The 119333-nt window shown below is 46.3% G+C and overlaps 2 protein-coding genes and 1 long non-coding RNA gene across 4 annotated transcripts in view; 2 read left to right on the top strand and 1 right to left on the bottom strand.

The window, feature by feature from the left end:
* Window positions 1–16916: 16916 nt before the first annotated feature.
* On the bottom strand, window positions 16917–74222 carry IL15RA (interleukin 15 receptor subunit alpha). 2 transcript variants are annotated; one of them, XM_037889400.2, is made up of 8 exons: window positions 74102–74222; window positions 36775–36969; window positions 35484–35570; window positions 34071–34472; window positions 23541–23570; window positions 22558–22618; window positions 19949–20670; window positions 16917–17622 (listed from the first exon to the last, which is right to left on the bottom strand). In XM_037889400.2, exons 1-7 carry the CDS (start codon window positions 74175–74177, stop codon window positions 20502–20504), a joined length of 1020 nt encoding a protein of 339 aa, XP_037745328.1. In that variant the 5' UTR covers window positions 74178–74222; the 3' UTR covers window positions 16917–17622; window positions 19949–20501. The 2 variants fall into 2 exon arrangements, with proteins under 2 accessions (XP_037745328.1, XP_037745329.1); XM_037889401.2 differs by lacking the exon at window positions 34071–34472.
* On the top strand, window positions 74099–96530 carry LOC114018526. The gene is made up of 3 exons (XR_005223825.2): window positions 74099–74230; window positions 95806–95872; window positions 96471–96530. It is a non-coding gene; the product is annotated as an uncharacterized LOC114018526 (long non-coding RNA).
* Window positions 96531–109947: 13417 nt separating this feature from the next.
* The window catches only part of TSGA13 (testis specific 13), a 9389-nt gene continuing 3 nt past the window's right edge, over window positions 109948–119333 (top strand). The window contains exons 1-5 of the mRNA XM_007055960.4: window positions 109948–110113; window positions 110739–110945; window positions 112394–112503; window positions 115858–115970; window positions 119140–119333. The exon at window positions 119140–119333 is cut by the window's right edge and continues 3 nt beyond it. Of these exons, the coding sequence (XP_007056022.2) occupies window positions 110060–110113; window positions 110739–110945; window positions 112394–112503; window positions 115858–115970; window positions 119140–119333 (678 nt within the window). The 5' untranslated portion in view covers window positions 109948–110059. The remainder of the gene's footprint in view (window positions 110114–110738; window positions 110946–112393; window positions 112504–115857; window positions 115971–119139) is intronic.

Below are 119333 nucleotides of genomic sequence, written 5' to 3' on the forward strand. Positions count from 1 at the left end.
CAGTCCTTGCTTACATACAGCCCCCCAACCTGAAGCAAATACTCACCAGCAGCCACACACCACACAACAGAACCACTAACCCAGGAACCTATCCTTGGAACACAGCCCGTTGCAATTGTGTCCACATATCTATTCAGGGGACACCATCATAGGGCCTAATCACATCAGCCACACTATCAGAGGCTCCTTCACCTGCACATCTACCAATGTGATATATGCCATCATGTGCCAGCAATGCCCCTCTGCCATGTACATTGGTCAAACTGGACAGTCTCTACGTAAAAGAATAAATGGACACAAATCAGACGTCAAGAATTATAACATTCAAAAACCAGTCGGAGAACACTTCAATCTCTTTGGTCACTCGATTACAGACCTAAAAGTTGCAATTCTTCAACAAAAAAACTTCAAAAACAGACTCCAACGAGAGACTGCTGAATTGGAATTAATTTGCAAACTGGATACAATTAACTTAGGCTTGAATAGAGACTGGGAGTGGATGTGTCATTTACACAAAGTAAAACTATTTCCCCATGTTTATTCCACCTGCCACTGTTCCTCAGACGTTCTTGTCAACTACTGGAAATGGCCTACCTTGATTATCGCTTCAAAAGGTTCTCCCTCCCCCCCGCTCTCCTGCTGGTAATATCTCACTTTAAGTGATCACTCGTTACAGTGTGTATGGTAACACCCATTGTTTCATGTTCTCTGTGTATATTAATCTCCCCACTGTATTTTCCACAGAATGCATCCGATGAAGTGAGCTGTAGCTCACGAAAGCTTATGCTCAAATAAATTTATTAGTCTCTGAGTCTTAAGTCCTCCTTTTCTTTTTGCGAATACAGACTAACACGGCTGCTACTCTGAAACCTGTCATCTGCGTCTATGTATCTCAGAAGAGCTCCTTCCTGCTTAGATAGAAAAGCTTCCTTTGCTTTCTTTGTTTTTCTGAATGCTGCCCCAGAGGAGCTGTCATAAATGTAAAGGGAAGGGTAAACACCTTTAAATCCCTCCTGGCCAGAGGAAAAACCCTTTCACCTGTAAAGGGTTAAGAAGCTAAGATAACCTTGCTGGCACCTGACCAAAATGACCAATGAGGAGACAAGATACTTTCAAAGCTGGAGCGGGGGGAGGGGGAACAAAGGGTTCTCTCTGTCTGTGTGTTGCTTTTGCCGGGACCAGAGCAGGAATGTAGGTCAGAACTCCTGTAAAGGGTTAATAAGCAATCTAGTCAGATATGCGTTAGATTCTGTTTTGTTTAAATGGCTGATAAAATAAGTTGTGCTGAATGGAATGTATATTCCTGTTTTTGTGTCTTTTTGTAACTTAAGGTTTTGCTAAGAGGGATTCTCTATGTTTTGAATCTGATTACCCTGTAAGGTATTTACCATCCTGATTTTACAGAGGTGATTCTTTTACTTTTTCTTTAATTAAAATTCTTCTTTTAAGAACCTGATTTTTTTTCATTGTTCTTAAGATCCAAGGGTTTGGGTTTGCGTTCACCTGTGCAAATTGGTGTGGATTTTTATCAAGCCTTCCCCAGGAAAGGGGGTGTAGGGCTTGGGGGGATTTTGGGGGGAAAGACGTTTCCAAGTGGGCTCTTTCCCTGTTGTTTTTGTTAGACGCTTGGTGGTGGCAGCAGTAAGGTCCGGGGCCAAGGTAAAATAGTTTGTACCTTGGGGAAGTTTTAACCTAAGCTGCTAAAAATAAGCTTAGGGGGTTTTTCATGCAGGTCCCCACATCTGTACCCTAGAGTTCAGAGTGGGGAAGGAACCTTGACAGGGGCGTTTTCTTCTTTCACTCATGACTGCTGTTCTGTGCCCGCAATAGTAACTCTCAACATGCAGTTGAAGGCAGGACCGGTTCTAGGCACCAGCAAAGCAAGCACATGCGTGGGGCAGCACATTTCCACGGGGCGGCGTTCCCACCATCATTTTTTCCCCCCGGCCCCGCTCAGTCAACCCAATGAGCCTGCGTGGGGCGGGGCGGAGGGCTCAGCGTGGGGGGGTCCCTGCCCTGGCTCCCCGCCGCCGGGGGAGCGGGGTGATGCAGCTCCTCCCCGCGCGCCCGCCCCTGCCGCACGTGTCACGAGCAGCGGAGGAGCTGAGCGGAGCCTGGGATCAGGGCAGGACCTGCGGGCAATAAGGGACCCGCTGCCCCTGGCAGCTCGGCGCTGGGCGGGCGCCCCTGGTCCGGCCCTCTCCCCCTGGCTGACTCACCCCCCAGCCGCTCTGTTGGTTAATGTCCCCTCTGCGGGGGTGGGGCCGGGTCTGAGATCGGGCTGGGGGCCCACGGGCGAGATGTACAGCCCCGAGCACCTCACTCCAAACACTGCTATAGCATTACACATTCTTTTAACGTTCCCAGTGTCCGTGGCTTCTGGTGAGCGCAGTTTCTCAAAACTGAAATTACTAAAAAATTATTTGAGGTCCACCGTGTCTCAAAATCGTTTGTCAGGACTTGCATTAATTTCAATTGAAAGTACCATTGCAAAAAATTTAGATTTCACTGAATTATTAAAAGACTACGCAAGTAGGAAAACCAGAAACAGTTCATATAAATGCTTTTAATTTATGAGAAACTGGGCGCACCGGAAGACACTAACGTTTCTCATTACAGTGTGTAGTTGAACCCAAATTGTTTGTAATCGTGATTTTGTTAAAATTAAATGAGTACACTAGTAGGAAATTGTTTTATTTCACTAACTACACATTCTCTGTTTTCATTTTCTTTAAATTTTAAACAGTCAAAAACAAAACAAGAACATTGCAAAGGGCAAACGTGTGTAAAAGCCAAAAAAAAGTGGGGGGGGCGACCAAAAATTTTTTTGCTTCGGGCGGGAAAAACCTAGAGCTGGCCCTGATTGAAGGGGACAAATAAGGAGGCTGGTAGCAGGGCCTGGGTGAGGGAAGATATCAGCGTCTTAGTAGGAGCCAGGTAGGCCCTTATGTCAATTGACGGCCTGTTCTCCTCAAGTGGGTTCAGGGAAGTAGCAGGAAACAGGAAACTCCCTGAGAAGCTGGTGTTAATCAGTCCAGGCTCCCAGGGATGCTAGAGAGGTCCATAAGAGGCTCCTCCTTCTCTATCTCCCTGCAGCTCCTGCTGCTTTCTGTTATTCCCTGTCACCTTTTCTCCTGCCTGCCTGTTATGTCTCTTGTGCCCTCCTTCCTCCAGCACAGCACTCCACCGTCTCTGTGCGTCTAGAGCAGGGAGAATGCATATGCACCAGCAGCAGACACAATTTTCTACACTCTGGGTCCTAGCGGTGCCCCCCCACAGTCTGGCACCTGAGGTGGCTGCCTCAGTTCCCCTCATGGTAAGGCCAGCCCTGCTTGCTGTACAGGAATCTCAACCACTTGATATGGTCCAGGCAGTGGGCGGGAGTCCACTGAATGCCCACCTGCTCCATGAAATTTCCTGGTACCGATGAATGTTCCTTTCTCTTTGGGCAAAGTTGTGGAGGTCGGTACTCCTACCGCACACTGATCAGCACCCGAGTGTGCTTGGTGGGCCAACCGGCTGCTCGTGGAGCAGGATCCATTTTCACCTGTGTTGATCGGTAAAGACTGCACTGGAAACCTGATGCAGTCTGCACATCACACTGCTACCGATGACAACAGGGGGACAGGGACCTCTATCGACTGGGTAAGGATCAGGCAGAAAAGGGTGCAGTACATTATAGAAATGGGGCTGGAAGAAACTTGAGACCTAGTACATGCTCCTTATTCCTATCTGCCTTGCACACTGGCGTGGGTACAGGGCCATGCCACAGCCAGAGGTATGTATTTACCCACACCCCTCGGACGTGGTAGCTTACTCGCCCACTACTCACTTTCAGACACATGCTTCTGGGGTTTAGGTGTGGACAAGAGGGGGGTTCTGATGCAACACATGTACAGTCGTAAGTGTAGCCTGACCAATGAATAAATTTTTTTTTTTTAAATCAGGGGCCAGACTCTCAGCTTCATGACCTTGTGATGACAGCGGAGTGTCACCAGTTCACACCACCTGAGCAGCTGACCCCTGGTATGTTAAAAGTACATAAATACTCAAATATCTATCCCACTGCTGCAGATGTAGAAGAAGGGGAATGACCAGCAGGCTCGTTCTTTGGCTTAAGCTGAAGCCACGTAGACATTCCGGGGTGCGGGGGCGAGGGGAGGAACCTGTAACAAGTAAAGGTGATTGCGAGTGTGTTGAGTAGGGCAGCAGACCTCATTCTGTGAGAGGAGCCTGGCTGGGGCCAGAAACTGCTTGAGGCATTGCGGCCTACCTGAGGGAAGGTAGGCCTGAGGTGGGCCGGCGGTTATGCCGTGCTCTCAGTGCCTTGCTCGTTGGTGTTGATGGTGAACACTACTGCTGAAGGTGGTGCTGTGCCTGAAGGGGGCGATAGCCAAATAAAACCCATGAGTCCTGTGTGCCTGACCACGGAGTCGGCTGTGGTTGGACACGAACCTAGACGCGATCCTGTCATTGGGCACAGTCAATTTCTCTGGGCCCTAAGTGAAGGTTTGAGTTAAGAAAGGGGGTTTGTGTAACTCCCTGTGAAGAGCAATTGTTCATTTTATTAGTTTAAAGAACTCTTTTTTGGGGGGGGTGGGAGGAAGGGCATGAATTGATTCCCTCACTGTTGTATTGCTTCATAAACCCAACATCCTGGCGCGAGGGCCTGCAGAAACTGAAAAGAATTCTTAAGTGGCAGAGACAAATCTGTCCAAATGGAACACAAGTGGCAAAGTTAACATCTAAGAGAAACTGGAGAACAAGTAGTGTTTTCTCTGAATAGTCTTCCAGTGGGATCTCTAAGGTGAGATCTGAATCCGTACTTTGCCTCGCACAGTGAGTCCCAGGTCTGTGACTGGAGCTTCTAGGTCCAACCGCAAAATAAATAATAAAAGAATAAGCTAATTTTTAACTCATTAGTGGGCGTGCAACATAGCAGCAATTTACGCGGGAACCTTTGATAAAGAGAAAAGAGGTAGTTATAGCAATTTGTGGACAACAAATCATGTTCCAGCTCGGCCCACCACTGCGCCGTTTTATAAGGGGCAGTCGTGCATCTTATTTGTCTATAGGAATTCAGGTAGCACCTTGTATAATATATCCATTATTAACCCTATGGATTTAGGGGACTCAGAATTTAATGTGTCTAGGTATCCCTCTTTTATCAGGGGTGAGTGACTTCATTTACCCTGGGGAAACGTAATGAACATAGTGAAGTAGCTGGATGTGTATTTAGATCAGGGGTTTTAACCGTTTTTTGTTTGTGGACCCCTAACAAATTTTGAATGGAGGTGTGGACCCTTTTGGAAATCTTAGACATAGTCTGTGGACCCTAAGGGGTCTGTGGATCACAGGTTGAAAACCACTGATCTAGATGAAGGGGAAGAAATCAAATTCCAGTTCTGTGCACTGTCAACTCCCTGCAGGGGGTGTGCTGACTTGAGCAGAACCAGTTCCAAAATGTGCATTGCAAAGACAGTGAATATTTCAGGAGCTGTCTGTAGGGCAGGAATAATTGGCATGTGTGCCGCTCTGCCTGCAACGTCTTCATATCTGCTGCCACACGTCCCAGGGCTAACACTACGTTTATTATCTTTTGCAGAATGCTCTTCATTCCTTGCATTGGGTGACTCATGCCCTCAAAAGGAAGTAGGCTCAGCACATGTAAATGTGTGCTGGGGTGTCGAGGGAGTTACGCCAGTCAAAGACCCACTCTCTTACATTTCTCCACCACTGCCACCATATTCTCCAGAGCGCCCAGCGGAGCTGCTGCCCAAAAGCCGCCACGGCGGGAAGAGCGGCGGAGCTGCTGCCGAATTGCCTGGCGCGGGACATGGACTGCCGCCCCATTCTGAATGCCGCCCCAAGCACCTGCTTGGAAAGCTGGGGCCCGGAGCCAGCCCTGCCTATAACCCATACCTTACAGCCGCCAACAATATGTAAAATAGCTTACAGCTAGCGGGAGGAAAGGTGGTGATTTTAAGGCCTGGGACCTGCCAGATCTCTAAGCAGATGCTGGGTCCCAAAATTTTCATAGGTGGCTGTCTAACGTTAGTCACTTAAATCCATATTTACACACCTAAATAAATAGCCCAATTTTCAGTAGGGCTGCCTGAGCTGACTGAACTTCCCATTGGCTTCAGTGGGACTTGTGAGTGACTGGGCCTCACCTCTGAAAATCAGGCCACATACGTGTGTAAACACAGCCAGCCACCCAGGCTTACACATGTTAGCCCCTAGCCCTGACTCTCGCAGATCAGCTGAGCCCCTGCTGCATATCCTGTCGTGGTCATTTCGGCTGATTCCCTGAAAACAGAGTTGTGAGCCCCTGTGAATTGACAGGAAAGGTCCCACGACTCTCCCTGTATAAGAGAGAAGGGTTTGCACCGATATCCTTGGCCAAAACTTCACTCTGCTGTGCCACGTGGTGCACCAGTTGCTCCCCAAGCATAGGTGTGTACACGGGGTGTGCCGGGTGTGCCCAGCCACACCCTAATCAGGGCCACCCCAAGCACCAAAAAAAAGGGGGGGGCCGCCGGACTGCTGGAGATGGGGGCGGGGGAGTCTGGGGTGGGAGGGGGGCCCGGCCCGGCCTCTCTTCTCCACCCCCGCTCTCCCCTGCGGGGGCAGAAGCTTGGTGGGGCTGTGTGCCCCGGGCTTGGTCCTGCTGCTCCGCGGCCGCTGGCAGCCAAGCTCCCGCCTCTTCCCGCAGCGCGCTGCGGACTCGCCCCGCCTCCGCTCCCTCTCCCCCTGCCCCCCGTCAGCGGTGTGCCGGGCAGAGAGAGGGGGACGTGAAGAAGAGGCGGGGGCAGGGCCTTGGGAAAGGGGGTGGAATTGGGGTATCCCCCTCCAGCCCCCTGCTGTGAACCGCTCAGGGCAGGGGACTGGGGGCAGCTCCACGACCCCAGCCCTGACCCCTGCACCCCCCTCCCACACACCCACCCCTCTGCCCTGTCTCCTGCACCCCCCATGACCCCAGCCCTCTGCCCTGACTCCTGCTCCTCTCAACCCCAGCCCTGACCCCTGCACCCCCCTCCCACACACCCACCCCTCTGCCCTGACTCCTGCACCCCCCATGACCCCAGCCCTCTGCCCTGACTCCTGCTCCTCTCAACCCCAGCCCTGACTCCTGCACCCCCTCACACCTCCCAGCCCTCTGCCCTGACTCCTGCACCCCCCTCCCACACCCCAGCCCTGACTCCTGCACCTCCTTCCCACACACCCACCCCTCTGCCCTGACCCCTGCACCCCCCATGACCCCATCCCTCTGCCCTGACTCCTGCACCTCCTCACACCCAGCCCTGACCCCTGCACCCCCCTCCCACACCCCATCCCTCTGCCCTGACTCCTGCACCCCCTTCACACACCCTGCCCTGACTCCTGCACCCCCCATGACCCCAGCCCTCTGCCCTGACTCCTGCACCCCCCTCACACCCTGCCCTGACTCCTGCTCCTCTCAACCCCAGCCCTGACCCCTGCACCCCCTCACACCTCCCAGCCCTGACTCCTGCACCCCCCATGACCCCAGCCCTCTGCCCTGACTCCTGCTCCTCTCAACCCCAGCCCTGACTCCTGCACCCCCCTCACACCTCCCAGCCCTCTGCCCTGACTCCTGCACCCCCCTCACACCTCCCAGCCCTCTGCCCTGACTCCTGCACCCCCCTCACACCTCCCAGCCCTCTGCCCTGACTCCTGCACCCCCCTCACACCCAGCCCTGACCCCTGCACCCCCCTCACACACACCCACCCCTCTGCCCTGACTCCTGCACCCCCCATGACCCCAGCCCTCTGCCCTGACTCCTGCACCCCCCTCCCACACCCCATCCCTCTGCCCTGACTCCTGCACCTCCCAACCCCAGCCCTGACCCCTGCACCCCCCTCACACCCTGCCCTGACCCCTGCACCCCCTCACACACCCAGCCCTCTGCCCTGACTCCTGCACCTCCTCACACCCTGCCCTGACTCCTGCACCCCCCTCCCACACCCCAGCCTCCTGGCCTGACTCCTGCAACCCACACACACACCCTGCCCGGACTCCTGCACCTCCAGACATACTCAGCCCTCCACACAACATGTCCTGACTCCTGCCCCCCCCCCCCACATCCCCACCCCCACCCTGAGACCCAAACGGGGAGCTCTTGCGCCCTCCTGCCCACATATCCACCTGCACCCCTCGCACCAAATGGAAGCTGCCCCAGGTAAGCGCTCCACACCCCAACCTCCTGCCTGAACCCTGAGCCCCCTCCCTCATTCTTGCTCCTGGCCAGACCCTGCACCCCAACCCCCAGCCTGCTCCTGCACCCTAACTCCTTCCCAGACCCTGCATCCCCAGCCCTGTGCTCAGTGCACCCCCACCCTCAGCTCGGTGCAAAGAGAGACAAAGAGAATGGGCTAGAACCAGGGAGAAGGTAGGTACCCACTCTGTGGGCGGGGGTGGGAGGTATCCTGTTTACCCCCTCCCCAGCCCTGCTGCACTTGCAATTTACCCACAGCCTCCCCCCTTGCTCCAGGGACCAACCCTAGCTCCCGCCCCACTGTGCTTTTGCCCCTGGCCCCTGCCTTGCTCCAGGCAGCAGGGACTAATCCTCCCCCCATGCCCCACTGTGCTCCTCTTGCCCTTGGCCCCTACCTCACTCCAGCTGGTGACCAATCCCCCCCATACCCCGCTTTGCTCTTGCCCCTGGTCCCTGCCTCACTCCAGCTGGGGACCAATCCTTCCGCCCCACCCCGCCGTCCTCACCATGCCCAGCTGTTAGGGTGGATAAAAATCATATGACTTTAAAAAAAAAAATCAAAAATATTGGATTTTTTTAATTTAAATTGGATTTTTGAGGAAAAAACATATCTGAAGATAGTTGTAATTAAGATACATTATATCTCATCATGGAATAGGGATGATAAGTTCTAATTCTATAGTGGGAGACAATATATTAATGTCATGTTTAAGAAAAGTTTTGTAAATGAGTTCTAATAGTTCATGGATTAGGGACCCAATGTTGTGGGGTTCCAGGGGCCTCTGTATAGATTATTTAGGTTAATCTTTCTATCTTCCCAATGGGACTCAGGGCTCAGTCTAGAAGATACCATCAGAAATGCTTAGTTTTGCAGTTGTATTATGTTGTATTATGCAATAAGCGCCGAATTGCGTAATATAGATGATGTAGAAATGTATAGAAAGCCCACGTTCCCTCGCAGCATGCGTCCCCTCTACTGCAGCGCCGCATTCCCATTGGTCCTCCCCTCCCCCTCCGACTACTATTCTAGAAGATTCTTTGACCTCTATAAGCGGCCGCATCAGGCGTGCCCAGCGCAGTGTCTACAGTGTTTGTAATCTTTGTCGCGTGTACTCTACTGAAATAGCATAACAAGCCCGTGGCTTTACGTTTCAATTCAATCGTACGATACCCCCTTTTAATTTTAAAATATGGATCAGTTCGTTGTTAATATAAGAAAAGGAGCAAACTGAATTATAACAAATACCTCGGACTCCTCAGTTAAGAACTTACATGAAGATAATGCCGCCACCAGTTCCAGTGCGTGCAATAAACTGAGTAATGACCAACAGAAACAGACTTTGTCTCTTAGTTCAAGTCAGTAGTTCCTATTCAAAGCCATCAAACATTCCATCTGATGACCCGGTCTGTGATATTCCAAAAAATAGATTAGAACGCCAGTCTCGATTACCTAGAGGTCTTTATCGGCCTAGATTGAGTATGTTTCCTAGAAGTAAAATAGGGAATCAACAAAGAAGTTTTCAGTCCGATTGGTATGAAAAGTCTAGGTGATTAGAATATAGCCCATCAAAGGACGCAGCATTTTGCTTTTACTGCCGTTTCGTCTCCTCTAATGATGCAGCAAACAAAGGTCACGCTGATCCAGCATTTATTGATAAGGGATTCAGAAACTGGCATAGGGCTAATGAATGTTTTAAAAACCACCAACTGTCAAAATCTCATGTGTTGAGCTGTTCTTCATGGTCAAGTTTTAATAAAGGGAAACCTATTGATATATTGTTGGATGAGGCCAAGCAGGCTTATCTGTCTAAACAAGAAGAACGGTGCCATAACCGAAGTGTAATGGAGCGACTGATTGACATTGTTCTGTGTTTGGCGAAAGGTGGGAGAACATTCAGGGGTCACAATGAAAAAAGCTGACAGTTTTGAGAAAGGTTTATTTCTAAATCTTGTCAATATGCTCCAAAAATATGATCCCGTAATGGCAAAGCATGTGCAACAATCTCCTCGAAACGCTACCTCTCTGAGTAATCGCATCCCAAATGATTGAATTGTAGCCTTGCACAACCTTGTGCAACAAAAGATTGTGTCTTCACTAAATGGAAAAATGGTCTCAATAATTGCCGACGACACTACTGACTGTGGACACCATGAGCAGCTGTCCATTGCGGTGCGGTATTTTGACAATGAAAAACATAGTCCAGTTGAACATTTTGTGTCTGTTCAGAGACTATTAACCGTTGATGCTCAGTCTATTTTTGACCAGTTAAATGACGTCCTTGGTATTCTTAAAATTGACGGGTCATCAGTGATGTCTGTCTGTTTTGATGGTGCATCTACTATGTCTGGATGTACTCCATGAGTTCAAATGAAATGTAGAGAAAGAAACAGTGAAATACTCTATGTACACTGCTATGCACGTTGTTTGAACCTCATCCTAGAAGATGCATGCACTGCAAGTAAACAAAACAGAACTGTCTTTGATTTTTTTCATGTCATTCAGACTCTTTATGCCTTCATGGAGGGGAGTCCTGTGCGACATGCAGTAATGGAGAAGATTTCACAAGAAGTAGATCCTAGTTGAAGACTTTGAAGTCCCTGTCAAACACAAGATGGGCATGCAGAGCAGAAGCAGTGGCTGCTGTAAAACAAAACTACTCCATCATTTTACAAGCTTTACAAGAGATTATCGAAACAACTCACCTTGCTGATGCTAAAATAAAAGCCAGGGGCCTTATCCATGAACTAAATTCATTCAAGTTCATCTTTGCCCTTCACATGATGCACCCTATTCTCCAGATGGTGGTAAAAGTGAGTAAGGCTCTTCAAGCTCCAGATCTCAACTTACTTACCGCAATGACGGGTGAAAAGCTTGTGTAACTCTTTGGCTGCAATGAGAAGTGGCCCAGAATATTTTCAATCTATTTTCAATGACAGTGTGAAAATGTGTGTAGAGAATGATATATCGATTCCTCCAGTTAAGAAGAGAAAAACATCCACTCGTATTGATGACGTGTTTGAGTCCCAGCATCACTTTGATACAAAAGAGGAGCAGGAGAGAATAACTTCCTTTTACCCACTCATAGACTCAATGATTACCGGCATTGACCAGCGATTTGAACAGGAGACTTGTAAAATTGTGACTGCAATGGGAAACCTGCTGAGCTTAGACATTGGCAGGGATGATATGAGAATCATTGCCAACAAATTTAAAGTGTCCTTGGATGAGTTGGAAGCTGAAGTCGGATTGCTTCGGGGTTATGACGGATCTGTTCCTAAAGGTAGCACTACAAACACCACCAGAGAGTGGCTTAATTGGCTAAAGGAATCGGATCAGTCTTCCATGTTCCAGGCCTTTTACAGATCTGTTCAGTGCTTTGCAGTCTTACCTATTACAAGCTGTTCATGTGAAAGGGCCTTTTCGAAACTAGCACATGTTAAAAACAAACTAAGAAGTACAATGTCCCAACAGCACCTCGACTCACTCATGATTTTGTACGTTGAACAAGAATTGGCTTCATCAGTTAATTACAATGATGTGATCGAGGAATTTTTAAGTCCATAACACCCATTCTCTAGGACAGGAAGATGAAGAAACCTTAATCTGTTTTGGTCAATTTGGGTTAGCTCATTATCTGGTTAAAGATAAAGATCATGAAAATTGACTGTATCTTTGTATATGCCTGGTTATCACTACAGCAAAAATTTGGTATTTTGTGTCTCATTTTTTAAGTTTGTATTTTTTAAGTAAAGTTTAGTTGTTAATTTAAAAAACGTTAAGTTTTAGTTTCTTTAGTTTGTTTGATGAATAAAAATAATGTCCTTTATGATTGGCTATTCAATAAATGTTCGCCTTTAAAAAAAAAATTCCCTGGGTGTACACCCTAATGAAACGTGCTGCACACGCCTAGGCTGGTAGGTATGTAGTTCGTCAAGTGCTCTCAGATGAGCCACAGTGGCAGCAGTAATGAGGAAAACCCTGAATCTTGGCAGGGGGTAGAAGAGATGACCCTTTCGGGCCCTTCTAACTCCTTTTGGAGCGACAACAGAGTTAACTGCAAGACGAGGCTGACTTTGCTTGAAGTCTGGCAAGGTGCTAGAAGGCTGGCAGGGAAGAGAGGCTGGGGACATCTTCTGAGAAAAGGCTTCTTGTAGTTTAACAAGCTGGAGGATTGCACAAAGCTTTATCTATGGGAGGGGTGATGCATTCGAGATTTAAAACCGAGATAGTTCTGATGCGGATCCCCTCGGGTGCCATACGGGGCAAAGAGTAATTAGTTTGGCAGCATGGAGTGTTAGCGTGAGAGGAAAGGTCTTGTTTTTCGACATTGGCACTTGCTGTGACGCACCCTGTTGCCCATCAGAGTGAATCATGCTCTGTTTGCCATACCAATAGCCTCTGTCATTAAGTCTGTTTTTCACCAGAATCACTTTACCCAGCAGCTCGCCCAGGGTAATATGCTTTCCCTGCCCTGGAGGCTTGTGAAGGAGGCATGTAGCACTCTAGCAGCCAACAAGAGAAGCAGCCATTGCACCGTGGATAACCTCACAGAACTGAATCCTTAAACTGCTAGCATTCTCCCCTGTCATCCCCCCAAACCCCTGAAAGCAATCCAAATAAATGCTTTTGAGGACGTTGCCATCAGCACACAGGGAGCTAAAAATGTTCAAAGGACTAGGAAAGCCTGCTGGAGTAAAGGGATGTGTTTTATTTATACTGGCCGAGACATGTTTCTGTTGTGTAGCGGGACTTGCATCAGGTTGGGCTATCAAGGAAAGGCTAGCTGCAGCTGGAAACCTGGCTGGGTGAAAATGTCACCAACTTTCTCAAGGGATCAGCTTAGGTGTCAGCAGAGGCCTTAGCGTTTCACCCCCAGCCACTCGCATTCCTGTGCAGTTTTATTGCCTCGAAACTCATAGTGGGGGTGGTTTTGTAACCCCACAAAATAAAACCAGCCCTTTGAAACCGTTAAACAGACGGGGCAGGCGCTGTCCCTGTGGCGCCATGTCAGATCTCCAGTAACTTGAGCAATTGAAACGCGTGCAAAAGCTCATTTTGACACGACTGCAGGCCGTTCCCAGGAACAATAGAATTTATTCTATCCTATTATTAATCACTAAACCCAACTTCTCCCTTTTCCTTAACTTTTAATGTGATTTCAGCATTTTATGCAGTTATCACTCCAAGAATGTTACTAAACCAGGGGGTGGCTTCTATTTTTTTTCTTTTAAGTAGCTCAGGCTACCAGGAAAGAGCTAAAGGCTTTTAATTTGAGAACTCTTAGACCATCAGGATTCACAGGGTTAATGCCATAAAAATGGATTAACAAGGCATTACGTGTAACAAGCTCTAGGCAGCCTGGGACCTGCCTAGGTGGAAAATGTCTCTCTCCCTCTGAGCCATACTGCTGCAGCTGCCAACATCTGGCAGCTCAGTTTGGACGTAACCCTTGGTTTGAAATAGCCAATAGACTCCACAACCTTGGAGTTAACCTTTTCCACACACCTCCATACTGTAAGGGCCAGCGTGAGATGCAGGGTGTCTGCTCGGTGAGTTTGTCATGTAGGGATTGCTTCTGGCAGGCTTTCCTATTTATTACTGTCTTGTATAGTCATGTTAATGTGCATGTTAATATAGGAAGACCATAGTGCTTTAGGTGAGGCACGTTGTGGCGAATCAAAAGAAAGACAGTAAGTAATTGCATGTGTCTAGCTCAGAGTTGGGCAAACTACGGCCCGCGGGCCACATCCGGCCTGCAGGACCGTCCTGCCCGGCCCTTGAGCTCCTGGCTGGGGAGGCTAGCCCCCAGCCCCTCCCCTGCTGTCCCCCTTCCCCTGCAGCCTCAGCTCGCTGGGCTGCCAGCACTCTGGGCGGCGTGGCTGGCTCGGGCTGGGCCGCGTGGCTGCGAGCTCCAGCTGTTCTGAGCGGCATGGTAAGGGGGCAGGGAGTGGGGTGGGGGGTGGGGGGGGTTGGATAAGGGGCAGGAGGTCCCAGGGAGCAGTTGGATGGGGAGGAAGTTCTGGGGGGGTTGGATAGGCATGGGAATCCCGGGGGGCCTGTCAGGGGGCGGGGATGTGGATAGGGGGCGGGGCAGTCAGGGGACAGGGAGCAGGGAGGGTTTGACAGGGGGTGGGGTCCCGGGGGGGGGGTTTAGGGGCAGGGGATCCCAGGAGGGGGCGGTCAGGGGACATGGAGCAGAGGGGTTGGATGGGTCGGGGGTTCTGAGGGGGGCAGTCAGGGGGCGGGAAGTGGGAGGGGGCAGTTAGGGGGTGGGGGCCAGGCTGTTTGGGGAGGCACAGCCTTCGCTACCCGTCCCTCCATACAGTTTCACAACGCCGATGTGGCTCTCGGGCCAAAAAGTTTGCCCACGCCTGGTCTAGCTGGTTCAGGTTCCGATCCCACCAGGGGCTCTGTCCTGCGAGGTGCTGAGTACCTACAGCTCTTCGTGAGGCTCTTGGCACTTTGTAGGCTCAAACCTCTTAGGGCATGTCTACAGTGCAGCTTGGAGTGAGCCTCCCAGCCCGGGTTCAAAGGCTGGTGCTAATGGGACTTGCGCTAGCATGCTAAAAAGAGCTGTGTGGGTGTTGTCCCTTGGTCTGGAGCTCGGGTTCTCAAGCCGGGGTGGGGAGGGATGGGAATTGAGAGTGCGAGCTTCAGCTTGAGCTGCAATGTCAAAGCAATGTCCACACACTAGCATGAGCCATCTGTGAACTCAGGCTGGGTGGGGCTCACTCCCAAATGCAGTGTAGACATACCCCCTGTGTCTCTTTCCGTGTCTTCAGTTACAGATGGGCCCCAACCAAAACTGTGAACCCATCTCTAGTTAGAATAATTAATTCGGTCTTAAAGCTAAGCCAAAATGGCAGCCTTGCTGTGGTTTATAGGCAATGCGCTCTAAACCCCTAGCGCTGGTGATTAATAACTGTGCCTAAAACCGTCCTATGGGACAGACATGGCTTGTGGCTGGTACCTTTGTGTGTTCGTATGGCACCTCGCACAATGGGCCCCTGGTCCATGACTGGAGCTCCTAGGTACTACAGCAATACAAATCGATGATAATAATCTGTGTTATTGTATTCGTAAGGCATTTTTGGCCTTGGTACTGTATCGAAGCTCAAAAATATTCATACAGCAAAATCCTCTCAGAATTACAGAGTCCGTCACTCTCCCCCCATCTCCCCCCAACCCACTTTGGAATCTCTTCAGTTCAAAGCTCTTAGTTCTCAAGTCATTCCCACCTCAGCTACTGGGTAAAGGATTTTAAAAAAAAACCCAGAAATTGTGCTTATTTTGCTACTTTGTGGTGTATAAAAGAGGGCTGAAAATTTTCTTTTGTTCATTTCTCCTCGTCCCACCCAAAAATTGCCGTTTACGTAGGACAGCGGTTCTCAAACTGTGGGTCGTGACCCCATTTTAATGGGGTTGCCAAGGCCAGCGTTAGACTTGCTGGGGCCTGGGGCTGAAGCTGAAGCCTGAGGTCCGCTGCCTCAGGCTGGTCAGGTAGTAATTTTTGCTGTTAGAAGTGGGTTGAAGTGCAGTGACGTTCGAGACCCACCGACTCAACACATTCAAGTCCTGTCTAGGCTGGAAGACTAGTGGAGCGCTAGTGAAATGGTGACAGCACAAGAACCAAGAGTGAAAACTGAGCTATTGAGAGGGGAGGGGATCGTTATTCACAGTGTTTAACGTTCTTAGTGTTGTTCTGTAGTTCTACTTGACTGCAATGCAATGCTTGAGTAAGATGTGGGAGAAAAGTTGTCTATGTTAAAAACTCTTCAGTTGGCAGAGCTGTACCCTGAGACCCGCCCCCACTCCAGCAAAATCAGAAAACACCACCGAAGGCATCTGTAAGTTTAAAGAAAGAAGCAAGGGGGGGGGGAAAAAACCCCACACCTTTCAGGGCCTCTTTATCCAACACGAAGACGTAAACAGGGGCACAGAGGCTCCTGTAGACAGAGCTTCGCAGGCGGCTGCTCTCTGATGACATGGGCCCCGAGTCCTGACTCCCACTCTACATTTCCAGTGGGAGCCGCGATCGGCCGAACCTGCGGACGCGGCAGGTAAATACACCGGCCCGGCCCGGCAGGGGCTTTCCCTGGGCAAGCGGCGTCCCAAGTTTGGGAAACACTGCTCTCGAGAAATCAATGAGGGCTGGCATAGGTACAGCTGGAGTTACACCAATGCAAACCCCTAGTGAAGACAAGCTACACGCTGTGCCGTAGAGCTTACCACAGTAATGTGTTGGTCTAAATCCTGCTTTACACTGGTGCAGCACATCAGGGGCTTGTGCTAGTGCAAATACATTGATATGGTTACACTGGTGCAAATGTCTCTGAAACAGACAGAGCCAATGTGATGAGGGTGGATGGGGAGGAAGTTACAGCGGTGCAGATATAGGCTGGTGTATTGGAACTCCATTGCTTTTAGCTGTTCCTGGAGACTGTCTTCCTTAGATACTCGTTGAGCTGGATTAATAATTTCTCTATCTGCGTGCGTGCATGGTATAAAGGGACCCAGGGACTCGGCTCTGTGCACTGATTAACCCCGAACATGTGCTTCTGAGCCAACTTGGGAGCCATTCCCTCTCTCCCATTTGACTATGCCACTATTTACCAACTTCCCAGCCCTTACGCCAGCTATTCTTACTACAGACGCTGAAAAAGGTACAGAGTGGCAGAGACTGTCTGTAAAAATATTTATTAGATTCAGTGGTGCAAAGCAATGTGTTAATGTATTGCACAGCATGAGGGAAAGGATTGGTGGATGAGGACGGGTCCAAGGTGGAGTAGGGGGCCATCTGAGAAGGAGCCCACAGAATATAAGGAGTACTTGTGGCACCTTAGAGACTAACCAATTTATTTCAGCATAAGCTTTCGTGAGCTACAGCTCACTTCATCGGATGCATCCGATGAAGTGAGCTGTAGCTCACGAAAGCTTATGCTCAAATAAATTGGTTAGTCTCTAAGGTGCCACAAGTACTCCTTTTCTTTTTGCGAATACAGACTAACACGGCTGTTACTCTGAAACCCACAGAATATAGGTACTTGCCCTCCCTGGGAGGGAAAACAGCAATGTAAAATATTTCCATTGCATTGGCCATTGACTGGTAACATCTGTAAAAGAGGTATGCTGGTGGTGGTGTGGTCCAAAGGACATCTGTCTCTTGTCTTCTGGAAGCACCTGGAACTTACAAGCATCTGAGATCACATTCTAACATGTCTGAAAGATTCCTGAGCAAACTATCATGGCTGACCCTGAAATAGTTAGATGTGGTTCAGGGTAAGTTTTCTGAGTCTCAGACTTGCTCTTTACTCAGGATTTTGCTGGTAGCAGAAGGAAAATAAGTTGTGTTCTTCATTTGATGGCTTCGTAGATAAATGCTGTCTGAAAGAGAGCGGATAACAGAGGTCATGGAACTGAGGGGATGAAAGATGGGAAAGACTGTAGGGTGTGTGTTCAGTCACTGCTGGACAAAGTTAAAATGTTGCTTTAATAAATGATTTAGGTCCATAGACACTGACACATGCAGGGAACAAAATGTCTTGTGTAATATTGTTGTGGGGCAGCTCCAGAGTCAGGTGGGGATTGCTGTGGGATGAGATGCATAAAGGTTTGGGCAGTTGGAGGAGATAACATTGGACATGCTTGTCAAAGGCATTTGGCAGGTCAGAGTAAAGATGGTGCGTGGTTGTTTTATGGACAGAGCAGTGCTTACTCCACAGACTTCTTGTCTCCTCCCCTGACCATCTTACTCACCAGGCTGCAGGTCTCCAGGCCTTCTCTACCCATCTTTCCCAGCAGCACACCCCACCTCACTTTACCTGATACATTTGGGACTCAGGGCTGAGCCTCGGTAAGCTCTAAATTACTGTCCAAATCGTGTTTCAGAATAAGAACTGCTCCAATACCTGGGGCTGCAAAATGGGGCCTGATTTTGATCAGTAGCCTCTAATTTTGCAGGCAAACTGGTTGCACTCAGCTACCTAACCAATTGACGATACCCACAATAATAGAGGCTGGTTTGGGGGTCCCTCTTCAAAATGAGATTCGAATCCTGGAAAGGAAACGATTCACAGAGTCTCTGTATCTAGAAGACTCCAAGATTTTGTTATATGATAGGCATGTTCCCCAATATCAGTGGTACGAAGTAATCTGGGTCGGTGCCCTCAGTAATATTGGTTACAGAGGGTTACCAGTGTACTGCTCCTCTGCATTCATCATAGTGCTTTGGCAGGAGGTTACAGATAATATTTCTCAGCTGCTTGATTGTTTCCTATTTGTTCCCCTGAATAATCCTGCCTGGGGATGGTGCAGCTCAGCTTTTTCCATACTCTGGAAGCTTTTGCCACCAGCTTTATTGTTTGCTGTAGGTGCGGGGGTGAAATACATACTGAGTGAAAGATAAAGGAACATGAGTGCTGCTATGGTGCAACAGACCAAGGTCCATCAGATTTGGCCACTATCTGAGACAGGTACTAACTCCTGGCACTACAAAGGGAAAGTGTATACCCACCAATAATGTACCTAACTCTGCACTACTATGCCATAGGGTAAGAGAGGAACTTCCTTCTGACTGCAACCAGTGATCCGTTTATGGCCCTGAAGCATGAGGATGGTTATCCCATATCTGTCTAGAGCACCTGCAGGTGCTATGTATAAGGAGAGACAGCTTTAATTCTTTTTCCAGTTCTTACTACGCATTTTTCTTCACTATCCTGCAAGAGCAACACAAGAACTGAGAGGAAGGATGGTCTAGTGATTAGGGCACTCGTCTGGGACAGGAGAGCATCAGGGTCAATTCCTGGCTCTGCCACAGACTTCTTATGTGATCTTGGGTAAGTCACTTAGTCTCTTGGTGACTCCGTTCCCCTTCTGTAAGCTGGGGATAATTAGCACTGCCCTACCCCCCAGATGGGTTGGGAGAAATATATATTAAAGATTGTGAGGTGCTCAGATACTACAGATGGCGGGCAAATAAATACTTAAGATACACCCAATGACAACAAAGGTTATATCCTTCCATCTGTTTTAAACTTGTGCCTTTTAATTTCATCAAGTTCCCTCTTGTTTTGGATTTATATGAAAGGGCCTCAGTGCTTGACAGACCTTCTCCGTTGTTTTAAATACCTCCATCATATCTTCTTATTCTGCCCCTTTCTAGACTACGGACTAGTCGTCATCTCTCTATGTAGGAAGGCAGCTTCCTCCCCTCTATGCCTCCATTCATTTTTTGTTTCTCTTCTCTAGGTCTTTCTTCTGTTCCATTTAGAGATAAGGTCACCTTGTTCATCTCTGTTTGGCAGGGCCAGATTTCTCCCAATGCCTTGTGCAGTCTAGTTTCAAATGACCGAACAGTGGGGATTCCAATACTTTCATTGGAACACTATTCCATTCATCCATTCACCACTGCCAGGAAGCATCTGGGCGAACTTCTAAGCTTGCTCGTCAAACTGATTTCAATTTATTTTAGGAGATTTTTTTTTAATCCTTATTTTAAACCTAAAAATGAAACTACTTCTTAAAAATCCAAGCAGATGCAGCACGCTCGCTTAAATAAAATCCCATTAGGTCTGATTTTCAGAAGTTCTGACCACCCACAACTCCAAATGACATCAATGGAAGTTGCAGGAGTTCTGGGTGTCTGAAAAATGAGACCTAATGTTTGTTTCTTTATAAATTAAGTATATATAAAAGATGTTTTGCAGCTCACCTTTATGTTCTCTCTGTATGGGTCCTAGGTGGTACTAAGCTGTGTTCTTCACTATCAGATCACCAACCGCTTCTTCTCTGGCGTGGACTTTACACTGCATATAAGAGGCCACCTGAAGTTTTTTCAGAACTTTCCACATGGACAGTTCTCCTTGGGCATTTAAACGCCCGTGTGACTTCTCTTTTGAAAGCAACCATTCATTAAAACAAGAATTAAGAGATATGTCCAAGTTATCTAGACACTCTCTTATGGGTACAGGATGTTCAATCTGTTCATACCTCAGCTCAAAGAACAGACCAAGTATGTAATAAGGTTTATGAGACCATTCCTATCCTCTCTTTGAAATGATGGTGGAACTGGAAATCAGATCCTCTGCATATCTGCCACATCTTAGAAATGAGGCTGTATTTCCAATCTCAAGTTGAGTAGCTGGCATGTGGTAATTGACAAGTCAGCGCCTAATGCAACTGGCCTGTTGGTCTTTGTAAGCAGTATGGATCCCTTGGCCCCTTTCAAGTTTAATGGATGCGCTGATTTCACTAAGTGTTATTATTCAACCAGTCGATATCACACAAGATGATGACATCATCTCTGTCCCTTTACTTGGTTGTTCTGGACCGTCTGAGCCATTGTCTTCTGGTGGTGTTCTGTCACTTTGTTCTGACTCTTCTCTGGTCATGGAAATGGCTATCACAGGCATCGTGTATTGTCGCCTCATGTGGCTGCAAAAGGAAAAATTCACGGGATCAGCAAAGGTTGGCGACTGCAGGCTAAAGGAATCCGCTAGGCTGTCTGTGTGCTAAAATGCTGGCCAGGAATGTGAAATGTCAGTGGGGAAACACGTGAATCACAGACAGTCTCAGTCTTTGATTATTGACTAATTAGATACCAGGCTGTGCTTCTGGGCTTCTTTGTTACATTAGGGCTTTGTTACAGCTCCAGCAGCATAAAGACATCTTGAAGTGGGTGTAAGATCTGACGTTTGTGTGTTGTCAAGGAGCCCTAGTGTAAATGAGAATCAAGCCCTCAGAAATTAGAGATGGAAAAGACGTACTTGAACAGTTTATTCAGGCCATCTACAGTCCCTTCAAGACAGCACGGATCTCGGTGTACTATATTTGTGAGTGCTCTACCTTGTCTAACTTTAAATGATTCATGCCGCAGGCCTTCTGCCACATTCCTCTGGAGGCTATTTCACAATCTCAGTAGCTCAGTAACTTGTTGTGAGTTTCCTGATGCTATTCTGGCTAAATCTTCCCTTCTAGATTTCATCGTCTAGTTTCACCCCTTGTACAACCCTAAATAATTCTCTTCCCTCTGTCATGTTTACACATTACAAATAAGTCAGTGATGGTTACCATGACCCCAGCTAAGCCAATGTTTGCAATAATTACCTTTTAATGTTTGCAAACCTTCTTGTCAACTGTCTGTAATGGGCCACTCTCTTACCACTTCAAAAGTTATTTTTCCTCCCTTGGTATCCTGCTGTTCATTGATTTATCTCATTACACTCACCTCAGACTTGGTAAAGCAACTCCCATCCTTTCATGTATTTATACCTGCTCCTGTATTTTCACTCCATGCATCTGATGAAGTGGGTTCTAACCCATGAAAGCTTATGCCCAAATAAATTTGTTAGTCTCTAAGGTGCCACAAGGACTCCTCGTTATTTTTGCTGATACAGGCTAACACAGCTACCATTCTGAAACCTGTCTCCAGGTTTCTGTCTCTCTAGCAGATGTAGGGCTGAATTTTGAAAAGTCACCTGCATTTTCGGGGGCACAACATTTCACTTACACGTAACTCTGTTGACTTGCCTACATATGTGACGGGGTTCACAAACTGGGCACTTAGCTGTCTCAATGACAGCGTTTATTGCCACAGTTAATTATGGATGCAGCTATTTATAGGCACAAAAATGGAGGCAGGTTAAAGTCCTCTTTAAAAATGGGATCTTTGGCCTTTCTTTTCCAATGAATCCTGACTGCCCCTTAAATAAATAATTATTGCTTTTTATTGCTCTTTTGAACTCTTTCCAAGTGTTATACTAAAAACCATGCCAATGCTGTGGAAGATCTCCTCATAAATAGGTTTTGTTTTAAAAATTTAAATAATAAAACATAAAAGACTGACGATAAAATAGGAGAATAGTTAAAAATACAAGCGATGGCCCCAGTGTTCCAGGTATCTTGCAATTTGGAAACTGTCTTAATAGCATCAAGGTGAATTTCACCCATGTGTAAAGGGCAAGTACAGAGCCTGTTCCCCAGTTAAATTCCAGTTAAACCCTATTTTGAGGACGTAAGCAGAATTTAAGAGCTGCCCTCAGCACCGAGGGGAATTTCACTCATCAGTGCTTATCGGCAGCTTAACTGATGTGTCCCCAGTGAAAATTTAATTACAGTCTCAGTTAGTTGGAGAAAGAGATTATGATTGAGACTGTCAAAGCTGCCTAGGGGATTTAGATACACAGTTTCACAATTCTTATGAGCGTTAATGGGAGTTGTGCATCTAAATTCCCTGCATGGTTTTGAAAAATCTCAGGCTGCTGCTTTCCTGCAACTTCGCTATACTGCATCATGATGTAATTACATTATTGGAATACTTACACTCGCTGTCTCCAGACACAACATAATACAACAGCTACAACGATCAGCAACATGGGAAACGCTGCCAGAGAAGAAAACAAAAACTAAACTCTTTTGTATTTAAAATAAAGACCAATGATGTGACATCTACATCTCGGAACCCCGGTGTCCTGGCCAAATTTGAGTTCTAGTAAACGCCTCTGCTCTTGGGGGAAAAGCACCAAAGGGATCTTTATTTCATTAACCAGTGAGCTGGTACCTCAATTTACATCTGATTTGCAAGATGACTCTTCCAGTAGCATAGTGCCCCTCCCCCCTTGGTCCGACCTTGGCTCAGCCATGATGTGGAGCGAAGATGACCACCTATTACCCTGACAGCACTGCTTTCTGCAGCACGCTGGATTTTCTTCCTAGGGCAGGGGTGGCCAACCTGGGGCTCCGGAGCCACATGCGGCTCTTCAGAAGTTAATATGCGGCTCCTTGTCTAGGCACCAACTCCAGGGCTGGAGCTACAGGCGCCAACTTTCCAATGGGCAGGGGGGGTGCTCACTGCTCTGCCACAGGCCCTGACCCACTCCCCCCTTCCCACCCCCTCCCCGGAGCCTGCCATGTCCTGGCTCCTCCCCCCACCCTGCACACCAGGGAACAGCTGATCAGGAAGTGTGGGAAGGGAGGGGGAGGCACTGATTGGCGGGGCTGCTGGTGGGCGGGAGGTGCTGGGAGCGGGGGAGCTGATGCGGGGCTGGTGACGTATTACTGTGGCTCTTTGGTAACGTACATTGGTAAATTCTGGCTCCTTCTCAGGCTCAGGTTGGCCACCCCTGTCCTAGGGGGTCTCCCATCCAGTTACCATGCAGATCCGATGCTGCCTAGCTGGAGGGATTAGATGCAATCCCAGCCTGAGCTGGATTTGGCGGCTGACGTGTAACAAACAAACCAAACCACAAACCACATCCTCTCAGATTTATAGACTATAAACCTTAATGTAGCAGAATAGTTCTTACCCACAGAAGAAAATATAACTCGGGTGGAAACTGTAAAAGAATATGGAAGAATGTATGTTTACAGCTGGATTACCACTCCACGGAAGCAGTAAGCCATACCTCCCTCCTGCCCACATTGCCAGCCCCTCCAAAAGCTGCAGAGCAACGCTGGAAGCAAAGCAAACCCAAATGCAGCACTACAGTGTGTGACTGCCGGCGGTGTGTGACTCACGTAGAGGGGGGCAGGGCGGTGAGAAGAGGAAGAAGGGGGCGGGGCCTTAAATTAGTGCCTGGTGTGTCATCGTTTCTGAGAGCCTTGAATTAATGGGTGAAGGGCCAAATTAGGCCTTGGTGCAACTCCAGTGACTCCAACAAAGTTCTGACCCCGATGCTAAGGCTGGATTTCGCCTTCTGATTCTGCATTAAGGAACCAATTAAAGCCAATTATGCCTGGCCCCTACGTAGGTACTCAGAAGACAGAGATGCTGGCAAGAACATTTCCACCCCATTCTCCTGCAGTTCCCCTCCCCTGAGCACAGGAGTCACGTCCTCCTAGTGGCCTTGGGCTGCTAGCACCCCAAAGGAGGTTGGGAACGGGGCAAAGAGGTGACAGGCCCTGGCTCCCCTACTGCCCCAGCAGGATACAGGACTGGAAGGGACTTCCTGGGTCATCAAATCCATCATATAAGCCTATTCATAGTAGAGCTGGCTGGCCATGGAGGGAGAAGCATGCTGCACCTCTGGAGGGGGGCAACAGAGAATGCACTCGCTCCAGAAGGCATGCAGCTCCTCGCTGGCCCCACTGCAGAGCTGAATGGGCACACCCTACACCTCTCTAAATGCATCCAAACTGCAGAGCACTGGGCACAGCACTTCACCTCCTTGCCCAGCATGCAGTGTGGCTCATGTGAATGACCTGGGATGAATTCTTCAGGGGCTATTTCTCTGTTGGTTGTTTTCAAGTCCTGGTAAGGCTATGTAGGTAGAGCTCCCCAGAACGTTAGAGATTTCCCTTCCCCCCACGCCACTTTTCAGAATTTCTCAGTGAGTATTACAGCTGTTAAAAAAAATCTGTGAATTTCAAAATTGGGAAAAATTTCAATGATTTCTGTGATGTCCCCCCCGATGGTTTTCAATCAGTTTTGTACAGTGAGTGAGATTTTTTGAAACTTTGACAAATGTTGAATTTTTTTGACCTTTTATTTAAAAAAGGGAAAATATGCAAATTTTTTCAATGACAAAAATGTTTCCCTTTCTTCCTCTACCAGACTGAGGTTGAGCGAATACTTAATCAGGACATTACTAAATTTTCATTTAAAACTATGGCCCAGTGCTGCCTATTTGTTTTATGTCACATTTCATTTACTTTATCATCATTTAGATTTCTAATTTCTTCAGCATTAAACTCCTGGTTTCAAACATGGGGACCTAAAGAAGAGCCTGGAACATACATACTGTGACAAAGTTCCTCCTCTGCCTTGGTGGGTCCTGCGCTTATTGGTGGATTTGCTCGCCTCAGAGATTCATGGCAGCCCTCAGTTTGGCCACTTTTGCCAGTGGCTCAAACCTGCCATTCACTCAGCTAACCTCATTACTGGCCAGCATGGGGAAAAGGAGGAGAACAATCCCCGCAGTCTCTGCTGACCCACCTAGTGGTTCGGGGGACAGGCCAGAGACCTTCCCCTCCGGTGGAACCCACAGTCCTGGTCAACTCCTCTTGTATCAAATAGGGAGTTGTGGGGGATGGGGGGAACCCGGGCCCGCCCTCTACTCTGGGTTCCAGCCCAGGGCCCTGTGGATTGCAGCTGTCTTCAGTGTCTCTTGTAACAGCTGCGTGACAGCTACAACTCCTTGGGCTATTTCCCCATGGCCTCCTCCCAACACCTCCTTTATCCTCACCGCAGGACCTTCCTCCTGATGACACCTGTACTCCTCAGTCCTCCAGCAGTACGCCTTCTCACTCTTAGCTCCTTGCACGCCTCTTGCTCCCAGCTCCTCGCATATGCCTAACTGAAGTGAGGTCCTTTTTAAACCAGGTGCCCTGATTAGCTTGCCTTCCCTAATTGATTCTAGTAGCTTCTTAATTGGCTCCAGGTGTCCTAATTAGCCTGCCTGCCATAATTGGTTCCAGCAACTTCCTGATTGTTCTGGAGCAGCCCATTATCTTACTCAGGGAAAAGGGACATGCTTAATCTGGGGCTAATGTATCTACCATCAATCACTCTCTTGTAGCCGCCTGGCCTGACTACCCCCCCACTCAACACCACAGGGTTGGGCAACTTGGGATGTCAGGCAGTGTACCAGCGACAAGCCATCTGCATTGCCATGGTGGCTTCCAGCCCGGTGTTGTATGGTGAGTTGGAAAGGTTGTAGAGACAGGAACCATCTGGTCACTTTTGCGTACTTTTCTTTATTTCGCTGCTTCCCCTGGAGGGGTGCATGATTGGTCACAAGGCTAAACCGTCATCCCAGTAGGTAATAACGTAGTGTTTCCATGGCCCATTTCACAGCAAGGCACTCTCTCAACCACTACATACTTCTGCTCTTTCGGGAGGAGTTTCCTTCTGAGGTAGAGGATTGGGTGTTCTTTGTCTCCGATCATCTGTGATAGGACAGCTCCCAATCCTGCTTCAGATGCATCTGTTTGTAAAATGAACTCTTTGTTGAAGTCCAGTGCTATAAGCATAGGGTTATAAGCATAGGGTTATTGCTGTCTGTAGATCTGTGAATGCTTTCTCTGCAGCGTCTGTCCACTTCACCATGTCCGGACCCCAGGCTTTTATCAGGTCAGTCAGGGGACTTCCTCTGGTGGCAAAAGGAGGAATAAATCACTGGTAGTACCCCACCACACCCAGGAATGCCCGGACTTGCTTTTTCCGATTCAGCCAGTGCCAATTTTGGATGGCCTCCAGTTTGTTCAGTTGGGGTTTGACCATGCCCCTTCCTACAATGTAGCCAAGGTATTTAGCCTCGGCTAGCCCTATAGCACACTTGGCTGGGTTGGCTTTGAGGTCAGCCCGTCTTAGCGTGTCCAGAACCGCTTCCACCTTTTTCAAGTGGGTCTCCTGATCGGGGGTGTGAATAATCACGTCGTCCAGGTACACAGCTGTACAACTGGTATGGGGCCACAGGAGCTTGTCCATAAGACGCTGGAAGGTGGCAGGTGCCCCATGCAGTCCAAAAGGAAGAACAGTATATTGAAACAGATCCTCTGGTGTAGAGAATGCCGTTTTTTCTTTCGCATCTTTGGCAAGGGGGATCTGCTAGTATCCCTTTGTTAAATCAAGGGTGGTCAAAAATCGGGCATTGCCCAGGCAGTCAACTAACTCATCGATATGGGGTATGCATCGAATTTGGATATCTCGTTCAGCCGGCGAAAGTCATTACAAAACCTAGTGGTGCCATCGGGTTTGGGCACCAATATAATCGGGCTCGACCATTGACTGTGGGACTCTTCAATGACTCCCAGCTCCAACATCCTTTTTACCTCTGCCTTGATCTCCTTTCTTTTTGCCGCTGGGACCCGGTAGGGCCTTAAAGTTATCTTTGCCCCAGGGTCTGTGATCATGTGGTGATATGCTTCAGTGGTCCGGCCCGGTTTGGTTTAAAACACGTCCTGGTACCAGTTGATCATCTCAGTTACCTCCTTCTTCAGATCAGTGGATATCCTGATCTGCTCATGGAGGTTATTTCCCTGGATCGGGGTCTCTTGGGTCACTACACACACCTCTCGCTGGTGGCAAGGCTTTAAGAGATTAATATGATGAATCTGTTCTTTTAGTTTCTGGCATCCTGGCAACTTGTAGGTTACTTCCCCCACCTCATAGGGTTCAACCACCTCATAGGGCCCCTGCCATTGGGCCAAAAGCTTGGACCATCACCCGATCCCTTGGTTGGAACTGTCGGACTTTTGCCTGTCAATTGTAATGGGTTCGCTGGACCTCCTGCGCCTTTTCCAAATGTTCCCGTACAATAGGGGTGACCCGGGCGATCTGGTCTCGCATCTGCAATACATGTTCAATTATACTTCTCCCCTCATTGGGTTCCTCTTCCCAGACCTCTTTGACGATATCTAGTATGCCACGGGGGTGGTGCCCGTATAATAATTCAAAGGGGGAAAACCCAGTTGAGGCCTGAGGTACCTCCCAAGTGGTGAACATAAGGTAAGGTAGTAGGGTGTCCCAATCCTTCCCGTCCCGACTTACCACCTTCCTTATCATAGCCTTGAGGGTTCGGTTAAACCTTTCTACCAGCCCATCGGTCTGCGGATGATAACCTGAAGTTCTCACGGTGTGTATATGGAGCAGTGTACAGAGGTCCTTCATTAGCTTTGACATAAATGGTATTCCTTGGTCTGTTAATATCTCCTTTGGTAGCCCTACTTGGGCAAAGATCCCCACCAGCTCTTTGGCTATCGTTTTAGAGGCTGTGTTCTGCAGGGGGACGGCTTCTGGGTAGCGAGCAGCATAATCCAGAACGACAAGTATATATTAGTGGCCCTGAGCCGTCTTCTCCAGGGGGTCCCATTAGGTCCATGGCTATTCACTTGAAGGGTACCTCTATGATGGGAAGGGGTACTAAAGGTGCCCTCAAGTGAGGACGGGGACTGTACAGCTGACACTCCAGGCAGGAGGCACAGTACTCCCGCACCTCTTCATGTACCCCGGGCCAGAAGAACCGTCGTAGGACCCATGCCAGGGTCTTTTCTATCCCCAAATGCCCCCCAAAAAGATGGCTATGGGCAAGGCTTAATACAGTGTTTTGGAGGTACTAGAAGCTGCTGTGCCTTCTGCCCCTATACTGGTGCAACCCGGTACAAGAGATCCTTTTTCATTATGAAGTAGCATCCTGGTCTCTGGGTTTTCCCTTCCACGGGGACCCCATCTATTTCGGTCACCTCCTTTCTAATGTTGTCATACCTTGGGTCTTCAGCTCGGTCCCATCCAAAAATTTTTCTCCCAGGGCTAATCTGCCTGAGCTCTAGGGGGCCAGTCTCTGTTGCCTCTCCTTGTTCAGAGACATTAGGGTGGGGGGTCAGGCAGGGCAGCCTCCTTTCCAGCCACCCTGGGCCGCCTGCCCGCCAGGGCGACCTCTGTTCTTGGGTCAAGGCCTTAGCTGCCCTTCTTTCCCTTTTTGTCTTTCTACCCTGCTTGGGAATGGAGAACAAATCTGGGGATATTTCAGAGAAGATTGGGGGTTGAAGCTAGTGAAGCCAGTAGGTTTTCAAGGTTTCACTCTTCTGTAACCATCTGGCCTGACCCTGTCACAATACATACAACCTTGGGGTGTGCAACACCCTCTGCAAACAGATGAAGTGTCCCACAGATGCCACACAGATAATGGATATTGCCCAAACTCACCTCCTCACTGTGGCTTCTCTTTATTCTTAATTAAATTAACACATCCCCAAAGCAGGACTTCACTTACAAACACGAGCCTTAACCCAAAATGTTTTCCCTCCATAGCAGGGTAATTAAGGGTTTTCCCTGCAGAATCTCCCTCTAGTTCTCTTTTGCACCAGGGAAGATGCTGAATCCCTTATATTCCTGAGTGGAGCTAATGAGACCAGATAGGCGGGTTGTCAGGGTGAGTCAGCCAAATAGTTCTGCATCGTCATACTTGTTCTAAAGCCTGATCCCAGTCACACCATATGTATGCGCACAACACAATTCATTCCTAGCATGAATGGATTACTATGATTGAAAGAGAGGATGGGAAGTCTTGTGATGAAGCTACTGGACTGAGACTCAGGAGATCTGGTTTCAGTGGTGCTCAGGTACTGTGGTGAGGGGGTCGATATCTGGATCTCCCACGTCTCAATTTTGTTTCAAAATAAAAACTAGATCCAGCCTCCCCTTGCAGAGCCATTTTCTCTGCCTTTTATTCTTCCCTTATAAGCTAGGAAAGCTGACAGTACTCAGACACATATCAAGAAAAAGTGCTGTTTCTGAGACTTACGATTTAGAGGGACTTAGCCCATTTTTCCTACTGGCTCTAACAAGAGACATACTTTAAAAAACAAGCAGGTGTAGAGATGGGGAGGCCCACAGTGCTTTGGCTCAGCACTATGGACAGGTTTCAGAGTAGCAGCCGTGTTAGCCTGTATCCATAAAAAAGAAAAGGACTTTTTGTGGCACCTTGGAGACTAATGAATTTATTTGAGCATAAGCTTTCGTGAGCTACAGCTCGCTTCATCGGATGCATTCAGTGGAAAATATGCATCCAATGAAGTGAGCTGTCGCTCACGAAAGCTTATGCTCTAGTAAATTTGTTAGTCTCTAAGGTGCCACAAAGTACTCCTTTTCTTTTCACTATGGACAGGTGTCTTTAGATCATAGCTGCTGGACTTGAGTTTAAATCTGATCCAAAGTAACAAATGGACAGGAGCTGTTCTGATCATAGAATCATAGAATATCAGGGTTGGAAGGGACCTCAGGAGGTCATCTAGTCCAACCCCCTGCTCAAAGCAAGACCAATCCCCAATCAAATCATCCCAGCCAAGGCTTTGTCAAGCCTGACCTTAAAAACTTCCAAGGAAGGAGATTCTACCACCTCCCTAGGTAACGCATTCCAGTGTTTCACCACCCTCTTAGTGAAAAAGTTTTTCCTAATATCCAACCTAAACCTCTCCCACTGCAACTTGAGACCATTACTCCTTGTCCTGTCCTCTTCTACCACTGAGAATAGTCTAGAACCATCCTCTCTGGAACCACCTCTCAGGTAGTTGAAAGCAGCTATCAAATCCCCCCTCATTCTTCTCTTCCGCAGACTAAACAATCCCAGTTCCCTCAGCCTCTCCTCATATGTCATGTGTTCCAGACCCCTAATCATTTTTGTTGCCCTTCGCTGGACTCTCTCCAATTTATCCACGTCCTTCTTGTAGTGTGGGGCCCAAAACTGGACACAGTACTCCAGATGAGGCCTCACCAATGTCGAATAGAGGGGAACGATCACGTCCCTCGATCTGCTGGCTATGCCCCTACTTATACATCCCAAAATGCCATTGGCCTTCTTGGCAACAAGGGCACACTGCTGACTCATATCCAGCTTCTCGTCCACTGTAACCCCTAGGTCCTTTTCCGCAGAACTGCTGCCTAGCCATTCGGTCCCTAGTCTGTAGCTGTGCATTGGGTTCATTGATGTTTCATCCTAGTCCCCGGGGTCTGTTTATGGACCACCGCGGAGCCTGGCAGGGTTGGCTGTGGCTGCCTGAGAGGGCTGGGGCTGGAATGGCTGCAAGTCAGGGCTGAGATGAACCGGCAGCGTGCAGTGGAATAACCGGGGACCTGTGGGTTGTGACTGAGGTGAACTGGCAGAGCTGGGGAGGTGAGGGGGCAGGACTAGAGCAATAGGGAGCACTGCAGATTAGCAAACAGATGTGAAGGCGAGTTTATCGCGCTAGGTTAGCTAGCTGGATTGGGGCTGAGGTGTCTCCACGGGCTTTTATGAGGTAAGATTTAGTGTGCCTCACTCCGAATCAGCCGCGGTGGCTGGGTCAGTGTGCACTGCCTAGGCCCCTTGCCCAGTGATGTGAACACAGGGCTGGAGGAGTACCGCAGCCATGACTAGGGATGGCCAGTTCCCCTTCTTCCTCTTCCTCCTCCTTTCCAGGCCTGCCTCACAACTCCCCACCCCTGAGGCCAGTGCAGGAGGTATAGATGCTGTTGTCTTCATCTATATGATGGATTGGGAGAGACAGTAAGGGGGGCCAGAGATACAGTGTGAATTGAGAGAGCTGGAGGAGGGTGAAAGAACCAGGGGTCTAAGCAACCCAGTGGGGCTGAAGAGGCTCCAAGACAAACAAGGTGTGGGGAGCTGGGACCCACAGAGTGGGGTGGGGTGGTGAAAGACCATGGGAGAGGAGTTGGGGAGACCCAGTAGGAGCATCTGTGGGCAGATGGGTGGGTGGGGGCAGGGCTATCCCTAGCCATTTGGGGGCCCTACGCAGTCCCCCCCGCGGGGCGGGGTGTGTGTGGGGGGTCCAGGTCTCCGCGGGAGGGGTGTGGGGCTGGCCCCAGGTCTCCGTGGGGGAGGGGGGGCTGGCTTCAAGGGCAGTGGGGAACCGCCCCCCAACACTCACCGGCGGCATGGCTGGGGCCGGGTCGCTGCACTTCCCGCCGCCGGTGAGTGCAGGCCAGGCCCTGCTGCAGTCCTCAGGGGAGTTGGGGCAGGGCTGGGGTGGAGCGGGGATGGGGTGGAGCAGGGTGGGGGCCATGGGGAAGGGGCGGGGCCAGGGGCTTTGGGGAAGGGGTGGAGTGGGGGCGGGGCTGGGGTGGAGCAGGGGTGGGAAGAAGCAGGGCTGGGGCGGAGCAGGGGCCGGGGCCATGGGGAAGAGGCGGAGCAGGGGCTGGAGCAGCACGCAGCTGCGTAGGGCACCAGGAAATGTGGTGTCCCAAATTTCCTGATGCCCTACACAGCTGCGTACTTTGCATATGGATAGGGATGCCCTGGGTGGGGAGAACAGAAAGTCAAGCGGGACGTGTCGTGCCTTTGAAAGAGGAGAGGGGAAAGATGGGAGGATGGGGAAAAACAATAAAAAGGAGAGAAAAAGAAGAAAAGAAAACGTTAAATGGCTAGAAGAGGAGACAAGAAGGGAGGAATGAGAACAGGGAGGAAAGAAACGGAGGGAAGAATGAAGCAGCAAGAAATAGTGCACACATTTAAGGACAGATTAACTGTTCTTTTCTCTCATTCTCCAAGGCCTAGACTGGGCCAAATCATTGGGCCCTCCCCATTCTTTGCCTACTGGGCTTTTTCCATTAAATCTACCCCTTCTGGTCACTGGAGTTAGGCCATACTGTTCACACTTGGGTGCCTCCAGGTAGGCCTCTATCAGGGGTGGGCAAACTACGGCCCGCAGGCCAGATCCGGCCTGTCAGGGCTTTGGATCCGGCCCGTCAGGGCTTTGGATCTGGCGCAGTGGGGCTAAGGCAGGCTTCCTGCCTGCCCTGGCCCTGCACCACTCCTGGAAACAGCCGGCACCATGTCCTTGTGGCCCCTGGGGAGGGGGGTGCAGAGGGCTCCAGAACGGGGAACGGCAGCCAATGAGAGCTTCGGGGGTGGTACCCACAGGTGAGGGCAGCGTGCAGCAGAGCCGCCTGCCCCACCACACCCCCTGGAGCCACTGATGAACATGCTGGCCACTTCTGGGAAGAAGCGAGGCCAGGGCATGCAGGGAGCCTGCCTTAGCCCCACTGCCACCCTGGAGCCGCTCCAGGTAAGCGGCACTGGGCCGGAGCCCACACCCCAAACCTGTCCTGCACCCCAACCTCCTGCTCTCAGCCCCTTACCCCCTGCCTTGAGCCCCCTGCTGCACCCCTTCTGCAACCCAATCCCCTGCCCTGAGCCCCCAACCTCCTGCCTGAGCCCCCGCCACACCCCTCCTGCACCCCAACCCTCTCCCTGAGTCCCCCCCACACTCTGCACCCCCTCCTAGACCCTACCCTCCTGCCCTGAGCCCCTTCCCACACTCTGCACTCCCTCTTGCACCCCAACCCCCTGCCCTGAGTCCCCAACCTCCTGCACCCCACAACCCCTTCCGCACACCACACCCCCTGCCCCAGCCGTACATTCATGACCCTGTATACAATGGAACAGAGCTGTCTGCATGCAGAAGTTGCATCAGTTTCGTTAACCTGGTGCAAAACCCAACGATGATATTCTTATTGTGGACTATTGAGTGGCTTATTTCATTTTAGCATAATCCAATTTTCTTTTTAACTGATTAAACAAATTGAAATAAGACATTCTGAAACCGAAATAAGAGCCACGTAAACTTGTATTGGTTTGACCATTATTATTTCTATTGTGGCAGAGCCAAGGAACACCAGTTGTAGCTCACTGATAGACCTCATTGTGCTATAAAAACACAGACCCAAAAGATGGTTCCCTACCCAGCAAGTTTAAAATTTAAGTAAAGACGAGGGCAATAGGGAACAATGAGACAATACTGGTTAGCATGACAGGTAGGGCTTTTCAGCCAATTTAGTTAAACTGGTACAACTTTGTGTGTGGACATGATTTTAAAATGGGCTTAATTTAGTTTAGACTGCACCTGTAAGGGTTTGTTTATATGCAAACTGCAACCAAAATAACGAAGTTGGTTTTAATTCACAGCTTTAGTTATTTCAGTGCAGATCTGTGTGTGGACACTTATTTCAAATGAAGAGTATATGATTTCAGTGTAATGTAAGTTAGTATTTTTACTGAATTTAATTTATTGGAATAGGACACTTTTATTTACATCTTATGCTGATATAAACAACATTTAAACTGAGATTAGAGTGTCCATACTGGGGTTTGTATCAGTTTAACTAAATTGTTTTTTAAACCGATTTAAGTTAAACCAGCGCAACTTGTGTGCGTAGACAAAACCTGAGTTAAACTGGTGCCGTGTGTGTGGACAAGGCAGCAGGTGCATGTAGTCCCTGTGAATATTCTGATGTACTAGGTGATACTGAAATGGTTAAGCAGGGTGCCTAGCAGGCAGCGTTGTTAGCAGGTTAGTTTGGCCCATGCAGTTAGAATACTAGGGATTGGTTGGTGACAAACCTTTAGTGCTATGGGTGACTGTTGTGAGAAGCTGTGTTGAGTCTCCTGTGGTCACACTGGCTGGCACTGCTGTTGACCAATCTCCTTCTGTTGTAACTGTTTCCAACAATGGCTCATCAGTCCAGAGCTGGGAGGTGTGTGTGTCCTGGGTGGCTGTGATGCGCCGTTGTGTGGTGTCTTCCGTGGTCACGCCAGCAGGCCCCTTTGATGACCTGATCTCAGTTGTTGTTGTTGCAAGTGTTCCCCATGAAGGCTTGTCAGTCCTGAGCTGAGAGACGGGGCCTGCTAGTGGTGAGGTGGTCTCCCTTTCATAGGATGGTGTGGAGGCCATGACTGGGACTGTGGTAATCTCTGCAGTTACTCTGGTTACTGGTGGTTTAGCTGGTGTAAGAGTCTTTGATTCTAGCAAGTGGTTAAATACATTCTTAGGCACATTTGAAAGACAAATGAACTGTTGCTTTTATTTTAGTTCTTTACGTCCTGATTCAGGCAGGTGTATAAGCAGATGCCTAACTTTGAAATTAATGGGATTGCTCACATGCTTAATGTTAAGCATATGCTTAAGGACTGTCCTGAAATGAGACCTTAAAAACTAAACATGTGAATGTTTCTTACCCAGATTCATTCTTCCCTGGGCAGATACCTGATTTGAGCACTCTTGTCTCTGGGTTACAAGGTGAAGAGGTGTAATGACAATAAAATACTATTTTATAATATATTCAACTATATAGTTAACTTTTTAATAGATTATTTTGTATTGTTGTTGTCAGAGGTGTTAGTAGTGGAGCTCCCTGGCAGGGTCAAGCCCCATGGTACTAGGTGTTGTATGAACGCATAGTGTAAGACTGTCCCTGCCCTGAGAGCTGACGATCTGACTTAAAATGAGGCACTACAAAGGAGTGTAGTAAACAGCAGAGAAGGGCGGAGGAGGAGGAGATAATAGAGATCAGAGTTAGGCACTGTGACCAGATTTTTCAAACACGGGTGCTTAAATTAGCCGCTGAAACCCATATTGAGGCACTGTGAAAAATGGCCTGGCTTTCGATTCAGCCCATGGGAGATGAAGTTGCTCAGGACCTTGGAAAATCAGGCCACTCTGATGAAGGATTTAGGTGCCTAACTTTAAACACCTGCCTTTGGCAACAACGGCTTAGGTACGTTTAAGTACCACTGCAGCCACAACCATCAAGGACAGGGGAGGAGGAGGAGTAGTGAACCAGATTCTCAGCTGGCGTAAATCAGCATGGCGTGGCTGATTTCAGTGGAGCCACACTGATTTATAGCAGCTCAGGATCTGGTCCACTGTATCTAACTTAAAAATCAACACCTGAATTTCAGTCTCTCCCCCCACCACCCAAAAAATAAAATAAAATAAAATAAAAGCTTGGATTCTCTGTAGTGAAGGGAGCTTACCTCTGCTGACAGGACTGGTTGCCTCTGTCCTAGGTGCTGCTGATGTCTGTTTGGGGCTGGAAGTTAAAGGAGGTAGAGCAGGGTCCCCTGGTGAAAGAAGACACAATGGTATGCTTGTAAGGAGTGACAACACCTTGCCCTTCCATAGTGTCCCTTACCCATAGAGCTCAAAGCACTTTTACAAATAGTACTAAATGAAGCCTCAGGTAGGGAATTATTAGCTGCAGCCAGGGAAAGTGAGACAGAGAGGAAGCAAGGGACTTGCCCAAGACAAATATAAGCGTAGAACCCTGAAGTCCTGACTCCATTCCCTGCTTTATTCACTAGATCACACCGCTCCTCTACATAACAACTGGAATTATCTTTGCCCTAGCAAGGTAGAACTCATCCACCCTGTAGCTCTACCTAAAAATCAAAGATAGCTAGCAGGCAGCTGGTAATGTTCTGCCATTCAGTCTTGAGAGCAGCATGTAACACACGGACACCTTTCTTTGTAGTGTGGGGCTCCATTAAGTCAATGGAAAGACTCCAGTTATCTCCAGTAGGCTTTAGACGGGGCCCCACGTGAGTGTTAAGGAACTTGGGGGAATCAGGCATGCGGCGACTGTGTGGAGAGGTGCAGAATAGGGATGCCACAACCTCTCAGATGGAGTCCGATTTTTCAGGTGCCTCACAAACCAGCAGTGGCTTCCCCACAGCACTGCGTAATTGGCTAGGTGCATTACTGGAGGGGTTTTTTGCCTTTCTGACATCCAGATGCCGGCCGCTGCCCGAGTCAGGACACCATACCAGACTGGCCAGTGCTTTGATTTCCATGGCAAATCCTCAACCTGCGCTGGATCTCTCCTCATGTCCCAAGCACGAACATTTGAGACCACTTCATACTGCTTAGGCATCCCTCTCACCTACTTACAGAGGGCCAGGTTCTGCAGATCCCACTCAGGTTGAGTGCTTACTCCCCTGAGCATTGAGTTCAATGGGACTATTTGCATGAGTGGGTGCTACTCAGTGTCAATGTTGCAGAATTTGGCCCTTAGTCCATATTTTGCTGAACACAATAGGCCGTACGCATCCTTGGTGTAAGTGGGCATAGCCACATCTAAATCCACACAGGGATCGACTGGACCCAGTATCATCCCAGTGCAGCACAATTATAGAATGATCATTGTCCTCTAGCTGAGATTCACTTTTGTCTACCCTCCTGCAGATAATCTTCTGACATTGCATTCCTTACATTTAGTCATAGCATTAAGCACAGCGGCATCATACCACACTGACAGCAGTTACTTACTAATACAAAGTAGATTTGGCTCTGTCCAACGGAGCGTTTTGGTGACTTTGTCCATTACACACACAATGAGGCTGGATGTCCCAGCTTTCCTTTTGTAACCGTCTCTGCACGTGTACCGCAGGCTGGCATTCAACAAATTATTATTGCCGACCTGAACATCTGCATTGTTGACCTCCTTTGGCACGCTGCATCTTTCTGAAATGAAAAAAATACAAGCTGAGAGGGAAAAATATATAATGCTAAAGATCACATCACAATATTTTAAATATTGCTGGTTAACTCGAAAAATGTCTCTGGCTAGCACTGTGTGCGCGTGTACTCCTTACTGCCTTCCACTGGGTGCAGTATATCTGAGCTGGCCTTTAGGTTTGCTCTGTTGCAGAGATGCCCAAACTTTACAATGCTAGAGGCTGTCCTGAGAACTTGCTAGGAGCCTGAAGCGTGCTCTGGTGGTCAGAACACAAGTATGGAGCTCCTGAGTTCTCTTCCCAGCTCAGCCAGTTGCCATGATACCTCGGCCATGTCACTTAAAACCACTGCCTAAATCTCTCCATCTGTACAATAGGAATAATGATACTTCCCGCTTGCCCAGAGCTGCTGGGAGAAATAGTTAATTGCAATCTAATGCTTTGAAGATAATTAGGACTGTGTCCACAGGCACCAGTGGGCGCTGGAAAACAGCTGTTTCGCGGCACAAGCGCTGGGAGCCAGGGGGAAAAGCGGAGAAGCGGCGCTCAGGGGGAGGCGGAGGTGAGCTGGGGCGGGGGGCAGGGCGGGGAGCTGCCGACGGGGTCGGCGCCTATGACTATGTCAACAACTCAGCTGCACAACCTTTTTCAGAAAAGGACTTAATTAAGCATGTGTTTCACTCATGCTTTTGTTCACTGCACTTAAGCATGTGTTTTGCTTCAAGCTGAGTACTCTGCCAAACAGGGATGGACATAAGTATGCACTTTATACATTCCTGATGTGGGGCCTACGTCAAATATTTATGAAATGGGCCTGGTCACGAGTAGAATGTTTGTTGTATTATTATTTGTTAAATGCCTACAACAGTGTTTTTCAATCCAGGGGTCACAACCCCCAGTCAGGGTCAGAATAAGTAATTGTGGGGTGAGCGGGGGGAGTTCAGGTCATGACGTGTTGCAAATTTTATTTCTCTAAAGCAAAAGAAAATATGGCTTCCCTCATTCCCTGCAAACTCTTACCCTTCAAGGTCAAGTGTTCTCGGTCAACCTTTCGAATCACATTCACAAATAAGTTACACAGGCTAGTGGTTAGCATGGATACATTTTTTTTACTCTTATTTTTACAGTAAACATAAGTTGGTCCAAAAACTGACTCAGAGTAAGGCATTGCCAACCTGAAAAGATTGAGAAACACTGCTCTGCAAGAGCCAGTAGAAGACATGGTCCCTGCTTTAAGTTCCCTATGGTCAAAACAGACAGACGACACAAACTGGACACAAAGCATACTGGGACCTAGACCTAGTGGAAGGTTTTGAGGATGCGTGGCTGTGGGTGCGAGTGAGAGAGGAGTGGGGTTCTTGTACCTTTCTCTGAAGCATTTGGTTTTAACAGCTGTGAAAATGCTGCACTGGTGTGATGGTTCTGATTTGCTTTGATCAGAGCCCAGTTTTCAAATTCTTTCCATCCTCTTGCTCAATTCTACTAACTATAGCAGAGAAACTTTGAATTGGTCTCAGACCGGAGCAGACTTGTTTCGCTGCCTTGACTGTCACCGCTGTTTCAATCGGCAGGTTCTGGGCCGGATTCTGATCTGGTGTAAATCAAGAGTAACTCTATAGCGGGCAATGGAGTTACATTGTTGTAATAACTGTGTGCGATCAGAACCAGGCCCTTAATGTGAGCAATAAAACACTAAAGATAGATGTAGCCATGCAGAGAGCCAATATACCCCAGCTTTGTGTGTGTATGTACTGCTAATGACCGCACCTCCCAAAGTGCTATATAAGAGTTAGGTGATATTATAATTATTATATAGGTTTGCTTATAAAATGCTTAAATCTAAAAACCTAAATAATTACATTTTAGAATGAAAATATTTTAATATATCTGTGCTGCTCCAAACAGTCTTTGCTGAAAGCCCATGCTTTTAATCTGTTTGTATTTAATATAATTAATAAACAATATTTAAAAGGCTTAAATCCCTGTTTTTGCCGTCTTGGATGTTCAGCAAGGATGCCTTATAGTCCAAAGGAATGAAAACAACTGAACCCAGTATTGAAAGTAAAAACAAAAGCGGGTACTTTTAACAAAAGTGGGTAGTATTTTAGGCCCTGGCCTCTTTAAACACGTCCACAGGGGTGGATCTGATTGAAGTAATTGGAGCTCTGTGTGGGTACAGAGGCCCTTCTGCATGGATCCAACTGCATCATCAGGGCCTTTTACAATATCTTTTCAGACTGTACATATTTTATGCAGTGGCATAATGATCTGGTTGGTGAAGAAGCTTTGTATCCCTACTGTGTGTGTGTTCGTTAGGGGATGATTTCTGGGTCGTAGAACCCTCTTCCACCGCTAATATGAACAATGATACTTTGCTCATCTAGGGCGGCAGAGCTCCGAGTGATTTACAAACATGAATGAAGACTGAATATCACTGGGTGGTAGTATTATTTACCCTATTTACAGACAGGGAAATTGACACAGAAAGACTGAGTTGCCCTAAGTCACACAGGGTGAAATTCACCCCTCTGAAGATGACCAGCACAAGAGCCATGCACCGCTTAAGTTTCATCCACATGGAGTCCATGGCAGAGCTGGGGAAAGTACTGACTCCTAGTTTGATGCCTTCACTAGAAGACCATCTTTCTTCCCCTGGAATTTTGCTTGTTATATGATATGTTTACACAAATAAAGAGATGCATCTGTTTCAAATCAGTTCAGTATTTTTGCTTTGTGACCAAAAGGAGAAGACATAGCCAAAATCACTGACTGCTATGGGGAGATCATAGAATCAGAATATCAGGGTTGGAAGGGACCTCAGGAGGTCATCTAGTCCAACCCCTGCTCAAAGCAGGACCAAGCCCCAACTAAATCATCCCAGCCCGGGCTTTGTCAAGCATGATCAGCAGTGGTCTCTATACCAGCAGCTTAATTTTAAGGCGTCACAACAAAGGAAAGTTTTAAGGAGGGTTTTGAAGGAGGATAATGGGTTACTCTTGTGGAAAACCACACTGAGAGAGTAGTTATCAGTGGTTCAGTCAAGCTGACAGGGCGTATCAAGAAGATGCCCACAGGGATGTGTCCTGAATCCAGTTCTATTCATTAGTGATTTAGATAATGGCACAGAGAGTACACTTATAAAGTTTGTGGACGATGCCAAGCTGGGAAGCATTGCAAGCACTTTGGAGCACAAGATTAGAATTCAAAATGATCTTGACAAACTGGAGGAATCGCCTCAAATAACAGGATGAAATTCAATAAGGACAAATGCAAAGAACTCCACTTAGGAAGGAACAATCAGTTGCACACATACAGAATGGGAAATGACTGCCTAGGAAGGAGGACTGCGGGAAAAGATCTGGGGGTCATAGTCGATCACAAACTAAATATGAGTCAACAATGTAATTCTGTTGCCAAAAAAAGCGAATGTCATTCTGGGATGTATAGCAGGAGTGCTGTAAGCAAGACACATGAAGTAATTCTTCTGCTCTCCTCAGCACAGATAAGGCCTCAGCTGCAGTACGCTGCCAGTTTAGGGAACCACACTTTGGGAAAGATGTGGACAAACTGAAGAAAATCCAGAGGGGAGCAACAAAAATTATTAAAGGTGTGGAAAACATGACATATGAGGAAAAATTGAAAACAACAGGGTTTGCTTATTCTGGAGAAGGTAAGACTGAGAGGGACATGTGGAGAGAATGCTTATTAGCTTTCTTCAAACCATTGTGAAGGTTTTATTCGTATTTCCATTGGCAGGCAAGATATTATTGCATGCAGTTTGTTGATCATGAACAAAGAACATGGTCAACTCTTCATTAAAGTAAATATGGAACTATATTCTAATCGTTGTATCATAGCGTTAAGCATGCTGTGTGAAATCTTGACATCCAGGGTCCTCCTTATAGGTAGCTGACACCGCTTACACAAAGCAGTTGTGTAAGAGTTTGTCTACAGCAGTGATTTGCAACCTTTTTTCATCTGCGGACCCCTAAAAAAATTTCAAATGGAGGTGAGTTCCCCTTTGGAAATCTTAGACATGATCTGTGGATCCCCAGGGATCCGGGGGCCACAGGTTGAAAACCACTGTTCTATGGTGAGGACAACCTTTCGTGGATCCCCTTAGACATAGTCTGCAGACCTCCAGGAGTCTGCGAACCACAGGTTGAAAACCACTGGTCTACAGGACATCAGTTCATGGCAAGTAAGCGCACTGTAGAGACACCCTGGTTTCACATATGCTATAAAGAGGAGGGGGATAAATTGTTCTCCTCATCCACTGAGAACAGAACAAGAAATAATGGGCTTAAATCGCAGCAAGGGAGATTTAGGTAAGACATTACAAAAAACTACTCAACTGTCAGGGTAATTAAGCACTGGGACAAATTACCTAGAGAGGTTGTCAATGGAGGTTTTTAAGAACAGGTTAGACAAACACCTATCAGGGATAGTCTAGAAGAGGGGTAGGCAACCTATGGCATGCATGCCAAAGGCAGCACGTGAGCTGATTTTCAGTGGCACTTGCACTGCCCGGGTCCTGGCCACTGGTCCCGGGGGCTCTGCTGCTGGCCTGGGGTACTGGCTGCCGGCCCCCTGCCAGCTGGGGTTCCATCTGCCGGCCCCACTCAGCCTGCTGCTGGCCCTGGTCCTGGCCACTGGCCTGGGGGGGGTCTGCTGCTAGCCTGGGGTACCGGCCGCCGACCCCCTGCCAGCTGGGGTTCTGTCCGCCGGCCCCGCTCAGCCCGCTGCTGGCCCTGGGTCCTGGCCACTGGTCCAGGGGGGCTCTGCTGCTGGCCTGGGGCTCTGCAGCCGCCCCCAACTGTGGCCCACTGGCCTCAACCTGGGGCAATGAGGGGTGCAGACAGGGGCAAGAGGGGGCGCAGCTCAGCACCCCCACCTTAAAAATTGTTCCAGCGCCACTGTGCTGGGATATTTTTAAGTCCTGATTTGCTGCTTACATCACTATCACACCACGTGGAACAGCGCACTGTGTTTGACGCTGAGATTAGAATGTACATGCAAGAACTGGAATCTGAATTTTCTGACAGATTTCAAGATTTCCAGCAATTTGGCCCAATGCTTTCTTTTCTCTGAAAAGTTCGGTGAAAGCAACTTGGATTTATCTGTATTTCAGTGGATGGGTGTTGAAGATTTTGAAATGCAGCTCATTCAGTTATAAAGCTCAGAAATGTGGGCATCAAAGTTTGGAGATCTGCGGAGTGCACTTGAAGCTACCGAGAGACATCACGGGGCCACTATTCTGACCTGCTGGACGTCCCTGCCAGTGAAATTTAACAGTTTGAAGACAAATGCTTTCAGCATGTGGGTCCACGTGCCTGTGTGAACAGGTATTTTCACACATGATATCTGTCCCTCTCGGAGGCGGTTAACAACTGATCACTCAGAAGCCTGTGTGCAGCTTAAAGTATCCAAATATGTGCCAGACATTGGAAATCTCAGCAAGGAAAAGCAAAGGCAAGGATCACACTAAACTGATATGATCTGCATTTTTATTTAATTTTAAATGAAGCTTCTTAAATGTTTTAAAAACCTTATTTAAAATGGGATGATTTTAGTTGGGGATTCGTCCTGCTTTGAGCAGGGGGTTGGACTAGATGACCTCTTGAGGTCCCTTCCAGCGCTGATATTCTAGGATTCACTTTACATACAATATTAGTTTAGTTATATATTATAGACTTATAGAAAGAAATCTTCTAAAAACGTTAAAATGTATTACTGGCACATGAAACCTTAAATTAGAGTGAATAAATGAAGACTCGGCACACCACTTCTGAAAGGTTGCCGACCCCTGGTCTAGAAAATACTTAGACCTGCCTCAGTGCTGGGAACTGGACTAGATTCCCTATCAAGGTCCCTTCCAGTCCTATGTTTCTACGATCTCTATGTTTATGGGGAGCTCCTCCTAGGCATGAGGGGCAGTATGGGAAAAAGCATGAAGGTGTTGATTTGACAATGTAACAAGTGGGCAATGGAGGCTGGCATTATGGGCCTATCAGAGGCAGGAGTCAACATCTCCATAGTGAATAAAAGATAACAGGTAGGGTGGGGATATGCCATGAGGGGCCTGGAAAGTGAAGACCAGTAACCAGTTTGATGGAATAGACAAGGAGAAGCCAGTGGAGGGCACAAAGTGAGGGGTGACATGGTCAAAGCGACGGGTTAGGAAAATGTTCTTTGCAGCACCATTCTGAATAGATAAGGGTGAGGCAAGATTTCATTTATCAAGGCCAGAGGGAAGGATGTTGCAGTAATCAAGACATGAGATGATGACAACTGAATGAGAGTTTGAACTGTGCGGATGGCTAGGAAAGAGCGTATGTTAGAGATGTTAGGCAGAAAAAATTGGCCCTATAGGTTTATAGCTGGAGCTACAGTGCCAGGCCACATAAATTCTTGGCAGGTGTATGTATGTCCTATTGCAGGGATAAGTGATGTGCCAGGAAGACTTTCCCTGTGCATCAGGGGATCGCCCTGCTTGGCTCGTTCAGGTTCCCTGCGTAAGAGGGAGGTTTTAATTCTCAGTTTCTCTCAGCTTCGAGTCTGAGGAGCTCAGCTATGATCATATCATTCGGCTTACAGCAGTGCCAGAAGCGTGCCCAGTACATGGCAGAGAACCGAGGCCTGGCAGTCAAACTTGAGCAGGTGCTGGGGCACGACAGCAGGCAGTGCAGTGAGGAGCCTGACACGGAAAGAGGAGGAGCATTGAGGGGGCACGTGGCTCATGGAAACCGGAGAGCTGTCCCAAGCCCAGGAGCCTTTTCCTCTTTGCCCCTCTCCTGCTTCCTATTTCCTACTCTCATCTCCTTGCTTGGCATTTGTCAGTTCCCTCTTCTGCTCCCCCTGCTCTGTTTTGCTCGGTCCCGTGTTCACCCGTTGCCGGCCTCAAGAGACCGAAAATCAAGAGTCAGATTCCCCCAAAGTCATGAGCTTCGCCCCAGAAACCATGAGATTTTAAAAACCTCACCGAGCAATGTGTTTTTCAGTCTGTCTTTAGACTGTGAACGCCCCTCTTCTCCTCTGGCTACTTGTGTGTCATAATTTCAGGTTGAAAAGTCAACGTCTACCACACCCAAAAAATGCATGTCTCCCCCTGGCTGCCCAGAGGAAGACTCTGCTTACCCTGGCCTCATCCCTAAGACAAGAAATGAGTGGCAGTTCCTCTCTCACTGTCTTGACTCCCCACCTCTGACTTCCCCTGCCTCTGAGGCTGCTCCCCTTCCCTGGTCCAGCAGTACCACCTGCCCAACTCCCCCCACTTCTAGCCAGATCCCAGGTACAGGAGAAATCCCAAGGCAGTAGGAGGCAGAGAAGCGTTTCTGCTGGGTTTCCTCCCATCTACTGCCCCGGAACCCTCTCTCTGCTCTGGGGCCATACCCAAAGGCAGAGCTCAGTCTCAGGGCAGGTCTATGTCCTCAGCCCCAAAGCTCTCACAGAGAGCTCTGCCCTGGCTTGACAATCATGGGCTCAGAGGAACTTCTCACGTCATTGCAAGAGCTCCTTCTGAAGGCTCCAAAATCCCATGACTCCTGATCAGTTCACAAAAGTTGGCAACACTACAATACAGCCTTCCCCTGGCTGCTGGGAAGGGGACTCCCCTTCCCCATCCCACCACCCCAAGGCTGGGGGAGCTACCATCTGAACCCTAAATCTCCCACCCCCTCAGTATCCTTCCCCACCCCCCTCAGCCTCCCTTCTGCCCCCCACGTTTCCCAGTAATGGGAGATGGTGGCCATTTTGAATAAGGGAAAATTCATGAGGTGGTGCCTTTCATCAGAGTTTCAGGAGACTGGAAAAAAATACCCCTAAGTCTCTTGAGTTGTAATAAAAACCACAAGACTCGGCAACACTGTAATAGTGGGGGTTCCTCCAGGCTCCTGTGTTTTCACCCTTCACCCACAGGCCACACATTGCAGCAACCCATTCATTGCCTGGGGTTGTCTGAGTCGCACTCCCTTGGGAGCCAGCAGAAGCCATTCCAGGCACAATTCCTTAGAATCAGATGTGGGCATTTTCCCGCTGCCGTGATCTGCACTAGCTTCTGTCTCTAGATGGTCCCAGTGCATGGCCCCGTGTAGAGTGCACCACACTGATCCAATCAAAAGGAGACAATGACTTGGATAATTGTAGCAACTTCCACATCTGAAAAGAGAAAAACATGCTCTTCTAGCCATGCACAGATGGGGAGATACTATTTAGGACACAATTGCTAGCTAGACCTCTAGGTCAGCTCAGAATCTAATAATACATCCAGACTGTAAACCACTATTGGAAACAGAGAGACAAGGTGACAGAGGTAATCTCTTTTATTGGACTGGCTACTGTTGGTGAGAGAGACAAGCTTTCGCGCTTACCCAGAGCTCACTCCCACAGACCTGAAGAAGAGCTCTGTGTAAGCACAAAACTTGTCTCTCTCAACATCTGTGTTGAACTGATCCTCATCCAGCCCACAGGCTCATCTGTACGCTGAGTAAACCATGACACTGGACCAGCGTAGAACTGGGGGTCATCAGCCCATTAGAACATGACACCCCTGTCCCCACGCTAACTTCAGACTGAGCAGGTTTAGTGGGGACAGGAGGCATGCTTTGCCGGTCAGAGAGCTTTTATCATGTATTCAACGGATGCACCTATGCCCAGGAGCAGATAGTCATTGCTTTTATGTGTGTGACAATAGAGGACACAAAAACCACACTTTTATAAACTACAGAAATAAACCACTTCCTCAGCGTTTCCAAGGAATGAAATGCAGCCCCCATGAGGTTGCAACATGCTGGACTTCCCCTTTCCTCTTCTAATTTCACAAGATGTTGTGGAAATTTTTAAAAATTCCCAAACAAAACGATGTCATTTCCAAGTTCACATTCCTGAGTGACAGCGCTGCAATTACGTGTCCCATTGTTTACAAAATCCTGGCACTTAACAGCCAGGGAACAAATAATTAAGGGCACCATAAAACTTCAGTGTGCCTGCATAACAACATTCACACAAACTTGATCCTCAGGTGGGTCAAGTTCCTGCAGCTGGTGGAGGGGAAGTTAAAACACCGCTCTGTCACCCCTGATTGAGGGAGGCTGGCTGGGGGATGAAGTGGCGGTCAGTAAAAGTTTGAGCATCCGTGGGGTAAAGGCCATGTTTGCCAGAGCAAAACATTCTAGTCCTGCTCCATCACATGGTCATCTCAGCATTTTCGCTGCGCAGTGATTGAAGTGAATGGCTGGTTTTTACACTCTACGGGAGAATTCCCCTTCCTGTGGGTAATCCCCAACTGCTTCTGATGAGACAGCTTTATGTTCCCTTTGTGCTTCTGGGCACTGACCCAAGGCTGAAGACCTAGCTCTGTTCCTCTCAAAGAAATGCCTAATCATGGCAACAATCACCAGCTTAACTCTGACTATGGATTACTGAGACGGTTTTAAAAAGTGTTACCTTTTAAATTGTGTTCATCTGAAATATCTTTTTTCCTTTTGTTTTAATTCTTGTCAACTTGATTCCAGTATCCAAGAACTTTCTTTTAAAGACGACTGCTATCCTCGAATATATTTATCAAACAACAGTATTTTTTTAATGAGCTTATTGGTGAGAATAATGGGGTACAATTCTGTAGCCTTAAAATTACACCTGTGTAATTGTGTAGGAAGAGTGTGTCCTTATGGGGAAAAAAATGGTTATTAACCATTCTGTAACTGTTGTCTTTCGAGATGGGTTGGACCTGTCCATTCCAATGTAGGCGTGTGCAGGCCCTTAGCACAGCTCCCAACACTGTTTCCCCTTTGTTGTATCCATTGGGTCAGCTCCAGTGGCCTCTGGTGTCACGCACCTATAGCGCCAGTATAAAGGGCCCTGCTGACCGCACTCCCCTTCACTTTCTTCTTGCTGACCGGCTCCGAAAGGGGGGATGGAGGGTGGGTTTTGGAATGGACGTGTGCAACACATCTCGAAGAACGACAGTCACAGAAAGGTTAGTGACGATTTTTTCTTCTTCAAGGGCTTGCACGTGTCCATTGCAGCGTAGGTGATTCCCAAGCAGTTGCACAGGAGGTGGGTTCGGAGATCAAGGACAGGCAAGACTGCACGGCCGAAGCTGGCGTCATCTCTAGCCTGCTGTGTAGTGGCATAGTGTGTTGTGAACGCGTGAACGGACAACCAGGTTGCTGCCCTGCAGATCTCCTGACTCGGTACTTGCGCTAGGAAACACAAAGTGATCCACAAGGAGATTCTCTGTGCAGAAATCGGGAGACCTTCCATTCTTTTCGCTATTGCTATGAGCAGCCTAGTGGATCTGTGGAATTGTTTGGTCCTTTGTACGTGGAAAGTCAGGGCCGGCCGAACATCCAATGAGTGGAAGCACTGCTCCCCTCTGTTTGCAGGCGGTTTAGGGTAGAACACCGGCAGAAAGATTGCCTGACCTTTGGAAGGAACGACGCAGCGCCTTGTCAGGTGCCTGCAACTCCAATACCGCGGCCAGCCCCTCGGACGCCCGCACAGGGGCGGCCTCCAAGCAGAGAAAGCATCAGCCAGTTTGCGGTGCTGTCTGCCCCTGAGGCTTTCACAGCAGCCAGGCATGCAGGACTCATTGTGGGGGGGAGGGGCACAGGGGCAAGTGTCCCCCCCGTAGCTGGCCGGGGCAGGGCCAGAACCAGAAAAGAAGGGGCAGGGCCAGAGCCTCTTCCAGCCACGCTGATTGAAAGAGGAAAACAAGCTTCCTGCTTTTCCATCTCCCAATCAGTTCCTCAACCTTGAATGAACTAGTCATTGAACTGAACTAATTTATACTGAAATGAAGAAACTGTTTTTCTGTATTTGCAGAAGAGGCTTATAATTAGATTGTAATTTCCTTAGGGCAGGGACTGTTGTTTTTGTTCTGTGTTTGTGAAGCGCCTAGCACAATAGGATCCTGGTCTGTGACTGGGGCTCCTACATGCTACAGTAATACAAATAATTGCTGATCTAGGACTCCAACAAACTCTGGTTTCAGGTGCTTGGCTAATGACTTCCACCAGTTCACTAGCTTGACTTTCTTTAAAACTTCAGCAGAAAAAATGTAGCACTTAAATATTTTTAATTTAAATAATTTTAATAGATTATTGTAAATGTTTAGACCTTAATATAGGTTGTCATAATTTCACATTTAAAATAACTAGTTTTTTAAATTACTCAAATATAACAATCTTATTGCTTTGGTCCTTTTTTTAATCCACCTTGCAGAGAGGGCAAGGACTGAGCGCGCCATCGTGTCTGAACTAACCTCATTTCTGACTGTGGTCACTGGAGAACGGTGATAAGGGTAGCGTGTAGCAAGCTTGTACTGCTGCTGTGTATGCTGTACCTATTATCCTGGACTTTGCTCGGCAGGACTATCAATCTGATATCTTCCACCAGCATTAACATCACTTCCTCTTATTATACAAAAAGGGCAGCACTGTACTACAAAGGATAGAAACTAGATCACACGTTTTGGAATTGGGATTCCTAGGTTCTGTTCCTGACTCTGCCACAGACTTCACAAACTCTGAATCAAATTGTGCTCTAGCAATGGTGTACGTTGTGACTTCATACTCAGATGCTGAGCTGTAAAGCACTGTGTGAAACAGGATGAATACAACAGGAGATAAAGCTTCTATTTGTACATGGCTATACTGTTGATAGAAAAAGGGAGGCAAAATTTTTTTGAGACACGATTTTAATGAGACTCTGATTTAGAAAATTTTAAAAAGTAAGAATCCAAAAGCAAGATTATCCTACTGTCATAAAACAGTATTAGAGATGTTACTGAAATGTTACAATACCAAGCTACTCTGGACCAAACTTAGAAAATATTCTTTCTACACTTGCAGAAGACTGTACTGTACTGTCAAAAGCTGAAGGGTTAAAATCAATTTTTATAAGTGCTTGGCTTAATTTTTTTAACAATTAATTTTGTTTTTATTTAAATCAGATTTTTAGCACTTCCCTGCCATCAAAGTTTTGGTCTAGCACATCGTTAGTTCATTTCAAGTTGAAAAATTGAAAAGTTTGTTTCCCTCTTTCAATCTATGAATAAAAACAAAGTGGGGACAGGATGAGATTTATTAGGTCTAAAATCCTGAAGTATATGGTGACTAGAAACAATGAGGTAAAATCACTTCCTACAGATTTTGATCTTTTCCTCCTTTCCCCCCAGCCCCTATTAACCAGAACATTTAAGGCAGTTTTATTTTAAGTTTTAAAATGCTATTTTTGTGTATTTTAATTGAATTGCTGCTTTCCCTCCCGCCAGTCTGGCACTTGTCCCCTCTGCACTTAAATCAGATGGCTTCCTCCTCCACATTCCCTTTGTGACAGCACCAGGGTCACTGAGAGCACAGGAGACAAGCTCCCTGCTCTCAGTTCTGGTACCTGGGCTGGAGTAGCTGGAGGCAGCCTTTATAGGGAAAAACTGGCTTTGACCCTGTAGCTTTGGGCTGGACCATGCTTGGTCACTCTGAAGGTGGCACAGAGAGTCTGGTCAGGGTGGGGAATGCAGTTTGTGAGGGGAATGCAGTATGCTCAGTCGATCTATGGATATGGTATATGTGTAGTCTGGACCCCACTAGGAGCTGTAAGGACTCTTTGGAGATCTTAGCAGTTGAAATCTTGATCTTTAATTCCCATCCCCGCCCTCCCAAGCTCATAAATTTGGGCAGATTTTCATGGTGATGGCAAAAAGCATATCCCTGACACAAGGGCCACCCCCTGCCACATTTCAAGTCCTTGCTCCAAAGCATGGGGGCACTAGAATTTTTCAAAGAAAAGGAAAACCTGGATTTGTGCTGGAAATGGCCCACCTTGATTATCATACACATTGTAAGGAGAGTGATCACTTTAGATAAGCTATTACCAGAAGGAGAGTGGGGTGGGAGGAGGTATTTTTTCATGCTTTGTGTGTGTATAAAAAGATCTTCTACACTTTCCACAGTATGCATCCGATGAAGTGAGCTGTAGCTCACGAAAGCTTATGTTCAAATAAATTGGTTAGTCTCTAAGGTGCTACAAGTACTCCTTTTCTTTTTGCGAATACAGACTAACACAGCTGTTACTCTGAAACCAGAGTTTGTTTGTTTTTTTACCATGGATACTTTTCTCTCTAGGCTTGTGCTTGGAAATAGTTGAGCCACTTTGGCTGAAATTTTCCATTCAGTTCAACTGGTTAAAAGCTGTCAAAGTTATAGGTAACTGAAAATAGGGGAAATGTTGGGCAACTTTAATAATACCAGCCCTGTCTACTGTTCCTGATTATATTCCTTTTAGGAGTGGGCTTCATGAACTACCTGACCAAATATTTCCCAGTCCAAGTCAGTATTACTGATTCCCTTGCCAAGACATGGGATTGCTGAAAGCCTACAAAATGTGTAGCAGATCACATATCATGCTGTTCTTCAAACTCTTCATTACACACTATGAAAGCGACTACCTAGAGCTTACCCCAGCTCTCCACCAGTGTCTATCAGAGCCCCTCAAATCCAAATAAGAGAAAACACTGTTTACACAACTGTCCCCTGCCATTGCAGAACTTGAAATGAAGGCAGGGAAGAATTGTAACCGATGGGGTGGTGCTCACAGTAGTTTCCAGAATAAATCAGAGATAAAATAAGTTTATGCAGCATGAGTCTAATCGGGCATTCCACATTGTTTTTGTTAAGTTTTCCAAATAAATTCCAGTTGCTGATGTGTTATGGGAAACAGAAAATATACTGCAAAATGATTGCATGCAGGCAGAAGGGAGATGACTCATTACCAAGTGCTGATTCCACACATGACCACTTCCAAACTGCTCCCTACCCATCTTCCAACAGATGTTCAACCACCCCTAAGTCACAGGGAAAACTGCAAAAAAATATTTTTGTTAACACAAAGAATTCATGAAGAAAGAAATAAGCGAAATGTGTTGGCCTGCATCAATTCTTGGTCGAGCTAAACAATGAGAAGCCAGAGCAGAATTTGTCTTTTTAAATTACAAGAAAACTGTGGCAAAAATCCAACATGGACAGCCGATCTCTGCAGTGACATGACTCATCAATGGGAATTGGAAGGGTCACCATGACCCACTCATCCTCGGTCTGTCGGCTGAGATTGCCAACAATGATGCAAATTACTGACAACTGTGGTGATGGTTTTCATTATATGAGGCCTTGTCCACTATTAGAGTCCATCAAACCCATTCAACGTATGTCACTGAACAGCCTGTTTCAGTGATTGCTCTCCTACTGAAGTCACTTTGTGACCTCAAAGGTGAAACTGGTCATGTTTTGGAAATAGGACTTGCTAGTGACAATAGCAGTGCCAGTCCCAGAAGACAGCATGGAATAACTTGCACATCAGCTAGGTGTGGAAAATCTTGAGGCAGTAAAAGAATTAATATCCTAAAATGTCCATTTGAAACAAATGTCTGTAGCTAAAGTTGATTATGAGATCCTTGTATTTCTAGTGATACTCACACAGCTTAAAGAAAGGGGGTAGTTTGCCACAGGAGGAGACGCCACTGCACCGACTATGCTGAAAGCAGTGCGTGTGACACAGTAGAAGACACAGAAAACAAATAAAATCATGATTGGTGTGCAGAAAATAAAGAAGGAAGTGTTATTTACTCCTTCTCATAACACAAAAATGAAGGGTCACCAAACGAAATTAATTGGCAGCAGGTTTAAAGCAAACAAAAAGAAGTATTTCTTCACACAATGCACAGTCAATCTGTGGAACTCCTTGCCAGAGGATGTTGTGAAGGCCAAGACTATAACAGCATTCAAAAAAGAACTAGATAAATTCATAGAGAATAGATTCATCTATGGCTATTAGCTAGGATGGGCAGGGATGGTGTCCCTAGCCTCTGTTTGCCAGAAGCTGAAAATGGGTGACAGGGAATGGATCACTTGATGATTAGCTGTTCTGTGCATAGAATCCTAGAATATCAGGGTTGGAAGGTGTGATGATGCCCCCCATAAGGCTTTATGGAAATATGCTTCTGAATATAAATATATGACATAACTGGAATATGTTTTATGCTACATATGCCATAGAACGTATCTATGTAAAGGTTATGATCTACTGAATATATTCATCCTATTTGTATGCATGTGTCATCATTGTATTCGAAGTTATGAATATTGGCTGTATTCTTGTTCAATTTTAAATAACCTTAGTAAGGCATTTGGTCAGCCTCTTTAGAAAGGAATTTGCAAGTTAAGTACCCAATCAAGAAGCACGTAATGCACAATGGATCTTGGAAGGCTCCAATCCACATAAGAAGTCTACCTGAGGACGTTCAAGGTAGCATGTAAACAATGGCTTCTGCCTGTAAAAACTGAGTCTTGCATGAACATGTGACTTGCCCACGTGACTCCATCTTGGAGCTGGACTTTGCATAGTAGAGAGGAGGGGGTCTCCACCCACAAGAGAAAGTCTATTTAAGCAGGGGAGACCCCTCCATTTTGTCTTCAGCTGGCTAAAGAGATAGCCTCTCCACCCCCAAGGATACCTGAAAGAAACTGGAACAAAGGACAGTAACTACAGGGGGTGTGAGTGATTGCTGGACCCAGACTAGAAAGAGACTAGTCTGTAAAAGGAAACTTACTGGAATTCCTCTAAGAGGGAGATTTTTATCTGTATTCAGTTTTCTTAGACATAGACTTGCATGTTCTATTTTATTTTGCTTGGTAATTCACTTTGTTCTGTCTGTTACTACTTGGAACCATTTAAATCCTACTTTCTGTATTTAATAAAATCACTTTTTACTTATTAATTAACCCAGAGTATGTATTAATACCTGGGGAGGGGGGGCGCAAACAGTTGTGCATCTCTCTCTATCAGTGTTATAGAGGGCAAACAATTTATGAGTTTACCCTGTATAAGCTTTAACCTGTATAAGTTTGGACCCCATTGGGAGTTGGGCATCTGAGTGTTAAAGACAGGAACATTTCTTAAGTTGCTTTCAGTTAAGTCTGCAGCTTTGGAGCACGTGGTTCAGACCGTGCGTCTGTGTTGGAGCAGACGGGCATGTCTGGCTCAACAAGACAGGGTGCTGGAGTCCCAAGCTGGCAGGGAAAGCAGGGACAGAAATAGTCTTGGCACATCAGACCCGTCACAGAAGGGACCTCAGGAGGTCATCTAGTCCAATCCCCTGTTCATTCCCTCTGAAGCTCCTGGCATTGGCCACTGTTGGAAGACAGGATACTGGACTAGATGGACCATTGGTCTGACCCAGTATGGCCGCCTTACGTTCTAATGTAAATCCAGATCTTGGAAAAACATTTTCAAGCAGCAAAGGCTCCAGATATGCTAACTGGCTCCAGAAGACTCCCTCAGGAGCTAGAACAACTATATGGGAAGTCCTGACACCATAGAATATCAGGGTTGGAAGGGACCTCAGGAGGTCATCTAGTCCAACCCCCTGCTCAAAGCAGGGCCAATCCCCAATTTTTGCCCCAGATCCCTAAATGGCCCCCTCAAGGATTGAACTCACAGCCCTGGGTTTAGCAGGCCAATGCTCAAATCACTGAGCTATCTCTCCCCCGCACCAGCGGTATCGGACAGCTCATTCCACTTGGTATGCACCAGAAGTTTATTCCTGCCCTCGGATAATTCATTTAAATAGCTGGTGCTGTTTATTCATGTTTAAATCTATTCATTATTATTCACTTCACATCATTCATTTATTCTGTTTATCCACAGGAGAGGGGTAGCATAGGCAGTGGCAGCTGAGGGATCTGCTGGGGTTGAGAAAGACCCATTGACCATTCAGTCCTTGGTATCACTGCTGGAACTGCTAATTCTGGTGATGTTTTTCTGGGAACTGGTCACCTGCCTTCTCGGCATGGGCTGAAGCCAGTGTACCATGATGATTCATTCTTACAGATTTTAGTCTGTGTTTCTCAATGGGAACTGACTGCTTTGAGTAGCAGTGGGAGATGTGGAATGCTGTCTTTGGCATTACTTCTTCCTGCTGAAATCCTCAGCCAGCTGGTTATTTCTTCCTGACTGTGTTATTTCTAGATACTCCTCTACCTCCTCCCCAAGCCCCAACTCTCCCAATTCCAGTCTGTGCAGCTTGGAAATTAATTTGCAAAGTGCTCTCCATGGAGCAAAGACAATATATTGTGCCTAATCATACTTTGTTTTTCTATGGCCCCTTCCACCCAATGATCTTAAAGTCCTTAACAAAGATTGATAAATTAAGCTTCACACATCAACGCTATGAAGTAGGTAAACGTTTTTGTTCCCGTATTGCAGACTGGGAAAATGAGGCAGAGGTAGGTCATGTAACTTAAGCCTGTGGCAGAACGCAGGTTTCTGGATTCATTTTCTAAAAGCAAGTCATTGGGCCAGATTAATTCTAAACTGTAAGCCCCCATGGACTGGAAAGGGAGCCTGGCTTCTGGAGACATGAAGTCTGCCTAGATTCATAACGTTCACAGCCTCTCCTGGCTCAATTCCTATGTTGGAATTCAAAGCTGCCCTCCCGCAGGATGAGCACATCAGTTATCTGGAAATCACTAAGGGGCATGTTAACCTTCCTGAACCAGGAGAGGCCTAAATCTATCTAACCTGTTCTTATTTTAATCTTAAACACACATTACTCAACATCAGTGTGTTGTTTGGACATTTAGCATCACTCACATCAAGGCAACCCAGCTGCTAACTTCAGGAAATACAAAAGCATCTGAATTTGTTTTTTTATGTCTATGAGTAACTGATACTTGAATTCCCAAAAGGAGGCTGGGACTCCCATTGTTTTTACAGTGCTCTTGTTTTCTTCCTTTGTAACTGGCAACTATTTGTAGGTTATGAAAAGCATTTTCAGAGCTCCCCTTGACTTCAAGTAGAGTTGTGGATGCTCAGCACCTCTGAAACTTGGAGCCTCAGGTAGAGATGACCAATGCCTACTGATAGTGGGGGGAGAAGGGGCAAAGTGAGGGCAGCTGGCTTCAAAAGTGTTACTGAGCATGCTCATTTTGTGCGAGCATGCTCAGTACAAGCCAAGCAGCAAATCTGATGGGGGGAGGGGCATGTGACCCCATATACCTCTCCCCACATGTCAGTTCTGGCCCCAGGTGTCTATAATAAAATACCCAAAAATCCAGGCATCCAAAATTAGAGGCCACTTTGGAAAATCTGGGTCTTGACCATGCTAAGCACTCCCCATTTCGTCATCCCAGAGAAGCTCAGCTATCTCGGTGGGCCGTGAATGTAGAGCAGGTCTCCCAAAGGGAAAGACTTGCAGTTGTGTTTCTCCCCGGATGTAAACTCACAGTTCATACAGCAGGCAGCTCAGAATCCTGGGCACAGGGAGGCATTCTTTAAGGTGTGTAAGTAATATTCGACCAAACCCAAGATGCACATATGTAAGGATATGGACTTGAAAAATAGTTCCAAGGACTATTTCATAACAGTTCCACTGATATCTTATCAGTTCCAAAGGATTCCACATAATCTCAGTGTGCTGCGTCACTGAAGTGATGGCCACTTTCTAACAATTTTCCTTTCCTTCTTGAGAGACTAAGGGCCTGATCCAAAGCCCATAAATGCCAGTGGGCCTTGTATTAGGCCCAAAGAGAGAAGGAGGAATGGGAAAGGAAAGAGGACTTAGGGTGGGTCAACTGGTTCAGCTGGAAAAGGAAACAACCTCACAACTCATTCCCAACCCGATTTGAATCCAGCCAAAGCCTTCCAGGTTTGATGCTGAAGCAGTGAGATGCATCAGGGCCGTGGTGGATTCTGCAGGATTGCTAGATGCATATCTAATATGCAGTGCCTTTTTAGGGGTCCCTTAAGGAGAAGCCCATGACTCCACAAATAGGAACAGAGATGCATGGAGGCCGAGCAGAGTGTCTTCTCATGTGTCTGAAGCAGAGGTGAAAGTAAGCCAGCCTGGTCCGGTCCAGCGTACTCGTAAGAAAGTGGCCACCGGTACACAGCCAACTGTACCAGCAGGGCCGCTGAAGGGGGGTGGGGGGAGGAAAGGGGGCAGTTGCCCCGGAGCCCGGTGATTTGAAAGGGCCCGGGCCTACCCTCCCAGCTGCCGCTGCTACCCCGGGGCTCCAGCGGTGATTTAAAGGGCCCGGGGCGCCTGGCCACCACTGCCACTACCAAGCCAGCGGCTGGAGCCCTGGGCCCTTTAAATCGCCGCCGGAGCTCCGGGCAGCGCAGGCTGGGCAGCGCTGAAGGGCTGGCTGGGGTAGTCTGGCCCCAGCCCCACCCCTTCTGCCTGAGGCCCCGCCCCTTCCAGGGGCCCAGAGCGCCCCCCTCCCCCTTGCCCAGGATCCCGGCCGCCCTGCATACCGGTAAGTTACTATCACCCCTGGTCTGAAGTCCTGTAGCTTTATTCGCAAACAGGGGGACACTGGGTGCATGTACACTGGGAAAATCCATAGGAGTTTTTCTGCACCTGTGCAGCTGTACTGATGGAGACAGGTGTTTTTACCATGGTCATCTAACCCTGTCACAACTAGCAGAGCTGCACTCGTGCAGAAAAATGCTTGTCAATATTCCTAGTGTTAATAAGGCCTCTGAGGGGAAATTGTAGAGGAGGGAACGAAAGATAGAGCAGTGAGTGGATCTGGCCACAATTGGGAAGCAGTGCCAGGAGCTGCCAAGATCCTCATAGACTCATAGATACTCAGGTCAGAAGGGACCATTATGATCATCTAGTCTGACCTCCTGCACAACGCAGGCCACAGAATTTCACCCACCACTCCTACAAAAAACCTCTCACCTACGTCTGTGCTATTGAAGTCCTCAAATCGTGGTTTAAAGACGTCAAGGAGCAGAGAATCCTCCAGCAAGTGACCCGTGCCCCATGCTACAGAGGAAGGCGAAAAACCTCCAGGGCCTCTTCCAATCTGCCCTGGAGGAAAATTCCTTCCCGACCCCAAATATGGCAATCAGCTAAACCCTGAGCATATGGGCAAGATTCATCAGCCAGATACTACAGAAAATTCTTTCCTGGGTAACTCAGATCCCACCCCATCTAATATCCCATCACAGGCCATTGGGCCTATTTACCATGAATATTTAATTACCAAAACCATGTTATCCCATCATACCATCTCCTCCATAAACTTATCGAGTTTAATCTTAAAGCCAGATAGATCTTTTGCCCCCACTGCTTCCCTTGGAAGGCTGTTCCAAAACTTCACTCCTCTGATGGTTAGAAACCTTCGTCTAATTTCTAGTCTAAATTTCCTGGTGGCCAGTTTATAACCATTTGTTCTTGTGTCCACATTGGTACTGAGCTAAATAATTCCTCTCCCTCTCCGGTATTTAGCCCTCTGATATATTTATAGAGAGCAATCATATCTCCCCTCAACCTTCTTTTAGTTAGACTAAACGAGCCAAGCTCCTTGAGTCTCCTTTCATAAGACAAGTTTTCCATTCCTCGGATCATCCTAGTAGCCCTTCTCTGTACCTGTTCCAGTTTGAATTCATCCTTCTTAAACATGGGAGACCAGAACTGCACACAGTATTCCAGGTGAGGTCTCACCAGTGCCTTGTATAACGGTACTAACACCTCCTTATCCCTACTGGAAATACCTCTCCTGATGCATCCCAAGACCGCATTAGCTTTTTTCACGGCCATATCACATTGGCAGCTCATAGTCATCCTATGATCAACCAATACTCCAAGATCCTTCTCCTCCTCCGTTACTTCTAATTGATGTGTCCCCAACTTATAACTAAAATTCTTGTCATTAATCCCTAAATGCATGACCTTACACTTCTCACTATTAAATTCCATCCTATTACTATTACTCCAGTTTACAAGGTCATCCAGATCCTCCTGTAGGATATCCCTGTCCTTCTCTAAATTGGCAATACCGCCCAGCTTTGTATCATCCGCAAACTTTATTAGCACACTCCCACTTTTTGTGCCGAGGTCAGTAATAAAAAGATTAAATAAGATTGGTCCCAAAACCGATCCTTGAGGAACTCCACTGGTAACCTCCCTCCAGCCTGACAGTTCACCTTTCAGTAGGACCCGTCGTAGTCTCCCCTTTAACCAATTCCTTATCCACCTTTCAATTTTCCTATTGATCCCCATCTTATCCAATTTAACTAATAATTCCCCATGTGGCACGGTATCAAACGCCTTACTGAAATCTAGGTAAATTAGATCCACTGCGTTTCCTTTGTCTAAAAAATCTGTTACTTTCTCAAAGAAGGAGATCAGGTTGGTTTGGCACGATCTACCTTTTGTAAAACCATGTTGTATTTTGTCCCATTTACCATTGACTTCAATGTCCTTAACTACCTTCTCCTTCAAAATTTTTTCCAAGACCTTGCATACTACAGATGTCAAACTAACAGGCCTATAGTTACCCGGATCACGTTTTTTCCCTTTCTTAAAAATAAGAACTATGTTAGCAATTCTCCAATCATACAGAACAACCCCTGAGTTTACAGATTCATTAAAAATTCTTGCTAATGGGCTTGCAATTTCATGTGCCAATTCCTTTAATATTCTTGGATGAAGATTATCTGGGCCCCCCGATTTAGTCCCATTAAGCTGTTTGAGTTTCTCTTCTACCTCAGATATGGTAATATCTACCTCCATATCCTCATTCCCATTTGTCATGCTACCATTATCCCTAAGATCCTCTTTAGTCTTATTAAAGACTGAGGCAAAGTATTTGTTTAGATATTGGGCCATGCTTAGATTATCCTTAACCTCCACTCCATCCTCAGTGTTTAGCGGTCCCACTTCTTCTTTCTTTGTTTTCTTCTTATTTATATGGCTATAGAACCTTTTACTATTGGTTTTAATTCCCTTTGCAAGGTCCAACTCTACTTGACTTTTAGCCTGTCTCACTTTATCCCTACATGTTCTGACCTCAGTAAGGTAGCTTTCCTTGCTGATCTCCCCCATCTTCCACTCCCTGTAGGCTTTCTGCTTTTTCTTCATCACCTCTCTGAGATGCTTGCTCATCCAGCTGGGTCTACAACTCCTGCCGATGAATTTTTTCCCCTTTCTTGGAATGCAGGCTTCTGATAGCTTCTGCAGCTTTGATTTAAAATAATCCCAGGCCTCCTCTACCTTTAGAGCCATAAATTCTTCAGTCCAATCCACTTCTCTAACTAATTTCCTTAATTTTGGAAAGTCAGCCCTTTTGAAATCAAAAACCCTAGTTGCAGATTTATTTTTGTTAATCCTTCCGTTCAGTTTGAACTGAATTAGCTCATGATCACTTGAGCCAAGATTATCTCCTACAATCATTTCTTCTATGAGGTCCTCACTATTCACCAAAACCAAATCTAAAATGGCATCCCCTCTAGTCGGTTCAGCAGCTATTTGAAGGAATCCATCAGCTATCGCATCTAGGAACATCTGAGCCCTATTATTATTACTAGCACTCGTCCTCCAGTCTATATCTGGGAAGTTAAAGTCTCCCATGATCACACAGTTTCCATTAGTATTTACTTTATTAAAAACATTGAAAAGGACTCTATCCATACCCAAATTAGATCCCGGTGGTCTATAGCACACCCCAAGCACTATCCCAGGGGAGGATCTAATAGTTTTCTTCCCCAATGTAATTTTTGCCCAGACGGACTCTATCTTATTCATTTCATCGCTTCTTATTTCTTTACATTCTACCTCATCATTGATCTACAATGCTACTCCACCACCTTTACCTTTATTTCGGTATTTCCTAAACAGCACATACCCTTCAATACCCGTAGTCCGGTCATGACTACTATTCCACCATGTTTCTGTTATCCCTATAATATCTGGTTTCACTTCCTGCACCAGTAGCTCTAGTTCCTCCATTTTGTTACCTAGGCTCCTCTCATTGGTGTACAAACATCTTAATTTTTGCTGTTTGGCCTCACTCACATTCTGTACCCTATTTGGCACGGTCATTCTACAGCCAGTATAACCTATTAGACTGGTATCTACACTGCCCTTCCTCCTACCCACGGCTGTATCCTCTCTTACTTTGTTTTCTTTCCTCTCAATGCTAAAATCCGGCGTGGAGATTACCTGGACATCTCCCAACCATCTTCCCCAAATTCCTAGTTTAAAGCTCTCTTAATCAGTTGTGCCAGCCTCCATCCTAGAAGTCTATTTCCTTCCCTACTCAGATGAAGTCCATACCGAGAGAACTGTCCTCTGTCCATGAATGCCTCCCAGTGGCCATACATCCCAAAGCCCTCCTTATAGCACCACTACCTAAGCCATCCGTTGATAGTCATAATCTTGTCACACCTTTGTTGCAGTGTGGAGGGAAGGACTTCATGAAGGGAGGGTCATGAATTGCAGTGGGTTGCTGGAAGGGAGGGGTGTGCTGTGCTGGGACTCTAGGGATGAAGATGATTCCAGGGAATTGTCAGGAGGATTGAACATAGGGAAGGGACACGAAAAAATAAGCACAGCAATTTCTGGATGCATAGCTGAACTGGTGTAGTTCGTGAGGACTTCACATCGGTCCTTGGGAGCAAATACAAAACATATTTCAGGCATCCCCAATTCCTCATCTTCACGAAGTGTATCTTGTGAACCTCAAGTTTGTTATCATGTATCATTTCAGCTTGCATTTTACTGACTTTCTCATCATTATCTAGCTGCACAAACTTCCTTGGATCTCCAAGATAGTTCATTTGCAAAAGATTGGATTGTTAACTGTATAAAAATCTCTCTCAAAAGTTTAAGACCTTAGTCCTAACACATATTTGTCACACATTTCTTCTGCAGGATAAGACCTCACTTGATCTTGGAGCTACAAACAAATAGTTTTAACTGCAGTAAAACAAATACTGCAGAAAAGCATAAAGGAAAAAATTCCCATTCTCCCTGTCCAAGTGTAATGAAAAAAAAAAATCACAGTGTATAATATATACCATGTAAATGCCCACTTTGCCCTCAGGCAGCGCCTTTCACCCAAGGATCTCAAACCAATTTATAAAGGTTAATGAATTAAGCCTTAAGAGTCCTACAGGATAATATTATTACTGCTATTTTACAAATATGTAAATTGAGGGACAGAGAGGGTAGAGCTCAAATTTTTAAGTGGCTTCTAATTTTGGGTCTTTGTGTTTCTGAATGCCCAACTTCAGACACTTCCCAGTGTCTGATTTTCAGAGGAGATAAACACCTATCACACCACTGGGAAATGCAGATGCAACTTTCTGAAACTCGGGCCACAGGGACTCAATTCTCCACTGCTGTGCACCTTGTGAATTTTTTTGTATCTGTGCAAAATAGGTTCAAAACACTCCCATTTGTATCAGTGAGGGGAGAATTCTGAATTGGTAGTGTTTTATATCCGCTTTGCATGGGTGTGAATGATTACATGAAGTGCTGGACGGGGCGAATCAGGTCTGAGGGCTGAGGTACACAAAGGAGCCCTAGAGAGCTAGGTGACTTTGGGGGGGAGGGATAGCTCAGTGGTTTGAGCATTGGCCTGCTAAACCCAGGATTGTGAGTTCAATACTTGAGGGGGCCATTTAGGGATCTGGGGCAAAAATTGGAACTGGTCCTGCTTTGAGCAGGGGGTTGGACTAGATGACCTCCTGAGGTCCCTTCCAACCCTGATATTCTATGATTCTATGACTTTCCCTGGGAGTTAGGTGCCTAACTTCATTAGGTCCCTTTGAAAATCTAAACCTCAAAGTCTAAAGGTGGATACCCAAAATTACAAACCACTTTTGAAAAACTGACCCGTGGTGAGTTGCCCAAGGTTATTTTGTAAGTTACTGGGAGAGGAAGGACTAGAAAAAATGGTTACTTTGGTTCTTTGAGATGTTCTGTCCATGAGATCCCACTCATGGTGTGCAGGTGCCCTATGCACTGGAGATGGGGCAGGGATGGAGACTGAAGTGGCACATACATCCTTGGCTGGGTCCAAAATTTCTTCATTTATGGGCATGGCAATGCAACCTTGAGAGACTGGTTGTAAGATATCAGATTGTTTACATGCTTTCTAAAGAGGAATTTCAAGACTTCTGCCATCTTTTTGAGATTGTCTTGAAATGCCTTACAGCCCTCAGTGACATCAGGGGCAGATGAAACCACTTCTTCATCCAGAGTGGAGGGTGAAAAATATAAAGGCATTGATGGATCCTCTTGTCAACCCATGTCCTCTCCTTCATTCTGAAGTTGCTGCTCCTCTGGAATGACATCCTCTCTGAGGCTCTTGAAGGAGGAAACTAGAAGTGATCCAGATACTGAGTATGCCCATGAATGCTTGTGTGGCCGGGTCTAGAAGCCATAAGAATACATTATATTTGACCAATGAGGTGGGATCCAAGAATGGGAATTTCAAGTATATGACCTCTGTAGAATTGCATTGTGATGAGAATCACTTTTATAAAAGTCCCTGTCTCTAGAGCAACCAGGAGAAAAGGTTTCCTGCTGGAAGCGGCCAAGGAAGAGGATGATGAAAATCCCTCAGTCGGAAGATTCATTCATTCATAGATTCCAAGGCCAGAAGGGATCACTGTCATCATCTAGTTGGACCTCCTGTATAACACAGGCCATAGAACTTCCCCAAAATAATTCCTAGAGCAGATCTTTTAGAGAATCCAACCTTGATTTAAAAATTGTCAGTCATGGAGAATCCACCACAAGGCTTGGTAAATTGTTGCAATGGTTAATTACTCTCACCGTTGAAAAATCACACCTTATTCCCAGTCTGAATTTGTCTAGCTTCAACTTCCAGCCATTGGATCATGTTAGACCTTTCTCGGCTAGATTGAAGAGCCCATTCTTAAATCTCCGTTCCCCATGTAGGCACTTACAGCCTATAATGAAGTCACCCTTTAACCTTCTCTTTGTTAAGATAAATAGGAGGAGCTGAGATCTTGGAGATTCTGAGGTGGGCTCCCAGATTTTCTCGGAGTCTCAGGTGAAGAGAGATCTGCATTACCAGTACCCAAGGTGGATTTTGAGATTGTAAACAGTGGAGAGTAGACTCCACTTCAGGTGGTCTCTGAGTTCCGCTGGGGCAGTGCTGGACACCTCCACTGAAACGGTCAGTACCCGAAATGTGTGCACTGTGGAAAGTGGTACCAAGTGAATCGGCACCGAGTGAGTCAGTGCCAGTGTGCTGGCTGGTGCCACTGGATCTTTAAATTATCGATACCCCAGATGAGACTGAAACAAACAGCCTCATGATCCTCAGTGCCAATAGTTGCTCCAAGGGAACGATTTTTGTTTGGTGAGGATTGGTGCTGAGTTCGATGACATATCATATACCGACTTCCCCGATGCAGAACTAGTCGAGTCTATAGTGATCTATGGCTTTTTCTTACTCAGTACCAGAGGTGTGGACTGGCGCTGAGAAGCAGCTGTGCTTCTTCCACAAACAACAGGGGTGCCTCACTGCTCCGAAGGCTTCTGAGATACAGTCTTTGAGCTCTTGGATGAAGCATGAGCTCTCTTCAATCCCCAAGAGCCCAGAGCAATGTCTCTTGTAGATGGAGAACTAGAAGCATGAGGTTTTAAGGAAGGGGCAGGCACCTCTTCTCTCTGGATCACTCCCAAATCAGACACTTCCCTCACAGACTTTTCCATCCCAAAAAGTCCCAGATGGGCCTCCCTTGATTTTTGGGTGTGTTTTGGGCATAACCGATTAGTTGCACACGTTGTGGGGATAGGGATCTCCCTGAAACAAAAGGAACACTGATTGTGTCTGTCAGTCAAGGGAATTGCCGGGTCTCATGTTGGGCGACCTAGGTTTGACCATGAGGCTGATAACCCCGATACCAGTCCTACTCTAACCTAACTCTAATCGAAAACTATAGATACTTTTTTCCACCAGCCTAAATGAGTAAACTATAACCAGCAACAATAAAATAAGTACAGTCACAATGGTAAACACTATGTAGCAAGCCTACCTTGAGCAACTGTGGGGACACTGAGGTTGTTCCAACTTGCTGCCAGTGGTGGAAAGAGGGAACTGAGGAGCATCTGGGATCGCTCCTCTCTTTACACCCTTGGGAAGGGGAGGAGGAGGGCAGGTGAGGAACGCACACAGCCCCCACAGATAATGCTGGTGAAAACGTTATCAGCTCCTGCCCATAGGATGCCTGTGCACCATGAGTGGGATCCACACGGACAAATATTTGAAGAAGAACCTAGGAATCTGACTAGGGTTGCCAATTTATGTTGGATGTACTCCTGGAGATTTCATCACATGACATACTCTTTAATTAAAGAGTAAACTTTAATTCCTGGAGGCTCCAAGCCAATCATGGAGGGTTGGCAACCCTAATCCAGACTTCCAGTCCCTGATTTAGACACTCAGTTCATAGACTTTAAAGCCAGAAGGGAGCTGTGATGAGGCATATGCCCTACGCTGGCAAATGAAAGGTTAACCTGGGGTGGGAGTAGCAGTGGTGGGGTTAGGCTCAATTCAGTATCAGGCCCAGTTGAGGAGGAGGATAGGGCTCCATGAAGACAGGCCTGAATCAATGCAGGGGGAAGACTCTGGAGTCAGGAGGCTGTGGGAGAGGCTGTTAGGGGCTCTCCTTAGTAGTGGACTAGGGAAGAAGCTGCACATGGAGACAGAACTCCAGAGTGGGAGTAATGGAGGCTGCAGCCCTATGAGAGACACTGATAACTGGGGGGAATGCCTGCAATGCTGTGTCTTGGCTCAAGGGGGCACCCCAGCAATGAGTTCCCCCCCATTAGAGGACCATTATGATAATTTAGTCTGATCCTGCATAACACAAGACACACACCATTGACTTTCATCCAATTGTTCCTACACTGGGTTTCATCACTTGTGGTTGAATGTTCCCACACAGTATGCAATGTAAAACGTTGGCCACTTTGAACAAGTCTGAACATCCAGGACAACAGCCAGAGTTAGCCCAAATGCTTTATTCGCAGCTAAGTTTCAGGATGGAAAGTCATCTGCTTTGGCCCCCATCCCATCCCTCTCTGCCTACCTTGGGTTTCCAGCAGCTGCTACTGTATAATAACTCCTTTCTGTTAACATATGCCAGTACTGCTCTCTCCAACCATTCGCTCCCACAGTGTGGCAGGAAACCTATTTGTGTCTAAAGTGTTTAGTCTTGTGCCTGCAGTAGATTCTAAACACCTTAGGGCAGAGACTGTCTCTAGATATTTGTGAAGTGCTGAGCGCTCTGTTGATGTTCAATAAATTATACTAATTAAGCCCAAGTGTCTTTTCAAAGCCCAAAACCCCCCCCCAAAAAACAAACCACAGCCTAAGTGAGCATTAGGGCTCTGAGGGGTTTGTTTAATATTTGATCAGTTGAGTGAAACACGCACCCTGCCATGGCTAAAAGCTTGTGAACTCTGATTCCCTGGAATGCTTTCCACTATCTGACAAGGACAGGCATGAAGCTGGTGTCCCTAGTGCTCTTCTATTAGACACAACCTGGCATGCCAGGCAGTTAATGTTCTCCCAGGTGCATAGTGCCACGGAACTATTTTTGGCAGGTTAGCCCTACATCCCTACCTGTGTTTTAACTGCCAAATAAAAAGGAGGGTTGTTGTTCTTAGGAGATCATGCGTGTAAAACCATTGTGAAGACAAGGCACTGTGGTTTTACAATCAGGTCAACCCAGGGCAGGGGGCATAGTGCTGATGATGGCTGGTGACAGCATGGGAAACATTGTAAGTGCCTTGTCTCCGCTCAGGATTTAACAGCAAGATAACTAGAACACATTTGCTATCTCCGTGTTAAAAATACCGCACTTTCTGTGTCACTGAGGACCAAGTCCCTCTCTCTCACTTTCCATGGATGCTGCTTAGCGCAGGTGCCAAATCCGTGGGAGCTCTAGGGCTCAAACACCCATGGAAAAAAAACAGCGGGTACTTAGCACCCACCAGCCACAGCTGACCGCCAACCAGCTGTGCGGTGGCTGGTGGGAGGAGCCTGGGGGCGGGCTGAGACGAAGGAGCAGTAGGGCCTCAGAAGAGGGGGCAGAGCGGGAGTGGGAAGAGGCGGAGCGAGGGCGGGGCTTCAAGAGCAGAGCAGCGGCAGGAGTAGGCGAAGCAAGGGCAGGGCCTCGGGGAAAGACATGGAGTGGTGGTAGGGCCTTGGGCGGAGCACCCATGGGGAGGAAAACGTCAGTGCCTGTAATGCTTAGGCACACACCAATGGGTACAAACAAGTTTAATCTGTAGAAAACTGTCAATTTTCAGGGACTTACAAGTCCGACTGCTGCTGAGACTAGTCTGAAGTTGGGATGGTTCCCAGCAGCTTTTCCGGAGCAAGTCTCACTAAGCCATTCCCCTCTGCTGCTGGAAACACTCTCTGGTCCCCCGCCTGTGCTCCCCCTTCCCTTTCCCCCCTACTAGTGCATTCCGATGCCCATGACAGATCCCAGGGATGGGCAGCGCAGGTCACACGGATGGGCTTATGGTAGCTTCTGCACAGTCACTTCATAGAGAGCAGTAGATCCATTTTGTTGTTGCCTTAAATCAATAATGCCACAGCCTCTCTGTAAGCCTAGGTTATACAGAAGCCCGTGGAGATGCTCTGAACATAAGCATTGTCCTAGCAGTGCAGGACAACTGGCCCAAACAGCAGTTCGGTGCCTATGGGCTTGTCTACACTCAAAATGCTACCGCGACATTACTTGAGCTGACCAGATGGGGTCTCCCGTTGGCGTAGGTAATCCACCTCCCTGAGAAGCGGTAGCTAGGTTAACAGAAGAATTCTTCCATTGACCTAGCGCGGTCTACTGTAGGGATTAGGTCAGTTTAACTATGTTGCTCTGGAGTGTGAATTTTTCATGACCTAAATTTTTAGTGTAGAGCAGGCCTCAGTTCCGTTTCTGCCTCTACCATCGATTCCTTTTGTTGCTTAATCTCCCTGGCATGATCAGGAATATACTTAACTTTAATGGGATTTAAGCATGGGTTTAAAATTAAGCCTATGCTTAACTGCTTTCCTGAAGAAGGGCCTTAATTCAGTCTGTAGAGAAGAGATAATAATTATGTCTTGTTTACTTTAGAGTAATAACTTCAGAACAGTGACTCATATGTGCAACATGTGGCAGAATAGGGTCCTGATGTTGGTGTAGCTTCCAGTCTCTCCTGTAAACTCCAGAATCACAAATACTGCAACCTATATATTCATCTTCATTTAAATTGGAATTAATTGTCAAAGATGTATATGGGTGACCAACAGGCTGTACAGGCCTTTAAGCACATTTCCAACAGAGTATGAAAGAGCCATGACTATGATGTCATAATCGCAACCTCTCTTGTGTATTATTGTTGACAAAGCCCACTATATCTCAGTGCTTAAATAACAATGAGCTAAGAACACAGATGCCTCATTGGCAGTCACCTGAGATTTCCCATCAACCCACTGGTGCATTAACTCTTTCTCAGTAATATGGCGTTTCGATCAACTTGAAAATATTTATACACAACACCTCCAGATGTTTTCCTCAGACACACTTAGATTCTTATGGTACAAATATACTTTGGTTTTAGTCCTTTCTCAAGGTGATCTTTCAAGGGCATCATAAGTTGGATATCAGGTTCAGGTGGGGAGAAAAAGGAGGCAGTAGCTGATCAAGACGTCTGCATTTTGTGTAGCAATTTCTTTGTATGCTGTACATAAACAATACAGTATACAGAGAAAGGAGTGTTATTCAATAGATGTAGCACTTGGCTTGGGGATCAGTTTTCAGTACTGTTCTCAGCAACCATGTAAGGATTCATACGACTAGAACCCAGGTCCACAGAGCCTGGAACAACTGAGGTGCCTTTGTTGCCACCAGATCACATAGAATGATAGCCAAGGAGCACTGGGAAACTAGGCGCCCCGGGCCATATCACTCAAACAGGCCAGAGCAACAGCACCCTGTGGCTTCTGATTGGCCAATGGTCACTATTTAACCCTGAGGGTGGTGTAGGAAATTGCCTGGGTAACATGCAGACTTCTGGCTAGCTGTGATGCCAGGCCTCACCTTGCTTTCTGATCTCCAGTCTCTGGCCCCAACCCGATTCCAGCCTGATAACTATCTCTGATTCTGACTCTTTCCTGTTGATCCCAGCTTGCTGACTACTGCCTTGTGACCATCCTTGACTTGTGGCCATCAGCCCAGCTGCGGCTGCTAGGCCAGACTGCCTGTGCCCTAGTCTCTTACAAACCATGGGCAAGTTACGTTACCTTCCCTGTGCCTCAGTTTCCCCACATGTAAAATGGTGCTAATGATACTGGCCTTCCTCGGTCAAGCACATTGGAACCTATACATGAAAAGTGCTAAGTATTATTATTTATTAATTGACACTAGAACATACCATTTGAACATCTGTGTTGGGAGAATTTATGACCAAAGTAGTTAAGGACTCCGGAAAGTTTTCTCTAGATCTCCTAGACCTCATGATGTGTCTGTCAGGCTGAAAGTACAGGACAACCTTACACCCACAATGCTGTATAACACCTATGTGTGCTTTATACATATTGATTCATCCTGGACTGAAAGGAAAGCAATAACAACACCACCTTGCTCTTATCTAGTGCTTTTCATCAATAGATCTCAAAGCATTTTACAAAGGAGGTCAGTATCGTTATCTCCAATTTACAGGTGGGGAAACTGAGGCACAGAGCAATGAAGTAACTTGCCTAAGGTCACCGAGCAGGCCAGTGGAAGAGTCAAGACTAGAACACAGGTCTCCTGAGTCCTAGAGGCTGATGCTCTAGCTAAATAACACAAGCTCAACTACTGTCAAAGGCATTTTGATAGAAATTACAGAAATTAACCAGACTCTGTTTAAATAACTGTGTTTACAGCTGTGAAATCCATGGGGCCTGATTCTGATCTCACAGTAGTGTTGTGGCCGGGGTCCCAGTGGGGAACCAGCTGTGGTCACTCAGGGTGAACTGCAAAGAATGGGGCAGACAATCCCCATAAAGCTGGTGGATATTCCAATACTTAGATTTACCAAGCCAGCATAAAACAGCTTCTTTATTACCTTACTAGTTACTCAGAAGTCCAAACAACACAGTTCCCTTAAAGTGATCCAGCCTCAGGCCTCCATCTAGGTACCCACGTCAAATATGATGAAAATTTCTGAAAATCTTATTTCATCATATAAAAGAAAAGGCTCTACCAATCCCAAAGGATCGGACATGTTACCTCCCAGGTTAATGAATATTCCAGATCTTACCCAAATACACGCTACAGCCAATTCTTATTAACTACACTAAAATTTATTAAAAAACAAAAAAGAGAGAGTATGGTTAAAAGATCAATATACAGACAGAAAGGAGTTCAATTCACTGACGTTCAGATTCACAGCATAGATGGTGAGCTTTGTAGTTGCAAAGAGTTCTTTCAGAAACAGTTACTCTGAAACAGTTCATAGGTTATAGTCCAATGTCCAAATATCACATTCAGGGCATACCAGCATAACTGGGACCTCAGTCTTGCAACTCAAGTTTTTCCGATTGAAGGGTAAGCAGATCTGAGATGACAGAATCAGGACACAAGGATCTTTTATACAATTGCATGTCCTTTGACAAGTTGGAGTTCAAAAGGTAATTAGGATAACTTTTAAAGAGGTCCATCACCGGTACTTAGCTATAGAATTAACATAAGGCCATTTGCTTGTTCCTCCACCATTCACAGTACATTTCAAAGACGGATGAATACTGAGATATCCCTTGTTTACAATTCATTTAAATGCTAGGATCTTCTTTTGACCTCTGAATTATCAGAATACAGCACAGACAGGGATTGTTGATTACACTGTCCACCCTACTCATACATATGCAGATACACAAAAACACAATATTATCTCCCCACATGTCTTTTGAGGGTTATCTATTTTGCAGGATGTTTAACCTCTTCTAGCCACGTGTCACAAGTGTAAAACCACTGAAGTCAATGCAGTTACACTGGTGTAATATGAGTGCAAGTTGAGACTGGAATCAGTTCCTAAATTCCACAAGGAATCCACAGTCTCACCACGACTCTGCATGCTCGTGAGCAATCTCAGCAGAATGGGACAGTGACTGAATATGCCTGAAGCCTGGACTATTCTCATGCCAGACCTGGTCCACTGCAGCCAGGACAGAGGCATGTTGCTAGGGCAACATAGGGGAAGCCTGTACTGCTGCTAGCACTCTATTGCATTGTTCAGTCACAGAGACGGTCACCTGTCACTGTTTTCTCTCATACAGCTTGTATTTATATGTTTGGCAAATTGCCAATGATCTGCCGGTGGCCGCTAGACCTAATAGCATCCCCAGTTTAAAGATGATCAGCAAAGGGGAAAAATCAAGGGGGTCTTTGATCCTCTTTGATATATAAATATGGTCTGAGCAACATGTGTGTGGCAGGGGAGAAGTGGGCAGTTAAGGGTTTTTGGTGGTGTTTTTCCCCTGTGGTTTTATATATATATATATATATACACACACTAGAAATTCAGAGCTGGTCTACTCTGGACAACTGGAGAACTCATAGATTTCTGACAGCAGAGATACTGTCTGCTTAAGTTAAATCTGATTAATTGAGAGGGGGACAAGGTTTTTATTTACACTATGTAAAGCTCTTTGGTTATGTTAATACTTATTTCACTAAAACACTTGGGAGAAAAGCTGGTTTGTTAATGATGCAGAACCCTCGCCCCTTCCATTAAGGGCTGAAAAAGCATTCAATACATATCTTTGTGGCTCGCAACCAGTCCTCTGTCAAAACCAGGGATGACCAGACTTAATATTTCTGGTATTTTTAAGGTTAAAAAAGCAATAAGGGAGGAAAAAATACTTTACAGGCCATTTTTATACATAAGCAAAATAGCACAAACACAATTTTTAATCCCTTGCAAGTCACCTTTGAAGGAGACACTTGAGAACTTCTCCAGGAAAGTTCCTCAACTATAGCATTTGCTTTTCTCTTTGGTCTGACATTTCCTAGTTATTCTGACTCCAGGACATGCTCGAAAGGTTGATCTTGTTTTCCCCAGGATTTTCTGGGCAAGGTGGATTAAGAACTTTTATGCAGCCTGCTAGAATCATAGATCCATAAGGTTAGAAGCGACCGCTAGGGTCATCTAGTCTAACCCCCTGCCAAGATTCAGGATTTGTTGTGGGACATTGTTTGAGTGTCGAGGGCTGTTTATATGATTATTGTACAGAGGCTCTGGCAGTAAAGGCAGTCTATTCTGGATGTTTATCTTTGATCATTTTAAATTGTAGTTTAAGTGCCTAGAGTCCAACTAGTTGTCTTTTATAAATGGAAAGAAATGAATGAATTTATGCCAATGGCCTTGCCCAGGTGTAAGTGAGTGCAGCATTTGAGGCCCTTAAGTTTCCAAAATATGAGTAACAAAAGTGTTTAAAATCACTTCTGGGGGGCGGGGCGCAGCGGAGTATGGAGGAGGAATGTGCAAATATTTCCTTTTGGCAAGTGGGCCCAACTTGGTTTCAGCTTACTTACGCTTCCTCCATCCCCCATGATAACAGTTTGAAACATTTATTCACAGCCAGCTGTCTGTGTCTTTCAGCAAAACGCCCTATTTCCTCCACTCTTTGCTCCCTGAATATTTCCCTCCTCTCCCTACTCCAGTAACTAAATATCAGCGTGAGAAAGCTGCACCCACTGTTCTCCTTGGATCTATTCTATTCGGATCTACAGAGGTTCATATACTGTCCTCATCATCTGAGCAGCTGACTATCCTTCTGGTAGCGCATCATACAACGAGATTAACAAGGCTAAAGGAAATGAGCAGGAGTCACGTTGCAGCGACAATTCTGCCACCCTTTTGCCCAACGCCATGTGAGCTCAGCTCTGCACCTGACTCTGGTGGAGAAGAGAAAGAAGCAGGATGGATGACACACACTTTCCCTCTCCCTCCGCTTGGAGGAGACTAGCTGCTCTAACTTCACCCAGTCCAGTGCTGCCCACTCATACTATGGTTGGCTTTGTGAAGGGGCACAAGGACAAGGAGGGAAGTGAAGACTCCTTGCATCCCTCTCCCCTTCGCGCACTCACACAGGGTCAACCGCAGTCTGACTCCCCTTATTCAAAGTTTCATCCAACTCATCTCCTTTTGGGTGGGAAATTGATTACAGGGGGCTCCTAAATGTATTCCGGAAAGAGGATTCTCTTCTCCCATCAAATCCTAGAAATTCTGCAATGCGCGCAGTGCCCGGTGGCTCTGATTTCAAGCCAGGTTTCATACAGTGAGAGGCAGTATTCACCTAATTACAGCAAACGCCCCTCATTTACAGTCCACCAAAAAGCTGGTTGCACATTTAACCATGGGAATCAGCTTCCAAGTGAAAGATCTTTGTTAGGTATAGTACAAAGGTTAAAACAGCTGATGGCATCAACAGAAGCTGGCAGAGTGTCACAAAGTGTGAAAGCAAAGGATATGCAGTTAAGACGTTGTAAAGTTGCATAACTGCATACTTGTATTAGATATCCTGTGAAATTATTTGAGGACTTCAGTAAGCTCAGACATAGGTGAGAGGTTTATTGCAAGAGTGGGTGGGTGAGATTCTGTGGCCTGCATTGTGCAGGAGGTCTGACTAGATGATCATAATGGTCCCTTCTGACCTTAATATCTATGTATCTATGTATAAATGTGCTATGTTGGGTAACATATTCAAGTTATACATAATTTACTTCTATGAATTTTGTTGTTGGTTTCTTTATGAAAATTAAGTTAAAAAAAAAAACCACCAATAAATAAAATGTCCCGACAGGTAGTCACATAGAACAGCTGAGGTAAGTTTGAGGGGTACAAGTAGAAGTCAACAGATTGAGATGTGGATGTGCACAAACACGGGTGCTAAATCTGATGTGGAACAGTGCTCCATGGGCAACATCAGTTCTGCTGTGTCCAGGAGCACCAGCAGCTCTGGAACGTTGCTCTTGGCAAGCGCCATCAGACGTGCATCTTTACAGTAACAGAGTCAACAACAGAAAAAGAAACAAGAATCTGATTCAAAGCAGCAAATACCCTAGCTGGACACAGGGCTGCCTGAAGTCTGAACAGACCATAGCCCCAAGCCTGCAAGTTGCATATAGGGCATGCATGAGGTCAGTACCATATCAGTATGTCACCTACAGCACAAATATATGTTACAATACACTGGTCACTGGTTCAACATCAGGTACCCAGAATTCCCCAAGGCCCCCACATCAGCACCCAGATCTGAATGCATGGCATGGGGAAAAATGCAAGATAAACCTGTGGATTTTCAGTCGTTTGGGAAGCACTTTCCTGGGTGATAGCCTCCTTAAAGGGGTGGAAAAGGGCTCCCACAGAATTCCTACGAAGGGCTCCTGCTGCCACCCCTAGTGGATCCCTTTTCCACCCCACTAAGGAGGCTTCCTAAACAGACAGCCCTATCCCAGTAGGCATTTTAGAGGACAATGCCTCAGCAGGGGACAACGGTTCCCAAAGCTCCCTGGTGCACAGGAGGAATGTTCCCACTGTGCCACCCTTTGGAACGGTGTAGCGTGGGCTCCCCTTGCAGATGACCCCGTTAGGCTGGCTGGGGGCAGGGGGGGGAGCTGGGAGAGAAAGGCTGATAGCTCCATCTCCTCCCCTGCCTCACACACACACACTTTTGGGGTGACCCAATGCAAGGATGGGTTGGCAACTGAGGCTGGCCCAGGTAAGGGGCTACAAGGAGGGGAACAGTCCCAGTGCCCTGTTCCTTTTGTGCACATGCACAGGGTGCAGCCATGAGCTGGTCCTTTGGTTCCCCTCCCGGAGGACCGCACATGGGGCTAAAGCAGCGACGCCAGCTCTGCAGGAAGGGCTGGGCCTCCCCTCGTCCCCAGGCTCGGAGCTGGACCTTAACAGCAGCGCACGGGATCCCCCTCTTTCGGAGGCGCGCATAGGCTCGCTCTGGAGCGCACGGCTTGGCTACAGGTGCCCCCAGGGCTCGCCGACTCCTCCTTCCCCCAGAGCGCACGTGGCCCGAGCGTACGGAGGTGGCTCCTTCCCAGTGCGCTCCCCTGCTAGGGCGCACCGCACACCTGAGCCCCCCACCTGCAGCCAAGCTGGGCTGGCGGTGACGGTCTCCGCTCAGGACCGCGCGCTGGTGGGGCGGGCTCGTCCCCTGCCAGGGGCAGCCCCCGCCCCCTTTGCCGACCCCCAGCCCCTGCGCTCCGGGGGAAGAGGAGGAGGAGCGGCTGGCAGGCTGCGCTCTCTCGCTTACCTTGCAGCGCGGCCGAGCTGGTGCCGGAGGACAGGAGCCCGACGATGCCGCAGAGCAAGAGCAGCAGCCGGGCCATGGCATGGGAAGAGCTCGGGAAGGGCGCCAGCCTCTCCAGGACAGGGGCGCAAGGTCAGATCCTCGGCGGCGGCGGCTGGGGCCGGGACGGAGGCAGCTTCATTAGGGGATCAGGCTGGGCACGCTTCAGTCCCGAAAGGCACCTGAGAGGGGGGCATGTGAGTGAGGGCGCAAAGTTCCGGCTCGGTGGATCCGCCCCAGGCGCCTGGAAAAGTCTGCAGAAGAGTTTGGGGAAACTAATTCAAGTGGACTCGGCGCCTTTCGCTTTCGGTTTCAGCATTGAAGTCGCAGCAGCTGGGTCAGGGGCATTTGTCAGCGAGGGGGGAGGGGACACTTTGGCTCTCAGCAGCCCAAGGGATAGTGACCCCTGGTTCCAGCCCTCCGGCATCCCCAGGATAGGGCGACACGTGGTCCCAACCCTCCGGCACCTGGGTGAATCCAAGTTACCTTCCTTCCAGCACCTAGAGGGGAAGAAAAGGAGGACTTGTGGCGAAAGCTTATGCTCAAATAAATTGATTAGTCTCTAAGATGCCACAAGTCCTCCTTATCTTTTTGCAAATATAGACTAACAGGGTTGCTACTCTGAAACCTAGAGGGGAAGGTGACACGTGGATCTAAGCATCTGGCGCGCAGAGGGAGGGCTCTAGCAACACTAGCTCTCTTGCTAGCTTTTCCTAGGGTCACACTATTATTTTCTGTGTGTTGTTCTCTCACTCCCCTCCCCCCCCATCAAATTACCTAGTTGAACCCTCCACCCACTGGGCAGACTCTATGGGGGAATAAAAAACCCCTGTGGGTGGCCCAGATCAGCTGATTCAGGCTCAGGGGATTCAGGCTTCTGCCCTAAAAAATCACTGTGTGTAGATGTTCAGGCTAGGGCTGGAGCCCAAGCTCTGGGAGTTGAGACCCTGTGAAGAGGGAGGGTCCCAGAGCTCGGCCCCTAGCCCAAGCCCAAATGTCTATGGAGATTTTTAGCCCTGCAGCCTGAGCCTCTGGGATCCTGAGTCAGCTGACTTGAGCCAGACACCTGCTGATTCTTTGGTTCAGGTGTGATCCCTTAACTGTTTATTATAAGCATTTTCAATGGGAGGAGTCCTTCATATGTGCAATAATTTGAACAAGGTTTTAACTCAGCCCCTAAAAAGGTTTCACCCAACTCATAACAAAACTAAAAGTTAAAGCATATGTAACCCTTCTGCCAAGTGAAGCCTGCAGCAGCCAGGGCCGGGTTCAATATCTAGAGGTTTCTTTTCAACAATACAACACAGAACCAGCTTCAGCCCCCACCCAGTAACCTGGGACAATTACACACCACCCTTTGGCACCTCTGAGAGGCAATACTTCCCCACGCATAAGCACAGAGTCTGAGTGTAGCAAAGAAATTTTTAATGAAAGGAGAAAAGTCATCCAACGTTAATTAGGGAAAATGCAACAAGCAGGATTCATAATCATAAAACTGTGAGCATGATACCCACCCCAGAGTGCATTGGGCAGTGTCTTCTGCTTCACGTTCTCGAGTTCTACAACCAGAAGCTCCTTTACTGTGCCCCTCTGCTCCTTCACCATGTCCCACTCACAGTGATTGTCCTTGGTCAGAGAGGACCCAGGGTTCAGAGGTGCATCTGTGTGAGTTCACCTCCCCCCCAGGAAAGAAGGCACCTTGTGTGATGCATGGCTAGAAAGGGTTAAACAGCTTGCAGGCTGAATGACCCAAAGCCCACCTTTAAAGTCATGTTAGAAAGGTATGCAAATGATAATTAGGGCCATTCATGCTAAATAGGCTAGAACTTTGAAATGCAAACCTATATTGTTAGAATACTAATTGTGTATATCTAATAAGGCCTTGTCTACACTACCAAGTTTTGTCGCCAAAAACTGCCTTTTGGCGACAAAAAAGCAAGAGCGTACACACTACAGTGGGATTTTTGTCACGAAAAATGCCCAGTTTTGGCGACAAAAAACTTCCACCCCTACGAGAGACTTTTGTCTTTTCCCTTCCCTTTATTGTCGACAAAGAGCCAGTGTAGACACTGCTGATTGTTTTGTCGACAGAACTGGCTTCCACCAGTATCCCACAATGCCTGCCCCCATTGCTCTGCTCACTCGTTTTGATCTCTGCTTCCCTGCAGGCATGCGCCCCTCCCCTTTCAAAACTCCAGGAAGTATCTGTGTGCTGCTCCCTTTGGGGAACAAACAAAGAGCAAATCGTTGGAATGCTCCTGTTCTGCCCTGCACTAGGAACACAGGGCCGCCCAGAGGATTCAGGAGACCTGGGGTCTTCTGCAGCGGGGGTCCTCCCACTCCGGGTCTTTGGGGCACTTCGCCGAAGACATGGAGTGGAAGGACCCCTGCCGCCAAATTGCTGCCAAAGACCCAGAGCAGAAGAAGCAGCGGCAGGTCCTTCACTCCGGGTGTGTTCGGTGGCACTGAAGGACCCCCCCACCGCTGAATTGCCACCAAAAACTCTCGTGGGGGCCCCTGCAGGGCCCAGGGCAAATTGCCCCACTTGCCCCCAGGCAGCGCTGGGAACACAGCAGCAGACAGACCGCTGCTGGAGCCGGAGGGGGACAGACTGCTGGGCTGCTTTGCCATTCCTCAGCAGGGAGAGCTCACAAAGCTACTCATGATGCTGCTCTCGGCAACTGAGGGGGCTGTGGGAGACTTCGGAGAGAATCCCAAGATGCGCAACGATCAGTTCTTGCTTCCCACAACACTGCACTGTGGGATACATACCCATGGTGCATTGCTCACACTGTCGATGATGGTGCCCCCAATGTGGACATGATCTGTCAACAGAGGGAGCAGGTGTGAACACTCTTTGGCGATTTTTGTTTTGTCGACCTTTGGGTGTCAACATAGCTTTGTCAACAAAACTTGGTAGTATAGACAAGTCCTTAGATGCTACCCCTAAAAAGACAGTTCCTGTCTGTCACTATAACTATTGATTCAGAGATCAAAAGGGAATATTAACATTTGGATGAATATTGGGTAAAATAATGTCATTGTCTATATGTTTCTTTGAAGTTTGTGATAAATTGCCCTTTGTTAATTTGTGTAACTAATTACTGGTGGTGTTTAAAACGTAAAAGGTTACATCAAAAGCCTATTGTTTAACCAGGACTGCATGGTCAAGTGGATGCTAGGACATTGTATAAAAAGACCCTTGGGTCCTGATCCTGTTCATCTCAGATCTGCTTAAGCTTCATCAGGAGAAGTTTGAGTCGCAAGACTGAGGTCCCAGTTATGCTGGTATGCCCTGAATATGAGATTTGGACATTGGACTATGACCTATGCACTGAATTCTAAAGGAACTCTTTGCAACTACAAAGCTCACCATCTCTGCTATGAATCTGAACCAAAATGGATTGAACTCATGTCTGCACATATATTGATCTTTTAACCATACTTTCTCATTTGTTTTTTAATAAATTTCAGTTTAGTTAATAAGAATTGGCTGTAGCGTGTATTTGGGTAAGATCTGGAATATTCATTAACCTGGGAGGTAACGTGTCCGATCCTTTGGGATTGGTAGAACCTTTTCTTTTATATGATTAAATAAGATTTTCAGAAGTTTTCATCATATTTGATGTGGGTACCTAGATGGAGGCCTGAGGCTGGATCACTTTAAGGGAACTGTGTAGTTTGGACTTCTGAGTAACTAGTAAGGTAATAAAGAAGCTGTTTTATGCTGGCTTGGTAAATCTAAGTATTGGAATATCCACCAGCTTTTTGGGGTTTGTCTGCCCCATTCTTTGCAGTTCACCATAATTGAATGACCAAGGCTGGCCCCCACTGGAACCCCAGTCACACATTGCTTGCTCCACCATCCGAGCACTTGCTTTGGCTGTCCCACCAGCTGCGGCACCTCATTGCCTCACCAACCACTCTTTCCGCTCATCAGCCGTTCATTCACCAGCCGACTGTCATCACCTCCTATAACCTCTGCACATCAGTCTCTTAGTACTGTAATTTTCAGGTCTTTGCAGGCTGAGTAGAAATACTACCCCATCTCAAATTATTTTAATTCTCTGTGATTTTTAGCTCTTACTAGGTTGGGCAGAAACACAGTCCCCCCACAACTGATTTCAGCTCTGATTGAGCATTTAAAATAACAAAGAGGCTCCTAGTGGCCACACCTTCTGCTTGGGACACCTATACCCACCCCTCTTACTTTCACAGGGCTCTGGCATTCAAGCCCCTGGCTTAACGAGGTCCTTTCAGCTGAGCGTGATCCTCTCATTTGTGGCAGGTTAAGCACAGTTTTGCTCCCCTTTATTCATACAATAATGACAACAATATTGGAAACAGTCTTTCACTACCCTTGCATTCAGTACTAAAGTGATTTGTGACCCAACACCAGTCAAAGTTGATTACTTTGAGTAACACCGCTTTAGCTGCTGGATATCTAAGCAGAATAGTTGTGTTCATGTAAATACAGTTTGCTCCTGAAGTCTCCCCTCTCCCTCCCACCCAGCTAGCTGTCAGGGGAGAATTCATTCAGATCCTGCTTACACATAAATAGAATAAAAGCACTGAGTTAATAGGAACACTGAGCAGTTTAACAGGAGTTTTTGTCACACTCTTTTAACAGCCCCACCCATCTGAAAGACAGAGGGCTGGGAGCCTGGTATCACCCTACTCTCTAGGTGCTAGGAGGTTGGGTCTGTTACCTAAAGAGAGTTTGGGGCTGTAAGTTAAGAAACTGTTCCTTTTGCTCTAGGTTCCTTCTGCACTCAGAGACACAGGACTTTGTTCTTTCTTTTTAAATAAACACAACAACATCAAAGAAATATCTATCACCAGTTTAAACTCTCAACTGGAACAGCCCTAGGGACCAAAAATGTGACCAGTTGCACAGATCAAAAAAGGGTGACAGTATTGTGCCCTATATTCTTTCCTACCCACCAGCAAATCTTTTAATTCGGGGTGGACAAACTAGTTCAGCTACAGTAAACTAAAGATTAACCTGAACTTTTGCCTAGCACATGAATCAAAAGGATTGATAATTTTTGAGCAGTTTATGTTTAATGTGCATTTCCCTCTTAATTTCCTGTTCTCAAGAGCAGAAGTGAAGGTAATGCTATATTGCAAGATAAACAGTTCTTTCCCATTTCTGACTCTGACAATCAAGAAGTGGTTAAAGCCCATGTTTCTTAGATTACCATAGCTAGTTCATAGTGGTGTCCTTTGGATTTGAAAAGTGTGGTATGTGAAACCAAATGTTGAACAGTTACAAAACCAAGCTTATCATACCCTACATCAGCCTAGAACTAACAAGTAAACACAGAAGAGAAAATTCAGGAGTGAAACAAGAACCTGGAAGTTGACACGTTAAATGCATCTGCAGTGTTTGTCTCACCAACACACATTTAAGATCACATAGTTACAATTACAAAAAGTCAGGAAATGCAAAAGATAAGTCGCAGACCAACTCCAATGCAGAAAAGACCTGAGTGTTTTCCCTCCACTCACCTACCACAGAATGGGCAGGAGATTCAGTCTCCAAAACCCATGAATCTTGGTATGGCTCCTGGAAGTCCATGACCCATGCAGAGGCCCTCTGTCTCACAGGGCTTATGTGGTACCCTGCTCTCTCCTTGGTTCTTCTCTGAGAGTCACATTTCTAGGAACTTCTCAGTCCCTGCGTTTCCCCTCAAGGATGACTCTACAGCACAGGGAGAGTTCCTGGCAAAGCTGTGGATCCTTATGGATTTGGTGGATGGGGGGAATAATTCATATCTCTAAGATTTAGGGCTGGTCTTGTAAATTCCACCCTATACAAATTATGACCTGATATTTGGTGATGGTGTTTAGATGGTTTTGTTTATTTTTCGCCATTTTGATTTGTAAAGAACAAGTAGGCCGCCATGTTGAACAGCCTTCTTGTTATCTTCAGGAAAGAAAAGGCAGGAAATCTACTAGCTAGTTGCTAGGCAACAGAAGGATTGTATAGGCTGGAAACGAGCAGGAAGGCGTTGCTTCTCCTTTTGCTCTTGCCTTGGAAGGAAGGGAAGTGGTCAGACACTAGTTATCCGCCTAGATAACAACTCACCTCGGAAGGGAAAAGATTTAGATTATTGTTGGGGTTTATTATTTGAAGGGAAGCCTACATCCATCCACGGGGTTTTACCTCAAGTGGTTAGGGCTATCACCCGCAGACAGGACGTCGCAAAGGGGTTAGGGTGGGAAGTTAGTTAGGCGTCTCGGCTGAATCATCGTTGTTCATTGCCATTCTCCACTGCAGTAGCTGTTCCAGTGGTGATCGTGGTCTGGAGAGTTGTCGTCATCTATCAAGTCCCAGTCTCAGCAGCAGCTTCTGGACAGGGTATAGAGAGCAGTTATCACTCGTCCCCTTGTAATTCCTGTGTGAAAGAGTGCATGGTTGTTAATCTGTTCAGTTATTATTAATCCTTCCTCCCATTCCTTTGTTCATCCCATTCCTTTTTCCCCTAGTTAATAAAAGTTCAGTTGTTTCAGTTGTGGTTTTCTGTAATTATTTTATATAAGCTCTGATAGATGGGCTATACTGAGGGAATCTTGGGAGACTTCTGTTGGCTCCCCGCAGTTTTCTGAAAGTAGGGTCCTGAAATAAATGACAAAAACTAACAGTCTACCCTGAAAACTTACATCGGCATAGCTACATCTCTATGGGGTAAATCCACACTCCTGAGAGATGCAGCTATGTCAACCTAATCCCTGTTGTAGACAACGCTAGGTCAACAAAGAATTCTTCTGTCAGCCTAGTTACTGCCTCCCTGGGAGATGGATTAAGTACAACAATGGGAGAACCCCTGCCATCGCTGTAGTGAGTGTCTACACTTACAAACTCTACAGTGGCACAGCTGCCACTGTAGCACTTTAGTCTCACTCCCTGCTCACAGAAGGAAAGGATGCAGAGTGGAGGGAGGAATGCTGCACAGATGCCACGCATCCACACACACGTGGTCTATGAGCTGCGGGATTTTCATCCTTGGAGAATGATTCCGGCCTATGGTTCTGTCATAAATATAAAGGGAAAGTTAAACACCTTTAAAATCCCTCCTGGCCAGAGGAAAAACCCTTTCACCTGTAAAGGGTTAAGAAGCTAGGATAACCTCACTGGCACCTGACCAAAATGACCAATGAAGAGACAAGATACTTTCAAAAGTTGGGGGGAGGAAGAAACAAAGCCTCTCTCTCTGTCTGTGTGATGCTTTTGCCGGGTGTGGCGGTTCAATGACAAGACAGAACACCTTTTAGCAAGCAAGCAGGCTGGTCTCTGCTAACGGGCTTCCCCCTGTCAGCTTTCCACCTTCCCCTTTATTCTCTCTCTCCCCCCGCGCATTACATTCTCCAACAGATAAAAGGAATAAACTGGCTTTGTTTAACATTCTTATTTACCAATTTCTATCTACCGCATTCCTTGCTCTCGGGCCTTGAGCCCAGTCCTGAGAGGCTTCCCACGGTTCATGTCATCTTGGCGAGATTCCAAGGTTGATGCCCTTGGATGGAGCAGTGTGCGCACTGCTCCTACACAACACTCCGGGTGTGCCCTGAATGTTGCCAACCGCATAAACCTTGTATGAATCCTACAGCCGGGGACAGAACAGGAATGGAGTCTTAGAACTTAGTAAGTAATCTAGCTAGGTATGTGTTAGATTCTGATTTCTTTAAATGGCTGAGAAAAATAAGCTGTGCTGAATGGAATGGATATTCCTGCTTTTGTGTCTTTTTGTAACTTAAGGTTTTGCCTAGAGGGATTCTCTATGTTTTGAATCTAATTACCCTGTAAGGTATTTACCACCTGATTTTAGAGGGGTAATTCTTTTTACTTTTTCTTCTGTTAAGAAATTGAATGCTTTTTCATTGTTCTTAAGATCCAAGGGTTTGGGTCTGTGGTCACCTATGCAAATTGGTGAGGATTTTTATCAAGCCTTCCCCAGGAAAGGGGGGTGTAGCGTTTGGGAGGATTTTGGAAGGAAAGACGTTTCCAAATGGACTCTTTCCTAATAATACCAGTTAGACGTTTGGTAGTGGCAAGAAAGTCCAAGGGCAAAAGGTAAAATAGTTTGTTCCTTGGGGAAGTTTTAACCTAAGCTGGTAAAAGTAAGCTTAGGAGGTTTTCATTCAGGTCCCCACATCTGTACCCTAGAGTTCAGAGTGGGGAAGGAACCTTGACAGTTTCCAACACTTTTATCAACTTTAAAGCCAAAATGTGGGTAATTTCTATGTCACTTATTTCTTAATCAAATAAACAAAACGTAATAAATTCAGTGTGAGTCTCATGAGGTATGACGTGCAGATTTCAGCCTGAAACAGAGGAGATCCTTTCCTAAAATTCTATGGCCCATGTGTTCCCTCTTTAAAATCAATGCATTCTTGTAGCTTTCAATACTAGTCTGTTTGCAGTGTTGTAGCTTTGTTGTTTCATGCAGGATAGGTCCATCAATCAATGGCTATTAGCCAAGATGGGCAGGAATGGTGTCCCTAGCCTCTGTTTGCCAGAAGCTGGGAATGGGCAACGGGATGGATCACTTGATGATTTACCTGTTCTGTTCATTCCCTCTGGGGCACATGGCATTAGCCACTGTCGGTAGACAGGATACTGGGCTAGATGGACCTTTGGTGTGACCCAGTCTGGCCGTTCTTATGTTCCTATGTTCTTATTCCCAGGGTATGAGAGAGTCAAGGTGGGTGAGGCAATATCTTTTATATGACCAACTACTGTTGGTGAGAGAGACAAGCTTTCGAGCTCCACCGAGCTCTTCTTCAGGACCTGTTTGGAGCTCACAAGCTTGTCTCTCTCACCAACAGAAGTTGGTCCAATAAAAGATATTACCTCACCCACCTTGTCTCTCTCAGTACTAGGCTGTAACATTCATGGAATATGAGCACCCTACAGTGGCCAACACATAGTATCTCCCTTAAAATCCCACAGAGGTAAAGCAAAGTCGGATTAGCCTAATTCAGAGTGGGTATATGAAGGTGGAAGTGAATCTGACCTGTCTCCAGCATCCAGTACCTATTGGTCTTTTACAGAATGATTTACTGATAAGTTTTTCATTTGATCATATGCTAGATTTGCTCATCCTACACCCAAGGTCCTTGGGTTCCATTCTCCCATACAAGTGGGTCTCTTGCACATCTGACATAATGGTACATCTCTCATGGAAATGTGTATCCAGTGTGGGTCAGACTCAGTCTCCACTCTCCAAGCCTTGAGTCTCCACTAAGCAGCCCCAAGACTAGAAACTTAAGTTTGCATAAACTTGAGCATAAACAGCGATTACCACAACTTTAGAACCAGAAAACCAGCTGCTCCCTCCATCTCTTAGAAATGACTTAGTCCTGTGGCCTGTACAAGACAAAATGACAGAACAGTCATTCACCCCTGGATAACAAATTCCGTGTACCACCTTTACGATAATCAACAGTCACCAGGGCAGCATTTTGTGATGATCTAGCCTTCTCTGAAGTATAGCACACACTGCTGCTCTGCATGGTACCAAGATGCACAACAGGGAAGTTGTCCATCAGAGGACTGCATTTGGCATGCCACTGAAATCAACAAGATTCACAGCAACATGCAATGAAGACCTCAGATTTGAACACCAGCATCTTGGTAGGGGGAGGGGGCATCCTGTTTGTGGCTATGAACCTTGAAGCCTCTTTCTCTGATGGGTTGATGGTATTTTTTTTTGTTAAGATAAAATTAGAACAAAGATGTTAAATTTGACAACAAAGCCCACCAGTGTTATTAATGCTTCCTAAGTCTCCTTTATGTCTGGCTTCTAACTCTCTCAGGCACTTATGTGGTCTTTACTATGTAAGCAGAGTTTGAATGAGCTCTCCCCTGATATCTACTGGTGAGCTGTGGAGAAGGACTTCAGGAGCTGATCTTGTTTGCGTGGACACAACCACCCTGCCTAGGTGCTCAGCATGATGGGATTGCTTGCCCAAATGATCACTTGTGGCTGCTGTTGGATCCCCAGTCTCCTTGTTACTGGGGCAGGAGTAATAAAGCGTTGTTATCTTTGTTGTGTGAACTGAGGGCACCAGAACTGTACCTGGCATAACCCTCATGGAGGGACTCACCCTCAACTGTATGGTACTCGCTAGGCATGGGACATGGGTTCCAAAGCTCAATGAGTTGAGAGGCAGGCAGGAGTCTGGTTTAAGGGTTCTAGACATCATTTGACTCTTGCTTTTCATCGTATAATAAAAGGGCTAATTTAGGCTTAGTTGAGAGTTTTTGTTACTGCTGCAGAGTTGAAATCATTGATGTTCTGGGACAGTGTCTCTATTGCAAGAGATTGCCCAGTGTGCACCAGCAGTGAGGCTCCCCACCAACAAGCTGAAATCACTGGGAGCTGTGTTAAGTGGGGGGTCCAGAAGATGTCTTGGTGAGCGGTTGGCTAGTGGAGAGATCTGGAGCAGAGCTCTGTGGAGAAGCACAACAGTTGGCCGTTGGGGTGATGAGCGAGTGCCTGAGCAGCGGAGTGTGTAAGGTGCCTCTCTGTGCTTGCGAGAGGGGAAGTATTGCCTCTTAGGCACCCAGGGAGTGGTGTGCAATTGTCCCAGGTCACTGAGTGGGGGCTTGAATTGGTTTTGTGTTGTATCATTGAAAAGGAACCCCATACTGAACCTGGCCCTTGTTGCTGCTTGTTCTACCTGGCAGAAGGGTTACATTTATTTAATCTTTACTATATTTATTCTCACAACACCCATGTCAGGTAAGTGCTATTATCCTCATTGTACAGATAGGGAACAGAGGCACAGAGATACTAAGTGACTTGTCCAAGGTCACACAGGAAGTCTGTGGCAGAGCAGGAAATTGATGCCAAGGCTCCCAAGTCTCAAATCAGTTCCCTAACCCCTGGACTGTTCTTCCCCTTCACTTCAGCTTTGCAAAAAGATAGAGAGAGATTCCTGACTGCAATTATCTGTTATCTCTGTAACATAACCACAAACCCCATCCTCCTGGTATAACCTATCCTCATTCACTCAGTGAATATATATAATAGAGCAGGTCAAAAAAACTCTCCTCCCACCCCTGCAAAAATTTTTGAATTAAAACATTGTTTTTGAATCTTCTAATATTTTCCACATAAGCGGTTGCTGTAGCTGCGATAGGGTTGTTATATGATTGCAAATGGAAGAGAAGGAGGTTCACACATAAGTGGAGGGGCAGGGAGGTGTTTGCAAAACAAATTTGTTCTCAAGATGTGGTTTATGCTTCAAAGATTCTGGTTCTTAATGGCTGCAATGATCACCAAGAGCATGATTTTACAAAAGTGGAAGGGTAGGCTTATGCCCAGAACAGAGCAGTGGTATTCAGACCTGTCTGCGATACTAGTCCAAAGAAAGAATAACTTATCGCCGTAGAGAACAAGCATCTGAATTCAAAGACATTTGGACTCCATTTCTAAATACAGTTGGATAAAAAAATGTTGATAGCTCAAATAATGCCAGACCTCCACTGCACCTAACTCCCCTTTCCCCTACCCCCAGTCCCCTCTTTCCCTCTTCTGTCTATTCATGTATGTATTCTCCTATTTTATTACTGTTTTCCCCACCCTAACATGTTATGTATTCGTAGCGTTGTCTGGTTTTGTAGTCTAGGCTTGCAGCTTTGACTAGTTGTAAAATTGCATAATTCTATTGGATAGTGAAACATGCAGTATTTGGAAATATACATACGCTGTACTTTTCATTGTCTGTTTCCTTATGAAAACATTAATCACAAAAAAAGATGAGGCTCATACCATGAAAACATCTGAGACCATCTGGCACTAACCAGGCTGATCTATAGCACCAAAACTTGATCTGCTTTCTTTTCTTCTTACCCAGTGAATTTTAGATATAGATACTCTCACACAAAAACAAACACTCATGAGAGTTAAGGTTTCTCCTGTGATTAACACAACTTCTATACAAGCTACAAAACAGGAACAGTCGAATAAAAACAAAGTATTAAAAAGTAGGGAAATGACCAGCTAAGTATTATACAAAAAAAACCCAACCAACTATGGTAAAAGAACACTAAGGTTGCAAAGTCAAGTACTCAAACATTAGTCAGTGCCAGAATTAAGACTGCTTGCGCAACCGTATAAAGTTGGCCCCTCTGTGCATGTGCGTTATGACAGTCTTTAATTACACGTTTTACTAATTTTTTAACAATGGCCAAAATATCTATTTTTCACTTACCCAGTTCTCAAAAACCGCCATACTGTTTCTGCTCAAATTTACAAAAAGCAAAACCAAACCTGAGCCAGGGACTAAACACGGAATATTTCAGCCTACACAGTTGGTGTTTGTCCAAGTTATAAACAACTGAAAACAGTTATAAATTGCGATGAACAGTTCTGGGGAACTTTAACTGTAGGCATCCTTACTCTTCCACAGCTAATTCTGTTACCATTACAGGACTCAATTCAGGGCTAGAGTCAGAGAAAAGCTGCGTCCTGAAAAGCCACCCCTTCCCCCCACACCCCAAGTATCGGGACTGTCCCTATAAATCGGGACATCTGGTTACCCTACCCCCAGCAGAAGTTGGAGCAGCTCTGCGACAACTGAATAAATTTAGGCTGGAAATTAGAAGGTTTTTAACCATCAGAGGAGTGATTTTCTGGAACAGCTTCCCCCTAGGAATAGTGGGGGCAAACAACCTACCTAGTTTTCAGATGGAGCTTGATAACTTTATGAGCAGGATTACATGATGGGGTTGCCTGCCACAGTAGGGGACTGGACTTGATGACCCAGGAGGTCCCTTCCAGTCCTATAGCCTATGTTCCTAAGTCTTGTACTGTAATTCATGGCAGCCTGCCGATGACTGGCTTTTGGCTGCTCTGTAGCTCAGAATAGCCAAAGAACTGAGCACTATAGCTTCTCCCCTTTCTGCCTCAGCACATCCCTGTCCACCCAGGCATATCCTCTCTCACTACCAGGGATACACCAGTATGCCAGGAGTTGCACACAGGCCAGTATATGGCGGGGTACATTGGACGGCTGTGGTTTCTTAATGGCCCCTATAATCAGCCAAAGTGGAATCCAGCAGGGGCCAGAATCTGGCTCAGTGTTCACAGGTGAAATTTCACCTGGTGGCTTGCACAAACTTAAATCTGACGCATATCGATCAACTTATTCATCATTAATGTATGATCTCTTAGACGAGGTTAGTCCCTGGGTCACCCAGCTGCCCCACCATCTCTCACTACCCCGTGAAGTAAGGGGAAGGGTGTTAGACACTCCATAAGGTAATGAGAGCTAAATCTATTTCATCTAGCCCTTAGTATTTGTAAGGTGTTTATCACAATAACGCTGTACCCAAATAGAGTACAGGGATTAAACAGCAGTGAGGCTGCCCGGGAGAAGTCAGTAAAATCAATTATGGTTGTTGTTATTTCTGTTGCAGTGGTGCCTAGGGACCCTGGAAAAGGATTAGGGCCCCCTTATCCTAGACACTGCATGCACAAAGACAGTCCCTGCCCATGAGAGTTCCCAAGAGAGGATTTAGACAATATGGGTTAGATGAACAAACAGAAAAAGAGGAGGCGGTGAGGGGGCAGATAAGGGTATATAGAATTAGGTGTGTTTTAATAAACTAGTCATAAGACTGGTCTCAGTAAACACAAGTGGTTAACAGCCTAAATAGGCAGTAGTGGTTTGTAAGCATCCCAGCAAAAGCAGGTTTTAAGGGGAGATTTAAAGCAGGGTAAGGTGGTGGCTTTGCTAATTTTGACAGGAAGTTTTTCCCAAATATAAGGGGCATCATGGGAGAAAATGTGAAGGAGCTCATGGGAGCAGCAGGTGATCAAGGGTCGCTTCATTGGCAGGGATTGATTTGGAAGGGTAAAGGTGGGGCTATGCGCCACTTCTGATTTGACTGGTGTGATGTAATTTCACTGGGCTAACACAAGGATACAAATGAATGTTTTACACTTTGCTAACATTTCAAAATGGTGGCATTTTAAATTCTTTAGTAAAACTTAGATTTTTACGAATTATTTGTGCTTCAGTTTCCATTTTCCCTGCCTGTGCGCTCAAGGTTTCCAAGCCAATAAAAAATAAACACAGTAATTCAAAAATTATCTCAGATTCATTGACCAACTCACTTAAAGTTAATCTCTTACACTTCAGAGACACTTAGGCGATCACCCACTGCTAGTTATGTCTCCTTAGTGATTCGAGGGTTCACTTACTTTTCTATAAGGAGCCTCTGTGACCTACTAATGAAAAGTTATCCTCAAAATAGTGCTGTCTTGTCCCCCTTCCGCAGCTGTCACTAATCTACTTTCCAACATTCACCGTCAAGATGGAATCACTCACTATAACTAGGTGTCTAGTTCGGCATATCCTTAGACTGTGTATATAGATTGCAGAAACTTACGTAATGCATAGGAGATACACTTGTGAAAATAAAAATAATTGTGTGACCCCGGCAAACTCTCTGTCTGGGCATGGATAGTTAATAGAGATGCATAAATCTAGGTGGTTATAATCAAGTAGGTTAATAAAACTCATTAGGTTACCTAAAAGATTGCTATACTTCAAATCCTGTAACAGTTATCTACGATTTACATTTTTGGATACACAAAACAGCCACCATGTGCACTAGATGCCTAAATTGAGCAATTGCAACCATCACCCTTCTTCTCCCGTGTCCTCCCTACTCTTTGTCACAGTCACTTGTGTCTCATTTTTAGATGATGAACTCTGCAGGGTGGGTGCAGTGTCTCTCTTTGCCTTCTGTGAAATGGCTCATACATTTGGATACTGGATAGTACAATATCTGGATCCTACAATATAATAATTCATACAATGATCAGTTCTTTCAGATGAGCAGCAACATACCTCATATCAGGGCTGTCTCTGCACCGTACTGAGGGAGATGTAAATTCAATCACAACACTTTGAGCTCAGCTGCTAACCCCCTACTTCAAGAAGAGCTTGGTCAGGCAGGCATCAAGCTGCAGATGTGCACTGAACCCAACTGCAACTGCAGAGGGCCCCACACCCACGGTCAGCATGTTCAAAAACCTCAGATGTGATTCCTTGCTCAGCTTGCAGGAGGCTCCAGTTTCACAGAAAGCTCCCAGTCCACCCAGCACCAAAATCCTGGCAGTCCATTAGCTGCTGTTGATCTGCCCAGAAATAAGCCCCTGGCCTTATGTCGGTTAGCCAGCCCTATGCATATTTCACCTTTAAATCTCACCTGTTCAGATGCCGGTTTCCACTGTGTAGCACACTCAGTGGTGGGACTGGAGAAATCACTGTAACAAATGTGTGGCATGCAACCGTGTTGGAAGAGGCATCTGAGCTTTATTTCCTGGGGCATGTCCCATCAGCTGGGTCAGGAGTACAAAGCTTAATACCCCTGTTACTGTGGAGTGGGACTCTGCTCCCACCCAGGAGGGATCGGAGTGGCTCTCTGCTCCCCACGCCTGCAGCTGCTACTCTAATTGGGGCTGCGGGGTAGTTGAGTGACTCTCCACAGACCCCTACTGTGGCTACTTCTCTCAATGGTCAGGGGGCTGTTGAGCAATTCTCTGCTCTCCCCCCAGCTGCTTTTCTCACTGGAGCCAGGGAATGATTCTCTCCTCTCAGCCACTTCCCCCACTGGGGGGGGGGGGTCGCGGAGGGGATTGAGTGTGCCACTGAGTGGCTGTGGACTTCCTACCCCCCACCCTTGAAACTGGTTCTCTTCCTGGTGGGGGGCCATTTACTGTTTTTCTGCTCTTCTCAACTACCTCTCATTTCAAGGGACAGCCCGCACTTTAGTTCCAATGTACCTGGGTTCTCTTGGGGTTCCCCCAAGCTCTTTTTTAGTTGGTTTTCCAAGAACTTAGTTTGACTTGAGTTTTGTCACTCTGGTTCATTTATGGGGCTGAGTTGATCACACCCAAGCATAAGGCGTGAGCCCAGGGTGTACCACACATCCAAAATTACACAGCAAACCTCTTGCTTTCTATACTTTTAGGCATGTTACTGCAGTCTATACATTATACTCTACATTATATTACATATTTTTGGCTTGGCTTGATTACTTTGTAAACCAAGCCAATCCCTGTTCAGCATGTTTGTTCCTGCTTGACCTACTTTTTAACCTTCTTTTTACATTTTTTATTTATTTTCTTTGTTGTTATGGTAAAAGCTGTTATCTGGCACTTTACCAACCAGAAAGCTCTAGAAACTAGCATTTCGGATATCTCCCAATTCAAATCTTCAAACTAGTAACCAGGACCGATGCCAAAGCTCTTTGGGACCCGAGTATTTCCAAGAGCACATGGACTATGCTTGAGTTAGCCGAGAAGAGCCGAATGCTGTTCTTTCTGTTTGTGTCTGCCATTGTGATCAGTCAGTTTATTACTCAGTGTATTGTCCTGTGTTTATCATAAAATATCAAAGCCACCCTACCATTATGGCATCCAAAATACCAGCGTAAAGCAAAGGAGAGAAGCGTAAGAGAGTTGTGTTGACATTAAAACAGATAATAGATATTTGTACATGTCTTCAAAAAAGCAAGAATAGGAATGTTTATTAATTTTATTGTATTCTAGTTCTTTGAAAATTGGTAATCCATTGGTAAGTATAACTCTTAATTAACTGGAATTTTTGACTAACTGGCACTCGCCATTTCTCCAACCATGCCAGATAACAAAGCTTTTACTGTGTTTTGTTTGTAGTAAATGGTTTCCTGGGTGTTCTTCCTCTTATTTTGGCTAGCTTAGACATTTTGGTTTTTAGCTTACCAGGAGAGGGATAGCTCAGTGGTTTGAGCATTGGACGGCTAAACCCAGGGTTGTGAGTTCAATCCTTGAGGGAGCCATTTAGAGATCTGGGGCAAAAATTGGGGATGGGTCCTTCTTTGAGCAGGGGGTTGGACTAGCTGACCTCCTGAGGTCCCTTCCACCCCTGATATTCTATGATCCATTTACTTATTTTAGGGAGCATAAATATTTTGTTTTTAGCCTGCTAATTAATTCTAGTTTGTTTGTTTTTTAATGGGGCCTTTCCTATGTTATGACCGGGGTCCTAGTGGGGAGCCAACTGTGGTCACTCGATTAGGGTGAACTGCAAAGAATGGGGCAGACAATCTCCATAAAGCTGGTGGATATTCCAATACCTAGATTCACCAAGCCAGCATAAAACAGCTTCTTTATTACCTCACTGGTTACTCAGAAGTCCAAACAACACAGTTCCCTTAAAGTGATCCAGCCTCAGGCCTCCATCCAGGTACCCACGTCAAATATGATGAACATTTCTATAAATCTTATTTCATCATATAAAAGAAAATGTTCTACCAATCCCAAAGGATCGGACACGTTATCTCCCAGGTTAACGAATGTTTCAGATCTTACCCAAATACACGGTACAGCAGGGGTGGGCAAACTTTTTGGCGTGAGGGCCACATCAGGGTTCAGAAACTGTATGGAGGGCTGGGTAGGGAAGGCTGTGCCTCCCCAGACAGCCTGGCCCCCACCCCCTATACGCCCCCTCCCACTTTCTGCCCCCTGACTGCCCTCCGACTGCCCCCCTCAGAACCCTTAACCCACCCAACCTCCGCTGCTCCTTGTCCCCTGACTGCCCCCTCCCGGGACCGCCTGCCCCTAACCACCCCCCCAGGACTCCACCCCCTATCCAACCCCCCCCGCTCCCTGTCCCCTGACTACTCCAACCGCTATCCACACCCCTACCCCCTGACAGGTCCTCAGGACTCCCATGCCCTATCCAACCACCCTCTGCTCCCTGTCTCCTGACTGCCCCCTGGAACCTCCTGCCCCTTATCCAACCCCCCCACTCCCCACCCCCTTACCATGCCACTTAGAGCACCAGGATGGGCAGCCACGCTGCCCAGCCAGAGCCAGCCACGCCGCCCAGAGCGCTGGCGGCCCGGCGAGCTGAAGCTGCAGGGGAGGGGGGACAGCAGGGAAGGGGCCGGGGGCTAGCCTTGCCAGCCGGGAGCTCAAGGGCCGGGCAGGACAGTCCCACGGGCCGGATGTAGCCCGCGGGCTGTAGTTTGCCCACCTCTGCCCTACAGCCAATTCTTATTAACTAAACTAAAATTTATTAAAAAACAAAAGAGAGAGAATATGGTTAAAGGATCAATATACATACAGCCATGAGTTCAATTCATTTAGGTGCAGATTCATAGCGGAGATGGTGAGCTTTATAGTTTATCTATAGCTTTATAGATTATGGGACGTTTCCGGAGACCAATCACAGAGCAGTAATGTAACACGCTGTCCACACTGACATCCGGGCATTTCAGCCAGGGCACAGCAAGCTCTATGCTTCTCATGGAGGTGGATTACTGGGGCGCTCCAGCTGCAGAGTCCAGATGCTATACGTGCCTTGCCAGTCTGGACACCTCAGGAGCTAGGGCGCCCGGGGCTGATTTAATGCGCTCTAACTTGCAAGTGTAGCCAAGGCCTAAGTTCTTCAGGGCTGGGACTATCTCCGACTCTGTGTTTGTAGAGTACCTCACACAATGGGGCCCTATTCTTGGCTGGCCCTTAGGCACTACCATAAAAAACATGATATATAGGGCTCTCAAGCGATAAAAAAAATTAATCACGATTAATCGCACTGTTAAACAATAATGGAATACCATTTATTTAAATATTTTTGGATGTTTCCTACATTTTCAAATATATTGATTTCAACTACAACACAGGATACAAAATGTACAGCGCTCACTTTATATTTATTTGATTACGAATATTTGCACTGCAAAAAAAACCAAAAGAAATAGTATTTTTTCAATTCACCTCATACAAGCACTGTAGTGCAATCTCTTTATCATGAAAGTTGAGCTTACAAATGTCGAACTATGTACAAAAAATAACTGTATTGAAAAATGAAACAACGTAAAACTTTAGAGCCTACAGGTCCACTCAGTCCACTTCAGCCAATCGCTCAGATAAACAAACTTGGTTACAATTTGCAGGAGATAATGCTGCCTGCTTCTTGTTTACAATGTCACCTGAAAGTGAAAACAGGTGTTTGTATGGCACTGTTGTAGCCAGCATCACAAGATATTTGTGTGCCAGATACGCTAAAGATTCATATGTCCCTTCATCTTCAACCACCATTCCATAGGACATGCGTCAATGCTCGATAACAATCCAAAGCAGAGCAGGCTGATGCATGTTCATTTTCATCATCGGAGTCAGATGCCACCAGCAGAAGGTTGATTTTCTTTTTTGGTGGTTCGGGTTCTGCAGTTTCCACATTGGAGCGTTGCTCTTTTAAGACTTCTGAAAGCATGCTCCACCCCTCGTCCCTCTCAGATTTTGGAAGGCACTTCTGATTCTTAAATCTTGGGTCGAGTGCTGTAGCTATTTTTAGATATCTCACATTGGTATCTTCTTTGCATTTTGTCAAAACGGCTGTGAAAGTGTTCTTAAAACAAACGTGCTGGGTCATCATCCGAGACTGCTATACCATGAAATATATGGCAGAATGCGGGTAAAACAGAGCCGAAGACATACAGTTCTCCTCCAAGGAGTTCAATTACAAATTTAACTAATGCATTCTTTTGTTAACAAGCATCATCAGATGGAAGCATGTCCTCTGGAATGGTGGCTGAAGCATGAAGGGGCATACGAATGTTTAGCATATCTGGCACATAAATACCTTGCAACGCCAGCTACAAAAGGGCCATGTGAATGCCTGTTCCCATTTTCAGGTGACATTGTAAATAAGAAGCAGGAAGCAGCATCTCCTGTAAATGTAAACAAACTTGTTTGTTTTAGCAATTGGCTGAATAAGAAGTAGGACTGAGTGGACTTGTAGGCTCTAAAGTTTTACATTGTTTTGTTTCTGAAAGCAATTATGTAGCAAAAAAAAATCTACATTTGTAAGTTGCATTTTCATGATAAAGAGATTGCACTACAGAACTTGTATGAGGTGAATTGAAAAATACTATTTCTTTTATCAATTTTACAGTGCAAATAGTTGTAATCAAAATATAAAGTGAGCACTGTACACTTTGTATTCTGTGCTGTAATAGAAATCAATATATTTGAAAATGTAGAAAAACATCTGAAAATATTTAATAAATTTCAATTGGTATTCTATTGTTTAACAGTGTGATTAATCACAATTAATTTTTTTAATCACGATTAATTTTTTGAGTTAATCACATGAGTTGACTGCGATTAATTGACAGCCCTAAGATATATAGTCAATTGTCCAGGGAAGAAACCTCCATCCCAAATTAGGCATAGCAAAATTATTGAAGAAATAAGGCTCTTATCACAACTTAAAAAAATAAATCTCTCCTCTGCTGCAGAGTTGCATGGATGCCACATGACAGAGAACAGTGTGAGAGCGGTCCGCCCATACTTAGAGCCTTATACCAAATGAGGTATCCTGGTTTCTCCATCTAGCCTGTAGGTGTCTCTAAACTCATAGCCTACTAAGACTGCCACGAGCATCAAGCACATTACTTTTACTCCCTTCAGCAAAGCCCCATTGTACTATGGGGTGTCCACACAGCATGCACTCAGGACTCCATTGCCCTGCCCCCCTCAAAAGATACTTAAAGCTTGTCACAGCCCCCCGGCTCATCAGCACAGCAGTTGTAATACTGAGACCCCGTTCATCAGCTGTTCCTCCATTGATAGGAAATAGAATCATAGAATATCAGGGTAGGAAGGGACCTCAGGAGATCATCTAGTCCAACCCCCTGCTCAAACCAGGACCAATCCCCAATTTTTGCCCCAGATCCCTAAACAGCCCCCTCAAGGATTGAACTCACAACCCTGGGTTTAGCAGGCCAATGCTCAAACCAAAATAATTAGTGTGATCCACGCATCTGACGAAGTGAGGTTTTTACCCATGAAAGCTTATGCTCAAATAAATCTGTTAGTCTTTAAGGTGCCACTGGACTCCTTGTTGTTTTTGTGGATACAGACTAACACGGCTACCCCCTGATACTTGTGATTGTTAACGCGATTAAAAATGAATGACTGCCTAAAATGAAATCCTTTTCAGCAACTGCTTCTGACAGACAATTGTTTGGACTTGCTTTATTGCTGTTAGAACATTGCTAGCAGGACCCATTTATTAATTTGTTGAATTAATCAATAGTGTAATTACTTGCATTGATGCCAGTCTTCATGCAGTACACACACTGTACTCGATCATCACTACTAGAGAGACAAGGTGGGTGAAGTCATATCTTTTATTGGACTAATGTCTGTCTGTGAGAGAAACAAGCTTTCGAGCTACATAGAGCTCTTCTGCAGGTCTGGGATAGGAACTCCAACCATCACAGCTCAATGTGCAGCTCAAAAGTTTGTCTCTCTCAACAACAGAAGTTGGTCCAATAAAAGATATGACCTTACCCACCTTGTCTCTCTAATATCCTGGGGCTGACATGCCTATAACTACACTGCATACATCACTACTATACTAATTCTGTTTGATGCTTCCATGTAAATTCAAATACTCATTGATTCTTGAGGTTCTACTTCCAATGAAGTTTGCCCTGAGACTGAAAAATCAAACTTTATTCCATTTGTGATTTTAGCAATTCAGTCTGATTGATAAGAAATTCTGCACGAACATTCCTCTTATTAGGGGACATACCTGAAATGTCATAAGCTTTATGTATATTTAATTTGTCCTTGGTTTTTTTTCAGTGGAAATACCAGAAGCCCCAACACCTGCAGATGGACATGTAGTGTTGTCTGCTTCACTACACAATTGGTGGGTAATGGTCAGCCTTGTTATTGAAGTCAGCATGTTCAAATCTAGTTAAAGTTCTACCTTTATTCAAATGTATATTCACATCCATCATGGAATTATAGGGTAAATTCTTACTTTTCCATGGCAACAAATGATTTCGGTTCCAAATCCTTCCCTTAGTATGAGAAGCCAAGTTTAAAATAAAACAGTGAGGCCCCAACAATCATAGAATCATAGGACTGGAAGGGACCTTGAGAGGTCATCTAGTCCAGTCCCCTGCACTCATGGCAGGACTATTATCTAGACCATTCCTGACAGGTGTTTGTCTAACCTGCTCTTAAAAATCTCCAGTGCTGGAGATTCCACAACCTCCCTAGGCAATTTATCCCAGTGCTTAACCAGTCTGACAGGAAGTTTTTCCTAACGTCTAACCTAAACCTCCCTTGCTGCAGTTTAAGACCACTGCTTCTTGTCCTATCCTCAGAGGTTAAGAAAAACAATTTTTCTCCCTCTTGCTTGTAACAACCTTTTACATACTTGAAAATTGTTACCATGTCCCTCCTCAGCCTTCTCTTTTCCAGACTAAACAAACCCAGTTTTTTTCAATCTTCCCTCACAGGTCATGTTTTCTAGACCTCAAATCATTTTTGTCGCTCTTCTCTGGACTTTCTCCAATTTCTCCACATCCTTCCTGAAATGTGGTGCCCAGAACTGAACACAATATCCAGTTGAGGCCTAATCAGCACAGAGTAGAGCGGAAGAATTACTTATCGTGTCTTCCTTACAACAATCCTGCTAATACATCCCAGAATTATGTTCATTTTTTTTTTTTTTGCAACAGTGTTACACTGTTGACTCATATTTAGCTTGTGGTCCACTAGGACCCCCCTCCCCACCCCCGATCCCTTTCTGCAGTACTCCTTCCTAGGCAGTCATTTCCCATTTTGTATGTGTGCAACTGATTGTTCCTTCCTTAATGGAGTACTTTTCATTTGTCCTTATTGAATTTTATCCTATTTACTTCAGACCATTTATCCAGTTTGTTCAGATCATTTTGAATTATAATCCTATCCTCCAAAGCACTTGCAACCCCTCCCAGCTTGGTATCGTCTGCCAACTTTATAAGTGTCCTCTCTATGCCATTATCTTAATCATTGATGAAGATATTAAACAGAACTGGACCCAGAACTGATCCCTGTGGGACCCCACTCATTATGTCCTTCCAGCATGATTGAACCACTTGTAACTACTCTCTGGGAATGGTTTTCCAACCAGTTTTGCACCCACCTGATAGTAGTGCCATCTAAGTTGCATTTCCCTAGTTTGTTTATAAGAAGGTCACGCGAGACAGTATCAAAAGCTTTACTAAAGTCAAGATATACCATGTCTACAGCTTCCTCCCTATCCACAAGGCTTGTTACCTGTCAAAGAAAGCTAACAGGTTGGTTTGACATGATTTGTTCTTGACAAATCCATGCTGTCTGTTACTTATTACCTTATTATCTTCTAGATGTTTGCAAATTGATTGCTTAATTATTTGCTCCATTATCTTTCCAGGTACAGAAGTTAAACTGGCTGGTCTGTAATTCCCTGGGTTGTCCTTATTTCCCTTTTTATAGATTGGCACTATATCTGCCCTTTTCCAGTCTTCTGGAATCTCTCCTGTCTTACATGACTTTTCACAGATAATCACTAATGTCTCAGATATCTCCTCAGTCAGCTCCTTGAGAATTCTAGGATGCATTTCATCAGCCCTGTGACGTTGCACTCCATATGTTTATGGAAATATGCTTAATGTGAATATAATGTAACTGGAATATGCTTTATGCAAAAAGTGTCTTGTAAGGTATCATTACAAAACTTATAATCTACTGAGTGTGTTCAATCTATTTGTATGAATGTATCGTTCTTGCATCTGAAGCTAGAAATATGAAGTATTACTCTGAAGTCGTATTGGAATCATGCTAAGTGTGGGCCCTTAATGGTGGCTTGGAATCTTGATGGCTCTCATTTACTAGGACAATTGGTTGTGATGGCTCTGTTTACTTGCAAGCCTTTCTGTGTTCCTGTGAGTCAGTCCAAGAAGAATGGAGGCTTGGGGGTCTCACAGAACATGTGACCGTGTCACCTGGTACTGGAATCCATCTTAAACCTGGTGCTTTTCCATTTAGAAGGAAGGGTGGGGACCCAGAAAGACAAAATACTACCACCTTATGCCAAAGATATAAAAGGGGATGGAACAGAACAAAAGAAGCTGCCTGTCATGAGAAATCTCCTAGTTACCTCCTGAGCTTGAACAAACCAGGACTGTACTGGGGAAAGGATTGGGCTCAGACTACAAAGGAGTCTAGTCTGTGAAAGAAGTTTATTGGAACATCTGAGGGTGAGATTTACCTGTATTCAGTTTCTTAATGTATTAGGCCTCGGCTTGCGTGTTTTGTTTTATTTTGCTTGGTAACTTACTTTGTTCTGTCTGTTATTACTTGAAACTACTTAAATCCTACTTTTTATACTTAATAAAATCACTTTTGTTTATTGATTAACGCAGAGTAAGTGATTAATGCCTGGGGGAGCAAACAGCTGTGCATATCTCTCTATCAGTGTTATAGAGGGCGGACAATTTATGAGTTTACCCTGTATAAGTTTTATACAGAGTAAAACGGATTTATTTGGGGTTTGGATCCCATTGGGAGCTGGGTGTCTGGGTGCTGGAGACACTTGGAGTACTTGCTGAGCTGTTTTCTGTTATGTCTGCAGCTTTGGGGGCGTGGTTCAGACCCTGGGTCTGTGTTGCAGCAGACTAGCGTGTCTGGCTCAACAAGGCAGGGTTCTTGAGTCCCAATCTGGCAGGGAAAATGGGCTCAGAGGTAGTTTCAGCACATCAAGTGACAGTCCCAAGGGGGTCTCTGATCGAACCCGTCACAAGGTCCTGGTGACTTGAAGACATCTAATTTGTCTAAGTAATTTTTAACATGTTCTTTCCTATTTTAGCGTCTTCTGAACCTACCTCATTTTCACTGGTATTCACAACGTTAAACATTCAATCACTACCAACCTTCTTAGTGAAAACCAAAACAAAGTCATTAAGCACCTCTGCCATTTCCACATTTTCTGTTATTGCTTTTCCCCCAGCATTGAGTAACATGCCTACCCTGTCCTTGGTTTTCCTTTTGCTTCTAATGTATTTGTAGAATGTTTCTTGTTACCCCTTATGTCTCTAGCTAATTTGATCTCATTTTGTGCCTTGGCCTTTCTAATTTTGTCCCTACATACTTGTGTTATTTGTTTATATTCATCCTTTGTAATTTGACCTAGTTTCCACTTTTTGTAGGACTCTTTTTTGATTTTTAGATCATTGAAGATCTCCTGGGTAAGCCAGAGTGGTCTCTGGCCAGACTTCCTGTCTTTCCTACGCAGTGGGATAGTTTGCTCTTGTGCCCTTAATAATGTCTCTTTGGATAACTGCCAGCTGTCTTCTATTGTTTTTCCCTTAGACTTGCTTCCCACTGGATCTTACCTACCAACTCCTTGAGATTGCTAAAGTCTGCCTTCTCGAAATCCATTGTCTTTATATTGTTGTTCTCCCTCCTACCATTCCTTAGAATAATGAACTCTGTCATTTCATGATCACTTTCACCCAAGCTGCCTTCCACTTTCAAATTCTCAACCGGTTCCTCCCTATTTGTCAAAATCAAATCTAGAACAGCCTCTCCCCATTAGCTTTCTCCACCTTCTGAAATAAAAAATTGTCTCCAATACATTCCAAGAATTTATTGGATTATCTGTGCCCTGCTGTGTTATTTTGCCAACAGATGTCTGTATCCTGTATTTTGGATGATTTTCTTAGTTTTTTAAAAAAAGCCTCATCCACCTCTTCTTCCTGGTTAGGTGGTCTGTAGTAGACCCCTACCATGACATCGCCCTTGTTTTTTGCCTCTTTTATCCTTACCCAGAGACTTTCAACAAGTCTATCTCCTATTTTCATCTCCATCTCAGTCCAAGTGCACACCTCCTCCCTTTTTCCCCTGCCTGTCCTTCCTGAGCAAGCTGTGCCCTTCTATACCAATATTCCAGTCATGTGTATTTTACCACCAGGTCTCTGTGATGCCACCCATGTCATAGTTGTGTTTATTTACTAGCATTTCAAGTTCTTCCTGCTTATTCCCCATACTTCTCACATTAGTATACAGACACCTAAGATACTGATTTGATTTCTACCCGCTCCCCTGTTCTGTCTTGTCTCTCCTTTATCCCTGCTATAACAGCCCGAAATTCTGAACCTTCTCCCAGGTCTCCATTTTCTTGACTTGCCTGTGGGTTTTGGTCTCTTGCCCTCTTCGAACCTAGTTTAAAGCCCTCCTCACTAGGTTAGCCAGTCTGTATCCAAATATGCTCTTCCCCTTCCTAGATAAGTGGACCCCATCTCTGCTTAGCAGACCTTCTTCCTGGAACAGCATCCTGTGGGTCAAAGAAGCCAAAGCCCTCCTGGTGACACCGTCTTCGCAGCCAGGCATTCACCACCATAAAACAGTCAGGCCCCAATATGCAACACCTTCCTCTTTGATCCAGTTCTCTCTTTCTCCCCTCCCTAATCTCATGATTTCATTGTGAGTGCAGTATGTGTCCAGCTTCACTCCCTCATTTATCTATTCTGTGCCAGCTTCTCTTCAGTCACAGCCTTTACTATTGAAGTGAGCCACATAGCTCCTGCTGCTGCTTCTTCCTGGTTTGAAAAAGTAATGGAATCAGGCAGAAGAGAGGAGTTGCTTGGCTAATGAATGCAGCAAGATTTCTGGCAGAGGAAAGGCAGGGCCAATTGCAAGTCACTTTAGAACATCAGTCCCAACTCAGCCCTTCCTCCCTGTGATCACAGAATCTGCTTTCTCCCAACCATAGCCCTCTCCTTCCCACAGGGGAAATCCTGGACATTAGTCATGTTCCACAGGAAATGGAACAGATTTCTAAGCATGAAAAGGGTGCTGTTTGGGGATTTAAGCCTAGATTTAGAGTGCAGGAAAAAAGGATTTACAGAATGTAATATTAATAGACATATTTTCATAGAATCAGAGAAATGTAGGACTGGAAGGGACCTTGATAGGTCATCTAGTCCGGTCCCCTGCACTGAGGCAGGACTAAGTATTATCTAGATCATCCCTGACAGGTGTTTGTCCAACCTGCTCTTAAAAACCTCCATTGATGGAGATTCCACAACCTCTCTAGGTAATTTGTCCCAGTGCTTAACTACTCTGACAGTTTGGAAGCTTTTCCTAATGTCCAACTTAAATCTCCTTGCTGCAATTTAAGCCCATTACTTCTTGTCCTGTCCTCAGTGGATAAGGAGACTAATTTATCACCCTCCTCTTTGTAACAACCTTTTATGTACTTTGAAGACTGTTATCAGGTGTCTCTCCCTCCCCCCATCAGTCTTCTTATCTCCAGACTAAAGAAGCCCAACTTTTTCAATCTGTCCTCGTAGGTCATGCTTTCTAGACATTGTATCACTTTTGTTGCTCTCCTCTGGACTTTCTCCAGTTTGTCCATGTGATGGGATGTGCTCCCCACACTCACTCTGAAGGGGTTAACATAGGCCAGAGGCGCCAGTTAACCTGTTAGGCTTCAAACCAGAGAACATCTGAGCTAAGAGGAAAGCCCTAAGTAAGGGAAGTTCCCTGTGCAGAAACAGGTGGGGCTTAATAAAACCAGAGCGCTGATAGGAGAAAGGAGGTACTCTGTTTACAATGGCACCAGTGTCACCGTGGGGCTGGGCCCAGACTCGGAAGGGGCCCTGGCACCCGGACTGTGGTCTCGCCCCCTGCTCCGCCCATGTTCCGCCCTGGCCCTGAGACCTCCACCCCTGCTCAGCCTCTTCCCCCCTGTGAGGCCCTGCCCACCGCTCACTCCTCTCCACCCCATTTCCCCCTGTCCCCCTGCTTGCTCCTCTCTGCTTCCTCCCACCCCTTGTCAGTGCTGGGAAGGGTCTTGGGGAAAAGAGGCCAAGTGTGAGTGGAGTAGGGTTGCCAGGTGTCCGGTTTTTGACCAGAATGCCCTGTCAAAAAGGGACCCTGGTGGCTCCAGTCAGCACCACTGACTGCTCCATTAAAAGTCCAGTTGGCGGGGCTGGCAGGCTCCCTACCTGGCTCCGCTCAGCTCCCAGAAGTGGCGACATGTCCCTCTGGCTCCTAGTTGGAGGGATGGCCAGAGGGGCTCTGCACATGCTGCCCCGGCCCCGTGCACCAGCGCTGCAGCTCCCATTGGCCGGGAACTGCAGCCAATGGGAGCTGTGGGGTGGTGCCTGTAGGCGGAGGAAGTGCGCACCATGCAGAGCTGCCTGGCCGCCCCTATGCCTAGGAGCCAAGGGACATGTTGCTGCTTCCGGGGAGCACCCTGAGGTAAGCACCATCTGGAGCCTGCTCCCCACATCCCCTCCCACACCCCAACCTCCTGCCCCAGCCCTGAGCCCCCTCCCACATCCAAACTCCCTCCTGGAGCCCGCACCCCCTCCCACACACCATAAGAATGGACATACTGGGTTAGACCAAAGGTCCATCTAGCCCAGTATCCTGTCTGCTAACAGTGGCCAATGCCAGGTGCCCCGGAGGGAAAGAACAGAACAGGTAATGCCCATTCCCAGCTCCTGGCAAACAGAAGCTAGGGACACTATCCCTGCCCATCCTGGCTAATAGCCATTGATGGACCTATCCTCCATGAATTTATCTAGTACCCCAATCCTCTGCCCCAGCCCTGAGCCCCGCACACAAACTCCCTCCTGGAGCCCACACCTCCTGCACCCCAACCTCCTGCATCCCAACCTCCTGCACCAGCCTGGATCCCCCTTCTGAACCCTAACACCGTCCCGGACCTTGCACCCCACATCCCCTCCTGCACTCCAACCCTCAGCCCTGAGCCCCCTCCCACACCATAACTCCCTGCTCCAGCCCTGAGCCTCCTCCCACACCCAAACTGCCTCCCATAGCCCATAAGAACACTGTAGTCTCTTTCTCTTCCTCTCCTAATCAAACATTCTTCAATACTATCTATGAACCCCAATCAGGGCCCTACTGTGCTAGACACTGTACAAAAACACACATAAGACAGTTCATCAATAACTATTAGCCAGGATGGTCAGGGATGCAAACCCACGATTTGGTTGTCCCTAAACCTCTGACTGCCAGAAGGTGGGACTGTATGACAGGGATCGATCACTCAATAATTTCCCTGTTCTCTTTACTCCTTCTGAAGCATCTGGCACCAGCCACTGTCAGAAGATGGGGTACTGGGCTAGAAGAACTACTGGTCTGACCCACTACAGACATTCTTATCTTCTTATCTAAGCACTCCCAGGCCATAATCAATATCTACTATTTTTCCCCCATGAAAATGTGATGATGTAATGATCTGAAGCTGCTGGCTCCAGGACCAAGTCTCCTCCAAACGTCACAAGCTTTGTCCACAATTGCAATGGGTCAGCATTATTTTGAATAGCAGGAAGCAACAGGTGTAGAGAATTAATACATAGGAATCCTTATGCCAGGATCAGGCAAAATTTTAATCCTAATCAGTTTCCCACACTGTTGTATCAAAGGCTGGAGCATCTGGGGAGATAGCAATGCATGAAGCCTACGGTCCAGACTGGGACATTAGTGAGAAAATCTTGGCCTGGAAGCCAGCATGAAATAAACTGGTCACAACAATCTCTATATTCTGAGGTAAGATTATTGGCATTTCACGCTTGCTGGTGCTAGGTCGGCCCAAGAGGAGCAAGCTTGGCTCAGAACCGCCCCCTGCAGGTGGGGCTTGAACTGTCACTTCCAACTGTCATAGAACCTTCTGGGCCCAACATTCTGCCTCTGAGTAAACAAGAGAGAGAGTCAAAACAAGCACCCCCCCCCGGGGGGGCTCTGAGGTCTCTGCCTTGTGTAATAATATGATGCCCCTGGATGAGGTGCCAGAGGCAGGGATTGAACCTGGGAAACCTGGATCAGAAAGGCTCTTTCCTCCCTCAGCTCAAAGCCAGAATCAAATTCATAAACGTCGATGTGCTCCAGACACTACTGGAAGCCAGAGAGGCACCAGTGACTTGTGTTACACCTGCATTACATAAAAACAGGACAAATGCATTGGAGGTTCTCAGTTCAATTGCCTCCAGCCACAGGTCCACATCCCCAGCACAAGGGCAAATATCAGCAACACAACAGATGCTTTTTGGCCTCTTTAGTGGCTTTCCCAGCATAAAATCTGACGCCTAGTGTGAAATATTTCCTCCTCCCTAGAGGTTGGTTGGGGATAGTATGAGGAAGCTTGTACTGCTGTTTCCTGGGCCTGTCCATATTCCATGGACAAATATAGGACTTCAGAGCTGGCAATCTGGTACTTTTCTTCAGTGTTTATTTCTATTTTAAAAATACATATATGAATATGGAAGAGTTATGGGATATGGAAGAGTTAAAAAAAAAAGAAGCAAAGTTATTTAAATGTGCCAGGAAAAATGAGTAAATCCAAGTAAGTATAATCTAATTCTGCTACCCTCATGTAACTCTGTTAACTTATGTGGGGTCTAAATTGAAGACAAAATTTGGCTCTCAACAGACATTTTCTTTTTCTGTGTTCCCTCTTTTCCCTTGGTCTCCCACTGTATTTTCAAATATCTCTCTGGGCTCTGCACCTTTTGTCATCCAATTGGTTTCTCAGCAACTGAGTTCTCTCTTTTTCTTATTTCCCCTCTGAATTCTTTTCCCCATGAACCTCTGTTTTTCTCTCTGGATCTTTTGCTCCTCCCTCTGTTGTCTGAACTGCTCAGCTGCTATTTCAAACTGTCATGGAATGAACTTTCAGACCCCAACAGTCCAGCTGCTTCTTTTTAAAGGGGCAACACCTGAAATACACTCTTGTTCAATGCCCATTCAGTGTTGTTTGACCAGCAGGTGAGGAGGAACATGTTACCTATTGTTAGAGAGAGGTATATGGCCCCACCTACCTTGGCAACTGTAAATTACATGAATTACATCCAGCAGCTGGATTCACCCTGCGGGAAAGCAGGTAGTCTTGCAGCTGTCCTCCCTCATGATTTAGCTTTCATTTGTGGTCTGGGCTCCCTGTGTCTTGCTGGTGGATGCTGCTGAGGTGATGTCCTGAACCTGCATGTTCTCTGCTCTCACCCTAGCCAGTGTCATCACTTTCTGGGTATTGCTGGCCTACTATTTGTGAGGAAGGTGCAGCTTCTTTCCACCAGGGAAACCTTCTCCCTTGTGTTCACACTGGCAGAATCTAGCCCATCTGCACACACTTTAAACTTGCTTGAGGCCAGACCAGGTAATACCAAGGACTGGCTGGCTGGTTTGGACAAGGTCAAAGGCTATTAAAACAGCTGTATTGTCCTTTGGTTGGAGCACCTGTATGAGACCCTAAGGTGGCTAAAATTCAGTTGTTTTTGCCATTGCACGGTGTGCTGGATACTTTGTAAATGCAAAGGGGCCAGTCCCTCCCCCCCCCCCCCCCCCGCATCCTTATCCAGACATTTCAGTGGGTATTTTGTGAACAGCCACTGGCCCCTGCAGCCACTATGCTGGAGCTCAGCTGTGCCCCATTTGGAGGAGAGACGATGTTCTCTGGTGGTGGGGGAGACAGAAGAAGGGAGTGGACGAGTGTGAGAAACAGCCACTCTACAAGTCGTGTTTTACCTCCCTGAGAGCAGTGTAAAATAGTGTACTGCCATGAGCAAGAGTAAGTCCTTGTCTGTCCTCCTCATTGTATATGGCTCCCATTACCGTAGCATCTGAGCACCTCACACTCTTCAATGTATTTACCCTGAAACCACCTGTAGGGCAGGGTAGGGGTAGGGCAGTCCTATTTTCCCCCATTTCACAGATGGGAATCTGAGGCACAGAGACTCTAAGAATCACACAGGACATCTGTGGGAAGCAGGGAATTTAATACAGGTTTGCCAAGCCCTAAACTAGTGCCCTAATCACTGCGCCATCCTTCCTCTTCCAGAATTTTTAGAAACTGTGGTGATATACTGATGAAGGAAATAGGCTTTAAGGCCAGTCCACGTCCCTCTCTATCCTTCACTCTCTGCCTGCAGGTTCACGTGTTCCAACTAGTCCTGCCATCAGTGCTTTACCAATCGTAACTAATTACGACATCTTGGTGAGGTAGGTATTATCCTCATTTTACAGATGGAGATACGGTGGCAGAGAGGAGTTTGGTGACTTTATCCAAGATTACACCATAAACCACTAGCAAAGCTGGAATAAGAATTCAGGAGTTCTTGGTTCTCACCACTAGCAGATGTTACCTCACCACTGTTCTCAAGGTCCAAAGAAAAGATGGTACAGGAATGTCATAATCCCTGATTTAGAAATGGTACATGAGGGTAACCAATGTTCCAAGTAACCCCCTGGCATCCAATCTGCATCAGGTTTAGCCATAAACATTTTCAAAATGAACAAGCCACCAGCCATAAGGTCTTCTCATTCCCCTGGAACTATGCCATTCCCTGGATGTCCTCATAGGTATGTTATGCCAATGTCTTTTGGCTTTCTCAAAGACAATCATGTTTTGGTTAGAATTCAGTTAATATATGGAGAATTGTTATATTGTGGGAGTTAAAAGAAGTTTAATAAAATCTGAGTGGACTGGATAGCTCAAGGGATTTGTGATGGATTACAGAATCGTTCACCTATAGCAGTTGATCCATTTAAGTCAATGAAAGTTTGTAATTGACTTCAGTATGCATAGAATCTAGCCTATAGATCACAAGTTTGAATGCAGCATGGGTCAATAGTGACTGAAAATTGCCGTTAAGGGGCCCTGGGTAAAAGTTTTAAATGCCTAAGTGATTTAGGGTCCTAAATCCTATTTACTTTCAGTGATTTGTATGGCTCCTTCTACCTTTCCAAATCAACTATAAACTACATCAATTACACTAACTTTCAATGGGATTAAGGCTTCTAAAACAGAGGCACTTTTGAAAATTTTAACCCTTATATGACATGAGATAAGTGATTCTCAGCTATGTTTGTTTCATCGCACCCTAAAGTGTGGTATGTGCTTCACAGACTTACAGTTAGACAGTTTCCTGTCCTGAAGATCTTTAAATTTAGTCAGTCAAAAAGGCAAAGGATGGAAGAGGAGATAGAAATATACAAGCAAGTGACTGAGGTGATATTGGGCACAACTCTTGTTAGGTCTACAATATTTTTTCTCCCTCCAGAACTATCTGCTTCCAGTTTCTACATATAGGGATTAATTAATTCATCCACCAATACATACCTTCCATAGGTGGGGTAAAACATCGCAACTCTTTAAAAGTGCACAACAGTTGTGATATATATTTTGTAACTAATTATTTTATTTGGATTTACTCTGTTGGCCTTTTTGCAAAAGCATACACCTTGAAGCTGGTGTCCTGGCCAAAATTTCAACTTGGGTAGTTACCATTAGCCTTCAGATATTCCTACTGCATTCTTCTATACTTACTGTCCTAAACTGCTGTGTGCAGTTAAACGGCTACCACCTTACACCACAGAGGCGGCCATACCTCCATGGTGAGAGAAATGATTGTGACATATACAGTTTGTGTAGTGCTTTGAAATCCTTTGAGTTGAAAGATGCTATATAAATGTAAGATGATAGCGTAATAGGCAGCAGTAGATGAAATGCAAAGAAACAAAGATTCATTTCCATATAAATATGGTTTGTAAAATATGATGGGGAAAATATTAACTTTAGACAGAAGGTTTGATCACACTTTATATTAAGTTTCCATTTCTAAATAGGTTTCAGAGTAACAGCCGTGTTAATCTGTATTCGCAAAAAGAAAAGGAGGACTTGTGGCACCTTAGAGACTAACCAATTTATTTGAGCATGAGCTTTCGTGAGCTACAGCTCACTTCATTGGATGCATACTGTGGAAATTGCAGAAGACATTATATACACAGACACCATGAAACAATACCTCCTCCCACCCCACTCTCCTGCTGGTAATAGCTTATCTAAAGTGATCATCAAGTTGGGCCATTTCCAGCACAAATCCAGGTTTTCTCACCCTCCGCCCCCCCACAGACAAACTCACTCTCTTGCTGGTAATAGCCCATCCAAAGTGACCACTGTCTTCACAATGTGTATGATAATCAAGGTGGGCCATTTCCTGCAGAAATCCAGGTTCTCTCACCCCCTCACCCCCCTCCAAAAACCACACACACAAACTCACTCTCCTGCTGGTAATAGCCTATCCAAAGTGACCACTCTCCTTACAACCTGCATGAAAATCAAAGTGGGCCATTTCCAGCACAAATCCAGGTTCTCACTCCCCCACCCCATACACACACAAACTTCACTCTCCTGCTGGTAATAGCTCATCCGAAGTGACCACTCCCCCTACAATGTGCATGATAATCAAGGTGGGCCATTTCCAGCACAAATCCAGGTTTTCTCACCCCCCCCCACACACACACAAACTCACTCTCCTGCTGGCAATAGCTCATCCAAACTGACCACTCTCCCCACACTGTGCATGACAATCAAGGTGGGTCACTTCCAGCATAAATCCCAGCAGGAGAGTGAGTTTGTGTGTGTGGTTTTTGGAGGGGGGTGAGAGAACCTGGATTTCTGCAGGAAATGGCCCACCTTGATTATCATACACATTGTGAAGACAGTGGTCACTTTGGATGGGTTATTACCAGCAAGAGAGTGAGTTTGTCTGTGGGGGGGCGGAGGGTGAGAAAACCTGGATTTGTGCTGGAAATGGCCCAACTTGATGATCACTTTAGATAAGCTATTACCAGCAGGAGAGTGGGGTGGGAGGAGGTATTGTTTCATGGTGTCTGTGTATATAATGTCTTCTGCAATTTCCACAGTATGCATCCGATGAAGTGAGCTGTAGCTCACGAAAGCTCATGCTCAAATAAATTGGTTAGTCTCTAAGGTGCCACAAGTCCTCCATTTCTAAATAGTATGTAAAGGGTTAATAAATGATTAATGCATATTTTAAAGTTTTGTACCAACATGAGCAGTGTGTGGGTGTGCATTAGATGGCTTTATACATATCAGTCAAAGGTGTTATAGAAGATATCTCCAAAAGAGGTAGGGAAGAGTTTAGAAGAGTGAAATAATTTAAATACCTAGGATCAACGGTTGCTGACAATGATGCCTTCCTTAGAGATGCCCGGCCTTGTACTAAAGCTGCTTGGTGAAAATGACTAGAGCTGATTCCAGTTCTGTGAGACAAAAATATGCCAATAAAGTTAAAAAGATAGAACGTATAAAACTGTAATTCGACCCATCTTAATATATGGAACAGAGACTCGGCCAGCCACAAAAGCAATCAATATGTTCTCCTCAGTTGAAGTGGTCAAATGGTTGGCCACTCCATGATAGAAAACAAAATGAGGTTTGTAAGAGGCCTAATGCAGGTTGCTCCAACTGAAGGCAAGTTGAGGGAAGATAGGCTATGTTGGTATGGTCACATCCAGCAGAAACCCAAGAGCTGTATCGGTTGGATGGCTTTTGCAACGTTTGTGGATAGAAGACTACCAAGGGGGAGACCAATGACTTAGTAGACGGACCAGATATAAATCAACCTCAGAGAGACCAATCTGGATGACAGTCTGGCATACAATCATAAATTTTGTAAGAAGGCTATAAAAGTCGCCAACTCCAGATAGGGAAGTAGAAAGAAGAAGAAGGAGTCAAAAGGTGTAAGCTGTGATTATAAGCAATCTATTGACCTGTTGGTCCGTATCAATTTATAGCAATTGATTAATCATTTATTTAAACATCTAATTATTTATGACCCATGTATAACCTATTTATTAATGGAACCATAATATAAAGGGTAAACAAAGGTTTTCTTAAACAGAAGAAAAATGTGTTGACCATTGGCAGTAATTTAGGTGGACGTATTTACATTGCTAGCCTGGTCTGCTGAACATGTAGCCACAGAGGCTAGCATAGCCTACTGGTGAGTGTGTGTTACAGATCTCCCACTGTGCCTGATCCACAGAGGATATAAATCATTGCAACTAGCAGCTATAAAATATGGACTATAGCTCAAGCTGTAGTTGCTCATGTTTTCTGTATTGGAGTCCCTGGTAAAATCCACTATCTGTTGGCTAAGACAGTGGCTATCATACTAGCACTGCTGGGAAAAGGGCTTTTGGGATCCAGATAATAAATATTATTTAATTTCATAGTTTGATTTAGAAGAACATGAGCAAGTTTTTTCTACAAAATGAGGAGCAGTATTGTTACCATCCCAAACTGGTAAGTAAACCACTTTGTAACCAACACTACTTTCTACTGGAGCATTAAAATTCAAGCACTACAAGCCTACTGCTGTGAGTCCTATTCCCCCTGGGCAAGCGTTGACATCATGAATATCATCATCACTGTTGGTACTAAGTGACCTCTTTGTTGGCATTTTTAGCATAGGTCCTGAGGGCTTATTTCATTGCTACTTCAGAGGTGTTCCTTCAGCTGTAAGACAGGGTTTGGGCAATGGAGGTAGCTCACACTGCCGCTGCCCATGATATTCCTCTTCTGTGGATATTTGTCTAACCTGCTCTTAAAAATCTCCAATTAGGGAATTCTACACCTCCCTCAGCAATTTGTTCCAATGCTTAACTGTAGTTCTGAGGTTCAAACCCTGCTGATCCCACCCCTGATGTGGATGTTATTATGGGTCATTACACACCCATAAGGAGGCAGTTAGTGGCTTCTTATGTGTGATGTTTGTATGTATTGCTATGGGTTCATTCTGACCAGCAGAGGGAAGTGGGGAGCAATTTTTTCTGAAATGCCGTTTTCAGTGAGTTCAATAGCAATTATATCCTGGAATAAAATGGAGGTGGCACTTCTAACCCAGACATCCCACTTTACCCCTGTACAGGCAAAGTACTTTGTGCCGCTGACCGATGCTAAATTTCAAGACTATCTCAATGGCCGCAAGAGATACACCAAACTTATGTGCAGATCTTCAGAGTTCAATCAAGACAAGACAACACTGATCGTGACTAATAATCCCCTTCTTGACCTGAATTCCAGTCAAAGAAAGGACACCCCCATGAAGTTTTTCTGCAAAGAGCACTTAAGAAGGGTAAAACATTTCACTGCTAATTTTTAAACTGGGAAAGGACATGGCCCTTGTAATGCTGAGATTTACAGAGGTCCAGGGTTGCACCTTTTGAGTTATGAGGAAGTGATAATATCCAATGATTAGAGCAGAGGATGAGTAGTCAGGGCTCTTGGGATCTAGTCTTACTAATACCACTAATTCCCGATGTGACTTTGGGCAAGTCACTTAATCTAACGTGCCTCATTTTCTCCATCTGTAAAATAGAGATAATATTGATACGTAGCTAACCATATCTAGATACTTATATGGCTCCCATCACCACAGTATCTCAGTGCTTCCCAAAAGATAAGAAGTGGTATGACAACAATATCCCCCATAACTCTTTCCCTTCTCCACCTCTAGGAGTAAAAATGTATACTGTGTGTGTATTTGCAAACACTCAGGTTCCAAGCATTTTTTCTCTCCCACCGTATCTATGCTTGTTTTTATTTGCCGTTCATGAATATTGGCATGACCAGGTTTTTGTTCATGTACAAGTCCTGCCTATTTGTTTGCATACAGTCTTCCAATCAGTGAGCAGAAACACCACCATGTGATGTAGGTGAGCAGTCAAATACCACAATAGCAAATAGTCTAAGTGACCAGTTTGTGAACAAGACACAGGTTCAAATCTTTGCATGAACTGGTCATGGAGAGCAAATGAGTAAAACTGGTCGTTTGTTTGGAGAGCATTGAGGCCCAGATCCTCAAAAGATACTTAGGTGCCTAACTCCTTTTGATTTCAATAGGCATTAAATGCCTAAATACCTTTGAGGACTGGGCCTGAGATCCTTGTGTGAAAGGCACAGCAAAGGTGCCAGAAATTATTAATTGAGCATGTGGTGTTAGACTGCAATGTGGACAAGGAGTTGGAAGGAAATATCCTCAGTTTTGTCACGAGGATCACAATATTTGATGTTTTTCTTAATGCCCCAGATCCTCAATTTGTACAATTACATGATAATCTCAACTTTCATATTTCAAAGCATAAGTTTCAAGTCCTCATAGATGCAAATTAAAACCTTAGAAACATGCAGCAAGTGTATCCCATAGGCTCGGAAACCAGAAGTCAGATTAAAGAGAATTCGACATTTATTTATTTTTAAATCTCATGATTTCAAGTCAATCTCATGATTTTTCGCAGCCTGACTCATTATTTTTGAGGTTGTCGTTAGCAATACACTATCTTTGTCTTTATAACAATTCAGCCTCTTTTGCTCTCCACCAGTGCTCTCCATTCACTGTATTTGCTTTTACTTCCTCTGAGAGATTCCTGCTTACCCAAGCCTTCTCTTCCCTGGGTCATGACTTTCTTAAGTTCTCCTTGTTGACTGCAAAGTATTTGCCTTTCCTCTTACGGGCCAATTTTTATGACTCCCCTTGCAACCTACATGTAGGCAGATCTGATTTCTTTTCCATTTCTCCCAAAGGGGATCGATGCCAGGAGTCAGCTTCATTTACCCCCGCTGAAGACACAGCAGCTGACTGAAGCAGGCACACATTTTGATGAGGGAAAGGTTGGGAAATCACTCCAGTTCAGGTGAAGTCAGTGCCCCATTTCTTTGCTCGCTGGTCCTTGTCAGTCCAGTGACATGGTGTCACATGTTGGGGTGCAATCCAGACTAGTGAAAGGTTGTCTCTCCACCAGCCCTGTTCCCCTATCTGCTTTAAAATGCTCTGCTGCTGTAGCTCACTAGTCTGGATGCTCCCCACCAGAATACAAGCATGCACTAAGTGTCTGAGACAAGCAGCCACGGTTCATTAATTCGGATCCCATCAGCCTGCTTATTACACTATAGCCACACGCTGGTCTCTGCTTACTACTAGCCAAGTGAATCAGTGGCGTAGCCAGGTGGAAAAAACAGGGGGAGCGGAGATTAAAAAAGGCGCCACCCCCTGGTACTCACCCAGAGGCGCTCCGGGTCTTCAGCAGCACTTTGGCGTCGGGTCCTTCACTCGCTCTGGTCTTTGGCACTGAAGGACAGCCCCCCCCCGCCACCGCAATGCTGCTGAAGACCAGAGAGAGTACTGCCGAAGTACTGCTGAAGACCCGGAGCACCGCCGGGTGAGTACCAGGGGATGGGGCCTTTTTAAATCTCCGCTCCCCCTGACCCACCACCGAAGACCCGAAGCGCCGCCGAGTGAGTAAAAATTTAAAAGGCACCAAAGAATTAAAAAGGCACCAGTTCTGCTCAGTGGGGGAGCAGCCGCTGCCCTGCTCCCCCCCAGCTACGCTACTGAAGTGAACCCTACACCCACCCACCTCCAGTCCTGAATTTCCCCAAATCCATCTACCCTGAAGTGTCCACACCTCTCCTCAACCACTAAGAGAAATAATACCGTTTGTTTGCTCCTTTAAGGAGACCATACCCAGCAGCTTGCCACATTAACTGGAGTTAACAATCACTTCAATTCAAACACAGTACTGGGTTGTGGGGGGTTAGATTAAAATAAATTTATTAATGACAGGACATAGGTTGAATGATGCCAAATAAAAGAACTAAAAGTGAAAACCTGCATCTAATAATCTAAAACAATCTAGCAAGGTACGGTCTTTGTTTAAAATGGTTTTGCTCATCACTTACTCTTGGTCCACCGTGGCTGACTATCCTTCAGTCAGGACCTTCCACAGAAGTACGAGGTGCCAATTTCCCTTGTCGTCTTAAGTGAAAGAAAACGTAGAGGTTCACTGCCCCTCTCTTTATAGTCCAGTAAACCTTTGAAAAGCATCTCCTAAAGTTCATGAGACCCTGTTTCAAGAACTAGGAAGGCTTCCTCGGGGTGCAGTCTCCATCCCCCAGTGATAGCTAAATCATTACATCCTCCCCTTGTTAGCTTCATGGCTTTGTTTACCTTTTATGTAAATGTGCCTTCAGTGTGTCTGCCTGATGCCCAGGCTGGTTAGCCAAGCAAATACACAATTCTTTATGATCTAGACATACTGAGTCCCAAACCACCTCATGAGCTTTAATGGTTCTATTTACTGCCTATGTAAATTGTAATTCCATTGTTACTGGTCACATGGCTTCATTTGTATTCAAGACCTGGACAGTCCTGTTTCTACTGTCTTCAAATACAGACTTTAAAACACAAAATCAGAGGACATCCATAACTCCATATGTAACATAGTCACACATATCGCACAATGATATTATTGACCAGTGTGGTGTTAGTTTTCAGATGATACCTCACAAGGCACAGGTTGTACCAATATCATTGCAGTAGTGTGTAGGGTGTGAATACAGAGGTGCTTAGGGTCAAACACGGATCTTCTTAGACTGAACAGTTACTTTATCTTCTTTGTTCCAGTGACTCATAGGTTGGAGGCGAGCCTGGCACAAGTAGCAAGACTATGAGCTGCCATGGGGGAGGGAGAAAAAGTGTTTTGAAGATGAAATCTGTGTATTAAATTTAATCACCAGTAAAAAATTATTTGCATGACTCAAGGTGGCCAAAGAGAACAATTCTGCACATTCTGCTTTGGCCCTGTTTTGTATGGTTTGTCATTATATCCAAGCTCTGCATTTTTATATCAGAGGGGCCTATAGGGTAACATCCAGTCCTTCACACCCTGGGCTAGTGTAGTATTGTTTTCTACAGCACAATTTCTGGTTCTTACAATTTCTGTAGCGCAAGGCCCTCCCCCAGATGGGCTGTCAACACGGATTCCAGTAGGGACCTTCAGCACCACAGGCACTTGAGCTAAAGGAATAACTCCATTCATAGGTGCCAACTCCGTGGTGCTCCAGGGCTGGAGCACCCACAGGGAAAAATTAGTGGGTGCTCTGCACCCACCGGCAACCAAGCTTCCCCCACCCCATGCCCCACCTCCTCCCTGAGTGCGTGCGTCCCAGCTTCTCCGCCTATCTCTCAGCGCTTCCTGCCTTGCCGCTGCTGGGAGGTGTTTGGCGGCATGCTGGGAGGGAGGGGGAGAAGCAGGGATGTGGCACGCTCAGGGGAGGAGGCGGGGAAGAGGTGGGGCCAGGGTGGGGATTTGGGGAAGGAGTCGGAATAGGGGCATGGAGGGGGTGGAGTTGGGGTGGGGACTTTGGGGAAGGGGTTGGAATGGGGGCAGGGCAAGGGCGGGAGTGGGCGAGGCAGGGGTGGAGGGGGGGTCGAGCACCCACCGGCTGGAGCAGAAGTTGGTGCCTATGATTCCATTGGCTGGCAGCAGTAGTAGGCTGCTACCCCTTAATGCATTAAAGGAATTTTGCTTTGGGTTATGCTTCATCTTAGAGCAGCAGTCCCCAAAATTTGAGGATCGGGCCCCCTTTTACTCCTGTCCACGCCCCTCCCCGGAGCTGGCATTGGGGCCGCGGCTCAGGGGGAGGACACAGGCAGGGGTAATGGGGCCGAGGCTGGGGCTGCAGCTGGAGGTGGGTCTGGGGCCGGGAGTGGGACTGAGGCTGAAGGCAGGGATGTGAGCAGAGCCACAGCTGGGCTGTGGTGGGTGCCAGAAGCCAGGCATGTGGCCAGGTGCAGCTCGTCTCCTGGTCCTGCCCCCAGTCTGCACCCCAGGCTGGGAATGGAGCTGCAGCCAAGGCTGCGGGCTGTTGCTGGGCCGGGAGTGGAGCCACATTGACACTGGGGATGGGCCAGGTGCAGGGCCAGCAGCTGGTGGAGCAGCTGGTGGCGGGATGGGAGCAGAGCTGGGGGCAGGGAAGGGCTGGGTGGCGCTCCCTCCCCGCCTCAGTGAGGGCTGGCCCAGGCCCTGCCATGCCCCCCTCGAAGGTTTCTCCCCACCCCCTTAGGGGGCCACGCCCCACACTCAGTGGACCTCTGTCTTAAAGCAATATCATTTACTGAGCCATGCAGTGTTTGGGCTTGCTACAGAGATCGTCAAGCATAAATTGGTGCAGCCCTTCTGAGTAAGTTTTTCCATTCCAAACCGCAGGTTTTCCACAGACAATGATTTCAAGACTGAAGGACAGTTTTCCAAAAGCTATGCTGAGAGGCGATTGCTAAAGCTGTACCCCCATCTCAACTTTCAAGCTTTCCCCAGACTAGGTAAGAAGTTACCACACGTGCCCCCACCCAGAATTGCTACTTGGCTTGTATTGAGCTTACTCACACAGACTGAGCATGCTCAGTAGCATCTGCTGAAGCCACTGTCCTCCCTCCCCTCCCCCTATTTGTAGGTACGGGTCATGTCTCGGTGGGAGGAGAGGGAAGTATGATAGATGCCCCCACCACCCAACCTTCCTCTGTTAAAAAGAAGGAAGAGATTACTGAATCATTACAGTAGGGTGATGCACTTGGCTTCCTCAGAAACACAACCAGAGCTGAGTAGCTGTGTACAGGATTTGCTCTTGGTGTTTACATTTTTCACAGGAGAAATTTATGGAGCTGATGTATCTAAGAGCTGCTCTTGTTCTGGGTTTGTCCACAGTCCAGAAAGTAAACTACCATGAGAAGAGCAGCCCTTCTGCTATCTCAGCCCTCTAAATAGTTCCTCAGATATTTAAAAAGCCAATACAAAATGTCAGCACCAGTCCCATTGCCTGTGCATATGCCAGCCCACCAGTAAGCATGTTATACAGGCTCACTTTTCCCCTTCCATTCCTTAAATGTACAGTGTTTGATAAGCTGCATCTCTTCAGCCATGCAAGTAGTCGTCCAGTATATTATGTATAGCAGTAATGTCAATTTATTTGCAACATCAAGCTGATATGGCTGATTCCTCCTGAAGATACCACTTCCCTCCCAGATCAGTTTCCACTCCTCCAACCTTCAAATGGTACTGCTCCCCAGAGGTTTTCCTTCCTTACCTATATCAAATTACTGTCCAAGTCAGCGGATGGGGAAGTTTTGGGCCTTGTGGCCTCCCTTGGCAAGTAAGTAGGCCCCTTGTCTCCATCTCACACCCGCCCTCCTCTGATTCTCCCCTCCTCAAATCCCAAACCGCTTATCTCAAAGCTCCCACTAGGTACCATTTGATCTCCCCAAGCTCAGATCCCAACCTAAGTTCCTCAGAAGCACAAACCCATGCACCTAATAACCAGAACTCTTACCAAGAAAGGCCCCAAGGCCTACAACTTCCCCATCAACTGAAATACTGTCTAGGTGAAACATCAGCAGGGCTGTCTTCCTGACAATCCTCCTTCTGAAGACAGCTGACCAGCAGGAATCCCTCTGCTGACCAGGGGGTCCTCTAGGAATATAAGCTTAATGGGTTTCCCCTCTCCCATGCCGTGGTGGCAAGTTTTCAGAGGTCAGCAAATCAGTAGGATTCTCCTCTGTGTAGCAGTTGGTGTTTGGAGACTCACTAACAGGGTCCCATGCACTAGAGCAGTGTTTCCTCAACAACTGGTTTTTCGACCAGTGCTGGTCCCTGAGATCTCCCTGACGCAGTTTAGGGGGGCAACAAGCCAGTCCCTGGTATCAAAAAGGTTGAGAAACACTGCCCTAGAGCACTTTGTGCCCTATTCCATCAGAGGATGAGGGAACAGTGGGCAGTTCTTTGGGATTCTGCCCCAGCCTGAGAGGAGAGGGCAGTCACTAAAGGACTGAGTCACTCAAAGGGAGGAGATAGAGGGGCGTGATGATTTGAGGGTTCTGTCTGTACAACTTAGGACTTCTGGATGATATGAAGTTGTTACTAAGAAAATTGCTGTATCACGGAATACCTCTAGGTGAATGTGGAAACCACCTAGCAGGGCTGGCAGGGAAGTGTCATGTCTTTGTCAGACCAGGGACAATGGTGGAACTCAATGACTGCCTTGTCAGGGTGCAGCACTGTGGGACAATGGGCTAGCTGGGGGTTTGGACAGTGGAAATAATAAAGAGCAGAATGAAGAGACACAGGTGCAGAGCAGTTTATAAAAAGAGTCTTGGGGGAGAAGACTCCTGGAGAGATACATAGGAAGTTCTGGGCAGGAAGAAGGAAGGTGCTGGAGTGGCCAAGGTCAGAGGTAGTGAGCTATGGGGAGAAGAAATGTATCTCAGAACCAAGACGTGCTGGAGCTGAAGGACGCTGGGTGGTCCCCCGACAGCTCAGACTCCCATCCCAAAGAATGCTCTGTAGTGGTGAGGAAACTGAGGCAGGGCAGGGTTTATTATTTTTGTATAGATCTCTGTATTTCTCATTGATTAAAGAGCAATAGGGTTTTAGAACCCCCTGCAAAGCAGCTGTTTGTGTTAAGCATTAAACCTATCCCATGCCTCCTTGAAGTAACCCAGAGTGCTCACATCTTCGACTGGAGGTTTTTAAGAGGGGGCCAGAAAGCAGATCTGCGCCCTGAGAGGGTCCCCAGAGCTCTGAGGCCCTGGCAGTGCCTGGGCCCCATTTAGACTCTATGGGCTTAAAACACCTGGGGATTCGACAACTAGATCCCCTCTCAGCAGTCTGGTTAGTGATCAAGAGGGAGTGCTCTACTGGAGCTGTGACAAGGAGCTGCACCCAGTGCCATGCTGCCAGGATCAACCCCTTCAGAGCCTTCTCAGGGGAAGAACTGCTACAAGAGGCCACAGCATGATGTGCCAAGATCCTAAACAGAGAGGAAGGATGATCCAACTCTCAGACTAGTGCCCAGGCCACTGGGAGACCCGAGTTCAGGTCCCTAGCAAATTACTTAGTTGCTCTGTGCCTCAATTCCCCATAGGTTGTGAGGATAAATACACTGAAGACTGAGAGGCACTCATACTTTTTTAATGGGGGTCATATAAGTACCTAAGATAGAAGGAATAGTAGAAAAGAGACTTGAACACTCACTGGCAGCATGGGAACGTGGCCAAAAAGAGTTGTATGCTACTTCGATGCTAGCTCTGTGTGTTACCTAGCCTTGCCAAGTTCAACTCACCCACTCTGAATTTGTTTCTTTGAACCAAGGAAAGAACACCTTTGTTCCCACCGCCTTCCCCAGACAGCACAGTAGAAGGTGGGAAGTAGAGTTTGAACTTGGGCTGGTAAATGCTGATTAGAATTTTGCGAGGCTCGTATAAATGTATGTTCCCAAACATTATTGGTTGGTATATTTAAGCAACTCCGGTTAGTCTGTGTACAGCAAGCTCTTGACTCCTGTTGTAACCTACTCCCTCTGAGGTTTATTTGAGGGGAGGAGGAGAGGGATTAAAAAGGTATTTACCTTTGAATAATTTGGAGAAGAGAGGAGCCACTCTGTATATCAGCCTTTCTTGTGCTCTGTCTCCCTCTGAAACACCCTGTGCTTTGTTGTAGATACAGAGGATGTGCAATCCCTTCCAAGAAAGGATAGCAAGCCCACAAGAGAAACAAGCTGCCAGTGGGAACCATTAACTCTTTCCTCCCTTTTTGAGGCAAAGCCCACTGTCAATGCACCAGGGAAAAACAGCTTCCGGTGTGGGAAAGTCTCGCAGTGGGTAGTAAGCAGTTCTTTTGTAGATAGTTCCAAA

The sequence above is a fragment of the Chelonia mydas genome, chromosome 1 (genome assembly GCF_015237465.2).
Source record: "Chelonia mydas isolate rCheMyd1 chromosome 1, rCheMyd1.pri.v2, whole genome shotgun sequence".
Lineage (NCBI taxonomy): Eukaryota > Metazoa > Chordata > Testudines > Cheloniidae > Chelonia > Chelonia mydas.

What these genes read in the sequence shown, in the direction of transcription:
- IL15RA (XM_037889400.2), bottom strand. Translation starts at nt 74,177, where the DNA reads ATGGCCCGGCTGCTGCTCTTGCTCTGCGGCATCGTCGGGCTCCTGTCC. An exon ending in AGTTATATTTTCTTCTGTGG is followed by an intron (nt 22,619 to 23,540) that starts GTAAGAACTATT and finishes CTTCTCTGGCAG; the next exon opens with CGTTTCCCATGTTGCTGATC. An exon ending in TGTGTCTGGAGACAGCGAGT is followed by an intron (nt 20,671 to 22,557) that starts GTAAGTATTCCA and finishes TTCCTTTTGCAG; the next exon opens with CCACATGAGGCGACAATACA.